Below are 144,179 nucleotides of genomic sequence, written 5' to 3' on the forward strand. Positions count from 1 at the left end.
AAAATCATTGAAGTGGTTTAATATATAAACGAACAGATGTCATCGTCTTACATTGAAACATATAAATTTACCGTCAATATCACTTTCTAAGTGATGAGTCTTTATGCAAAATTCAAGCATATGTCTTTTGCAAGTAATACATAGTTTTAATTTTTAACCTATCTTGAACAACATATACAAATATAGCTAAGGTCCTCGGGATGTTTCAAAACAAACTTCAACCTGTATTCGTTAGGAACAAAATTAATATGTTCACTTTTTTGCGTTAACATTTCCCCAAGGAAATTCAAAACATGGCATCCACAGGAACAAGCGTCTCCCTGTAAAGTACCACTTTTCACCGTGTCTAACCGTCAAAGCTTTCCCTCTTCTAATAAAGTCACTTCGAGGGGATGAACACATACAGGGTAATAAAATTAGGAAATAAAATTTTCTGATAGGTTTTAGCGTCCTTTAAGATATATCAAAAAACTGTATATGTCATATTTATAAAAAAATTTTTATAACTAATTTAGTTAGGTATATGAAGAGAACCAATTTGCCGAATTTCGAGCTGATGGACCCATACCAGTGTAATGAAATTAGGTTTTTCTGATAGGTTTTAGCGTCCTTGTAAAAATTTTTATTACAAACTTTATATATTGCAACTTTTCGTCAACGCTACACATGTACTATATGGTAAACGCAAGAAAAGAATTTCTTTTTAGTTTCTTATAAAATTTCTGTACAATTTCTTACTTCATTTAAGCTTATATTTCTATTTTTGTTTAGTTTTTCTTATCATTTTCTAGCGTTCAATTATCAATTACCTTAGCAGAGTCACTAACCCAAGTGTGAAGTTAGCCCACATTTTTGTCTTTGCTAAAATGTGGGTTAGATACAGTGGGCTAACTTCACATCAGCAAAATTTACAGAGGCATGAGAAACAATACGTGGTTTATGTTACGAAGACCATATGTATTTCAAGTAACGTGGAAGTTTCTCGAAGCAAAAATTAGCTAGGCAGCATAAATAATCATAGATTTAGCTAAAATAGTTAGCCAAGCATTATATTTCCATGTACATAAAACAAATAGAGCGCCTGTTAGAAGGTAGAAGAATAAGCGTTTGTCCATTAAGAATTCAGTGTTTATTAGGAATATATATGTTTATAAGCATAAGAGTGTGTACGAAGAATTAGTAGGCATGTATATTGACAATGCAATCATAAAGTAACGCTTGTAAATGTGCAATGAATAAGTGAAGCTTAACTTAGGTATATAAGAATTAGAAATAGCGTCAATAAACGAAGCTAAGCAAAACAAATTATATGTGTGCTGTCTATATTAAGAAAAATATATACAGTCAACTTCATTAATATAGGGTTTTTGCACATTATTTTTAAATTTTCTTGCTTGTTATAATTGAAATGATGCTGTGGCACGTGAACCAGAACACGGCTATATAGAATAAGACGTAACTTGTGTTTAATGGTGAGCTTTCTTATATACTAAGTATTATAAGCTTTTTTTTAAACACTAAGCTATGTATGTATGTGTGTCTATTTTAACACGTAAAGGCGTGGAGCAATGAAAATGTATGTAAGCGCTAGATCATAGTGTCATCTTTACTTGGAAATTTCATCGCTAAATACGCTGACAAGCATAGACAGTATCGTTCTCTGTTGCATAATTGTAGATTACTCTGATAACATAAACACAAAAGTAATAGCATATATGGACAAATGGGTGGCTGTATGAATACCATGCATATACGTACTTACAAAAATGAAAAAATAAAAAAACCTATGATAAGAATAGTACAAAGAATTAAAATAAAGAAAAACAATCGTGTATATGTATGTACACATCAATAAATAGAGGCTTTCTTTATTCTTGCTTCGTCGTAATTCAGCTAACATGGCAAAGATATTAAAATTAACTTAAATGAAAAGGGAGCAGAAAAGGGCCAGTGGATTTACGATAATTATTGTATGTTCAATAATCGTCCGAGTCCCCAATATTACTTATATATACTAGGTCTGAGTCTTGTCCGCCCTTCGCGTACACATTTATAATCTTTCCAACTCAATCCTTTTTAGCTTACATTAACACGTTACGAGCTTTACATACATATGTACATACAGACTTCAATTTAAGGACTTGTATATTTTCCCGACGGTTTCACGGTCTACAGCACGGCCTCTCATCGTCCTTCATCTTGGTGTATCTTAGCAACATCATATCGTTTATAAAATATTAAAGATAATATTTTAATTTATAAAAACAATGGTAAATTCGCTGAGCTTCACTTCATGTTTGTGATTTTCAGTTTCATGTGCATGCAATTGTGTAATAGGTAATCTCACTCATTATTGTTCTTGTATACGGCTGTTTCACTTCGACTACTTGATTTTGCGTCTTTCGATCTTCCTTTCTGATTTCGATTTGCATCCTGTTCTTCGCGTTCATTTTTTCTTATGTTTGGTTATTGCCGTAGCATCCTTGAGGCGAAATAAATGTCATAACGTATAAGTTTCACTTCGATCAAATGAACGCCATATTATCTTTATTTTTATATATCTTCATTCATTCATCGTTCTATAATGCATTAAACCCAGATATTTGTACACCCGTTCCGATTAGACAACCCAACCTTCGAAGCGCTTGCCAGTCTTGGCTCAACAAGGTACATGAATTGTAGTGTATGCATAGATTAGCGTGCTTCCAAAAAAAAAAAAAAAAAAAAAGAAAAGAAGGATAAAACGCTTATGAATATGTTTCATTTGCATTTGATGAAAAACGAAAAAAAAAATGCAAGCATTTAATTAAGCTTAGTGTCTTTTATCAATCATATATGTTTGTACTATAAAGTCGCTAGAGTAAGCATCTTTGTAAATATTTTAGCTTAAGAAAACCAGTACATAAACAAAAAATATTTCCTCAATAAAAAACAATTAATATGAGTGCTTCGCGCTGAGTTACTTTTAGCATTTAGAAGTTCTATTCACGCTTTTTGCTGAATTTACTTTGGCAATTAAAAGAGTGTTAGTCTTGGCTGAAACAGTCCAGCAGAGAAGGTAAAGAAATTTATTTTGAATGTCAAAGTTCTTACTCTTCTTGAAATAATATCACTAAATGGAGATTCAGCAGATCTATACATAGCGATCTCGCAATGCCAGGCTTTAATTCATTATCTGAACCATCATCATTTTAAAATACCATAAAAATGTACGACTACTCTATTGCAAGATGTAGATTCAATTACCTCAGGGATCAGTTTGTGAGAGTTGATGCTTCATCCTTTGTCGTGGCCCCAGTTTTGAATTACGCACAAGGCTTTTTGTAAATGCTCGACTGCATAACCCAATTAGATTAGAAGAGAGAGTACACTCTCTTGAGAACAAACTGTAGTGTAACAGTCAATGACGTCTCTGCTATCTCAGTCGTAATGCATGTAGTATTCATTACGGTGATTATCCGGTTCGTAATCGTGTTCGGATTGCTTGTATTTTCCGTAGCTTTTTCAATGACGTGTTACCAAAAGCTGCCTGTATATGAATCGAGGCAAATAAGGCCGCTTGCTTGACTTCTGTTGCGGTCTCCGCGATGTTAGTTATGTCATGAATTACCATCGTAGTGGATTTTCGATTTGATAGCCAAATTGGTATATATGGCTTATTAAGTAAGCTTTTCTTATAAAATTGTCAGAGTTTTGTTCATCGTTTTGAGAAGAAAAAAACTAAGGTTAATGGTAATAAATTTAACATAAAGACCATTTTAAACTAGTTTCAGCAACAGGCTTTGTAAAGCCTCGCTAGTTCTGCAATCAAACTTTCCGCGCTCTGTCAGAGTGAAGACGGTCTTGTACTGCCACATTCCGAGGTGAGAAGATTGACATGGCACATTGCACACTATCCGCATTAGAGGCATTGTTGGGGAAGTTGCAACCCTTGGAGATGAGAATGTGGTTTGGCGTGTGTTGCTCTGATCTGATTAGTTCCACGCCACAAGGGCCAACACGGAATCTCCAGCAAGAAACCATGAGTTTTTTCCGGGCTCCCGGTGTACCAACCGGTTTGCTTGTTTAGAGCGCATATTCTGTCCGCGTGGCCTTTGGCTAGATTTTTTTGCAGACGTGCAGCCTTTGAAAGACTTCATATGCTTTCATAATACTGACTCCCACTAGCCCGCTTTGGACGCCTCAGGTCGGTGAGGTTTTCTTTGTAAGTTGCTCTACTTTCGGACTTCTTGGCCGCGTTGAAAAACCTCGTGGCCTGCGATTTAAGCTTTTGGATTCTCTGATTCTATTAAGAAACGACCCATCTATATTTCTTTATCCTTAAAGAAGAACTTTCTTGGTAGGCTTCCTACATGGGATTGTGCACCCACAAAATTAAGGGTTGGGCTTCAGATTTTCCAATACTGGTGACTTTGTGCAAAAGCGAACGTTATATCGCTATTTCCCAGTCGAACGCGTTCTGCCAAATTTTAATAAGTAAGGACATTGCCGGAGGTCTGAGCCACTGTGCTCTTTATGGTTTTACAGTGGGTCCGCGCAGTTTCGGCTGCTGGCGGTATAGCGGGCTTGCCACCGCTCCCATGGCTCGCTCGCCCTCTGATGCGGCGAGCCCTCGCCACGTGCCTACGTTTGTTCTTAAAGCGCATGCTGCTCCGAGACGACGACGGCCGGCTTCGCTTAGTATTCTCTCCTTGCCGTATGCCTTCCCCGCTCTCATCCTTTGTTCGGGAGTTTCTACAAGAGTCCCACAAAAGCTCATTCAACTCAGTTTTCTCGTGCTTTTCAAAATGACTCTGGCTGTTATCTCTCTCCTAAGACGGTATGCTAACCGTGTCTAAACTATCTTCTGGCATTGGAACACGGTCCTAGGGGTACATCCCGTCTGTCGTCCATTGCTCATCACCATTCTAAAGAGAAACAGAACTTACCGTACACCACACCACCAAATAGAGATAGATACTCGAGCTTATTTTACTTCTTCATTAATAATTATTTGAGTTTCAAAAAGCAGAAAAATTTTTAGATAATAAACAACTTCACATGAAATCCAAATCTCTCATTCATCTGCAACCTTATGAGCTCTTTGATTTATTGTTTTATTTTCAGTAGGAGGTGTGGTATTATCAATCTCATCTATTGCTATTATTTGACATATCTGTTTAGTTCACATACTATGTTGTAGACTATTTCAATTATTTTTTATCAATGAAAGATGTATTTGCAATTACAGCAGGATTTATTCTCGCATATGCTTTATGTACTGGGGTTTAACAATAGGTGGATGCTATTAGAAGAGGATTTATTCACTGGCATCCTTTATTGACCTAGATGTAACAATATGTTTTTCGGTTTAACAATACATTACTCTATATTGAGAAGTCAATTTATAGTAATACGTGTTGGAATAAATTGAACATTTCTGAGTGATGTCAAACAAGAAGGTTGCCCAAAAGGTGGATATCTAAAGGTGCTTGCCAATTCTGGAGCACAAAAATTATGTGACCAGGAGTGTGCACACTAAGTAATATGCGATGATCATGTGCCCTGTATTTCACCAGAGATCCTACCCGAAGTATATCTTGCCCATAAAAAAATGCCGAGATAAATAGTTCTCTTATGGGCTTTTTCTCTATTTATATACTGTGAGAATCCAAAGTCGTCGGATGGAGTGCTAGGCTAAGGTAAGTTAAGAATTAGGATAAGGTAAAACACTAGACAAACGACGGAAGATAGGGGAGCTCCAGTCAGAAACAGACGTTTCTGATTGGTAGATGCTAGCGGGACGGTCCGTATCAAGGAACAGACTGGTCCGGTCGAGTAGGGGAGTCAAAATGAGGGGAGTCGAAAACAACAGAATTAGTTAAGGGAGAAGAGTTAGTTAAGTTAAGCTACGAGTTAAACTTATTTTAGTTTACGATGCTGAGTAAAGCAGTTCAAAGGAAATTTAATTTCCCGGGTTGGCTTTGAGCTGGCAAAGCGAATAGTATTATTGATGCTGATTGTAAGTGAAATTGAGAACTTAATAAAAAAAGTGAAGGTTTCTGAATTTTAAAAACAAAACATAAAAACATACATTTCTCGTGCCGCTGAGCTTACCCAGCACCAGAGAATGGGCAAAAGCCCTTACAATACATATGTCCACTTTTAAAATTTTTTTTTTACCGTGTATAGAAAATAGGATTGTGAGCCCAACGGTTTCATGATGATAGCATAGAAAGTGTCTGATAAGCGGATGATAAAGGATACGGCAATGACATTATATGTATTTATTTGCAGATAGAATTTTTTTTTTAATAACATGTCAACTGGATTAGTCAGACGAAATATTAATGCAACATCCCCAACTGTTCACTTATTGTTACAAGAATTTATTTTGTGGCTAAACTTTTATTAATAATAATAATAATATTTTTTTTATTAATAATAAATAGCTTCTTTTATTAATAATAAATAGCTTCTTTTATTTTTAAATTATAAAAGGAAATTAATATTTTGGCATTTATTTTATTTTTTACTTAAGTTTGTATGGATTCAAACTTATGTCATTAAATTGGGCTTTGGCTAAAATAATTTTTCAAAGTAATAAGAAAATGAAATCCCATTCTAATGGCGTTACAAATAAGTCATCGACATGTTAGTTTTTTTGTGACGATCTTAAGCACATCATTCTCATAATCTTAGATAACTGAATTGCCGTAATCCCGGTAAATAAACCGTCGCTTTCCCTTTCCTTTCAGCCCTCAAATGTTCCATTGTAAACCAATAAGCATGGTTATACTAAAATTATAGTCTCGAACATTTTTTTATGAAAACAAAACAAAATTATATGGCAGCAAGAATATGGGAAACTTACGAAATATGACCCGTTTCAAATACATGATCTTATATGTACAAACGTGAAAAGTTAATAATAAGAGTAAACATTTCTGTTATAGTTAAGATTTTAACTGTTTTGAATATGCCAGGCGTACATGTTTTGTTGCATATTTAGTGGTACACGTATTTCTTTCATAAAGTCATTTGTAAATTTTGTATCTCTATCTAATTTTAGTATTTTAAAGTGTCCACATTTTAGTATAAAATCGACTATTAAGACCTTGGCAATAGTATTTGCGCATTTGCTGTTGATTGATTTAGCTAAGATATTTAGGCAACCCATATTGGTCTGCAAGTATGTGTTTTCATTTGTTTGATAATTTTATTGCACCTACTGTATCTATGCAAATTGTTTCGAATTTTATAAATCTCTGACTTAATACTCTGAATGTTTTTCTTAACACTTGATGTCTTTCTCGGTAACTGTTATGAAACTCTTCAATTAGTTTCCATTTTTTTTCTTCTTCGTCATTGTATAAAAGCATATAGACGAGTTGTTCTTTACATCATTTGGATTTTCTTCCAGTAGCTCTTTGTGTGTGTATTGGAATATATGTGATATTTCAAACTGATTGAATAATCTCTGAAATTTAGCTTTGATAACCGTTCTTCATATCATCGTCTGGACATCCATTGCATCGCACACGCGTACATTCAAATTTTTGACCCTTTTCGATTGTTAATTTCTTATTACCGTTTTCTATTTTGCATTCTAGTCTTTCCATTCCCATATGTTGACTATGGCTTTAGCAGCTAATTCTATATTAAAATTTTCCACTATTTCCTTTGTGTTTTTAGTGATATTCTGGGCATTCTTTTGCTGTTCATTCTCTAGGCTTTTAGGGTTTTTGTAAAAATAGTTTAATTTTTTTAATAATTTATTCTGATCAATATATTTAGTATTGGTAATTATTCTATCTACACTTATGATTATTTTCTCTATTCTTTCCATTTTACTGAATAATCTAGTTTTTATTTGGTTTTTAACAATATTGTATACATTATTATTGGCGGCTATAATTTTTGTCTACATTGGTATGAAATAGTTGTTTAATCTTTGTTTTACAAAGACTATACTAATTGTAGTAATTGTTATAATAGCATCTTCGATGTGTTTTAATAAACTTGTTATTTTGTATATTTCGTGGCATATCTCAATGATTTATTGGCATTATATTGGAAAACTTACACTCCGTTTCTGGAATTAACATTGTGGTAATTAAATGATAGCTTCCATGTGAGCTGCTCCGTTTTTAGAGATTTCAAACAAGTGAGCAATGTATATGCAACTTTTCTAGTGTGGGAATTTATGAACATTTGGAAATTCCAAATAAGTTAGAAAGATGTGATGATTTAGAAAGTGCAAGATGATCTATACCGAACTAGCGCATAAGTTGCACACTCAAGTAGGAGCAATTATAACTGCTTCAAAAATTAACATACATACCCAGAGATCGTTGATAAACGAATGATAATCCTTAAAATTTCCTTTCTCTTGCTTATTATATGTCAAACCATTAATCTTAAGTGGGTCACATAGACTGCCGGCACAATGAAGCTTCACTTATATTTCCAGACCTAACGGAGGCATTTGATTTATAATTTTTTGATAAAATGGGAGATAAGTTTGTAAGTAGGAATTGTAATGGTAGACTGTTTGATCTCTGCTTTGCCAATATCCCTGAGATTAGTGTAAATCGTTGTCCACCTTTTAGTTTACCTGAGGATCCTTATGATCCAGCAATGTGTATTTCCTTTCATCGCAAACATGATGGTTTATTGAACTGTTTTAATGTTCCAAATCAGACTTTTTCAAATAAATATAACAATTTTCATAAAATCAATATTGTATTTCTGAAATATCACCTTTCACATATAAGGCTTGATTTCTCAACCGGAAGTATTGAAAAGGTTATTGTCATCATTCTACAATACCTTAAATCTAGCTATTGCTGCATCTGTTCCGATCAAGCAGTGCCAAGCTCGAAGCAGGCGTCCTCCGTGGTTTAATAGGACAATTAAATATTACAAAAACAGGAAAAACACGCTATTCAAAAAATATTCGAAAACTGGCTCTGCTCTTGACTATTTCGCTTATTTCGTGGCAAGGCATAGATTTAACTTCTCCAACCACCACTATTATTGCAGATACCTTCAGTTCATTAAATCCTCTCTGTTCGCTAATCCTAAATAATTTTTAAATTCCGATTTATCCGCAAACTACCCATATCCTATAACTAACTTAGTTTCAATTCCTAATTTGGTTATTGCTGAAGATGACGTTTTTAATGGGTTGAGTTCTCTAAAATATAGTTGTGCGCCTGGACCTGATGGAATTCCATCATGTGTACTTAAAGCTTGCGCTGTCGAGTTATATGTTGTTATCTCTAAGATTTTTAACATGTCCTTGAATTTAGGTGTTTTCCCTTTGTGTTGGAAGAGTACTTTTCTTATTCCTATCCACAAAAGTGGAAGTAGACAACTTGTTCAGAACTACAGAGGTATAGCCAAGTTGACTGTCCTATCTACGCTGTTTGAGCGAATTGTGACTTTGCTTGTGGCCTTTGCCATTAATACGTATATTTCTCCACACCAGCGTAGCTTTTGGAAAGGAAGATCTACGGTCACCAATTTATTAGAGTTTGTTTGTCTTGTTTGGCTTTTTCTAGTGGCTCTTGCGCAGATGTAATGTACACTGATTTAAGCAAAGCATTTGATATGGTTAACCATAGACTACTTATCTTTAAACCCGACGCCTGTGACTTCCCTTTCTATTTAGTGAAATGGATAAGCTCTTATCTGCACAATAGATTCTTCAGGGTTTTGTTTAACTTCATCACCTCGGATGAATTCCCCGTTACGTCCGGCGTACCTCAAGGCAGCCAATTAGATCCCATTTTATTTAGTTTATACATTAACGATCATCCATCGGTAGTTAATTCCAGTCAGATCTTAATGTATGGTGATGATGTGAAACTGTTTTCTCCCTTCTGTGTTGAATCGCAATCATATCAACTTCAAAGTGACTTGGATAATTTTGTTGCATGGTGCTCTTTGAATCTTCTGAGTAAATGTAAGAAGCTTTCTTTCTCAAAAAGAAAATCATTCCTTATTCAGTATTTCATATGTTCGCATAAGTTGGAGGACGTCGATTCGATCACAGATCTAGGCGTTCTATTTGACCATAGGTTACGTTTTAACTTGCATATTGAGCTTTCGATAAGCAAAGCTAGGTCCGCGCTTGGTTTTATAAAGAGGCGGTCCAAAGAACTTGATGATCCCTACATTTCGAAAAGGCCGTACATGTGTTTGGTTAGACCTATACTCGAGTACACCTCTATTGTGTGGTCTCCTTCATATAGGTGCTATGTAGATTCATTTGAATCTGTTCAAAAGCAATTCTTGCTGTTTACCCTTAGGAATTTGAATTGGGATCCGATTTGCCTCTCTTACTCCCTACGAAAATAGGTTGCCTCTATTGTACTTACCGTCTATCGAGAAACGTAGATTTGTGCCTGGCGTTTCCTTCCCCTTCAAAGTAATAAATGGTGCTATTGACTCGCTTTTCTAGACACTTTACCTTTGTTAAGCTTAGTCAATGTAAATATAATTATAAGCTGTTTAACCCGCTCAGAGTTGTTTGCAAGATCCTATATGATGTCTACCATTTATTCTCATTATCGGACTTTTTAAAGTTTATTAAAGCAACATTGCTTAATGCACTTAATTTACGCGATTTTTTCTAAATTTGCCTGAAGTCGCCTAAAAGAATGAATGATATAAATTAATTTAAAAACATAAAAAAGCACAATTTACAATTTTAATTTTTTATATTAAAACGATGTTTATTGTTATATGTTTATACTATTTTCAATTTATCCACATGTACACAAAGATAACCTCTTAAATTTTAGATATCGTTATGTGGTTGTATATTACGCGCGTAGAGATACATATATAAATATTTGAGGAGGCTCTTTTAATAAGTTACATATATAGTTATTGACATACAATGTGCTGGAGTTTTGAGGATGCTTGGTATAAAAGTGTCACTGTTTTGAACACGCATTTTAAAAAAATATTAAGAATAATTATAAAAGCATTATCGAAAAAACACGATTATACTACAATTAATATACTAAATTGTTAGAGAGTTCGTAAACAGGTCATGGACTAATAAAATGATCTGCTTTTGTGGGTAAGCAACCTTCAAATTTAGTGGCACATGTTTGAGGGAAAAGACGGAAAAGCAAATGAAAGCAATAATAAACTAATTAATAACAAAGCATACAACAAAGTGATTCAATTATTTGCATAAAACTTGTTTAAACGGAGCTAAATACGTTTACTGAAAATGAACCGAATGTCTCTCCCTTTTTGCCGATAGCTTTCGCTTGATACTGGCCTACGTCTTCCAATGCACATTTCTTGATCATTAAGGTATAGCGCTTAGCGTCCTCTTTAGTAAATGTATACCGTGGATTGGCTTCATTTACTGGCTTTCCATCCTTAAGCCAAGCCAACTGAAGCGGTTCATCTTGAAGTTCACATTCAAATTTGACATTTTCGCCTTCTTGGACTGTATTGGATGCGGGGAATTTGACAAACATTGGTTGTTTAGGGTCCTCTCCGGGGACGACAACATTAATGGTGCAAGTACTATACGATTCACCAGCATCATTAAAAGCCTCGCAAGTGTATGTGCCCGAATCTTCGGGGAAAATTTCAGCTATCTGTAATTTGTATATATTGGCTTCGTTTGTATACTGGAAGTCTTTACTTGGCTTAATCTCTTTATTGTTGTGCAGCCAGATTACAGCAAATTGCTTGGCTCCAATTATGCGGCAGGCCAAAACAACAGCGTCACCGTCTTTTACAAATCGGGACTCTAGATGGCTAACAATTTTTGGTGGTTTATCGCTGCTTATAAGCCGCTTTGCAGAACTTTTTTCCAAAGCTACAAGAAATATCAAAAAGATATGGAAAGTATATAAAATGTTCGATCAATAAAATCCAAAGGTTGTCGCCTCCGAATTTTTTATAACATATTAAGTTTAGTCCTAATACCTTTCTCTAAAGACTGAATTTGATCCATAGATTTATATATTCCTAAAAAAAACTCTGATTATTAAAATCCAGGCGCTGCCAAAGAGTGCAAAGAGTAAGAGGAATATTAATCTTTAAAATATGCGCGTCTCGGACATCATTAAAAACCTTTTCGTGAAGCTTTAATAAACGTCTGCCAAAAGCTCCACGGCTTGTCGAAACCATAACCATAGCATTTGCAATGGATTGCTTAAAAAATTGCAAAAAAACTTGCAAAGCACTTGGTGACCCCGAGTTACTTAAATAAAAATACGTTCGGTACTAGGTTTAATTTTCACCAAGCGCAAATTCGTTACATATTCGTGAGTAGTTAAAATTGTTTAACAAATTAAACGCACACTTTAACTGTTAATATAAATAAATGCGATGTGAGTTTCGTGATTAATTGTACTTAACATGTTTAACATTTTACTTAACACATTAAAAACAAAGAAATTGGTTAGCAGCGCCGCGAATAATCAAAGTGAGTACAAATTAAGCAATTGGTTTATTTTTTAACAATGGAAAATTTATATACTGTATTTATATCAGATACTTTAACCATAAATTGTGGCGGCACGCTCATTCCAAAGTGCAAATAAAATATATGTTTAGCCCACGCAATTAAACAAAAACAAAATTATTTGCTTTTAAAAAAAATTGTAGTGGAAACCTAACTACAAAATAATCTTATTGTGCATAAATATTTAGTGGTTGATTTTATTCTTTTGTATAGATAAAACAAATTTCCGCCATTTCCATTTTCTCTGAAAATCAACTTTGCTTGTTTAATTCTTCGAAAGTCCAAACAAAATACTTATTCAGTTCCAACAATAAAATAGGAAACAAGTAACGTTTGAAGTAATAAATTTAAAGAAAATGTCATGTAGAAATTTGAATCTATAAATGTTTATGTTTTTGCTGATGACAGACAATTCTTGGCTCTGACCTTACGGTAAGTGATACACTAACTAATTTGCAAAGAGCGATGGCAGGGATATTGTCCTACTTTAGTAAATAGAAAACAATGATAAACTTACAAAAAACTAAGATATATCTTTCTGGGACGCGTAAGAACTGTTATATCCTGCAGATCGCTATAATAATTAACTATAATAATTATAATAATAATTATAGTAATTAATTATCAACGAAATTTCGAATACACTTGAAATGTACTTGAAATTTGAAACCCATACAACGTATATAACTAATTGATAAAGTAAAGTAAACCGGTATTCTATATCCTTTTTTAAATCCCATATTTGCTCTAAGCATTAATAATGAAATATTTATTTTTACGTCAATACTTTACGTCATATTACACGTAGTCCACGTCTAGTATGTTAACGTAAATCGTCGCGTAACTAACTTGCATAGTGCAAGCATGTCTCTACCACGATGAATACCCTCACTCATAATTTCAATAACATATGTCTTAATGCCGCTTTGCATCATGTTAATATATAAGCGTCATTTTAGTTATCTATATAGTCAGGCTATAGGAGTAGTTTGATAATGAATTTTCCAATTTTCAGACACGGAATACAGACATTTTCGAGTTGAAACGTATGGAAAAAGACAACTTTGTAAGTTTGCGTCAATTTAGTGGCAAGCTCAAGGTTTATTTGCGGACGCTACAATCTATGGGCTGGGAAAATTGCTAACGGAGTATTGCTGCATTTAATTACTTCACAGTTCGATGCACAATCAGGATTGAAATTGGAAGGCTCCTCATCAATCTAAAAGCTCCCATGGAGTCATTCTCGAATAAGAGGTATTGGATGCGAAGAGTTATCTTTCAGATAAAATGCCAAACCATCCAACAAAAATGTTTTTTTACTTATTCAAAATCCTCCTGTCGCCGATACTACCTCATTACGTTCTTGTGCATTTTGTGTCTCGCAATAGCGAGCTACATTACCAATTTTTCTCGCGTCGAAAATTTAGGTTCAGCACAAAGCCATAAGAGGGAAGAATATTGTAATTGTGCTTCAGCTACCCGGAAAAGGGGCACACAACACGCTACCAATTTGGAGCGCTAGCAATGTTGTTTGCATTGAAGTTCTCTTTGATGACCTACTTACTGTGTTATTCACACTCTTGTCGACACTAGTGACTACTACCTCTTCGCAAATCTCAAAAGAATGTTCCAATGAAAACGATTTAGATCAAATGTTCGTGTTATTGTGGAAGGTGGAGACATTCGAGAGTCTTGAAAAATCGCTTTGCATTAAAATACGAAAACTCACCATCTTTGTCTTAAACAATATTTTAAAAAAGCGAAAAGGTAAAAAAATGAAATTTCCATATGTTATGAAACTTAGTAGGCCTGGGCGATTATGCCAATTTTCGCACAGGTACTCGAGATTTCCAGTAGGATGTTTATGAAATCCTTTGTCATTTTAAATATAAATAAATATATAATATAAATGTGCTCAATGTCTCTTTTTTTAGTCTAAGAATTCAATTCATTAGTCTAAAATTAAAAAAATTATAATAATAATATAAATAATATAATGCTAAAAACGCCAATTTTTTCTTGCTTTTCAATTTATTTACAAGACAGTCTAGTGTAAACATGTTCTCTATCTCGCTCGCCTACTTTGTTACTAACTTACTGCAAAGTTTCAGTAAATTTAAAACGGATATCCCGATTTTCGAAACGCGAAGAATGCTAATTTCATACATGGGCGTAGGCACATGTGCCGGCAGACGAACGTGCCTAGGTCAACTACGAATTTGATACTGATCAACAATATACTTTAAGAGCTATCCGAAGATCTGAAATATTGCAAGCATTCACATAAAACAATTAATAACCTATTATTTTTGTTCATGTACTTTGCTATCGCCCCAGGGGTGTATGTAGAAAGCTTTATAGTTTAATCTGCTGTAGTTTATAAATGACGAGCAAAGTTCCAACTTTTTAGAAAATCTAAATTTTACAAGTCGTTGAACCTGGTAAGGTTTTCTGCCTGTAGTTATCCATTAAATAAACGGAGTCCAATATTGTGACCCAGGAAGTGCAGAGCTAAATATTAAACTTAGTGTTATAGTCCTATATTAAACTTAGTGTCGTACGATGCGTCTTTCTCCACGGCAGAAAGAAGAGCCTAAGTGGAGCCGCTTGCCGTCGTCCGCAGGCTCTGATCAAAGGTATCATGATCTTGCAGGAGGCTCGCAAACGCGAAAGGGTGACTCGCGTAGCCTCTGAATTTGTGAAACTCCAGATTGGTTGCAAGTGTGATAGGCTGGACGGCCCCTCCGCCTCTAGTCCGGGCAAACCACCTAAACGCCCAGCGGCTGGAACTGCAGGGAACTGATCGTATAAGGGAGTTGACTGGGATAGGAATTGTCCCAGTCGACTACCCCAAGACATCATGGAAGGGCAACCAACTGCGGCGATACGAAGTGGCCTCCTGGATAAGATCCGTACCCAGCACAAGTAAAGTTTTTGCAACCACAGTTTTTTGGCTGCACTTTTCGCCACGATTTGCGCTTGCTTACCTATAAGGGGAAAGAGACGCCGGAATGGCTGAAGACGGCGGTGCTAGCAATAATACAATGAGAAAGCTCGGCTCTTAAAGTCGTAGCTGAGGAAGAGTTACCTCGAATTGATGAAGCCGTCGATTATTTCTGCAAAGGTGAAAACGTTGCAGATTTTTTAAAGCTATTGGAGTTCTGAAAGCCACTCCAGAGGGACACAATGAGAAGTGGCCCTAACTCTGGCAGTAAACGAATCTTCGGCAGCAGTGTTGAAGAAAAACAGACGTACTGCCAGCTGAGATATCGGCACAGTTTTACTGAGACCTAACGAAAAGAACGCAGAAGCACGAAAACGCCTGCATGCCGCAATCGACGACGAAGAAGGGCCATCGGGCTCTATCCGAGCAGCGGTCTTATCGACAAAAACGGCCAGGAGGAAGCGTAGCACCTCCAACCTAAAAGACAGTCTCGAAAACCCAGGAACCGCCGGCACAAAGACACTAGCTAACCAAGGGCGGATTGGCTGAGGACAAGCAGTAACCAGATGCGCACGAAAGTCAAGGAATGAGCCTTTAAAGTCTCATTACAGTCTCATTTCACACTAAAGCCGCCTCTTCGGCTATTAGCAGGAGCTTTACAAACGAAGGTCTCAAATGAGGTGCGAATCCTTGTACTGCAGATTCCGCAGACTGGACTGGCTCGATGCCAACGCCCTCCATATGGTTTTGGACATCTCAAATTACATCGTGGCTATACCAAGAAAGCTGTCTTCTGAAGCCCAAAATGTCGACGATGGAAGTACCTTGGTGGAATCAGAGACATCAAAAGCACCGATCCCACGCCAGAAAATAGTTCAACAGGGCTAAAAAGTCCGGTGATTCGACTAAGTGCAATCGGACCCTCACCTTATTTAACGCGCGGGCTGAAGGGGAGGAAGCCGGCTACCTAAGGATAGCACTGCAAAAACATAAATAATCGTCCAGAAGCAGCGCGGTTTCAAAAGGCCTGAGCTAAAAACTACAGCAATGGGATATGCTCTCTAAAGAAGCCAGATGAAGATTACAAAGGAATTCCCGAAGAAGCTGATCGCTGGGACTAAGGTATCAGACGTACTCCAGAGAAGGACACTTGCGTGCTCTAGAGACGGCAATCTCGCTACAAAAATCTTCTGTGCGGAGCGGACGAGTTAGGCCGTGTCAACTTTCGCTCCATGCAAATCGCCAGGACCGTATGGGATAAAGTCGCGTCTACTCCAAAAGGGCGCAGAAAGGTTCGTCCATAACTTGCTAGACTTTGCAACGCTAGCCTGCTAAGGGGTTATGTGTCCCAAGACTGGAACAAGTCTAGAGTGGAGAAGAAGAGTAAAAAATCTACTACGACGGCAATTCATGAGCTGATCAGCATCAACGCAGACACGATGCAAGCCAAGCAAGTAGCTCTCGCTGCCTACATCGATATACAGGGGGCCTTTAACAACACGCAATACGCGGCTATAGAAACAGCCTTGAAAAATAAAAATTTCGCAATCCTAATTATTAATTGGGTAACCAATATACTGAGTTCCAAGCTCGTTGCTTCGAGGCTGGCAGGAGCATCCTTAACTCTCAGAGCCAATAGAAGGCATTCCCAAGGTGGCGTGCTCTCTTCTATCGTTTACACCGTGGTCGTAAAAGATCAGTTAGTGGAGCTAAACGACGTGGCATTTAAAATATTAGATAATGCGCACGACTTGGCAATCGGAGGGGTGGGGTGGCATCAACAAACACTGACCAATCGCATGCAGAAAGACCTAACCATAACCTACAAGTGGTACCAGAACAAAGGACTGAACATTAATCCGCAAAAACACCCCTGACGCGCTTTACGAAAAAGGGAAAATTAACATTGGACAACACCTGCTTACAGGATGTGGTCCTTTACTATTTAAAAGGGGTAAAACATCTAGGAGTCCACTATGACAGAGGCTTTGCCTGGAATCCTCATCCAAGATGGCTAATGGGAAAGGTGACCAGAGCATTCTTTGCCTGCCAACATCCTTACGGCAAAACATGGCATGTAAGCCCAAAACTGATCTACCGTAATCATATCCATGCTACCCTACACAGCTTTGACTTGGTGGCCTTAATTGAAATAAAGAACCGCGTCGACGACATTATATAAAACTCAACATTTCGCGTGCATTGCCATTACCGGGGTGATGAGATCCTATCCTTTCAATGCCCTAGAAGCGCTACTGGGCCTCATCAGTTTAAAAATTTAGATAAAAGAATTGAAAACTTTTTACTGTGTTCCAATATGACGTTGTTAAATGGTGGCTTTGCAATCCACTACTCAACTAGAGGAACATTTTCAGATTTAACATTATATTCGCTTAATGTAGTTGCAGTAACGCAGTGGAAAGCGTTAAACAATCTATATGGAAGTAACTATTTCCTCATCATCATTAATTTCGGCACGCCCCAATATAGTCCCAATACCTCACATTATTCCTTAAAAAACAAACCACCATTTTTAATTAACAAAGGTGATTGGCACATATATAGTCATCACCGTGTAGATGGCAGCGACAAATATGTAATTCATGAGAATACAAACTACGAAGCTACTAGGATGCAAAAAATTATATTTTTACTCAATTATTAATATTTAATTATATTCACTTTATACTATTTCTCAATATATTGACGAAAATCACGACGAACATGTCCCATGGTGGAACCTTGAACTTTCACATCTTTGAAGATCTAACTAGCGAGCTTGGGCTAATTTTCGTAGAGGCAGTTGAATTGGTCATATGCTAGTCTGTAAAAGTGCAAACTTTATTTTCGAATTAAAATGCAGAATCTCTAAGAAAACATGTTTTGGAAAAGTCACTATGTCTATGATCCTCTTTCATAAAAACGAAAATTATGATACAAAATTAACAGAATCTGTGATAGCGCCCAATTTCTTCGATCTCTTGCATGGAGAGTGTCATTGAAAAAATCCTTGCAAAATGTTATCTTGATTCCTAACAAGAAACAATTTAATTAGTCATAATCACTCGGCTTTTCAAAAAAGGCAGTGTACTATTGACGGCCTGTTACTTTTCAATCACCTTGCCAGCAATACGATTTCATGCCCTAATAATGTGTGGCTTTCAGCCTTTGACTTCTTCGCAACTTTTCACCGTATCGTAAAAACGTTCAACTGGGGAAGTAGGCTCCATATTTTACAATATTATAAAAATTTCTTATTAAATAGGACTTTTCGTGCCAAAATCAATTAAATTTCAATAGATAAGTACAGATTACCCCACTTATGTCGGAAACACAATTGTATCCTTTCGTCCTTTTCCTTTAATAATGTCATCATAAATAAAGTCAACAAGTTTAAGTTGGTAGGCGTCGTTTTTGATAAACAATACAATTTCAAAGGTTATTGCCGTTATATGTGTGATAAAATAATGAAAAGCTTAATATCATCAAATTTCTCTCGTCTAGACGAAGTTTTGCACGTCAATCCTCACTAATTCATGTAATGCAGACGTCGATTCTATTTAAAATTGACTACGGCTAGAACATTTATGGACGCTATGGTAACAGCGATGTCTTCCTTTTAAATGCATTTTATTATAGAGCCATTTACGCATTTTCACTTAAACCGATTAAAACCGTTTTAAGAGAATTGGAATTCCCATCCCTACCCCAGCGTTCTCAGTTTGTCATCCTTCACCTTGCCCCTAAACTTCTCTACAGCAACAATCTTTCTTTATTTTAACATATGCGAAAGGTAGTGAAAAGAAAATGACTTATGATAAACCTGTTGCGTTGATTTTTTCAAAAGCAAACCCTTGGTATCACTCCATCTTTTCAACGCCATTCATGTTTGGCGTCGTGGCAACCCAACTCTTCGTCCATCAGCGATTTCACAGTCTACAGCAAAGAAAAAACAACTAAAACATTACGTAAATAAATCTTTAAAGACTTATGAGGAGAATCATCCGAGTGGCCATTTTTATACATCGACGCAATTAAAATTAATAATACTATTTCTTTTGCTATTTTTAGAGATAATAATGAAATAACAGAGGTTGGTCTCTCGAACGATTACCATACCGGTTTACCGCTGAAGCGATAGGAGTTTATCAAGCAGTAAATTTCGCTTCAAGCGTAGAGGCAAATTTTCGACAGCGTAGGAGTTCTTAATATCATTCTTGACCTTAACAACTACACTATTCCTTTAGTACAAACCCGAGAAATATTGTTTCGAAATCTGGATAAAAAATTCAGACCGACGTGCCTTCCCATGTTGGGATTCCGGGTAATGAGCAAGCAGACCTCGCAGGTGCACACCGCTATTGATATTTCCTGCCTAGAATAAGAAAGATTTAAGATTTTTCATAGAAAATCATTCGCCTATTGTGGAGATGCCAAATACGTATTCATTCACACAACACTATAAGAAAATTAATACTTTGACAAGTAAAGTGACCTATTCTAACCTGTTATAAATTTGAATAAGACTGGACAGATTGGACAGGTAACTGTCAAAAAGAAATGCTGGCTTTGACAAGAACCGCTTACACATCTTCTTAAGTCCTGAAGCGGATGTAATATACTTGAATTATATAATTTTTTGTATGACTGCAACACCGCAAATTTAATATAACTCTAACACCTATACGGTTTCTTATACGCAATAACACATATAATATTTTCACTTTTGTATAATATATTTGTAGCATATACAACAAATAAAAAACTGATACTTTGGGCTAGCCGGTTAGTTTTAGTACTAATGCCCCTTTACTTGTATCACCTTTGTGCAATGTTAATCAAATAAATAAGTAAATAAAATTAAATTAAATCGCAACACGACGCTATTGATTGAGTTGAAGGAATCGAAAATATTCATAGCATCCATAAATATCGTACACAATTATAAAAAAGTTTAAAAGTTTAATTTTAAGTTTGATAGATGTCAGCCGTTTATTTGGGTTTCTCGAAGATTTGAAAACAGTCATCGGCCAACTCCAGGACGTTTCTGAATTAGAGGATAGTGAATCTTCGGTAACTTTGGAGTTGCTAATATCTCTTCTTGAATGGTAAAAACACTTTCACTCTTGCGCGAATGTTATATCAGAATAGCTTATAAGAACCAAGATAAAAAGAGGATTTAGCTCATCTGAAGATAGTTTTTGTACCACGCATTTTTGAAGGAAGGGAAAATAAGTCTGACATGGGAATAGTATTAACAGCGAGCATCACTGCGTTTAAATTTTTTTTATACAGTTTGCTTTTTTATCGCGGATACTTGTTGGTTAAGCCGGACCGGATGTATATGCAACTTCGACTTACAATCATGAAAAATCGGACAAATAAGTATCTATTAAATTAACCACAATGAATTATCAACGCCATTGCAGTCCAGTCCCGCGACCCCATCCGGCAATACTATTTGAAATATACCCAAATGATAAATTGTTTTAGCATAACAATGTATTTAAAACGTTTCTTTACAATTTCTTCAGAATCTTTGGGAGAAATTTAATATGGTAACTTGAAAGATTTTCAAGTTAATTTTTAGTTATAAACGTAACGTAAATCCGTCTTTTGAGAATTTACTTTATCTGTTCAACTCTACTTGAAATAAGTTCGTAGCACTGAATCGTGATTTTCAGGGCAGTATAGGTTTCATTTACAAAATTATCTAATCCATTTACAAATCGTTTACAGCAACTTATATTTATAACGCTTTAATCGTCGTTCTACTCTTGTCCGTTCGAATATTGCAATTCGACTCCCGCGATTCACTTTTCGACACTCCTACAACTCCCTTATGACTGACCCGACCAGCCAGCGGCATGCCGCAGGTGTATTTGGTTTTTCCTTGTTTAGAATTTAGATTCTTAGGAAATTGACTAATTTTCATGAAAACTCAAATTATTAAATAGGGCATTTACGTAACAATATAATAATAAAGGATGAAATCCATTTTATATAGAAGAGAAAGGTCACATGTGTGCGTTCACATTCAAACAAGTTGTAAATAAAGCATTGCTAATGAACATATACCAACTTTTTTAAGATGTTGAAGAAGTAAATATATAATATAATAGGTAACACCATCGTTATTCCTTATTATACCTTTTTTTCTTACATTAAATTATGCAAATAAAATATTCTTTCTTTCGTAAGATTTAAAACCGCATTTTTTGATACTTCTAGCAGAACTTACGTTTAACAGTTATTCTGCACTTGGTTTCGACGATGCTAATGGAATTTGTGGCTATGCATGTGAAGAGACCCTCATCTTCGGGAAACACTTCATCAATAGTTAAAGTAGCGATACCGTTCTTGTACTTCAAATCAATGATATCCGATGATGCGATTGGCTTGCCGTTCTTGGTCCAAGTAATTTGCGGCTCCGGATCCCCTTTAACATGGCAATTTAATACCAACTGATCACCATCACATACCACCATATCCTTTAATGGCTTGATAAACTCAGGCTTACACATAAGTGAATCATCCGGTGGAACTACAATAAATATGTACATATTAAATTGATTTGCAAATGAATGTTTTTAATATACACTAATACTTACGAATTAGTTCTTTAGTAGCGCTACGTGATCTTGAAGGGCTTCCCGATGTTTTCATAGTATTTGCTGCATATTTCTTTTTATGTAGCGTGGTAGAGTTTTGATTTAGAGAGAAACTTGTGCCAACAACCTGAAATACAAAGTCATTTAACGGCAATTTCGAAACCAAAAAGTTTTTATTTTTTTATTGAGTACAAACCTTGTTATTGCCCTCACTGCTCGATGAATACGATGATGTAGTAATGCTATTGCATATTCGTGAGGAAATGATTGGTGGTGGAGCAGGTTTAATTGGTTGCTCTATATACTTACGATCTAAATTAAGAAGTTAATTTTTATTTAATCCTCATTTCCATGTGGAAAGAATATTCATTTGTTAATTTTAGAGATCGTATTATGAAATGGATGAAAAATAAGGAACAGCGTTTAGGTTTCATTGAACCGCCATTTTCACCACCACAAAAAAAAATCGAATCAAGTACGCAGAATGGGGCTTTTTAAGTAAAATTTTAGAAATTCAGTGCAAAATTTTTTGGACGTACAAAAATGTCACATTTTATAAATGATACTTATAACAGCACAAATTAAATATGGCTCGGCAACGTTGCCTTGTATTGATGCTTCCACTAAAATTTAGCATACAATATTTTTAAATTCATCTGCTTATAGACAATATATATACGTTATTAGTATCATAGATGTATTTAACATCGATTCAAAGTAATGGTGATTATAGGCTAGATGTATACAGCTCATCGCACTAATATCGAAGGCGTTCGAACTGCATTTCATTTTGTATAATACATATGGAAATTTATATATTAAATATTTTTGTGATACTGATATAGAATGATTTAAGACTTGTCTTATTAAAAATTGTGTTCAGATGTCGCGTACTATTAAAGCGGAAACAGCAAAAAAAGTTGGTTGTGGGTATCAAAAAGTTCCTGTGTCAGTTTTTTTTTTGAAATTTTTAGTTGAAAGTGTATTTGATTTGGATGCCTCTCCTGTTTGTTTATAAAGGAGTATATCGTTCGTTTTTAGGTAAAAGGGGAAATCGAATATATTCGCTTTTCTTCCAACTTTAAGCAGAGTTTTGTGAAATGTACACGTACACGTACGCGTACGTGTACGTACTGTTGTGAAATGGATATAAGAAAAGAAAGCACTTATATCCTAAAAGTGAAAACAATTCTTTGCTAATTTTGCAGTCCGATGAGCGGGTTATACAAATATGTCGATATCAATTTTGACCATAAGACAAATTTTGGAATTGGATCTACAAAAAAAACTTTTATCATAGGTTATAGTGATGGAAACTGACATCGTACGATAAAAAAACCAATGAAATAAAATTACTTTATGAAGCTTTGACAAATAAGGTATAGTGAGAATATATGCCTACTTTCTTTTCTTTATCAAACTATAATTAACGTTTACCTCCTGAATAAAGAAAATTGTGCGCTAGTTGAGCTTGTTCTGGCGTGACCCATTCACCTAAAAAAAAGTATATAATAGTATTTCAAAATTAATTTTTTTGTTGAAAATAGTGAACACATAGGTTTTTTATATTAAGAAAGTATTCTAATATTCTTGAATATTTGTGAATAATTTGTTTTAATTTTTTTATAAATAAATTTACATAAAATATACTTTATAGTGTTATAGAAAACTCATTGCATTCTATGTATGTGTAAAAATATTTAAAAGCCTCTTATGTATACAAGTGTTAAGGAGCAATGTTTTCAGAAAATTAACTTGCGTTTATGGAATGCTTATCTTCGTTCATGGGTGCACGTACTTACCTTCAACAATTACCACACAATGGGTTTCGTCGGTGCCATGGCAATTCGTTGCTTTGCAAGTATACTTGCCAGAGTCGGATGGCTTGCAATCAATAATTTCCATAGTGACAACGCCATCTGAATGAGTTATCGAATATTCATATTTACTAAGCTCACGGCCATCTTTAAAGAATTTAACTGTTGGCACTGGTTTGCCGCTCAAACAACACAGAAGCTTGCAAGTGTCGCGTGCTTGCATGACACGTGGACGCAAAAGGAATGTAAAACTGGGCGCCGATTCCGCTTCCTCTTGCCAGAATGTATAAGGTAATGGCGCACGTCGACGTACCGGTGTTGTTTCGTGAATATACTTGGGTGGTTCCATCGGTAATGGATGTACGTTAAGGAAAATGACTTCTTCACGGGAACCATAATGATTTTCAGCTCGAATTATGTATTCACCGCGGTCTTCAAGTTTAACACGATTGATAATGAAATAAAAGTCGTGGTCATCATACCGTTTCATAAATTTGACGCTTTGACGTAGTTCGACATTATTACGCATCCAGGTGAGTGTCGGTGTTGCTATAGCAATGCAGCGGCAATAAAATTTTACGCTTTGGCCTTCATAGCAAAATTGTGAAGACGGTCGTATGACAAAACGGGGTGCTGCTTGACGTCGGTCGAAAGATGTATCGTGCATTTTGTACTTTTCCATAAGCAATTTACGTAAAGATGAATACTCGGAAAGACGACCTAATGGAAGAATACAGTTGTGAAAGTTTTCATATTTTTTACGAAGATTATCACGGAATGCAAGATAACGATCTCTGGCAATTTGTTGAGTTCTATTACGATGATCGCCAGATAACCACGGATGCAATAAACACTCGTGAGAGGTCATGCGTTTTTCTTTATTAGCTACCAATAACTTTCTTATAAAATCTTTAGCTTCTTCTGATATGTGACGGAATGCAGTCGGGTCAAAGTTCCAGTCGCACGCTTTCACGTTTTTTAATGTTTGTATATCGTTGTCACCAGCAAATGGTGACAAGCCGCTTAATAATACATAGGCCAGTACACCTGTAGCCCACATATCAGTATAGAAGCCAACCGGCTCTCGGTTAACAATTTCAGGAGCAGCGAATTCTGCTGTCCCGGTTGTTATTTTCACGACGTCGTTAGGGTCCAGGCGAGTAGCCAAGCCGAAATCGATTAATTTTACATTGGTGCTGGTACGTGTCTGACACATGATATTCTCAGGCTTAATATCTAAGTGAATAATATTTTTTTCATGCATATGTCTGATGCCTTCACAAATTTGGCGCATGTAATTAATTACTTCAGCTTCGGTCATTATGTAATCTTCAGCAGTAATCCTTTCAAAAAGCTCACCACCTGATAGGCTGCAAATTGTAAAAAAAATGTTTTTCCTTTCGTAGGCTGTAACTATTAACGTTTTTGTTTCTACTTACAATTCTAAAATAAGCACCATCTCATTGTCATCCTCAAACGCATCATGTAGGTTAATTAGTTGCTGATGATGGAGTTGATTCATAATATCGATTTCTCGTCGTATGAGATCTTTTTCTATAACATGGGAGACTGGAATAAATTTGGCAGCGAATATATTCCCTGTGTTGCGTTCACGGCAACGATGTACGACCCCAAACGCTCCGGTGCCAATTTCTTCAAGAATATCATACTTGTCGTATAAAACATTGTGCGATATTTCCACAGGTTGTGCCGTAAATTTTGAATAAATGTCAAACACGTAAGTGTCGTAATCATTGACTGGTCCATCAGCCTTCCCACGGATTTTTCTGCCCAACTCGTCAACTTCCCATTTATGTTCTCTAAATTTCTTTTTGATCGTATCTTTCGTCTTAACCAAGGAACTTATTTCGGAAGAGTCTGAACGACCGTAAACGTTATCGGCGTAAATTCGGAATTCATATTCTTTAGATGGCGTAAGATTCATAACAGCCATAGTAGTAAAACGTGTGTTACCGACGCGTATCCAAGATGATAACGGGTGTTCACGTTTTTCAATCATGTAATTAGTAATATCGCTACCACCATCCCACACAGGTGCTTTCCAGTTCAGCGATAGGGAATCAATACCAATGTTATCAACTGTCGGAAAGCGTGGAGGATCTGGACGATCACTTATTTGTATTTTAACATTTGCGGCATCTGAACCTAACTCGTTTACAGCTGTGATTCTATATGGGCCTGAATCCATCCGAGAACCATCACGTATAACGAGAACAGCGTGACGTTCCTTGACTTCTACGAGATAATGTCCACCAGTCTCAATATGTTCACCTTCTCTTACCCAATGAATACGTGGTCTAGGTAAGCCCAGAAAAGGAATCTTAATTACAACGTTTTCGCCCTTGTCAAAGTAAGCCGTATCGCGAAATCGGGGAGGCACGTTAAGCTTTGGGGCGGCTATAAAAATAAAAACATTAATTAAGCATACCTGTCTGAATATAACGTGTAATTTCCTAAGTGGGCTATAAATAGAAAGATACAAACAAGCAAAATTTGATACCCACTCATAATCATCAAAGACGCTCTAGTTGATTTCGCCCCAGCTTTGTTGACGGCCCGACATATATATTCATCTGCATCTTCCCCAAACACGTCGCTAATGTTTAAGTAATGATTATCGCCTTCCGAGTACATGTGATAACGAGCACCGTTTGTAATCTCTCGCGCTCCCTTGTGCCAAGTTATATTCGGCTTGGGTACGCCTGTTATGGTGCAAGTAAATTGAGCATTATGGTTTTGTATGCAATGAGCATCATTTAACTGCTTTATAATAAGTGGTGCAACAGCTGCTTGGGGATCAATAATTTTAACGCAACTTGCAGCTATTGCCTCGGGAGAGAGGCCAGCTTCATTTTGAGCGAAGACGCGGAACTCGTATTGACGTCCCTCAATTAAATTAGGACAATTAATTTGATTGGCAACGGAAATGATGACGTTTACACGTTGCCATGTTTCACTGCTCACTTCTCGTTTGTCAATCCAGTAGCCTTGTACGTAAGCCCCACCATCCGATAAGGGTTTATCCCATTCTAAATGTACGAAATCTTCACCAACTTCGAGAATTCTCGGTATGCCAGGAGGAGACGGCGGATCAATGGGAGCTTTCGCTACAACTGAATTCAGTCCTTCTAATGGTGCACCCATTCCATTATCGTTAACAGCCATAACACGAAAAACATACGTCTGATGCTCAATAAGTCCTTGTACATTAAAAGACGTGTCTTTACAGAAACTGGATACCGTTATCCAATGTAATGAAGTTATATCTTTACGTTCAACAACATAATGTGTTATCCGCAGGCCTCCATCATACGTAGGTGGACGCCAAGTTAATGTACACGAGTGTTTATTCACATGTGATACCCCCAAAGGACCTACCGGCGCTGATGGTAATCCCGTCACGTGAACATTAAATTGCGCCTTTGCAATTCCTGAGTCGTTGCTAAAGACAATTTGGTAAAGACCGGAGTCAGTTTTTACAATATCTCGTATAAAAATGGCTACATATTCATCAAATTGGGTGATCTTAAAATGGGAATCATTCTCTATGTCAGATAGTAGTTCATTGTTTTTACTTATACTTATAGCCATTGGCTGATCGCCACCATAGAAAATCTTGATTTTGGTGTTATCATTTTCAGCCAAAACAAGTTCACTCGGGTATCTATTAATAACCGGTGGTGATCCAATTTTCAGATAACCGGATGAGTGGACAAAACCCAAGGAGTTAATAGCTTCACATGTGTAAGTACCTTCATCACCCGCTTGTATATTTGAAAAGTGCAAGCGAAAAACCCCGTCTTTGCTATCGCTTGTTATGCGGCCGCCTCCCATCGAAATCTCTTTTCCATTTCGTAGCCATCTTGCGCTTGGGGCTGGTTTACCAGTGGCCTGACATTGCAATGAGAAATCTTTGCCGCAAGGAGCCAGCCGGTCGTGCAAATGTGTAACCCATTCGGGTTTTTCGCCCCCTAGAACTTCACATACCTTTATGGGCATAGTACAAATACTGGGTTCGGATCGACCTACTGCATTCATGGCATAAATTCGAAATTCATAGTCTCCCATTTCAACTAAATTGAAAACAGTATATTCAGTATCCAAAATATTGTAGTCATTGCATTTAACCCATATAGCGCCACCTAAGTCACGTCGTTCAACACAATAACCTGTAATACGTGCGCCCCCGTCACTTTGAGGTTTTTCCCATTTCAACTCAGCGAAATGTTTTCCAACTTTAACAACATGTGGCGTGCCTGGTGGTGATGGAACCGTAAATTTGCCTTTGCATTTAAAACGCGTCGAAGATGGTGATGCTTTGCTAAAGCCGGCGACATTTTTTGCTTTTATTCGAAATTCGTATTCACAGCCATTTGTAAGATTGTAGAGCTGATATTTAGTATCTTTTATTAAAAATTCGTAATGGTTCCACGATGTCTCATTAATAACGTCGCGATATTCAATTTGGTAACCTTGAATACGGGAGCCACCATCACTACCCGGACGAGTCCACAGAAGTGTGACATTGCCAGAATCCCAATCGATAACTTTGGGCTGACCGGGTGCATCAGGGACTGTAAACTGGTATTTAGCTGTTATAGCTTCATCAATTTGAAGGGCATCTGAAAGCCCATATTGATTTTCTGCGCGCACCCGAAAACGATAGTTTCGAGAAGGTTCCAGTCCCATTACATCATAATGAATGTTGCGAACAAAACTGCTCACTTTAGCCCATGCTGTGCCATTAATATCTGATTTTTCTACAACATAATTAGTGATCGCTGAACCACCGTCATCTAGAGGACTTTTCCACGATAGTGAGCACGTGTCTGGAGTGATATCGTATGCATTTAAAGGACCTTGAGGAACACCAGGTCTGTCGACGACGATAACATGACAAGCCGCGGAATCATAGCCTTTACTATTTCTTAAAGTAATTGTGTATGAACCGCTATCAGATCTTTTAGCATTTTTATTGTAATAAATAGAATTGTAGCTGTTTGTTTCGAATTTAATGCGGTCATCTGGGATAATATCTTCGTCATTAATTGCCCAAGATGGTGTCGGTATAGGACTGGCCTGATAGGGTACTGTTATTCGGAACTCCTCGCCGGCAATTACTGTCATATCGCGAATGGATAGATCCGAAGTAATTTTCGGAGCATAAGGGGGGCGTTGACAATATATTGGATCACTCGACAGACTAAATGCAGATTGGCCAGCGCTATTTACAGCAGCTACTCTGAACTCATATTTGGCATCTGAAATTAAATTCGATATCTTTTGCGTTAGACTAGGGCACAGCAACTGAACAGCTTTAGTCCATGTATCTTCACTAATTAATCGCTTTTCAATTATATATCCTGTTATTGGCGAACCACCATCGTGTTTTGGTTTCATATATGAGATGGTGATGCTATCTTCCGTAGAATCAACAGCAGTTGGAACCCCAGGAGCATTAGGCACATCGAAAGGATGCCGTGCACGTATGGGCTCAGACGTATGGGCTGGTTCCGATGATCCATATTTGTTTTCAGCACTCACTCGGAAATCATACTCTCTTCCAATGTTTAAGTTACGAACTCGTACAAATGTAGTTGTGCAATAACTGCTAACTTTACTCCAACCTCCCGTTGAACGAGCTTCTTTTTTCTCGATTATATAGTTAGTAACTGGAGAGCCACCGTCATCCTTTGGTGGATTCCAGAAGAGTGTTAATGCATCGCCTGCAAACTCATCAGCACGCAAATTAGATGGTGGTTTAGGCTGATCGAGTACTTTAACATTAAATGTGGCCGCATCGAATCCAGATGTGTTTTTCAATTGTAATCGATATTGTCCTGAATCTACACGTTTGGAATTTTTTACCACAATGCTGGCAGCTTCATCTGTTAAATGTTGGAATAAATGTTGCCCGTCATCTTCTAGCAAAACATCGTTTGTAAACCATTGAGCCACAGGCTTGGGAAATCCCATATAAGGCACATGGATACTAAAATCTTCGCCCGCGCGGCAGACTATATCCCTTATTCCACTTAAATCTAAACATGGTTTGTTGGGTTGTTCTTCAATGATAATGGGTTTGGATGATTTTGACGGATTAGATTTTCCCACTTCATTTAAGGCAATAACCCGGAATGAATATTCCTCCCCTTCTTTTAAATTTGGAATAGTATAAACTGTGTTGTGGACGAGTAAGTCATTAACTGGAACCCAATCTTTAGAATTTTTCAATTTCATTTCTAAAAAGTACCCTTTAATTTTTGATTTTCCGTCGTTTCTTGGTGGACGCCAAGAAAGTGTTGTAGAGTCCTTAGTGATACGATCTGGTTTGGGTGGCTCTGGAGGGTCTGGCTTATATCTTTGCATTTCGGCAGTAACTGACTCTGATGCTTTAGATGGCTTACCAGGACCAGCTTCATTGACAGCAACAACTCTGAACTCATATCGTCCGCCTTCTCTTAAGTCAGAAATTGTATAACTGGTGTTTGGTGTCGGATAGTTATTGCACTTCAGCCATTCACCCCCCCGTTCACGCCTTTCTACTAAATACCCATTTATGGGTTTACCGCCACAGTAGTCGGGTGGGTGCCAAGCTACAGTAACTGAATTAGGGAAGTAAGCTACTATGTCCGGTTGACTTGGTGCATCTGGTGGATCAAATGGAGACTTTGCAGTAACTGGTTTGCCATTTAATGGTTCCGACAGGCCGTATATGTTTTCAGCTTTTACGCGAAATACATACTTTCTACCTTCGGTAAGACCCTTTACAGTATAGTTAGTTTTGGCACAGTACCCAGGAGCGGGTCGCCAGTTCTCGCTGCCGTATTCACAAAATTCGACAATATAACCGGAAATATCGCTACCACCATTATCGTTAGGTGGATACCATGACAGAGAAATATGATCGGGAGCAGCTTCAGTGTAAGTAAGTGGTCCCTCTGGTGGAGAGGGTATATCTACAACAATGACTTCAATTTCAGCGGAGTCCTTACCGAAATCATTTGATAATACTACGGAATATTTGCCAGTGTCTTGCCTTGTTGAATCGTCGATACGGAAGGTAGTTTGATCAGAATTAGAATTATAGGATATGCGATTATTTTGGGAAATTTTAAAGTTGTTAAGTTTATATTCAACAAGAGGCGTTGGAGCCCCTGAAATTGGGATGGTAATTTTAACTGGTTCTCCAGCACGTACTTTAATTTTACGACCAATTAATGCATCTAGGTATAGTCGCGGTTTTTCACACATTGGTTTAGCTGATATGATATTGGAAGGATCAGAAAATTTTCCGTTGCCTGCAGCATTTACTGCAGACACTCGATACTGATATTGATGGTCGTTGCACACGCGATCATCAGTGTATTCACAAATGGGGACTGGCTCTCCATTAACCTTAATCCACCGGCCCATTGCCTTGTCACGCCGTTCTATGTCATAACCAATAACAGGCGAGCCACCGTTGCTAATCGGGGGTTTAAATTTAATAGATATATGATCTTTGTCAGCATCTGAAACTTCTGGCTTGGCAGGAGTTCCTGGAATTGTGAACTGGTTTTTAGCTATGACAGGTTCCTCTGATGCTAAAGGAATTGAGCGTCCTTGCAAATTTTCTGCCATAACTCTAAATTCGTATTGTGTGCCCTCTAGCAATCGAGGAATTACGGCGTGGTTGTACTTAGCATTTACATATGTAACGGCTGGCACCCATCCACCACCATGTGTAACGTCACGTTTTTCGATTACATACGACGATATTTCGGAGCCACCGTTATCTTTAGGCTGCTTCCATGACACAGTGACCGAGTTTGCTGATATCTCTTCATATACCAGAGGGCCAGCAGGCGGTCCCGGACGATCCAGTACAATTAGTTCAAAACTACCTTCATCAATACCAGAATTATTGCGAAGTAACACATGATATCGTCCTGAGTCGTTGCGATTGCAATTTACGATATGCACGACAGTGTGACGACCAATCGTTGTAATGGTTGAACGCTCGCTATTATTAAGTGGCTCACCATTTAAATCCCAAAAAACTTCAGGGGTTGGTTCACCAATGTAATCAATATCGATATGAAAGATGAGTCCAGCTTTGATTCGAACATCGTGAAGAAGTGTAAGGATTTTCGGAGCTAAGTACCTGGCTTTAGCTTGAGTCATATCTGATGGTTCAGACGGCTCTGATTGACCAGCTTCATTAACTGCAATAACACGGAATTCATATTCGTGTCCTACTGTTAATTCCGGAACTGTGGCTGTAGTTTTTTCTGGTGAAATATGCAATGCATTGATCCAATAGGGACTACCTTTTTCTTTTTTTTGGATGATGTATTCAATAAGTGGAGCGCCACCGTCTGATTTAGGAGGGCCATATTCTAGGTCAACATGATCTTCATCGTAATCAGTCACAATCGGCTTGCCTGGAGCATCAGGCTCATCAAATTCATTTTTGGCAGTAATCGTTTTTTCTGCTTCGAGAGGCTCGGATTCCCCAATAGCATTTACAGCTTTCACACGGAATAAGTATTCTTTCTGGTGAATTAAACGGGTTACATCGTGTACTGGGTGAGTACTCATCCCAGCATCGGACCAGGTACCACGTGATAAATCCATTTTTTCTATAACATAATGAAGAATCGGGGACCCTCCATCGTCTTCAGGTACGTTCCATTTAAGACGGCATCCGTCTCGGGTAACTTTGCCAATATCTAAAATCTTCATCGGAGGGCTGGGTCGGTCTACAACCGTCGCATGAGCGGATGCTTCAAAGGATCCATGTTCGTTTGTTAAGTTCAGTGTGTAACGGCCTTCATCACTCCGAAGAGCATTAGATATTTCAAAAGTAAGTTCATTATGGAACAGGCTGATTTCAATGCGGGAAGATGGTTCTATTTCTTTGCCATTGAACAACCATTTTACGGTTGGCCTAGGCGACGCTTCAATTGGCAAAGTCCATCCTAAATGTTTGCCGGCAATAACAGTGATATCTTCAAGAAGTGATTTATCAAAATGCGGTGCCATAAAACGAGGTTTGCAAATAATAGGTAAGGAGGGATCGGATGGATCGCTATGACCACCACGGTTAATTGCAACGACGCGGAATTCATACTCTCCGCCGTCTATCAAACCGGAAATGTGAGCTTGAGTTAGTGGAGCAGATACCTGTTGTGCTTTTTCCCATTGACCAAATTTGGGGCGTTTCTCTACAATATACCCCGTAATAGGTGACCCTCCATCACGTTTTGGTGCGGCCCATTCCAAATCCACAAAATCTTTTCCCCAATCACTTGCGTACAATTGACCAGGTTTGTCGGGGCGACTAAATGGATCCTTAGCGGTAATAGGTTGGGTGCTTCCTAAAGCTTGTGACTGACCCTGCTTATTGACAGCACGCACTCGAAAATTGTAATCATGGTTTTCAATTAAATTTTCAGCACGAATTTCGCAATCAGCGCAATCTCCAACAGGCACCCAACGCATAGCATCATTATCCATTTTTTCCACGACATAGTGGGTAATTTCAGAGCCACCGTCGTCCCTTGGCGGACGCCAGCGTAAGGTGATAGAGTTTTTAGATATTTCGAAAGGTCTCAATGGGCCTTCAGGAATTGATGGTACATCCAGCACAGTAACTTTCACTGTGGCTTTATCTATGCCATTGATATTGCGAGCAGTTAGTGTGTAAACACCTGTGTCCGCTCGTTTCGTATCAACAATACGTAATTTTGTACGGTAGTCTTCGCTTACGATCTTAAACCTATCCGTATTTATTACTATTTGGCCTTCATGAGACCATTCCTTATTTGAAACTGGCTCCCCGCTGATTGGAATATCGTATTCAACTGTATTTCCCGCCCGTATCTTAACATCCAGCATGTAATTGCGGTCTATTTTGGGTGATGTATTTTTGGCGCGAGCTACGTGAGACACGGATGCGTCACTTGGTTCACCTTTTCCAGCCCTATTAAGCGCGCGTACACGGAATTCATATTTAACACCTTCAACCAAATTGGTAACGGCACCATTCGTCACATCACCATCCACTTCAGCGCAAGGATCCCAATCTTGTGAGTACCTGTCGCGCTTTTCAACAATATATCCGGTGATGGGTGATCCCCCATCACTTTCAGGACGACTCCACTGCAAATCGACCACTTCTTTATCATATCCTCTGATTATAGGAATACCGGGTTTGCCAGGTTCATTATATGGATTCTTTGCTATAATAGCCTGCGGTGCAGTTAATGGGTCTGAAGTGCCTTGACGATTTTTAGCACGGACGCGAAATTTATATTTATGTCCTGATATAAGACCGTTTATTTCCAAATTTGTTACAGGACCGTTAGTTTCCCCAGCGGGTACCCATCTACCTGTGGTTTCGTCCAATTTTTCGACGGTAAAGCTTTCAATAGGTTGACCGCCATCGTCGTCCGGTGGATTCCAATGCAACACGCAACCGTTTGCGTGAAGTGAGTCTATTTTCAAAGGACCATTAGGTGGTGCTGGTCGATCTATGACAACTACTTTAACGTCTGCACTATCTGTACCGTTAGGGTTCTCCGCATGAACAGTATACGTACCAAAATTTTCCCTAGTAGCATTAGAGACTTTCAACTTAGTAATATAATCCGCATGAGATACCTTTACATTGTCCTTCGATACTATTTCTCGTTTGTTACAAAACCACTTCGTTTTTGGTACAGGCTCACCAGACACTTTACATTCATATGTGAAAATTTGACCAGCTTTAATTCGAATATCAATAAGATTTGTACGATCAATAAGCGGAGGTTTATTGCGTGATTTCAAGACGATTTGGGATGTAGAGTCCGAAGGTTCACCAGGTCCAACAGCATTAACAGCCGAAACACGAAATTCATAACTTTGCCCTTCAACGAGATCTGGAACAGTAACCTTTGTTTCCCCCTCAGAAACTTCTAACATTTTCTCCCACTTGTTATGGGAAAAAGCTTCAATTATATAGCCGGTAATGGGCGAACCGCCGTCATCCAATGGTGGTGAATAAGACAGATCTATGTGATCTTTATCCCAATCTATTACACAAAGATTTTGAGGCTTTCCGGGTTCATCAAACGGATTTTTAGCGATAATCGAATCATCACTTACAAGTGGTTTGGATTCACCTTCAGAATTTACAGCTGTTACGCGAAACTTGTACTCTGCGCCTTGTTTTAAACCAAGTATCTCTGCCTGAAGTTCAGTAGAGCGACAGCATGGCAACCAACATCCCGTTTCCGGATCTAGTTTGTCCACCTGGAAATATTCAATGCATGTACCGCCGTCGTCGTCAGGCCTTTTCCATTTGAGGTGGCACCCCTTTTTATGAATATCCGAAATTTGGAGTGGCCCTTTAGGTGCACTTGGCTTATCTGTTACTGTCACTTTAATTTGCACACTATCTTTGCCAGAACTATTGGTTGCTGTAATCGTATAGTCACCGGAATCGCCTCTTTCAGTGGGCCGAATGATAAGTTTAGTAAAATAGTCAATCGAATCAATTGTAATATTTTTTCCTGTCTGCAACGGACAATTCGAAAATCTCCATTCAATCTTAGGAGCAGGCTCGCCTAATACTTTGCAGTCCAATTTTAGTGTCGAGCCTGCAGATATCGTGATGTCACGCAAATTTCGGCGATCAATTTTAGGACTAAGAAAGCGTGGTTTGGCAATAAACATCTTACTGACCTCCGACGGTTCTGACTGACCGGCTTTATTAACAGCCATAACTCGAAATTGGTATTCGTTGCCTTCAATGAGACCGTTAATGCTGGCAACAGGGTCAGACGTTTCAGTCTCCATCGCTTTTTCCCACATTGCGCCGCTGTATTTATCTTTCTTTTCGATCACATAGCCAAGTATGGGCGAACCACCGTCACTAGCAGGCGCTTGCCAGACTAACTCAGCTTTGTTAGCTGTCCAGTCAATTACATGCGGACATCCTGGTTTAGACGGAGTACTAAATGGATCTTTTGCAACAATTGTGCCAAAAGTTTCCAACGGTTCAGATTCACCCAATTTATTCACAGCCTTGACTCGAAATTTGTATTCATGACCAGGCTGTAAACTCTCAATATTGAAATCCGGAGTATCGCTTTTGCCACAAGATAGCCACACACCGGTCTCTGCGTCAAATTTCTCAATGGAATACGAATCAATCGGTTCTCCTCCATCGTCTTTCGGCTTTCTCCATTTTAATTTGCAGCCTTCTTTATGTACATTTGATACTTCAAGTGGGCCTTCAGGGCTTTCAGGTTTAGCTGCAGAGAGAAGAAAACCCTATGTATTAATCTCTTTAATTCAATAAGTCGCTTTTTGTGTTTTACTTACTTATGACGTTAATTTGGAATTCAGCAGTATCATGCCCATATGTGTTGGTGGCAAGTAAAGTATACACACCTGTATCTTTACGTTCTGGGTTATTATTAACGTACTTTATATTGTAGGGTAGGGTTTCAATATATCGCAGAGATGTTTGGTGGATTGATTTATTATTCTGAGTCAAGAGCAAATGTGGTGCTGGTTCACCGGCAATATTGATGTCCAAAAAGATGGGTTCGCCTGCTCTAACGTTATAAGTTTTAATGTTGCGGCGATCAATTTTCGGAGCAACTAAAAAATATTAATATTAATATTAAAGGATTCGATGCGTAATCAAATTTAAAGACTCTGCAAATGCTATACAAACACTATTTAATAGCATACGTTAAAGTCTCAAATACCTGACATAAGCAATTACATTTTTTTTTTTTTTATACCCGCCAATCTAAGATAGGGATATACTTATTTTTTTTTTTTCATAACGTATATAACGTATGTATGTAAGTTTCTGCAAGCAGGTTAGTATTTAAAATTCACTAAATTATTCAGAGCAGAAGCGAGTAGTGGAGCGTAAACTGAACTCAACTTAGTTTGTTCTAACAAAAATTTTTAGATTTTCTATCGTTATTCGGAAATTATTAAAGTTAGAAGGCTGAAAACTCCCACATTTGTTTCACGAAACACTTTACATTCCAGGCCCAGAAATGGAACCAATCGACCGTGTCCACACAAATTTGCAAGTAATTAAATTTATTTTTTTTCACTTTTTTGATGTTTTATGCTTATTTATCATAAGGCAAACAGGACAAAACATTTAAAACTATTTCTTACGCTCCTCAAATGCAGATATATTATTTGCATAAAAATGGGTTCGTTTTAAAATGAATATGGTAGACACCGCAATTAATTTTTTTTTTTATTAATACCAGCGATATGAGTATCTCATAAAAGAACTTATATAAATTTCTTACTCCTTTTTTTTTTTTTAATAGTGACTTACTAATAGTTTGGTATCGCAAAAGTAACCTTAAAACACAAACTCTGAGCAATTTAGCCTATTGAACATTAAAATCAGAAGAAATTTATAACTCCTTCCACAAATTATAACAAGGAGCAATCGTTTGCCTCAATTTGGGCCAACGACATCTACGATCTAATTCCAGTAGTGGGTCGTCGGCACTGTTAAGCTAAAGATTGCTGAAAGATTGTTTCGTAGTCTCCTGATACCCATTATATCAGAAATAAAAAAACAAGAAAATAACGAAAAAGAAGTAGCAGAAGTTTCTTGTCAGACTTTACAGATACTATACTAACTGGAACCGGGTACGGGACAGAAAGTCTGTTGATGAAACTGCAAGAAGTGAAACTGTGCACATGGACGCAATATTTTCATTAAGCGGAGTGAGGTCTCTCGTACCCGTTTCATTTAACAACGGAAGCAACACCCTGGAATATAAAAATATGGGCAAAGATCGACCGAGTAACGAGAGACAAACCAGTTTGTTACAAAGTCGAGCTTCATAGATCATAAACGCTAAACGTTTTCTTAATCAGTACCAAAATGTGAATCGTCTTGAGCATGCCTGCCTGCATGCTGTTGAAGATGTCTGTAGTAAGGATTCTTGTGGCAGTAAATAGTTGATATAGGTTTCAAATTTGGCCAATTTTAACTTTTTAGAGCCATTGAAAAAAGCCCAAATCGGCAAAATAACACGCTATAATCTACAAAATAAAAACACTTCTGCTTGCAAAGGAAAAAAATTACTTTCTTGCTCATTCCTTCTTAAGTAAAAATGCACTGATAAAATTTTTTGTTTATATTCTATCTATGCGCACATCTATGAATATGAGAAAAATTGGTCGCACTTATACAATATTACAGAGTATCAAAATGTTGCTCATTTTGTTTTTTTTTTTTTTGTGTTTTAGAATAACGGGTATAACTGCAAAATGTTTTACCGTCGCATATAATTTTCTTATTTTTTGCCTTACCATTTAATATTAGATAAGCCAAAGTTTCAGAATATTCAATCGCAAAATCATGTATAGTTTTTGTATCTTTCCTTCTGTACAGAAGGGCTGCCTGCCCTTTTTAACTCCTGTGGATGTACGCACACAATTCCGGGATTTAATAAATTATCGATAATATCAATATGTGTCATGAAGCTAAGCTAATGGCTTGTTTTTTCAATAATCCAAAACATACGTATATTTTAAGCAAAGCGCACTTTTACTACTGGAACTAAAGAAATGTAAAACTTACTATAACCTATAAGTTGAATAATACCCTTGCTAGGCTGTGGGTATGAGTAATACCCTTATATGCAATAACTGAAAACCAAACCTTACAAATATTAGTAGTTAAAAATATTCAGGGCAAAACTCTCCAAGCATAAGAATAGCCTAAATACTTAAATCTCCTGTGGAAATTTTGCAATATCTGAATTAAAATAATGTGCCAAGTATTTTTTTCTGCCAAACTTACGTTTGCGTGGCTTCGTGATAATAGATTTGCTGACATCTGAAGGGTCACCTGCACCAGCAGCATTGATTGCCTTCACTCTAAATTCATACTCAACATTCTCATCTAAATTTGGCACAGTTCCTTTGCAGACTTCAGCTGTGACAGTAACGGGAATCTCAGCGCCTTTAATCCATTTGTCAGAACCTTTTTCACGTTTCTCCACAACATAAGAGGAAATAGGTGAACCACCATCATTGATTGGAGCCTTCCATGCAAGTTCAACGTGATCCTTATCCCAGTCAATAACTTCAGGTGTGCCAGGTTTTCCAGGCTCATCAAAGGGATTTTTAGCTACAATTGAGTGATCTGCCTTAAGCGGCTCCGATTCACCTTCAGCGTTGACAGCAATTACTCTAAAATTGTATTCATGTAAAGGCTCCAAATTATTTAATTCAGCAAAAGTCTCTTTGTATCGTCCACAAGGTATCCAACGACCACTTTCTATATCCATCCTTTGAATAATGTAATAATCAATCGGAACACCACCATCATCTAAAGGCGGGTTCCATTTCAGCTTGCATCCTTCTTTATGTACATCGTATATACGAAGTGGTCCCTCGGGTTTTCCTGGATGATCTATGACGTTGATTTCAAAAGTAGCTTCATCGGTACCAGAATCGTTCTGTGCCTTAATAGTGTATTTTCCAGTATGGAATCGTTTCGCAAATGGAATGGAAAATTTAGTTCGGTATTGTTCTAAGTCAATACTAACATCGTCATTTTCAATGCGGGATTTATTATGGAACCATGTTTTGTTGGCAGGTGGTTCACCAGAAATTTTAATTTCATAACGAACATGCTGACCTGCTTTGATAGTAATATCTTTGATATTTGTGCGATCAATTTTGGGTGGAACAAAACGATCTTTAGCAACTATTTGATCAGAGGGCTCAGAAGGTTTACTTTTTCCAGCCTTATTAACAGCTTTTACACGGAACTGGTATTTTTTACCTTCAATTAAATCGTTCACTCGAGCGCTGCAATCAGCAGTGTTAGTTTCCAATACTTTTTGCCACTTTCCACTCGACAACATCATTTCAATAACGTAGCTAGTAATCGGAGCCCCCCCATCACATTCAGGTGCCCGCCATTTTAGTGCAGCATGATTGCTTGACCAATCAATTATTTGGGGCTTCCCGGGTGGATCAGACGGGTCGTACGGATTCTTAGCGGTAATGGGTATATCTGTTACTAATGGTTCAGACTCTCCCTCCGAATTGACAGCCTTAACGCGGAACAAATACTCCTTGCCTTCTGTCAAACCAGTAACATCAGCTTCGGGCGATTTCGTTGTTAACACCGCCACCCAACGCCCTGTTTCCATGTCCATTCTTTCCACTACGTAACACTCAATAGGCTCACCACCGTCATCTTCAGGTTTATCCCAATTTAAGTGTACACTTTCGGCCGTAACATCAGAAGCTGAGAGTGGGCCCGTTGGTTTGCTGGGCTTACACAATACTTCTAATTCGAGTTGTACTGTATCAACGCCAGAATCATTCATCGCTGTTATTACATAAATGCCTCTATCACAACGTTTCACTTTCGGCATGATAAAAGTCGTTTTATAGTCTTCGTTTTCTAATTTAAGGCGTTCAGATGACTTCAAAACTGCCTCATTATGTTTCCAAGTGATTTTTGCTGGGGGCTCAGCTTTAACTAAGGCTTCAACATGTAGCATTTGACCATTTCGTAGAATTTTCTTTTGCAAATTTTTACGGTCTATGTAGGGTTTAAGAAATCTTGGTTTAGCTACTATTGATTTAGAGACGTCGCTTGGTTCACTAGGCCCAGCTTTGTTAACCGCCACGACCCGAAACTCATATTCTTGACCCTCTTCTACACCAGTAACAGTTGCAGTAGTCTGATCGCCAGGCACAGTCGCAGCATCAGTCCAAGAACGTCCTGACTTGTCTCTCATCTGTATAATGAATTTCTGAACTGGTGCACCGCCATCGTCCTTGGGTGGATCAAATCTTAACTCAACGAAGTCTTTATCCCAATTCATTGGTTCCGGACGACCAGGTTTATCTGGCTCGTCAAAGGGATTTTTTGCAATTATTGACTTCTCGGTCTCTAGATTTTCCGATTCGCCCTCTTTGTTAACAGCACGAACTCGAAATTTATATGATTTTCCTTCTTGCAGACCAATCACTTTAACTTCCGTCTCCATACTTTTGCCACAGGGTAACCACTGACCTGTGTGTGGGTCCAATTTCTCAATTTCATAATAGTCAATAGAGCATCCGCCATCATCATCTGGTTTTTCAAACCTTAATTTGCATCCATGTTTTGTAATGTCATTGATTTGCAGAGGACCCTTGGGAGTCCCGGGCTTACCGAGAACATTAATGTCAAGTTCCGCTTTATCCTCACCGACTTCATTTGTAGCTGTTATGGTATATTTACCGCTCATGGAGCGTTGAGCACGCATAACAAAAAATTTTGTATTGTAATCAACATTGTCGATACGTACACCATTATCTTCAAATACCAGCGGTTGATCCTTGAAGAACCAGTCGACTTTGGGGGCGGGTTCCCCTTTGACACTGACATCAAGACTAATGGAAAGACCTGCTTTTACAACCAAGTGTTTAAGATTTGTACGGTCAATGTGAGGCTTGACTGAAGAAAATTAAAAATTTATAGTGAATACAATTAAACTTGCAAAAATTATATACTTACGAAAACGTGGCTTGGCTGTGTGCCAGTTCGTTTGTTCTGATGGTTCCGAAAAGCCAGCTTTGTTTACAGCACGCACACGGAACTTATACTGTTGTCCTTCCTCTAATTTTTTCACGATCCCTTTGCATACAGAGCTGTCAGTTTCGGCTGCTTTAATGAACACACCTGAGTTCTTATCCATAACTTCTATAATATAATTACTAATAGGTGCACCACCGTCACGGATAGGCGGTTCCCATTTAAGCTTAACATGATGTTCATCCCAGTCTTCAAATTCAGGCAAACCCGGAGGAGTAGGGACATCAAACGGATTTTTTGCTACTATAGCCGAATCCGTGTCTAATGGATCCGACTCACCTTCTTCGTTAACGGCCTTAATTCGAAACTGATAGCGATGATTCGGTTCTAAACCTTTTACTTCAATTTCAGTTTTGTCGGCACCAACCGTGCTCACCGGGACGTAACGTCCTGTTGCGACATCCATTTGTTCGACTACATAAGCTGTTATTGATGCGCCCCCATCATCTTTTGGCTTTTTAAACTTCAGTTTACATCCTTCTTTGTGAATATCACTAACTTCCAAGGGACCTTCGGGTTTTCCTGGCCTATCAAGGATAATAACCTCCACTTCCGCTTCGTCTACGCCGTTGACGTTTTCTGCTTTAAGTCTATATATGCCACTATTTTGTCGAGTCGAATTTAATATTGTTAATTTCGTATTATAGTCATTATTTTCCAGGCGGACTTGCCCAGTACCAAGAAGCTCCTTTTCCTTAAAAGCCCAGCTTAACGTCGGTTCCGGTTCACCTTTCACGTCAACGTCAAATTTGACTGTCTGACCAGCACGGATTTTGATTTTTTTCATGTGCTCGCGATTAATGCTAGGTTTTACTAAGGATATTTTTCAAAAGTTAATACCAGATAAATATATTTTACATAACTACATAATACTTTTATCGAAAAAGGTTTCGCCTTGTTTGTGATCATAGAGCCATGCAATATTAGCTTTTCGTTTTTTTAGATACCTTAATAAGCATTAGACATAGCATTTCGAAGGTGTATTGCGTATTTTTCAATTGAATGTTGAATAATTGTGTTGGAAATAAATTGATACTTTAAACAGCCGTGCTGGATCTGATTTACTTATATTGAATATGACAACAAACGACATCTAGGAATTTCTCCTCCGCTTCTAAACAGACATAGTGGAAGTGAACAAATAAACTTGTGAGTAGTTTTTTTTTTTTTTATAGCAATTGTAAACACCTAATTATTCAGTATCGATTTAATAATTCAATTACTATTTGTAGCATACAGTTATACAATTATCTAAAATGAAATCTTACCAAATATAACGCTTAGTTATGGATACCCCTTTTTATTAGAGCAATATAAACAGGACCTAAAAAGGTGGTCATAGAAACATCAAATTAACGCAACTATTTACAGAGCAGAGTATTTCTTAGTTTCCCGTGATGGTAAAAAAGATTTCCCTAAAACATTGAAGAATTTGTTAACTTTAAAAATCTTTGTAGTACAGGAATGCTTTCTGTAGGCCAAACAAGAGACCGATCAAAAATCTAAAAAATATCCACAGAAAGACAATACAGCTTTTACCTAATAAAAGAATTAAGATCTGAGAGCCCAAATAAGAGAAACGTGTTATCAACGTTCATCAAGTCATAAGGACTGAATCAAACGAGCGAGCGACTAAAACTTGGAACATACATTTGCTTAGGCATCAAAATATAAAAGCAATCCTTTACTATTAACCAGCAATAAATTTACCATTACAATACCCATAGATCGCATTTCAACAGATTGCTAAGGCGTGCTTTAAGAATAAATAGAAATTTCGGTAGTTTGAGTTTTGTAATCATAGCCTTTCATAGCCGTAATATTTGAACGTAGGGAAACTTTTGGGGTGGGTTGAGAAACTTTTCATTTTTTAATTCCTGAAACAAGCTTGCGAACCAGGGACTCGTTGGGGGAGAAAGTTTTAAAAAAATGAAAAGTTCCGATTTCTTTCATTTTTAATATGATGTCTAATATTATGTGTACAAGAGTTTAATTCATAATTCCTCTTGTTTTCTTTTGTACCCACCACTGAGAGATGGTGGTATACTCATTTTGTCACAATATTTGCAACGCTCATAAGAAAGCTTCAAAAACCCTAAAAAATATACATAGTCTTGATTAGCATTGAGTTCTGAACTAATTAAGCTACGTTTGTTTGGTATGTGTTGTTGACACACAGTTGCCAAAATAAAGTTATCAACTTCAAATTTGGTGCAAACATTAGAAATCTTAGTACACAGATTGGTATTGCAAAATGCCTCAGCGAAGCGTAAACTGAACGCAATTCCGTTTTTCTAAACAAATGTTTGTTGATTTTTACTCATTACTCACGAATTGTAGGAGATGAAAACTTTAAATTTATCGTTTATGTACAAATATGGAAAAAATTGGCCAAGCCTACACACAGATATGAGTAATAAAATTTTCTTTTTTTCACATTTTGAGGATATATGCTTTTTAATCATAAAGTAAACAAGACGGAATATTTAAAATAATTTTGTACATTCCTTAAATTAATACATATAAATTGCCAAAGCCCTGCTGGACAAATATTTTTTTAATAATACGGGTGATATGGACATCAAATAAAAAAACTCGGAGACTAGTAGGCGACAACGTAACTGTGTTAATTCTAAATTAATTATGGGGGGCGTCATGAAGCAAGTTAATTTTTTTGTTATAATACCGTTCATAAAAATAATTTGGAAAGTAGAATGCGGCAAGCTAAGTGTGTTAATTTTGAATTAACTACAGTGGAGAGACCGATATGGCGGACAAAGTTTCCCTTAAAGATACCCGTATAGGTATCAAATAAAAGGCCTTGCAAATTAGAATGCGAAAAACTAAAGAAAAATTCTTCCCTTTCATTTTTGTATGATAAGAAATAAAACCACAAGGTGTCAAACATTTGCATTGTGACAGGTATGCGAGATTCCGAACGTAACTTTCTTACTTGTTTTTTTTTTTTTGTTTGGATGAATAAATTAGGCCTTTTAACAATAAGACCAATATTTGCAGCAGTGTAATGAGCTCTTATTATTTGTTGACCTTTTGCGCTTTTTAAATAATGCCGATAGTGCATGATGATTAATAGGAAAAATTGGTGATACAAATCCTACTTTAGTAGGAGGCTTGTGCAATGATAATCAGTTAAGCACTGTCCTTTGTGTTATATCCAGAAGGTTTATTGCTGAAGTTTGGCCTGATCAAGAGCTTTAACTAGATAATTGGGAAAGTAAACAAAAAGAAAAACAAAGCATCCGTATGAGTAGTCGAGAAGTTAAAGCAACGCGACTAACAATTGAATGGTCGCGGGCTCAAATTTTATATGAGGGTAAATTTTCAATGCACGCAAGCGTGTGATCTAAGCTATCCGACTTAGAGGCTGTCGGCTGTCTATTCTTTGTACATTTATTTACAATATATATGGAAAATAAATACATAAAAAACAGAATCCACGTAATAAATACTAGTCTAATTAGATCAATATTGAATTAAAATGGGTGTTTAGCAGTTTTGAAAGAAAATCAGTCGGATGAGATGGGCGTTGTTGCCTAAAAGTTTTAGAAAGGTTGTTATACATAGTGAAAATACTGAAAAGCTGTGTAATAATATTAAATTTTCTGCATACAAAAGAGAGATCTACAGCCGGGTTTGTCGTCCTACACTGGTCACATGTATTAAATGACACAGTTTCGCTTTCGCTTTTAAATCGGCATTGCCGTACGTGTGAATACTTATAAATCTATTGACGATTTTTCCTTTCCAGGCCTTGACTAGCGCACCCGACAGGGGCTAAAAAGCCATGGAGGGAGATATCTTATTAAAGCGACAATCACTTTGTCCTTCCGATCCTGCATAACATTTGTCCGAGTTGGGCGAAGACCACGTTTGGGACATTTGACAGTTAGGGCTATGGCATCAAATCGCGTTTACCGTACATTTTATTTAAACGCAAACCACCACATTCATCAGTGAAACGATCATTTAACATCTTCACTTTTGATTAAGGTCAAGGCCGTTTTGCTGACAGATAAAGAGTACGAATTTTTTCACACCGTTTGACCAAAGAAACGGTGTACCTGAGAGAGAAAAGTTCGGCAAAGATTGAAAAGAACTTTTCCAAAATTGAGACGTTGGATACTCCGGAAGCAACAGAACCATCAAAAGAATAGGTTATAAAATCCTTGTTTAGATAGGATATTAGCTTCCACTAACGCACAGCTCGCACATCGGATTGCGGAAAGTTCTTTTCGGCATTAAAAATAGAAAAAAAGAGACTTAGATCAAGTTTACATTTGCAATGGGTAGATTTCCAGACTGGAATAGAAAGAATTTTATTGAAAATGTGATCGAATTTTTTGTCTTTCTAGTATGCAACACACCGAGCAGGAATGAGCTTTCGGATCTTCAAAGACCTCATAAGTCTATCGTTCGCAAGGATCAAGTTGAGAAATATATTTCTATAATTTCTCAGCTCAGCAAAACTTCTGCCAGACGTGCGGATCGGTACACACAAGTCGTCCTATATAGTACCGTTACAGCCAGTAGCTGAACACTTTCTCCTCAATTGGAGGACGCTCCTCAAATAAAAAAGGAGACATATCCTCGGCAGGAGGCTGGAGAGAAAGAAAAACTAAAAAATGTCCTGTAGGTACATGACTTTAAAGCAACCTAACATAAGACTCGTTGTTTGCGTCCTTCCTTATTGGGCACTTGTACATTCTGTTCATCTCAACATTTCCTTTGCCTTCTCTTACTGCCGTCTTTAATTCTTTTTGAGTTTCTTCGAAATTATCAAAGTTTGAGGAAGTTAGTAGAAAGCGAAGCATCCCACATTGGTTTTAGAGAGAAATTGTTGAAAATATGGAAATTGGCTCGGGTAGATTCAAGTTTATGTTGAAACGTGTTGCGGATTGAAGCTTTGCCTGGCTGTAAATTTAAACTAAGTAAGCGATCAAACAATATTTTGTGAGGTATAAAACCGTTAATTCTTTGGGCAGAATTGACGCAAGTCTAGAGGTATAAAAATCGGAATTGAGGTCACATTTTCCAGGTGGACATATTTCCGTGTTTTCCATTGAAAGACTAGACGACTCGATTTGGAAGCAGTAGCAACAAGCAGTAGCAGCAGGATCAGAGTAAAGAAAGATTAATATCAATTTCAGACAACTCAAGTTACCGGAGCCTACCATGTTGAAAAATTCTTGCCCCTGTTATTTGAGATTGAACCGCCAAAGTGACAAGGTCTCGATTTCGAACCTCCAGCAAGAATTAAGCTTTGCAAGCCTTCAAGGAAATCGCAGCCTTTGCATTTCACCACGAATGATCTGCGTAGGAATATTTGGTGGAAAGTAGGAGGATGCCATCACGATATTATGCTTAAAATATGCAGGTTTGTCAATGAGTATATTTGTCGAAGACTTGTGTGGAATTTGTTTAAAAAGATTCCTTTCTTGATAAGGATTACAACTTTACACAACCACTACAAAAATGGAGTTTCACACATTCCCATACCATAGCAAAATCTATCTAAGAACAGATACAATTGATTCCCTTAGGTCTAAGGAAACAATCTAGAGGGTGGGTGTTATGTCTCTAATTCGGAATATTATGTTGCAAAACCAAAGGTCAAATGTAATTATATGAGATTTTTAAAGTTATAACGGACTCACATTAATGCAGCTTTTCCTAGAAGTAAATATTTCTACAGATAAATATTTGAGATGGTCCTAGTTTTCCACCAATGACCGAGTCTTGAAGACTCCATGAAAAAGTTTCCCAAACTCAGCGAACTTATGGTTGTTATTAATAATCTTAGGCTCAAACAGAAAGCTTGGCGATGCTTGGGAAGATTGACGTGTGTGGGCTAAGAGGTATAAGACTTCTGCTTAGCTACAAGGCTAAACATGTTGGCGAAAATTTTGTTGACATCAACAATACCGTTTCGTGCATAGATTGGAAGCGCGCACTTAATTAAAGATTAAATTCTCATCATTATCCGCATTATTTAGGCGTTCAAATGGTTGACGTTTTTTCAATGAGAATATGTAGAAGTCAAATTTCTGAATCTTTGGGATGGCTTTTCCCTTAAACTTAATTTGGATTATGTTTGGTGTTATCAAAGGCATTGCGATGGTACACTGGCTGAGCATAATTCCTTTTCTCTTTTTTTTTCAATGAGATAGGAATTACAAACTATTTCGTATTTCACTGTGAAATTAAGGGAATATAATTGTTTAGTAATTTAGATTGATAATCATTGCTTTCAATAAAATTGTTAACGTTTTGTGTATTGCCGAGAAATAATTTGGCCCTACTATTACTAGTTACTAATTTTCTAATCTTTATGAAAGAATAAATCACAATTTACACGTGCCCGATGACCGTCAACGTTCTCATTCACCATGCATATAAACAAAAACATGCATATCGTAGCAGTAGATTTGATCTAGAGTGAGACTTTGAACACACAAAGTTGGAATAGTACCGTCTTCGCGACAGGTAACAGCATTTCTTAATCATTGTAATCGACCATCATACTTCCATAATTTATACGTGTAGACACGGGTCCATTGATACCGACCGTCATATCCCCAGTTTAGGGCGCAGTTTTAAGACCGTTAACTAATACCTTTTTCACTGTTTTCGCAGTTCAAACATTTAACACCGTAACGCCAACCCCTTAGAAGGCGAGCAGGTCTCAACGTTCGTGCTTACTTAAATTCTAACCACAAAGAAGAATTAGTGGGGATAATTTTATTTAGGCTTAGCTTGTTGAAGTGAAAATACAACACGATCTTGAGTAGACAATAAATGGGACAGAAGAGCATAATAGTGAATGTTTTTTTTTGTTTGAAGTCACCACTGTTTAGGTTCAAAGCATTTTACTTGTCTTATTTTACTAAAATTCTACTTTTCCTTGAATGATATCGTGTGGATACATATACAAATTTGTGCCTATTATCTTCTTAGTGAATACCAAAGTTGAAAATTTTCTATCGCATTTTTCTATTTTAAAATTTCGATTTCTTTAAGAAGCATATATGAAAGCATTCCAAAATAACGGAATTGTGATGAATATCAAAGAAGGCGTACAAAGTTAAGCGTTAAAGCAGCATTAGATAGACTTCAGCAAAATGAACATCTCGCGCAATTACATGCTGCAGAACTTTTTCATAAATCTCACAGTTTCTAGGCTTTGCTAAATGTGATTCGGATGAATCACTGGGCTCACTAGGTCCAGCTCTGTTTACTGCTCTTACGCGGAATTGATAAACGTTTCCTTCGGTAAGTTTTTCGACCGTAGCCTGCGTGAGAGTGGACTGGAAACAAAATAAATTAAAAAAAGGTGATTTATATTAAACGTCAGGATTCATAGTTTTTAATGCCCAATTACATCAGTTGTAAGGACTTCATCCCAAATTGTCGAGAACTTGTCTTTTTTTTCCACTACATAATGTGTTATGGGAGCACCGCCATCATAATTTGGCGGTTCCCACACAAGCTTCACCATGTGCTCATTGTAGTCATCGATTTTGGGTTTGCCAGGTTTGCTGGCAGTATCGTAAGGATTCTTGGCAATGATACTATCATCACTCTCTAAAGGCTCAGATTCGCCTTCATCGTTAATAGCCCTGACACGAAATTGATACTCATGGCCTTCGAGAAGACCTTTGACATCGATTTCGGTATCATTGCCGGATGTGCGACCGACTGGAACCCACCGGCCTTGCTTTTTATCAAATTTTTCAACCTGATATGCAGTCACCGGCTTACCGCCATTATCATCTGGTTTCTGCCAATTCAGTTTGCAACTATCTTTTGTCACACATGTAACTTCCAAAGGACCTTTTGGCTTTTCAGGAGGACCTAAAATATTTACTTCGACTGTAGCTTCGTCTTCGCCATGTTCATTAGAAGCATAAATTTTATAAGCACCACTATGATGTCGCAATGTTTCAGTTATAGAGATTTTTACATTATACGGCACAATTTTTATATCGTAGTTGCCGGATAGCTCCCCCGGTTTTAGTTCTAAATTATTATGATATAAAACAATTGTCGGAGCCGGTTCTCCGCGAATCTTCACATCGTATTTGATAGGTTTACCAGCGCGAATAAGTAACGGCTTTAGATTGGTACGATCGATATGAGGTTTAACTAAATTGTAATTAAAATCATATATTTTAAATTAAAGGAAAGTAAAGATTGGACTGCTCACGTTTCTTATATTTGACAATCTGGACATTGGTTGGATCAGAAGGTGGTGAAGCTCCTCCCTTATTAACCGCCACTACACGGAATTGATATTCGTCATATTCTTGGAGCCCACTAACTGTAACCTCAAATTGATTTCCTGAAACTTCGACAGCTTTTTCCCATTCAGATGGCTGTTTATTTTTTTGCTTTTTTTCGACGATGTACTTTTCGATAAGAGCACCACCATCACTTGATGGAGCGATCCATTTAAGTGAAATACTCTGGTTATCATAATCAGTGATTTCGGGAGTGCCAGGTTTGCTCGGTTTCTCATAGGGATTTTTGGCTACCACTCCTACTAGAGTAGTCAATGGCTCAGACTCACCTTCCTCGTTAACAGCACTCACACGAAACATATATTCTGATCCTGGATTCAAGCCAGTCACATCAAAAGCTGGGGGATCTTTCTCACCTGCTGAGCGACCTACACGCACCCACTTTCCTGTGGCCGTGTCCATCTTCTCAACTACATATTCTTTAATGGGCACACCACCATCATCTTCCGGTTTCGCCCACTCTAATGTGCAACCGGTTGCATGCACATCACTGATACCTAGTGGACCTTTCGGTGCGCTAGGCTTACCTAAAACGATCAACTCAATACTTTCTCTGTCTATACCATTACGATTTTCGGCTTTCAGCGTATACAAGCCACTATCATTACGCTTTACATTTGTGATTACAAAATCTGTATGGTAGTCAATATTTTCAATCTTTATGCGATCACCTGTAGATAAGGGAATGTTATCGCGCCAACTCCAACTCAAAAAGGGTATCGGCTCTCCAATGACGTCGACTGACCACTTGTGGGTGCGTCCAGTCTTGATTGTGACACGCTTGAACGTGGACCGATCGATTTCTGGTTTCACTATTCGAAAAAACAATTAAGAAGAAAAATCAAAGCAAATGACTTGTCATATCAGTTTGCATAAAAACATAGCGGGAGAGAATCTGCTACCTGGACTTAAATATTTTTTATAAATTTACGAAGCGATAGGTTATAAAAGTCAAGTTAATAAATGCTGATTTCTATAATATTGAAAAAGCTTAGCAACGGAGAGCTATATGCATGGATTTATGATTGCGCAAAGCCAGCTTCCTCATACAAAACAACTTACGATTCTTATGTTTGCATAAATGATTATCAGTGGGTTCAGACGACTCAGAAGGACCAGCTTTATTGACAGCGCGCACGCGAAATTGATAAACCATTTTTTCCTTCAGTCCTTCTACCTTACACTCCGGCGTTGGCACATCAGTCTTAGTGACTTCAATCCAGTCCGGGGAAAACTTATCTTTCTGTTCGATGATGTAGTGCAATATAGGACGTCCACCGTCGGAGGGTGGTATCTTCCATTTCAAGGAAACGCTTTTGTTGTCATAGTCGTCAACAACTGGTTTACCAGGACGACTGGGCGGGTCGTAAGGATTCTTCGCCAAAATTGGCTCGGTAGTTTCTAGTGGCTCTGATTCACCTTCTTTATTAAGTGCTTTAACACGAAATTTATATTTCTTCCCAGATGAAAGACCTTTGAAATCGAACGAAGTCTCATTTGGTGAAACTTCACCAGCTGTTATCCAACGCCCAGTTTCTTCATCCATGCGTTCCAAAGCATAGCCGGTAATTTCAGAACCACCATCGTCTTCAGGGCGCTTCCATTGCATTTTAATACGATGAGCCCGTACCTCGTTGGCTTCGAACGGACCACCGGGGGCCGAAGGATGATCCAAAACTGTAACTTGCGCCTGCGATTCTACAGTTCCTGAGCTATTTGAGAGCACTAATTTATATTTGCCAGAGTCTTTTCGTATTGCTTTTTTTATTACAAGGGAAGAATTGCGTTCTAGCTGGTCTACACAAACACGTTGATTGTCAGCCATTAATTCTTTATTATTTTTAAAGAAAGAAGCGGTTGGTTCAGGTTCGCCGTCGTATTTTATGTCATAACGCACTATTTGTCCTTTTTTAATTGTAATGTCTGTAAGACCATCACCGACAAGAAACGGTTTGACAAAACGGCATTTGGCAATAATTGCTTTCGTGGGATCACTCGGTTCCCCAAGACCAGCTCTGTTAACAGCACGAATTCGAAATTCGTACTGCTGTCCTTTCTTAAGATCTTCCACTGTTGTGCTACGTGAATCGCCAGAAACTTCTTTGCCTGTTTTCCAATCGCTAGCAAATTTTTCTTTGTATTCAATTATATAGCCTGTTATAGCATCTCCGCCATCATTCTCTGGAGGTTGCCACCGTAGATCTGCATGGTCCTGATCCCAGTCAGTTACATCGACATCCCTTGGCCTACCAGGTTCATCCCAAGGATCTTTAGCTAGAACAGTGCTCTTAAATGTGGTCGGCTCAGATGGACCAATTTTATTGACAGCGCGAATACGGAATCTGTACTGTTTTTTAGGAACCAGATCTTCGATACTTTTTGAAAATGGCTCGCCCGCCATCACATCTGCAACTGGTTCCCAAACTTGTTTTTTACTGATGTCTTGGCGTTCGACAACATATTTTATAATTGGCAGGCCGCCATCGTCTTCCGGCGGTTTAAATTTTAGTATGCATGAAGTTTGGTATATATCTGTAATATCAACTTCCCTTGGTGCCTGCGGCACATCTTGAAAAATAACTTTGACATCCTTGATATCTTCTCCTTGGAAATTAGAAAGCTTAATTTGGTACTTTCCAGACATTTCACGGGTCGGCTTTTTAATTTTAAATGTTACTTTATCCTCAGTAATTGATATTTCTACTTCTTTAATAGGTAAAGGTTTTCCGTCTTTGCACAGTTTTGCTTCCACTGGTGACTGCTTAGTACCGTTAACTTTTAAAATATATATATAGCTCACTACATGGACTAATTTTTGTCATGCTATGTGATACTCACCTTTGTATGGTACTTCCATGATAATTGGCGAATTAACTGGACCAGCATATTCATCGGGACAGTCAATGTTGGGTTTGCTTTCTCCCTGACGCACTGTCAACTTACACGTCGAAGTCAGTTGGCCTGATTCACATGTAATTTCACCTTCATCTGGCAATTCGAGCCTTTCATATATTAGTTGATGTTTACCTCCTCCCAGATTTTTGATTTGAATCCTCTCGCTCGACTCAATTAGATTACCATTAAATTTCCACACACAAGGAGCAGTCTGATCTTGCAGCTCAATTTCCATCACTAATTTTTCACGTTCAACAGCGTCAGTATCCTTTAGCTTTTTGTTAAAACGATTTTGGTCTGATAATAAAAAGAAACAAAATAATAGTTGGAAAAAAGTTTGCGTTTTTTTTTAATTTTGCCTACAGTTAATAATGATTTCTGCTTCGGTTTTATCAGCATTTGTGGTACATTTAAATAAACCGGCATCTGTAACTTTACAGTCCTTAAGAATTAGTTTTCGTTTGCGTCCATCTTTGACAACCTGTATACGTTTGTCTTGTTTGATTTCCTCATCATTGTGCCACCACTGCACTTCACCAGTAGCATCATCGATTTCACAAGCAAGGGTTATTGTATCTTTTTCAACGCAGTGTTGGCTCTTGAGCACCTTAACGAATTTGTATGGATATTCGACAATTTTCACTTTAGTCTCGGTCTTATCCGGCTGCTTATCTAGTTGACAAGTGTAGGTGCCCGTATCTTCAAGCACAGATTCTTTGATTATCAGTTTTAAGTTTCCGTTTATATCTTTAGAAATTAGGTATCGTGAATCGTCGGACTCGATTTTCTTCCCATCTTTTAGCCAAGTAACATTAGCCATACTACTGCTAACCGTGCATTCTAATGTGGTCTCGTGTTTTGTAAACCCTTCAATTTTCTTCTTCAGTGGTTTTGTAAATGTGTAGCTAGGATCGGCTTCTTCTACATTTAGAAACGCTGTACTCGAAACACCGCCAATTTCAATGCTGTATTTGCCGGTATCTTCCACTTTCGGATTCATTATGATTAGCTGATATGTGTCATTTTCATTTTTAAATTTGTATTTACTGCTCGCGAATACTTCCTTTTATTTACCAAGAGTAAAATGCAGAAATTAGTAGATTCATTGATTGAGTAGAAGGCAGAGATTCTAATAACGTGTCCAATATTTGTTTAGAATGATATTAACCCGAATTTTCTACGGCCTGCGTAGTTCTCGGCGCCCTAGAATAGATACATTCAAATTCTAGCCCAATCCTAGCATTTTAATACTTTTTCCTGAGCTATTTATTTTGTAAATACACACAAATTTTCCCATCAATTTATAAGTAATAACAAATACTTGTTCTTCTTCTGCGAGTCAGCAAATCAACAACAAATGATTTATTGAATTGGAAAAGATGCCATGTAGACACGAAGTTCTTTATCTGAGTCTTAATAATGTTGACAGAAAACTTGATTATAAATGTGTACAGCTCACAAAGGCTTTTGTTTGTTGATTTGACTTTTCAACAGAAATTTTTTATAAGCGTCAACTTGAAAGTTCTTAGAAAGCGTCACTAATTTAAGTTTTAATTAAAATTTCAACTAGGAACATGGTACTAAGTTTGATTACAAATTTATTTTGCTGATATTAACTTAAAAAACTAGTGAGCATATGTTATAATCGATGTGCTTATATGTGCGACAAACGAAAACACAAAGTTAATGCAACTTCATCTTCCGGATATCAAAACCGTTTCCCTACACCTACCCAAATGCTATTCAAATTTTTTCCACGAAGAAGACTTTAAGAATTTGAAATTAGTAGAATGCAATAAATGGTTGGTTTTAGTAAGGCTGCGAGTTTTTAAGGTGGAATATGCCTACTTTTGTGATATATACGTATATGAGTACACAAATCTATTCAGAAAGTTTTATATACTTACATCCTTTCGAAACAGCCATTTGCACTTCGCGTTTGCCTTACTGAAACGGCCCTCAAAAACCACTTTTTTGTCTTTGCCTTCCTTAGCAAATTGATCAATGAGTGGGCTAAGAAACGACTCTTGTTTCTGTCAAGTTGAAAGTTAGCAAACATATCGTTGATTTGTGATTGCACGCATGCGTAAGTTTAAAAGAAATGCGAGTGTCGAAAAGTATTTTTTTACCATTTTTTAATAATTTGCGTTGTCAAAAATGGGAAAAGAGTTTTATTTTCAATGTGAATATGCGATACGTATCAACATACGTTGAAAATTACAACAAAATACGACAGAGAGAAAGATTAAAGTAGACAAGGTAAAAAAGGTAATATCGATGAAGATCTGTATCGCATATTCTTGCAACATATAAAAAAATCAAATTTTTTTGGCTAATAGAAATTAGTTCAGCTTAAATTAATTTATAAGATAAATTATAAAAGCCATACAAAAATTGCATATAAAAACGTAATAAAAATATAATATACGTACTTATGAGAAAAATTTATTAAAAAATTAAAAATTGCGTAGGGTTTGTACACATGCGCACGCACACGGTTAAAACTGAACCTGTCTTGAGGCAGCTTGAGAAGGTCGTACAAAAGAGAAGGGGAACGCAGAAGAACGAGCTCCTACTGCAGCTTAACAAGACCCGAGTGAAAACAGAAAAAGTAAGACAGGCAGGGATCTTTTGTCTGGGAAAAGAAGCTGCGGTCAGATGTCTTAAGCATCGACAAATATTTGAATGCGAAGACATTGACCAAATCACTACCAAACAGGACAAATGTGATGCCCTTAAGTCCCAGTACGTGGTGACTATAAGGAACGCATACAATGAAGCGCAGATAATTGTAAGAACTCTCCCACAGAAGAAACTCGCTAAGCTATTGGTAGGCGGCAAGTTGCACATAGGATGAGTGATCTGCAAGATCAAACAGCGCAGAATCTTGGTGAGATGTTGCCGTAGTTTCTGGAGTTCAAACCTAATGCTAAATAATGCAGGGATCAGTTTCACCGATCAAAAGGCTACCGTATATGTGGAGAGCAAAATCATATTGCAAAAAATGATGAGAAGAAGCGTTTCTTGAAACCCGCATCAAGAAGAAGGTGTACCTGGTATTGCTAAGCGAAGCATATCGAAGCTTGTGACGGGGCTCATGGCTAACCGATGGATTCGCGAAAGTAACGACCTGGGCACTCGCATCTACGGCGCTGCTGGACGTGCACTGCTAGCACAGTGGCTTTGTAAAAGCGAAAGTAACAGCGAAAACAGGCGTAATCCACTTCTGCAACTGCTATGCGCCACCGAGGCGGACAGTGCAGGAGTTTCATCACATGCTATAATTGGCGGCGACATCAACACGTGGGCACTATAATGGGGTTAGTTGGGCCCATAATACTGGAGGCCGTACTCTGCTCGAAGCATTTGCAGTGCAACAAGTGGCACTCCTTAATAACGGACGCAGAGATACATTCGGGAAAGCGGGAGCAGGCTCAAATATTGGTGTCATCTTTGTAAATGATGCCTTGGCTGCAAGATCTAAGTGGTCGCTGAGTGAGGATTACACAAACGGCGACAATGAGGCAATATTCTTAGATATTGTAGGCGAAGAGGATAGGGACAGTAGACAGCCTAACGCCACCCACTTGCAGTGGAGTCATCCATCTTTTCACTAAGGCATCTTCAATTAGTATTGGATTCGTAGGAAACCAGAACGGAAACAGCAAGCCAACTCCTGCAAGCCGTGAATGATATTCTAACTGAAGCATACGGCAAAGCTATGGCGAGAAAATCCAACAAAAGCAAAAGTTCACTAACGAAAGGCTGCTTAAAAGCTAGAAGGAAAGTACAGCGGTGCAGGAATAGGTCAAACTTCAAGAGCAAGTTAACCCTCTATAAAAGTCTGCGGTAAGACTTGAAAAGGCGCTCAAAAGCAGAAAAAACAAAAGTTTTCATCGTACATTCTAGGAAGCTGATATTGATCCATGAGGAACGGTATACAAGGTTGTCCTGAAAAAAGTGAAAGGACAGAGTACGCCACAAGTGTCTTATTAATTCATACTCCGAGAAATAGTAGCAAGATTTTTTTCGTCGAGACCGTCGAGCGTTACCGGTGGGGAAAATGAATTAGTATTAGCAGCTACTGTGCGAGAGTTAGGCAACGCCTGCAAAATATTGGGGAACGAAAAACCGCTGGCCCACACGAATTCCGAAGCAGAGCTCCGAAAGCACCAATAAAAAAGGGGTCAAATTTCTTTGTCACGTTGTCTCAAAAGTGGCTAGAAAAAAGGATCTTCCCCGATAAATGGAAGGTGCAGAAGATGGCCCTTAATCTGAAAAGCAATAAGCAGTCAAAGAGCCATTTTCACATTGGCCGATTTACCTATTAGACGTAATGCACAAATTATTGGAAAGGGCCGTTTACGAATGCCTGCTGCTGGTGGTCGAGAAAAGGGACGCTCTCCCAGATAACCAATACAGATTCCGAAGAACACGGTCTTCGATAGACATCAAATAGCATTCAGTGGCACTTGCCTGAGATATTATGGCCGGAGATGGAGGGGCGGCGATAAAGAGCACTGAGTCGTGGTTACACTGAACGTGGAGAACGCCTTTAATTTGGCAGACCAGGGGAGCATTTGTAAAGCCCTCATAAGAATGCAGACTCCAAGGTATAAATTAGTAATCATAACAAGTTAATTTTCGAACTGCACCTTAGTGTACAATAGCGGCAATGGGAAAGAGCCGTATAACACAAGAAACGCGTCCACAAACGGCGTCTGAACAGCGATCGCTCCCAAAAAGCCATATAAAAAGACGAACGGCTAATGTCTGTGAGGATTTCGCAATCACAATGCGACAGAAAAATAAATGGAAGGCGGACGTTCGTTCCTATCGTAAAGATAACCCAATGGAACGAAAGACCACAAAGGGAAGTAAATTATTATCTCACCCAGTTCCTGACACGTCATGGCTGCTTCCGGAAGTACCGGCACAGGTTCGGGCACGGTAGCTCGCCAAACTGTCTGGAATACTCGGAAAGAAAGGAAGAGGCTATATTTCACTGCAAAAGGTGTGAGAAATATAGACCCCAATTTAAACATAGTGCGATATTGTTTCACGAAATTCTACGTAGTAGTCACGCTCGACCTAAAGAAGACTTTTATTATGGAGAACGGAAGGGGCCAAAGTCCCATGTTATATACTCGATCTTATAACCAGTTATCTTCCTTACCGCACGTACATTTAATATAAGTAACCGTCTATCATTTTAAACGTTCGCTTATTTAAACTTTTTATGAAGGGGTCTCAGTCACCCGTATTAAAGGCTTTTTTTTACCCAACGTCAAGACAGCGCAGCACCCCTTTGCGTCCCTCTTTTTTTGTGCTGCCGAAACCACTTCCTAGCATCAATAGTCTGTCGTCGTTTGGGAAAGCCAAGCATGGGTCTAAATAAACCGCCCCATCTCTCCAAATCTTTTTCAAATCTCAGTAGCAGCAATCTGTCAAACAGTTTTCTCACACTATCGAAGAGGCAGGTGGGTCTATAAGAATGCGGGCTATTTAGCACCTTGCTGAATTTTTGTAGCAAGACCGAAAGCTGGCTCTTCCACAATATTAGAAAAGTGTCGAACCCGAGGCACAAGTTGTATGTATTACCGCGTAAAGCCGTTCAAATGTTACCAACCAGTTCTATTACTTCGTTTCGGCCCCGGTGCTCTTTTCTTTTTCAAAGTTCAATATGTTGGCTGGACTTCTTATTCTATAACCATGCCCCTGGCAAGATTTGTTGTGGGTCTGTTCTGTTGTAATATTGTTTGTGCCCCGATAGCACTTTTATCTCTTGGTATACACTTTCCGCAGCCAAATTTTTGGATTATTATTTTGTACAGTAAGCCCCGCGGATCAGTGTTTATATTTTCGCGTAATTCCTTCCCACATCCAAATTAATTGTTTTTCAATCCCAAGAGTCAAGGGGATTTTCATACGCTTTGGATCTTTTCGCACATCTTTTGGCTTTAAGAGACTTCAACCTGAGTTCGCTTATTTGCTTAGTCAACCAATACTGGCTTCTTTCTTCTACTAGAACCTCTGCCATTTGGCATTCCAACCCCATTGAAATGTGCCAACGTATGGTGGATGCAAGCGACGACAGCATTCCAATCGTCTTTCTGAAGCAGCTTAGCGTACTGTGGTTCGTCTTTTTTGCCCAAGAGACCTGCTGCGGTTGCTTCTTTTTACAGTTTGCGTACCCATTATCAGATGGACGGCTAACGATGTTGTAACCTCAACTAGCGTTTGTTTAGTGCAACCAAAGGTTCCCTAATGTTAGATATCCGAATCTTTTCCATGACTGATTTGCCTGCCTCGTCTTAAATATCAGTGGGATCATGTCAGACGCGCAAGTATAGCTAGACGCAGTGCGATTACAACTGACCGTACATAAAATCGAAATGGTACCCATAATTAACCGAACAAGTGTCGAAAGCTTGTGTGCGAGACTCAGTAGTCACATCATTCCGCCCTTTCCTACTTTTAACTACCTTGGTGTGATTATTGATAACCGGGTGAGCTTCCAATAACATGTCCAATATGCTGCAAATAAAGCAGCCGGAATTTAATTGTCTTTAGCGGGGTTATGTCAGCAGAAGATATATCTGAACCACAAGCGCAAAATAACATAGCAAGAAGGCTGCATCGCATACAGAGGAATAAACGCTTATCCGGATGAGCCGTTCGCGCGTACGGGAAACAAAAGCAACTCAAAAAAACATAGTGGTAAGGAAAAAATTCATTTCTGAAACTGCTACAACTGATATATGTCGGTCCTTAGTGGTAAGCCTATAGAATAATTATATCTATATGAAAGGACTGCGACCAATAAGTCCATTGAGCTGCCCAAACACAGTGGAAAATATTTTTTAAATGTGAATACTCCAACAAGTAGTGCAATCACAAAGCAAAAAACAACTTAACATTCCACAGCCCGAATGTATTGCAATTTTAATCATCATATGCCTAATACAGAAAATTTTTTTGGAAAAAAAATGGAAATATCGACATTGTTGGGAAAACCAAAAAAGCCACCTAGCGATTCCTCAACTGGTAGACCGATTGATGTAATGGACAAAGCCTACGCAAAGATAATTTAGAACCATATAGACAGGGCAGTAAATAGCAACAACGACTAATTCGAGCTTCGATTTAGGAAAAAAGATATGCTGTAGAAAGCAAACGCTCGGAAACAAAAGATGGCTAATGTCAAAAATGTTGAAAACTCCGCTATCCAGCAACGTATAACAACAACATTGCAAAGGTGCACATTACCAAGTTTTTTGGTAAATGGCCACGGAAAAAAACAGGTAGAGGATGCAGAATATGCCTAGTTATTGGAAGAACACAACAGGAATTCTTTTTAGGGTCAACATTATGGAAGATCACATTCGACAATGTCATGTACCGGTCATAGGAGGGGAATACGAGAATTTAAATTCCTGTTTTCCTGCTAGCAAACCAAATGCAAGACATTGTACACCGGTCTAATAATATAATCGAGTTAATGCGCACGTGGCTCTTGTCGGTGAACATTGTTTGTTTTCTTATTATCGTTATTATTATTATTATTACAGCATTAATGGGTCCAATGCCCAACACACAAGGGCCTAAGGAAAAACAGAAATCTCAAACTAACCCATAAAATCTACAGCTTACATGGATCACACAAATGACATAAAAGGACGAACGTCTCCTCATATAAAAAAGGCACTCTAGCGTATACCATATGCTCGCACTGAGTGTAATTGCAGCATTTAATAATACTAACAAAAGACGCAGCTTACATAACAGACGCGGGGAATAGAGGAGACTGCTATGATAAAATGCTGACAAATCGCTGCTCGATAAAGGAATAACAAGAACGCTGGAATTGATTCGCGGATGGTAGATAAACTTATAAGCTTATTCATAAGTTTTTGATATCTAGTTTGTCAACCTCCGTCTGCGCCTTCGTAAAACCAGTATGCGTTTATGTATGTTCATATATGCATATACCATGCTAAACATAGCTATTACAAAAAAACGATGGCCGAAAAAGGATCAAAAAACAAGCCACACAAAAAGAAATGAATGAAAATTTAATACAAAATTTTATTAATAAAAGAAAAATCCAGTAGTATTTTTATATATAAATATAAAAGCAAAATATATTTTAAAGGAATATTTTCCTTAGAATTCATAAAATGACTAATAAAGTAAAACATACAGTTTTTAAGAGTAAACCACAGACTTAGAGAGAGAGAGGGAAAGATAGGGAAGTGAAACTGTACCGTTAGAGTGTCAAGAAGGGAGAGAGAGAAGATGTGTTTGAGAGAAAAAAAGAAAGAAAGAGAGAGAGAGAGAGAGACAGAAACAGAGACAGAGAGAGAGAGGAAAATTGCTTTCTAGTCATTGTTTTTCCTCACAAAAATAAATATCAACAATAACTAAAAATACAGACACTGAAAATGTCGTCAATGTGTTATTTATTTGGGTTATCAAACCTCTTCGCGACGAAATGGATGCAATGTCGGCCAATCTGGTATTAACTCGGCTAACGATGGTCTACGTGACGGTATCTGATTAATGTATATGTATACACGTTAATATATATTATGTATTATTTGATATATATAATATTAATCAATACGCAACAAGCAACAATTACCTATATTAAATAATATATTGTTATATGTAATAAATATAGACATATATATTGAGTACTTATATATATTATATTTTCTTATTTAGTACACATTTGTATATTACATTATTGCTTTAACTGTCATAAGTTCGTGAGTAAAAATATAAAAGTACACATTCACGTAGACGAATAATCATAGTGTCGTACGCCAATCTTACAAATCCACCACCAAAAATCTACAAAGTTTCATATGGTCATGGTGGTAGTCGTATATAAACACATTTGTTAACAATTGGGCTAAATTGACTACGACATGTTGTTTTTAATTCCTTCGTACAAGGTTTTCTTAAGCAATTTCTTTCAGTGAGCATAAATTTTGTGAACTTCCAATAACTTAGTTAAACTTAGTTAGAAATCTGGTAATGATTCGTGCAAACGTATAAATAAATTCGTACAATTTGAGATAATAATGTCCTTCTTAAGTTGGCACTTTTATCAATTTACAAAGAATTGTCTTAGTTGGAACTACCAAAACATTACTGATTCTTTTGCTACAGTTCAATACGCCGACTTGCAGAGAACGCCCTCATTTGACACCACTTTTCTGAATGAAGGTTTTCTACAACTTTACTTTAGAATACGTCATATACTTCTCACGTTTTCAAGTTTTTTACTACGCTATTAACAGTTTTGAAAAGTTATCCATTTAAAAAAAGTTTTGATGATCACCCATTAAAGTTTTATGTAACTTCTGCCTTCTTTGAGACCTTACCTCCCTTACTCCGATTCCGAAAACGCAAAACGTCTTGAAATATCGTATATACCGCACTGCATACAGATATATATGGATTCCTTTTTCTACACTCTCATTGAACATTTTCTTAGTAAAATTCCTCGAAATTGCGCAAAAACTATTATCTTCACTATCTTCAAACTTTGTAGGTACCTGATTTCATACAGCAAAACTTTCAGAGATGTTCGGTTCTACATGTTAGAATGACATACCATTCCATTATCATCCAGCTTAAGAAAGTATGCAACTTTATTGAAGTCATAAGGAAGTGTTTTCACGTTACCAGTAAGTTACAGAGAATTGATTAATGATATCGAGAAAGTTGTGGCTATAACTGAGCGTTCCTTCTATTCTGACTCTATCGCTACTACTTGTTCCTGTTCGTTTGATAATAAACGTAACCTTTCTGTCCAAAATTACGAGTGCTAATTTCCAGAGAATTTTCATCTTTAAAATAAAATCTTCGCTTAAAAATCTTACAAATTTTTAAGACTCTAGTCTCTTTGTGCTTTGGAATCCTTATTCATAATATTTAATTTTTGCATAAAACATTCTTATTTCCTAGTGGTTTTCGAAAGAGCCAAAATCGTCGCCATGCCCAGGCAAGACAAAGACATACACTTATTTGCAGCTATCGCCCAAGTAGTCTTTGAAGCTCGGTGGGTACGTTTTTTGAAAATATTATACACTTCCAGATTTTGTTAATGATGAAATTTGTAAATGGCGAACACAATTTGATATAGACGTAGTGGTAGTGGTGGTTATAAGAAATCTGTTCATATAACAATAAATTAAATACGTACATACATGATGTACACTAATGTTTGATCATTTTATGCTATTAGCCATAAATTGATTGTTCTGGTACATACACTTATATAAATTCACACGCATTTTGAGAAGAGGACAGATTTTCAAATGTTTTAGCAACAATTGTCAATTCCAAACCAATTCTCAAAAAACCTATTTTTTATACTCGGCGTGCATAAAAGCGTAGTAGAAGCATTTTATGTTTCGCAAAATACGCGTTGAATGTAGACAAGATTTATATAAAGTGTGATGCACCTTACCCTTTCAACTTTCTTTAGTGCTGGCATTGGTTTCTCAGTTTCTTTGAGATCAACTTTAGGAGGCTCAGCTTCTTCTTTAGCCCACTTTTGATAGCGTCGTTTTTTTAACATGGCGCGGAAATCCATGCCGCTGGAATCCGATACATATAACTGCATTTCAGCAGTATCTTCACCATGTATATTTGATACTACCACCTTGTATTTCGCTTCGTCGTTGGGTTTGCACTTACGCATGCACAAAGTAATTGTATTAGTTTCACCATCAGTGAGAAATTTGTAGCGTCCCCCTTCTAGAATTTCACTAACTCCTTTATAAAATTTAAACGTAGGCGCAGGAGAGCCTTCCACACCAACAGTCATATAAGCCGTTGAATCTTATTTATATATGTACATAAGTATTTGTTTTTAAAAACATTTGTGACGTTTAGGAGAGGAAAAAATGGAAAACAAAGTTACATATCACATAGAGAAATTGAATTGCGTGTAGTTATAAAAACATTAGAGTCCCCGACAAAATATTTTGTTGAATTGGTTAGCAATAAACATACCTTCTACGGCTGAATAGGATTCTTGCACATCAACTATGGACGGCGGACCACCATCACCGATATCTCGTAACGGAGTCGATGAGCGGTTAATTAAGTCTTCTAAATCCTGTATGCTGGGACGACGCACATCAACCGATGGTCGTCGCCTCTGTAATTTCCATACACGGTACAACACGCACATGGCAAAGTAGTATTCCACAAGTCATGACATGAGGATTTCACAAGGAATTCACATATGGAATACGTACAAATATACAAAACAAACAAAAACAAAAAGAGTAAACATTTTATAAAGTCTATTTTGTAATCAACAAAATTTGCAAAAAGCCAAAGCGCATATTAACAAAAACTATAAACTACTCGCCGGTCTTTGCTTGGAATTAGCCAACAGCAGCGTATATGGAATATATACAAAATATATATTTCATCGTATCAGATTGTATTGTTGATGACTACCTTTATAATTGTCAGCCACATTATATTGGGTTATGTATGTTTGTTTCAAAATGCTAAGATAAATATTCTGATTTGGCTTAAGTAACGATAGCGGACCTACATAAATTTTTGTTGAAAATTTCGTAGGGCGGACCCATCAGTTATTCAAACTACGACTTTTGTATGCTATACCGAAAAACGGATGTAGATTACTTTTGTCATTTCACCCAAAAATGTACCAGAGGAGATCTATATGTTATTCTGGACATTGGACTGATCCGTCATGTCCTCTATAGGACGTATAAAAGTGCAAAGCAATTTTATTATAATATGAAGTTCACTCAAAGTACGTTTACGTAAATTATTATTCAGTAGTTTAAGTAACTTAGGCTTTTTCCATATGTTCCATTTTTGTTAAGCATTGATATTATTTCCATTACTATACTGCTAATTGCATGTCTAATTATTACCATTTAGTCGAAGAGAGGGAGAGAAATTGGAAAATATTAACAATTGGTATTGGTGGTTGACTTCACTGGTATTGATTCTACTATCTTTATGGTGATTTTAAACACTTATTTGCTTCGTATTGGTATTTATCTTGTTTTCCTTCTTCATTGAACTATTAGAAAGCCAGGTACCTTCAAACGTTGACTTCATTTATTTAGCAGAAATTGATTGATTGAAAAAGAGTTTTGCCATTTTATGCATTGGTTTTTTGTACTAAAGAGTATTTCTTACTGTAGCTGTTCAATATGGCTTCCGAAAGGAGTATATATGATAGGTCTCTGAATAGCAGTTTAATCCTGAAGTATTTATGAACTGGATGGACATTAACAAAAATCCGCTGACAACAGCATTTTTGCTGAAGGCGCGGCTATGTAAAGAAAAAGGTATTAGCTGAACGTGTTAAAATCGAATTTCGAATCCTGTTTAAGGAAATGTTGTTACCGTACGTTCTGATATCATTATATACACGTTAATATTGATAACCTCCTAACCAATAACATTTAATGCAGCACCATGCACGCTTACGGACAACTGCGGCATAAAAAGCTTAGAATATAATCCATGACTATAGAATTATATCACAGCAAATGATTTAAATGGATTTATCATCGCCTAAACATATCTGTCAACCAAATTTTTCTGATAATTTTAATATTTTTCTTTTTCGGCTATGCTTTTCTATTGCAAATTGAAAGTTTATAAAACTATGCAAATATTTTGCAAACTTTTCTATATTGTAACGGGTTGAAGCTAAACTCTTTGAAATAACATTGAATATATGTTCATATTCACTTTCAACAGCGATACGAAACATGAACAAGTTTTCAATGCGGGATATTTTGCAGAGATAAAAAATTTTCACTGTACAAGTCTACCTAGACGAATTAGAAGTTAATTTAATTATGTTATATTGAATAAAAATAGTTCCTTCTTGACATAATAGTGCTGTCGCAAGTTTCTTTGATAATTAATTTAAAAAACTGCAATATACCAACGAGCTTCTTATGTTGAAAACAAAAATTCAAGTGCTAGATGGTTCATATATCTATTTGCAAAGCAATTTATCCCACGAAATTTCTTCGAAATTAATGAATCAATTAAATAATAGGATTGCAGAGGATTACATGAACGTATGATTATATATTTATAACAATGAAGACTTATATACATAAGCTAGGAGTTTTCTAACTATTTATATATTTACATAGCAACACAGGATTATGCCGACTGAATAAAGAAAATGACCGTAAAGCCGAAAATTAAGAAAAAAACAAGAAATTACTAAACAAGCAAATTTTAAATTTTTCAACCTGTTTTTGATCATGACCCACTTCAGCGGGGCGCTGCTTTTCTTTCTAGACGGTTTTGAGAGATTGTTTGGAGAAAAAAAATATATTTAAGTATATTCATTTCAACACGTTTGGAGATTGAAATAAAAACGATAATTTTCGAGCAAACAATGCCAGGAGACTTATGGTTTAACTTAAAAAAGAGTACAATCAGCTTTAGCCCAATATCTTGATATTAATCACTCTCAATCGTATCGAAAATTTTGCGAATGGTTCACGAATTGATGAGTTGAACAAGTAGATCGAAATTTAGAAAACTTCTGCGCATGCTTCTAAAGGATCATTCATTTACAAACAAACGTTCTTTGCAAAGGTCGAGTTTTCTTTTGAATTTATTTTAATCCTCATTATATAGTCAATAACAATACCAGGGACACATCTGAATAAAATTTGTTTTGTGCCGGAGTAAAGATTTCCATATGCAATAAAATTACGTGAAATACGCTTCAATATCCGTAATTGCGTCAGAAATTTGAAATACAGATAATAGTCCCTGCGTCCTCGGCCCACATACCGCACCAGGAGTTGTTCTTATTGCGGGTAAACAACTCCAAACAGCGTTTGGAATCATTAACACGTTTCTCTGTTCCACTGTGAGTGGATTTAGTAAAACAGTTTTCTCTTGTCCAAATTTTCATGCAAACTAGTAAATATATTGTCGCTTGCCTTGTTCAAAATGGTTTCTTTTGAAAATTGACGTTCTAGTAATTGAGGGTAATATACGGAATTTTCGAATAATTTCCGTTGTAAAAAGTCGTTTTTGATGTATATTGCCTTCACGATAATCGACGTCCGCATAACTTCATTTCACGGTAGCAAATTTCCGAAAAACCTTTTTTTTTCAACCCAGAAAAAGGGCTGAAAGATAAATTCTGTCTAATACCTAAATATCCTCTTAATACTTTCCATGAAATCTCTTTTAATTTAATTTAAACAAAAACCTAAATAACGTTTTTTTCATTAATTACATTTGTGTTTCTCCTTAAGGACGTGAAACTCTTATTTTCATAACTCAAGCAGTTACTCAGAAACTATGAGTTGATGCTGATGGTTGATTTACCATCGGATTAATATACATACTTCAGCTCTCGCAATTATATGGCTAATAGAAATGGTATGTTTGCATATAAGCAAATTATAAGCGCTCACACTATATTGCGCTTAGAGTATTTCATTGAACTATGTCGTCTTAAAAAAGCAGAAGGCTATATGAATTCTTACAATCTGCGTTTAAAACTATTCTTCACAGAGACTTTTAAGTAAGCACACAGTAAGAATTTAAAATGGCTACTTGATAAATTACATGCTAAGAATGTTTGTCTGTTCAAAGTGTAGGTTTGGCTTTGAAACTGGGAATATACCCATAGGAAGAAATTCGACTCTGCTTATTCATTTCATTTTACCTCGCAGCCGTATTTATTGCATTGTATGAAGGGATTACTAAATTCCTTTGTGATTAAAATTCTCATAAGGAATGATCCTATAATGGATGATCTAAATAGAAAATGTGTAATAGTTACAATTTATAAACGTACTGCTTTCATCCCATATCTTCACAAAAAAAAAAATGAAATGCTGGCTTAATCCAAAATTGAAATCTAAAGTTTGTCAACATTTTAGAATAAGTGCTGCCAGACTATAAGTTAATAATGAGTAAACGTAAGTAATAAGTAAAAATTTCTGAAATTCAGTTAAGTTGAATCTTACACTGACGTATACATTTTTTGTAGTCAAAGCAAAGTATTTCTAGGCGCTCTAAATCGAATGATATAAATATCCAATTATTATGCTGTTATACAATGTATAAATACTAAGTGTATAATTTCTATATGACATTTTTAAAAGTTTTGTAAACTTTGGTTTTTCATTTTAATACTACATAAAATAAAGAAGCAATGGTGTTGACTTCATAATCAAGGAATACAAAAAAGCAGCACGAAATGAAAATCAAAAGATAAGTGAAGATGCAACCAGCATGTAATGGGATGAATATATATTTTTGTCGGTTTTATTACCAGTTAGAATCAAACAGGAAACAAAAAATGTCATAGTTTCTCACCTGCCCATCACTGACTTCTCCGGGCCGTAACAACTGCAAGGGTCATATCGTTATTAATACATATTTTTGACACGCTACCTTATATTAATTAAAGTAAGATAAACACAGTGCCTATCTGATTCGATCTGGACCGAAAAGTTTGTTAATATCCACCACTAATTTGCGAGTAACAGTAATTTCTTATTTGTTTTTTTGAGTCTTTTTAGGATAAAGTGATGGATATAGAAGCTTCGGCTAAAGCCGAATAGAATTTTACTACGTGTTTACATTGCAAATACTTTTTCTGAGGGGACGCAACAACAGTTAACGTTTTCAGAATAACGTTCAAGTCATATAATCATATAATACAATTTCTGGAGAATTAAATTGATGGCACGAAAGATAAACAATGAGTTTTAATTCAGACGCCTTTAAAACAACTGCTAGTACGTAAACCAAAAAATGCTATTTACGCCTTATACGTATATGACATCAATATATTTTAGGCAGTTTAAAAGAACTAACAAATTAGTGGAGGATAAAACGACAGCGGTATTAAGAAACGTGAGATCGTGAAGAAAGCATTTACACATTCAAATACGTAAGTTTCAATATATTATACACTATACGAATAAAGATGCAATGTATTCACATAAATGGTACATACGTAAGGGACGTATCAGTACACAGTTATTTAATGAACTTCTAATATTATTTACATTGCCAGAAAACTAAAAAGCGGTTATTAATGATTTTTTCAAAAGTCTCCATATGATGGAGATGAAATATGAATAATGTAAGACGCTTGTCTGATTTGTGCAATTGGGTCTATCTCTCTTATTTCTTTCGTTGCTTCGAGTTCGATCAATGTCAAATAGGATGCCAATGATTATAGAGACGTCCTTTAATGTGTTTGAGGATTATACAACCTAGACTTCTATCAATTTTTAATTTATAACATTTTTTCGGATATTAAAAGACAACTTTTAAATAAAACTTTATGTCGGCGAGACAAGTTCAAGTGAAAACTTGAGAGTGCCTCGTAAAACGCAAGAATTCCACAAGAATGCAGCAAACATCACAGATCTCAGAATACGCCACCTAATTTTGTACAATCAATATTATTCGGTTTAAATTTCTATGATCGAAATGACCTTCAATCGTTTGTCCTCAAATCAAACTTACTAAAAGAAATTCTTATTTTTGTGACTTCATTTTGAACTGCAATATATAATTATAGCGATAGATGTATGTTCTTATTGCTTACCCTTGAGTTATCCGTCACTTCCCCTGGACGCAGTTTCTTCTTAAGAGTTTAGCACAGGGACGGGGTTAACAAGTAATGGCAGAGAATTTGCAATTTGTTCAAAATTTTGATGGATGTCGTTGGTGGTGTGGTTGAGGGTTGTGTTGTGGTATAGAATTAGAGTTATTCAGTACGGATTTTGTTGGGAAAGTGCGAATGGAAGATGAATGTTATTGACGCATTATATTGAATATAAATGGTTTGTAAAAAAAATCTTTTTATAACAATTTAAAGTAAAAAAGTAGAAGTAAAGTTAACACAAATTAAACCATTTAATTACCATTATGAATTTAGGTTCTTCTCATACGTACATATTAATTACACTAGAAGCTAAAGTATAAGATATCTTAAATTTTCATTTTAACTAAGTAGAACTTACGTAAATATTCTAAATTGAGACTAGGAGTATTTAAAGAGATAGCTTACCTCGTCATTAATAATCAGAGATGGGCGACGTCCCATTTCCGCCGGCGGAATTAATGAACCGCGACGGCTGGGTGGCTCCGGAACTAATGAAGGCCGTTTTTCTCGTATGACTTCAATTTTTGGTGCCTCACCTGGTGCTGGTGGTTGTACTTTGGGTACTCTGGGTTTGTCATCCTTTAAAAATCGAAAAAAGTAAGAATAATTTACACATTTACAAGAATGTTCTAGCAGCACATTGCTTAAAAATACGGAGGGATATAGCGTTTGAAGAGCCTTCAAGTGAAAAAAAAAAGATGCGCAATCTCCTTCGAAATATTAATCGTTGTTTCAGTGGGTAAAAAGAAATGCGACTTAAATTTACATAAATTAAAAGGTACTTTTATACCCAATGACCGTAAAAAAATATATTTAGAAAAACACGTTACGCGTTGATAGCCCCACTTTGAAACGGTAATCGTCATAAAATGGTTATCTCTAAAAGAAGGGTAACTTTTTCTTAATTAATCTATTGCTGATCTGAGCATACCTAAAAGCATTTCTTATATAGGTTGTATTAAGTTTGGAGGCGTATACTTAATATCCACAAGAACATAAGGCGAACCCTGTTACCTATACTGATTGACTTAGAATCATTTTATGAATGATTTAAGCTTGCGTGTCGGTCTGAAGTTTGCCCACGCAATTTGTGTTCAGTACAATTCGCCATTTCTGAAACATATTCGTTAAATTAGGTACACTGACATCCTTTGGCTTAAGTACAAATCCTGTTGACAGTAGCCGGAGTCAGACCGTTTTCGAAATATCTCCCTACAAAGGTTTTTTTTCGAGAAGGTCAACATCCATATAACAAGGTATTCTAATTCTGAAAATTTCATGATGAAATTTGGCCAAATTTGATATATAAATTGTCTGTAACATATTTGAACAACTTACTTTAAAAAAAAGTTGATATATATTGATAGTTCACCAGACCAAATTTAAAAATATAAGAAAAATGTGTTCCATTAAAGTGAACCTTTGAGGCACACCGCTTTGAAATAATACATAAAAAATGATTCGCTCGATATGGATTTTCTTATAATGCTTTTATACAGCTTGTGGTGCAGGGTATATTAAGTTTGTTAACGAGTACGTAACACCCAGAACAACTTGGGAGACACTTTCTGAATGGATCTAAGCTTGTTTGTCCGTCTGTTTGTTTTTCTTCGTATTATCTTTGACAAGTAAATTGAGCTTGCTAAATTTGAACGACATTAGTTAACGTTTCTGAACATCTTGGTATCACTTTCCTTTTTTTCTCTAGACTTTAATGAAAATTATGTTTTCACATAAAAATAAAACATAATCTTTGGTGTATTGTCACGAAAATAAATGAATGACTGGCAAAGTAGTGTAGGATATCTAATGGATCTTGCCTGACTACGGTGTTGTTACTTGTTTTATGTTGTTGTAGATTCCAATGTTTTTGTATCTTTCCTGAGTTTGTTTCCGAAGATGTCGAAACTTATGTAAAAATAATAATAATAATTACAATAAATAATGCAGACAACAGTCGAAGATTGAAAGTGCCTCATCTTAGTAAATTAAAATTCAATATGGAAGTAATATAGCGACTTATTACGGTAATCCGTAATATAGGAAATAGACGAAAAAGTGGTCCAATCGGAACCGTTTACAACAGTGTTCGTTCTTGGACTAAAATACATCAGTGTATCAAATTTTATCAAAATATCCGAAGAATTATAACCTGCAACAGACAAGCTTAATTGAATCAGCAACTGATTCTGAATGGATCGGTATAGCAAAAGGTGGATCTACCTCAACTCTTTCTGTATCCACTTAAAAATATAAGTGCTTACGAAGATGCAGACACAAAACCACATAACGGCAATTTATAGTAACTGCGACATGTCAATGTATTTACGTGACTTTCTGATTATCCCTTGAACTACACCAACGTGCCAAATCCAACTTTCTCTTATGATTTTAACCAAACTAATATTTGACTGCTTAAATCTCATCTTTCACACATTATGCTTGATTTCTCTGCTGGAAACATTCAAATCTTACTGTGTTCCTTCTATAAAGTATTAAACCTAGCTATTTCTGCATCCGTCCCGATCAGGCAGCCTTGCTCTCAAAGCAGGTGCCCGCCATGGTTTAACAAGGCAATTAAATATGACAAAAATAGAAGGCATAGATTTAATTACGTCAACCACCAATACTATTCCAGATATCTTCAGTTAATAAAATCCTCACTGTTTGTTAATCCGAGATATTTTTTTAAGTTAAACCATTCCAAAAGAAAAAATTCCGTGCACCCCTCGCTTGTTTCTTTCAATGGCTCTGAGTTCTCTGATGATATTGAAACCTTGAATCTTTTTGCTGAATGCTTCCGACGAAAATTTTCAACTGCTAACTCCGATCCAACTATCAATTCTTCCTAACCGAATTTTCACTCAGTTTTGGTTCCTAACTTGGTCATTTCAAAAAACGATGTTTTAGATGGTTTAAGGTCTCTAACATATAGTTCTACGCCTGGACCTGATAGAATTCCATCATGTACACTTACAACATGCCCTGTCGAGCTATGCGTTGGAAGAATAGTTTCCTTATTCCGCTTTACAAATGTCGAAACCACGTTGAGAACTATAGAGGCAATGCTAGGTTCAGTGTCTTACCTAAATTGTTTGAGCGAATTGTTACTCAGCATCTAGCTTTTGCTATTAAATCTTATATTTTTCCATTACAGCGTAACTTTCGGAATCTCTTAGAGTTTGTTTGCCATGTTTTTAAGACGCAAACGCAAAACGTTTCACTTAGTTAACCTTAATTTATTGATATTTAAATTCCAGGCCTCTAGCCTCCTTTTATACTTATAATGGATAAGCTCGTGTCTGCATAACAAATTATTTGGGTTCTGTTTAACTTCATCAGCTTATTTTTTTTGCTTACATACGCTATACTTGTTTTTAATATTAATTAGTATAAAATTTACTTCTAAGAGTCAATTGAATTCAACTGTTAAGTTGTTTTAGTTCAGTTTCACGTACAAGTAAGTAAAATGAAATAACATAAATTAATAAAGAAGTTATGTAAAGTTGTATCAAATCATCTACAACAAACCGCTACAGAACCGCGTAATGTGTTTTTATTTGTTAAATTTTATCAGATCACGTGGAAGTGTCTTAAAAAGTGCCTCAATGAGCTTTCTATTGCATCTCTTTTAAAAAAAAGTTGAAATGTTATAGACCGAAATTGAATAATGTTTTCATGTACAGGCGTAATATTTTTTTGGAGGGAATCCAAAATACCTACGGGGCACATATTTGGTACAGTCAATTTTTGTGTTAAATTATTATTATCGACATATTTTTGTAACGAAATATTAAAAACTAGACTTGTTTGCTACTGAAAAACTGACCTTTCAGCAGAACGATTATATGGTTCAGAGCTCAAAACATTATCTCCCGTGAACCGTACATTTCACACCAAATTATTACGCTGAAATGCTATTACTCAACGCTGTTTCCCGAAATATTTCAAAAAGTGAAAGTGTTGTTTATATAACGACTTTTTCTAAATAAAGTGTCAGATGGGGAATGTCCATAAAAGCGATCCGGTTTCTCCGTTTGCATTTTCTATACGGTTCGTCGTTCAGGGAAAAGGCAGATCAGTGAATCGAATTTCATCTAAATATCTCAAAAATTGTGGCCAGTAGGTTAAACAGAAAAACACAGGAACAGATTTTAGGTGATCTTTTTCATAAAGATATGAATTCACCAGTTTATATAAAAAAATCTTAGTAATGACCCATTGAGATGAGAAATTCTCCCTGACGAACAACAAGCTCTTTAATTGAATAGAAAAATTTAATTGCACATATGCTCTAGATTGTGAGAAGGTTTAGCCTTCAATTTGATTATGAAATTGCAGGCGTAACTTTAGTTCAGATGGACTTATTCAAATTTGGAAGAAAAGTATTGCATATAATCAATTATTTTCTAGTCTGCATTTATTTTTATTATTTTTGGCTATTTTTAATTGTTCAGCAAACCGTATCGCATGATGCACGTGTGTTGAAAAGATAGGTTATCAATAATAATAATTGCTGAGATTGCAAAAAGGCATCAATATCGCACATGAAATTAGGACCATAAACTTATTCAGATCGAAGCAATCTTAGTAATATAAAATGTATTAAGCTTGTAAAAAAACATAATTTACGATTAAATCAGGAATAATTATGAATTTCATTCATAATTCATCATATTTTTATTTATTTGATATTGATATTCATTATTTATTTGATAATTTTTATGCCACCGATATACGACAAAAGCAGATGCGCAAACAAAAATAAAAAACATTTTATTTTACATCCTGATGTCGTAAATACCCAGATGCTAAAAATAAAACATAGTAGTAAGCTACAAGAAGGTCAATCATGACTTGGAAGAAATTTTATGACTTTCATCTGCCTGCAACGAAATAATGAAATAATCGTACTTTTATAAAATGAGAGGTGACATATACCCAAGTTTAGTTACTAGCAATTCTATTTATGTTTCATTTCGTAGAAAAAATATTTATATATTTATTAAACACCCTTTCAAAGTTTCAATTGATATTCGTTTATACAGATTATACATGCCCGTAATTATTTCCAAAAAATTGTTGATCTTCTTTAACACTGCAAAATTTATTGGGGAAAGCTCTTTGATCCTCGAAAATCATTACTTAAACTTTCGATGCGTAGAGTTTCGGCTCTCTGAAAATCCTCTCATTGTATAAGACAAAAAATGAACTTTCTTTAAATTCAGTTATGAAATTATGTAATAACTTATGTATATTAATCACCAGCTCTACAATACCGCAACGTATGTAAAACTGCTAGCTAGTTTGAGCTCTTTTAAGACTTTATAATGCGCATTTTTCTTTAAAATTGCACAAATTTATAACCTCAGTTTTACAAGAACCTAAATAAATAGAATCGTATTACTTATCCTTGAAGCTAATGAAATACAATTTTAATCGGGTTGGACAGTAAGTCTATTGATTATTTGACTGTAACAGTCTACAAAAGCGTATGCTAACAATGTCTTACAAGTTCTCATGGCATTTATATCTTTAAAAAAAGTATTGCAAAACTTTTTACACTTTTTTTTAGAAAACATATGAATTTAAAACAATGTGTTCGGGCACTTTGGATTTTGGAACCGTGTGTTTTGTGGACTATCGAATATTGATAGCAGACAGGTGGATATGGTTAGTTACAAAGGGTTTATGAAAAAGAAAAGTTCTTTCAAAAACCGTAATTATGTGCTAAAAGCCAATTGTTTTCCTGAAAACATCAAATACATTTTCATGGCATATGAAGATTAACACTTGCAAGAAACATTCAGGAGCTGCAATTATTAAAATTTTGTTTTCGCAATGTAAATAACATGCAAACTTGGAATTAGATCAATGTTATTATTTCGCTGATTTAAGCTAAAGATATGTGCTAAAAACCCAACAGGGCATAATTAATTTGTAGCGTGGATTTAAGGTAAGATTTCGATAAGATTGAATTACATTTACTGCATACTCTTTTACTTTTGACATTTTATAGGTCGTAGAAATATGGGTAATGAATTAAACCCTAATATATATATATTTTCTAGTACCCACTTATGCATAAAACTCAAAATTGTAATATTCCTTTAATAACACAATTTGTATAGCTGGATAGTCAAAACTCTCCCTAGAGTAAATTTACTAAGTAATTTTTTTCTACTTTACACACCGCAGGTATAATTTTAATTGTAGCCATGCTTGTTAAACACTATATAGAAATCCGAGACAAAATCCTTGCTTCTTCGTCGATAATGTTTACTGTTGCTGTTGCTGATGAAGAGGATCTTAGGAACAGCAGCAACAACGCTAGTAAGCCGTGTAAGCAGAAATAAACGGGGGGCGATTGGCGTAATTTTTACACATTAATAAGATCCGTGCCGTACTACCCGTGAGCCAAATGTGTTTGGTGACTAGCAAAAAACCAAATTGAACTAAATCAACTGATGTTAAAATTATGACAATAATCATCAAATAATCATATAGCCGCATATGCATGTACGTAGGTCTATATATATATATACACATAGATATACATAAATATATATATATACAAACACATATACATATAAAATATGTAGATATATATATATATGTATATATATATACTTATATATATATATATATATACAATATACAATATTTTTATATGCAATATAAGTACACACTCAGTATATAAGTACATACACACACAAAGAAATATATGACAATGCAACAATAAAATGTATTTTGTATAAAAAATTGAAAATAATTTGTTAAAAAAAACTTAGCAAAAAAATTTGCTATTCATATTTGTTTCAGATTTTTTTGACGACTATAAATAAAACACGAACATATGTGTATTCAAGCTTTTCCGTCTTTTAAATATAAATATCTATCTATAAAAACAAAAACAATTTATTATTGGTACAAACAAAGGCCCACAAGAAGTCAAAATAAATAAACGTGTGAGTAAAAAAATATGAACAACAAAAGATGCAAAACAATAAAAATAAAGAGTAGACAAGCCGCATTTAATCATTCAACAGCATGAAAGTTAGGAGATATACCTCATAAAGCAAGATTTCTCTAAAATTTTCCAGGATTTGGTGACGATTATTACTTTGGTTTACCTTCTTTGACTAATAATTTGTTCAACCGTGAAAGCTAGAGAAACACTACTATTTAGCAATATAAAATATCAAAGCCCATAATGTAAAATCGTCTTATATATATAAAATATGGCCTATTATTTCTTAAAGAAAAGTGAAAATTTGTATAACTTTAAACACGAGGCGTGCTGTTGAATTTATATCTTCAGTAGTTTCTGACCATCATATATTTCCAAATACTGTATGGCTTATCACATGCATCATTTCATGTTTTTAGTTGCCCTTATTTGATTTAATTATCCTTCTTAGATGAATTTCAAATAAAAGAAGAAAATTGAAATGAATGAGTTTCCTATAATTATTTTAAAAAAGCTTCAAAACAGCTTGAATGTTTTAGGCTTATATTATGTTATGCCGAGAAGGTCAACTTTCTTAACACAACATATAAAGTCAAATATATATAGTTGGAAACTATGTCTTTTATTTCGCTGCATATACTTGCGATAGTAAAGATGAAAAGGTCTCCAAGATAAGAGGATGTGAAGAAATACAAAATAAAAAACGAAATTCATTTATAATGAAAAAGTCATAGCTTTACGGAGGTGAAATATAGGCGATAAATTTTCACATACTGTGGCACATATATATGCGCAAATATTAATTGTTTTTAAGGTATTTCGAAAAATGTAGGAAGAAAACGTGGCTAAAAAAACACAATATTTTGAGAACCAGAATAGTTTGCCATTGGCACACAGGGACACGCACATATATTCGCGACTTGCATATATATCACCAGCTATTTATATACATAATATCTATATGTATAATGAAAAATCGCGCATCTTTGTCAAAAATTGCAACAAACTCTTGATTTAGACTAAATCATTTCATTTCATATCATTTGAGAGCAATGAAATTTATATATTTATGTAAGAATGAGCAAACGCGTACAAGTGCATATAATCCCGCAAGTGTATTAAAGGGTGCTATTTTTACCATTATATACTAGGTGTTTGCAAAAATTATAATCGGCGAATTCTTCAGGTAAAAATGATAAAGAAATGGGAAACACCAATAAACATAACGTTTCAATTCGATGGTTATGACCTTTCTCTACATAAAATAACAGTTTTCCATTTAATATTATCAAGGTTGAAGAAGCGCGAAAAGAACGGTTGGATCGCTGCCAACCCAATACAACTTCTTTCAACATAATATTGGAAGCTAGTGCTCATTATCCTTCGTCTTTTCATTTAATCTAAGTATTTATATTATTATTAAGTTACAATACAAACGCTCAGAAAAAATAATGTTTCAAAAAACCTTTGGAAAACAATTTTTGATTCACAATATGTTTACACAAACTTATATGAAGATTTGCAAACTCATACGCAAAAATGATTCTAACTGATCGACTAACATGCTTACAAATGATAAAACGCTTTGAGTATGTAAGATTATGCATGCAGTAAACCCAGCATTCTTTTTGCCATTCGCTTCAAGGTTATGTGTGGCGCACCAGGCGTGAAAGTTGTATACCATATTAAGTTTTCATAATCCGCCTGAGTGGCCGAGTAGGCAAGAGTCTCGACTAGTAACTCAGTGGCCGTTGGTTCAAATCTGAAGTGCTTTAGAGTTTTTAATAAAGCGAACGCCTTAAATGCTAGTGCTTTAAGATTTTAGTCTTAGAATTTATTATCTGGCTAAATTAATAATAGTAATAATAACTTTGCATAATGTCGCCTTAAAGTTAACTTGATTTTAATATACCAGTATTTTAACATAGTAATTCAATTTTACAATGACTGTCCGGTTCTCTTTTTTTATTGCTTACCTTAAAAGATTTTTCAGTATCCACGTCATCCGCCTTTTTCTGCTTATAAGAAAACAACACATATGTTAGGTTTTGAAAATTATGAGCCATCACAACATTTGAGAACACGGCAAAAGACAGAATAGAATAAAAAAGAAACAAGAGCAAAAATAAGGTAGAATCTTGTGATTATGATGATAATCATAACGACGTGTTTATGGACAGGAATGAAAAGTATGCGTGATGAGATCTAGATGTGTCTTATTATTAATAGATATATATCGAAAAGAGTTGCACATACTTCGTAATTAATCGTTTTACGTTCCTGCAATGATGCATGCACACTACGTGGCCAATTATTGTGGTGTGAAAACATGCCTGCCTTTACTCTGCATAATATATCGCGGAAAAAATTTCTAAAAATTTTAAGTATTAAATATTGAATGGATGAGGCCAGTTTTACCACCGTTTCACTTATAACACTTTATTTTGAAGAGCCTATCAAATATGAAAAAACTATAAATTCCCGTAATTTTTTTCCAAAAATCGATAAGTGATAATATTTCAGAGTATTAAATTGGTGTATCGCACCACAGTATTTTTTCCCGTTTTTTTTTAATTTCGATAGTATATTCTTACGAATGTGACAACCTTCGTGAAATTATTTAACGAAAACCACCCACTACTTTTTAAATGTTGACGAACTTATGAAAGTAATATGTGATTTTGGATGATTTACCTGACTTGATTAACAAAAAAATTTTTGGTGATAAATAAAAGGAAGAATGAAGCGCGTAAGAGGATTTATATAAACTTGAAAAAAATATGTGGTATTCAAAAAATAAACCTATCAAGCATCATGTCCAGTGGACTGAAGTACTCCGAGTTGGTTAATTTCGGGTTTGTAGAGAAGTTAGGTCAATTTTTTTAACTTAATCTTTGTTCATAGTTCTTCCGATTTTGTAAACAAAATATCAGACTGATCACATTCCAGTGCCACGAATATAATCAAAAAATACTATGAATAACCAAAAGAATTTGATGTAATAATATGTAGTAGGAAAATAACATATATTTATGTTATTATCACCCGGAACGGTAATAGCGGAAGAAAAAAATACAGGGAAACGCAAAATGTTGACAAATATCTCATCATGCCAAAGAATAATTTCATTTTCATAAAGAGAAATTTTCTTGTCCTCGTTCAAGAGACTCTTTTCAATTAATTTGTCCATACATCAGCTAATTAGGGAACATTGAATTTGTTTCTCTACTGGTGAAGTATATAGATCTGATAATTTCATCATGCCACTTGTAAAAACCTGAAATATATACTAGAGATATGTATGAATATTAAAAATTCATGCCTGGTCATATAACAGTTTGAATTGTTGAGTCGATACGAAAAGTTATCTTTTTGGATATTTACATTTTCCTAGAGTCTTCCTACTTTTCGAATAATAATTATGAAATAATATGAGGTTCATAAGAGGTGCACACATATGTAATTAATCACAAAAACTTGCTTATTGTCACGAATGATGTAACTGAAATTACGGCAACATACCTTCGGTTCAATAATCACTGGCCTTAGTGTGGCATTGTCGTTCTTTTCGTAATGCTCTGGTACATTGCCCGTTCCTAATTGAATACCTTTCGATCGCTCTGCTGATTTTTCACCTGCGTTCTCCTTCTACAAGAGAGCATTATGTGATATCAAATAATATGGAAATATATAACACAAATAAAATGGAAATATACAACACAAAAAATACTATAGCAAGAACACAACAAAGAAAAGAAACTTATTAGTTAATTATTATTTGCTCTGAATACCTTGACCAGTTCATTGTTTTCTTGTGCCTGTTGTGATCCCTGCTTAGCTGCTTCAAGTGTAGGTTTTTCCATTTTGCTAGGTATGTTCAACTGTCTGGTAAAATCGCCGGCTTCGAATTCAGGTTTGTCATACCTTTCCAAAACGGGTCGTTCGTAATCTGGTATTTCTGGCAGTTCCTCATACTTAGGCTTAGCCTTAGTTTTAGTTTTAGCCTTTGCTTTAGATTCGATTTTAAGAGATTCTTCCTTCCGTTCTGGGATACTAGTTTTCCTCAATTTTGGTAACTGCTCAATTTGCTTCGAGTTCTCGACAGACTATATTTACCATGTAAACAAGTAATATAAAACAGAAAACACGAAACGCAAAAAAATAAATAACAAAGAAGAAAAGATTGCTTGAATGTATACAATAAACGAATTTTGTAATCTCCGCAAAGGTTTTTAAAATATTTATTAGGTAAACATCACAGCAAAACTCTTTGTTAGTTGTTTTCCTGGCCAATACCTGTTAGCTGCGCTTTGTTCAATAAAACCAACAACTTCCTCTTTTTGATGGTATTATTTTAATATAAATGCGAAATATTATAATAATTTTGTTTGCATGTTTGCAACACTTTATCAGGCAAATTAGAAACACATCATGTTTAATCCAACCATAACAGATTTAGTCTATTTCACTTTGAGAAGTTTACATAACTTAAAGATTGATAAAGGTAATAAGTATGTATGGCGTTTACTAGGTTCCATTTTTGAAGGTTTTGCTTTACGTATGCACAACAGCTGCAAAAAACACGCTCTCAATAGCTAATCTTTTGCGTTAGTGTTGTTCTCTTAGAATCGCATTTATAACAGAGAACAGCTACAAATTGAAAACAATTTGATTGATTCCAAACGATATTACTGACTTTTTAACAGCTAAACCAAATAAAAATTTTATTAAATATTATTAATTATTGTTATTAAGCAATCAACAAATAATAAGAAATATGTATACATTAGGCAATGGTTCCTTTGCTCCTTTTACGTTGTATTGCAGCACAGGAGCATTGGGTTTAGTGGAAAAGGGCTCTGCAAGACGCTTTAAATTCTCCCGCGTTTCCCGGGAATGTTTAAGCAACTAGTTTTTTATATATATGAGCAACGCATAAAAAAATGCTTATTATTTCATTCGATTTCATTTTGTCGAAAATTCTATATATAACTTCGTTTTTATTTACATTTGTACGATTTTGTTGTTGATTGTATCATATTATTTGTTTGTAAATATTAAATGATTATAGCTATACATTATGCAAAGCTTTCAATTTACACTGTCGAAGTGAATGCTAGATCACTAAAAGATACATAATTTGTATCGAGCTTTCTATAACTGTAGAACAGCTGCTAATTTATGGTATTTATACGTACAATAATAGCCAAAGAACTGTACACCGCTTACTAAATAACACAAAAACATTCTACATGGTAAGAGAGCGCAATCGTTTATAATTTTTCTATATATTGAAATTTCCGTTGATCCAAGATCTCCAAAGAATTTTTTGCTGATAATCGACGTCGATGACACATTCTTATATTCGTACCTTTTTATGTACGCACAGCAAATGTCATGAAATGTGACTGTCCAGTCCCGAACCCAATTTCTCAACGATAGTTGAATATTTTTACGCAACACAATATATGATACTAACATCGCTTTCGGATTCACCGGACAGAGCACTTTTAAAATAAATTTTCTACGAGCACTGTTGGGGGGACATTGATATTACGGGTGAGTTAACGGATTAAGAAAAGGGACATATTCTTAATATATTTGGAAAAAGCTTTGACTTCTTCCTATTACGTAACTGAAACCTGTATTTGTACTGGGCATATTTCTCGTTCCCGTTTTCTCTCTTCAACGCTTTCTGAAAGAGAGTGGTGAAATTATTATGAGACCTGGTGTCTGTGGAAGTCATCGAAAGATGTTCGAATACATTCTGTCGCCTCTGTGCGGAGAACTATAATTATACGTACATTAGTCCGCAAGGCCTTTTCTGCCATTCGATGTATTACACAAACTCTAAGCATAAAGAAACACAAAAACTCTAAGCATAAAAATGAAGCATTTCTGTACTCTTTATATACTTTTCATCAAAATCTCAAAAAAAAAACAGGCCATTCATTAAAAAAGAAGCATTATTATAATCATTTTCTATTCCTACACCTTCATTAATACTCGACTTTGCCCAAAATGTTATTTAAACAATAAGCCGCTAAGCGCGAACCGCCGAATCGAACACAGCGTCTCACGCAATAATGTTCATTTCGATGGCAACACCACTACCATGATACCATATTTTGTGCGTGAATTGGTAAATATATCTCATACGCAAATTTCACGTGAACGTTTGATAATTTTCCGGGAAAAATGTCATCTGACCTTTGATCTGCACGATCTGCCTAGTCATCACATGAAGCCTACGTTCGTATGTGACAAACATATTTGTGGAGAAGGCTTTAATGACTTAGTCCATCTGGCTACTTTAAAACCATGTCTAATGTAAAATTAAAAGAAGTACATTTGAATAAATAGATAGAGACGTAGAAAAATAATGGAGGTTCAAGGAAATCTATCTGTAAAGAAGAGTTCGCATGAAAATACTAAAGGAAAACTATCAATCACAGTTCAACAAAAGTTGAAAGATTCCATTGTTTATGCTCATACATGTAAGCTTAAGTAAACGCACGCACAACTATACACAAAATTGATGCCATAATATGTGTTCTACATGCACATAGTGTAGTCCTACCCAAGCATGTTGCACAAAATTCAGTATTTGTATTCGTTTCAGTTATTTTACTCTCTCTCATTATCTTTCGTAGCGTTTGTTTACATTGAATGTCTCGAAGTACTACTTAATAATTGTCGAAGGATTTGGCGAACGGAATTTAGAATTCATCAATGTGAAATAAACGGTGAAAAGAAAACATATTCGCTACGTACTTATATACTTTATGGTTTTTTTTCTTCATACACACACCACAAGGAACCACAGAATTGTACATATTTTGGCTTTCTAAACGTTTGGTAGAATACGACGCCAAGTCAGGAAACTTGAGTTTAAAACAAAGTGTCGAACCATCTCTCTCGTGTCGAACCGTTGTCTCTGTTATTACACATATCTATTGCTATTCCTGAGCCAAGAAACTTTGATTCTGAAAACATTACCTTGAAATTGATAAATGGAAAAAGTAGTTAGGAAGGCTGTTTTTAATAGAATGTTAAATGGCAAAGAAGCTATTTGATTTTCATGTTGTCATGTAAGGAAAGGGAACTATAAGAAATTGCTGGAAAAATGAATCCTGAAGTTGCAACGTTTTCAACTCTCGAATGTGTTCTTTTACAGTATGATCTAATGAAATTGATTTATAGCCGTTATATAGACCTTTGCTCATTTCATTTCAAATATCTTATTTTCAACTTTTTATATTTTTCTTTTAAACTTTTTTTTAAAATCTTCATCGATGTAGCAACTTAATGAGATTGTTTGAAAATTGTTTGGGATAAAAGAAAAGGCAATAAAACAATATTTGAGAGCTTATAAAGCGTACATTTAAGTACTAACAAAAAGTCAATTTTCAAAAATATTAAAAAAAGGACAACGACACTGCTATTCTCTCTTCCATTAAAAGACCATCGCGGAAAAATCAACAAAGATCACTTCGTCTAAATGCCTACAACTTGAAAAGTGCGTAAGAGCTTTCAAAAATATTAGGTTTTATATGATTGGCGGACATTTGGCGAAATAAGTTTGCTGCATTAAAAATATTATTTTGAAGGTGTTGTAAAAAATTCGGAAAATGAAAGTTCTAGGAGTTTTTCCGTATGTTCCGTATGTATTTTTAAAGGTGCTTTCGAATGACCAAATTTTTTGACCATTAAAAATTTTTCCACGCCCACAATTATTTTATTTTGTCATTGCCAATTATTTAAGGGATCATTTAAACCAACGAAAAAAACGATTTTTTTTTAAATTCGCTGTGATGTTACTCTTTAAGCATCAAAAATAAACTGTTTCTTTGTTTTGACTTCCTGTAAGAAAAATGGTAATAAAGTATCTTTAAAGCTTCTATGTCGTGGTGATAAAATGAAACCAAATATGTAAAAAGAACAAGTATCAGGCAGAATAAAGAGAGATAAATGCTTTGTGCTCTATGAGCACAGTTAGACACCTTAGCAGAAGAAATAGCCTAAGTACTAAATGGATGCAAACATGCATAGGCACATAATTATAAACAATATGACGTACGAGGACAACAGACAACAGAATATTAGTCACAAAAAAATGAATTGATTTGCTTGTCGTTTACCTGCGAAATTCGCCTTTTTTCGGCTGGTTTTAAAATAGGAAAATCTGCTTTAGTAAATCTAGCGTCCTTATTGTTTTAGCGGAATGTAAATATTTCATTAAGAAAGTAATATACATTGTTAACTTTTTAATTTGTAAGAGTAGTATTATCAGAAACATGATTTCTAAAGTCTATTTAATCAAAATTTTTTAAACCAAAGCGAAAAACATGCTTAGTTTGACTTACCTCTATCATTGCTTTTTCCACAATAGATGAACGACGGGATTCAGTGTTAATTTCTTCATCCTAATGACGGAAGAAAAGAACAAAACAAAGCAGATATACATAAAAACATAAAAACTATATTCGGTTTAGGTCGAACTCTCTAACACTTGTTAGTAGATTGTTTACGGTATTTGAAAGCATCCAATCGCACGATGTACGTCGCGTATTTTCTATCACATACCTCGTGTATATTTTGTGTCATAATTATATCTAATATACAAAAATAAATGCAAATTAAAAACCTCATTTACATACTCTCTTTTATTTCAATGCGGCTCGTTAGAAGTTTAGGGCGAACGTTTGGGTCAACTAAGCTTATTTTTAACCTTCACAAAGTCCTTTTTAGCCAAAGTGTCAAATTTTTATATACAGCTCTTGGTAATTTAAACCGGTTAATTTTGTAATTTGTGAGATAGTTTAATAACAGACTTAAGGCTCTAAACTAAACATCTCATCACATATAACATATAAATAAACATGTATATATATATAGGTGTACAATCGCAATATATAATTGTAATTATGCATAGTTACACACATAATTGATATGATTTACACGAAGGGAAAAATTATCGCTGTCGAGTTTATAATCGAATTTGCAGCTTTTAAACTTAGCGACTAAGAACAAAATGCAAAGCCGAATTTGCTCTTCTACACGATGTTTTATTTCTTGCTTTATCCACGACACGTATTGGTACGTGCGCACACATTTAATAAATTTCACACATCCCTACAAAAATCACATATTTAATATATTTTTATTTATTTATTAACTAATTATGAATTGCGAAAGTAAGAAAGTAAATAAACAAAGATACTGAACCTGCCATTATCATAAGATAAAGGCGCTGTGCAAGAAGGAGCTGAAATATTCACAATTATGTAGAAAGGGCACCAATGACTTCCTAATAAAGAGAAAAGCTTTAGGAAATGTAGGCCTTAACAAGGGAGGATGTAGATCACTGTCTTCGACTAAATTAAGCTGAGGCTTTCCGAAAGAAGATGTGAGAGATGTGCCGTTGAAAATAGTGAACATCCTACTCGGAATCAAATCTCCGAAGGGTATCTTGAAAGGGAATTACAGTAAGTGGCAAAGTAACTATCATTAATGAATGGTTTTGTCGCATATAACATGGGGAAAGCACATCAAACATTAAAACATTAGAGGTGGTCCAACGATCCAAGATTGAATATATCGAAAAAAATAGCGCAATTAACGTCATGACTTATGAGATCAAACGACAATTGTCTTGACGAAAAGTTCATAGCAGTATGGATGGGAATCTGCAGTCGGTCTCTTAAACCACAAGGCCTGGGAAATATTCTCAAAGTCACAGATCGCCAGTGCAATTCAGCAATTGAAGTCAGATCGCAAACGGGAGTATCAAGACTAGAAATGATGTAAGGGCAAGTTCTGGAAGTTTTGGTAAGGGAGTTTCAATGTTTTTTTATAACGCATTGGTAAAAACCACATGTTTTGCCCACATAACCAGACTGAGAGCTTCTCAAAATAATTTTGTGCGGATTTAATAGATAGAACACAGTGTTACGACAGTTTTATGACATGTTTGATAAATTTAAGTTTATAATAATTTTTTTTAATTGTCATTATCATAGAATAAAAGCGCACTATGCACCATTTAAGAACAATTTGCTGATAGGGAATAAATGTGGAAATCCACCACGTAAGATCTTTTATAAAAACGTTGGAGAAGAAGTAAAAACTTTACAACTGGGTAAGCGTAACCATTAAATGCGTTATATCACTGCGTCTAACACAACTCTTCCTTTGCTATAATATGCCTTTTATTCATGTGATGGCTTATTTTTCATATATTTTGCTGCTTTAGCTGAATTCGTTTCCACTTTAAAACGAAATAACGTGCAGTCACGTAAATGCTGCTTGTTAACACCGATCTTTTTGCGCTTTGATATGAATTGAAAGACAACTGTTAAACAACTGAATCTAATGCCGTACAAACATGAAATTATTCCAAAATTTCAGAATAAAAGAGCCTGTTTGGTACGTTTTATAAAGCAATCAATTTCAAAACAGAACTTATTATACACCTATCAAAATAAGATACACTTACCTGCTTGCGCTGCGTCTGTAGTTCCACTTTCCTACTGGCAATCTGTTCAAATAGGTCCTTCTGTACGATAAGACAAAATTTAGAATAATATTAGGTGTCACGATTTTCCAAAATGTAATGCTTCAAAAGCGTGGTTGCATATGCGTTTATTAAAAAGCGCCAAAACAAAGATTTAATAGCAACATGGCGGAAAATCGGAAACATTTCTAAATTATACATTATGATGTTTTTTGATATTTAAAACTGTAGTGAAAAAAGCAAGCGAAGATTTCCATTGACTTTTAATGTCATATATTCTTTACCTTTTCTGCTGCACTATGAGATTCCTCTCTAATGGCTTCTTCTTTCTTAAAACATTCTTTCTCCCCTTTCTCTTCTTGCGGTTTTAAGTTTTCTCGTTCTTTTTTTTCAGTAATTCCGTTTGGTTCTTTTTCCACGACTTTTTTATTTTCCACTTTAGAGTTTTCTTTTTGCTCAACACCGCCTGGTTTTTCTTCTTCCTTTTTTTTCTTAACAAATATATATGACATAGGAAAATTATGATAACAACTTAGTAGAATAAATTCTTCTCAAAGTAGAAACGGTTTTTGAAGATATATTTATTCAATCGAAGAATGAATTAAAGAATAAACTTAGATATGTTTCTGTGTAGAATCAGCCTTTTGATAAAAAGGAATATTGAAATGACACGTACTAAGTCTCGATAATTTGCTCATGCATTCTTGCACTCTTGTTTCGATAAGATGAAAGAGCCAAAAATTGCCCTAAAAAGGATTTTAACAAGGACTTGTTAAGGTTCAGTTATGAGCGTATTATAACTCATAAATGCACTCCGTTTTGAAAATTCATTTGTTTTAAACCAATTGACCCTGAATGCACGTTTACAACCGCGCATATATATGTTGCCACGTTATACATAACACACACGTATACCCATCCGTGTACATGAATATACGTAAGAGTAAACAATGCGTGATCGATGGTCGTAGAAACCAAAAAATATACCAGTGCCAGACTGTAAATTAAAAATTATCACAACAAACACACTAGAAGAAACAAAGTAAAGCATCAGAAGTCTAAATGTTTGATTATGTCAAATGTTGGTACTGTTATTTTAAAATAGCTCCAGACAGGATGAGATTATTAAGTCAAATGTTTCTACATTTTTCGACCACTGTACCTTTCGTTTTACATCAGCAGCCTCATCGTCAATTTTTTTCTTATCCTGCTTTTTCTCGACAACCACTTTGCAGCTGCTTTCATCGCGACCCATTTCGTTTATAACCACCACTTTATAAGAAGCGGTATATTCCATACGAGCAGCACTGAAAGTTAAGCGGGCTATGGTACCATCAAACGTTGTTGTAATTTCTTTGGCTTCCTTTAGTAAAATACTGCCTTTATACCACTCCACCTTGCATTTTCGATCGGGTTTTTTCAAACTAATCAATAATTCAAAGGATTTGTTTTCAATTACTTTCACGTCGGTAAGTTTACGAGCAATTTCTGGTTTTGTTAGTTTGCATTCTTCCTCGGGTATGTCAATCAAGTTGACAATCTGAGAAACCGCTTCCCCTTTCTCATTATTAGCAACCAATTTGTAAGCACCTTTATCGCTTTCATCCACCTCATTAATTTCCAATCTAACTGTAAACTCTCCTTCTTTCGTCTTTTCGATTAAATATATATGTCGTTTACTCTTTGCAACAAGATTGGATTCCTTAAACCACGTAAACTTAGGTTCGAATTTAGAAATAACCGTGCACTCTATTACAACAGTGCGCTTTTTGATAATTTTAATAATTTTCGGTTTGTCTTTAATAACAGGAACAACTACAGCCGTAAACAAAAGAAATGATCATGGTGTTTAAATAAGCCTCAAATAAAAAAAGAAGAGAAGTGGTAAAGAAGCTTACTTTCAATATTCAACGTCAAATTGGCATTTAGTTCGCCTAAGTCATTTTTAATATTACATTTGTATAAACCAGAATCTTCCATTTGTGGATCAATTAATTGCAAGTTTACGTAATATTGGTCACCTCTTTGTTCCATCGATATTTTGATTTTGTTGCTCTCACTGATTGTTTCACCGTTTCGATACCAACAAATATCTGGCTTTGGGTCGGCTTTTACTTTACATTCCATTATCACAAGTTTACCCTTATTTTCGGAAATAATGCGTGGTTTCTCTACAAATTTCGGACCTTCACCTCCTGGTTCGAACTCCGCCTCGATATTTAAATTAAGGTTAGCATTTGACTCTCCAAAATCATTTAAAACGTTGCATTTATAAGTGCCAGCGTCAGGTGCGCCTGGGTCCTTAACAATAAAAAAAAGAAAATAAAAATTTTTCGTAAAAACATTGTAAAATATACACATTTTCGGCGAAAAACTTCTCAAGAGATATTCAACTTGAAATATCTCCCGCAAGTCTTGTTTTTTGAACAATAAGCTCAAAATCCTTTCGAGTTGAAGTCTACATTAGCTAAACCTAAAAGATTTGAAGTAACTTACTAAAGAGAAAATATTTGCGGCGTACTTATAATCGTTTTCGCCAAGGTAGTTAAGAACGTCTCCAATAAAAATAAAGGATAAATAAAAACTATTCTATTGATCTTTTAACTTTGGATACAATCAAAAGCATTATCATATAATGTCATTATTTACTTTGATTTCCAGCATTAACTCGTAGGTGTCCTCGGCTATTAGCTTTGTCCTAATAGTAATTTTAGATGACTTGCTAACCACTTCGTCGCCTTTGTACCACGTAACTTTTGGTTCTGGTTTGGCCTTACAACGGCATTTCATGGTAATGAAGGTGCCAGATTCGTTTGGAATGATTCGAGGTTTTTCAATAAATGATGGTGCAAAGCCGCTGGCATCATTCGCCCCTACAAAAACAAAAGAGCCTTTTAACATAACCCACCATATTTATATTCACATTTTTAAAACAATATTCTTAATATGAATTTAAAAAATAAAATTAAATGAATTAAACTTTAATCCAAAAAAAGAAAGTTTGAAACTAATCTTTATCATTGCACATTTAGTTGACCCCTGGGAGGTACATATTATGTGAGTAATTGACTTTATCGCCACACCAATTGTTGATCATCAGAAAATTTTAAAATAATTTAATCATAAAGCTATGTTTGGCGACTGCTTTGCAATTCTGGAGGTCGATTAAATTGGAATGGGAAGTCTTGGTTGAATTCATTCATTTTCAAATGAGAAAGTCAATGCTTAAATTCTGAAACGTTATAAAAAAACCACGATGATTTTATCATATTGAATTGCTTATATATAAAGTCGCTAATGAAAAAGGAAGCCTTCAACTCATTTCATTTATTCAACTCATACTCATACAAGTTGAGATTCGAAAATAATGAATCAAAAAATAGTAGCAATTCTTCTTATCGTGGTGCGATGCATTGTGGGTTTCTTCCGTCGGACTAATTTGATAGTAGAAAGCGTTATATAAACGTTATACATAATGCTTATCAACAGAATTGTGGGCAGTCATCTCTTAGTTTCTGCATGTCAGACTGCATTGATTCTCTGATTTTCCCACCGTCCTATTTCCCTGTTTGTTTTCCTGTCTGACGTCTGCTTATTTTTGAAATTAGGAGGGTAGACACAGCTCTGATACTTAATGGAACATATGAAGCCGAATCGAAAAATACGCTTTGATAATAAGAGTAAACCAGCATATTGACATGAGATTAGGCACAAACCTTAGTTAGCTGCCAACATACAGAAAACAGACTAATTGTTTGGATAAGACCGCACCCATTAGATAGGGATAGGCGTACTTTTTTTTGTATTAAATAAAATTTGTAAAGAGGTATTCAATTTTTTTTATTTCGTTTGAACTTTCGAAAATACAAACGAACGCAATAAAAAATTGAATATTACTATACAAACGTTATTTAGTGCAGGAAAAAAGTAGCACGACTTTCCTATCTAATGAGTGCGGTCTTATAAAAATGATTAATTTTGTGTTAATGCATTCGATCTGAAAAATTTTCTGAAATCAATTTACATTAAAATTGTTCGAAGGTCTAAGTTTACTTTTCGAAATATACATATATAAATGTATACGTATTATATATGCATATATGCGGATGTGTTGCACCTATATATAGATGAATACTTACGTATATATATATATATACATGTATACATAACTATATATATACTTTTTATGTACATAGATACATAGAATTTTATTTTCAGGCGCAGTGGAATTGCACTGCCAAATAGTGGCGCTACGATGTTTCGATAAAATCATCCCACAAAAGCTTTTGCATTACTGTGTTGTAGGCGCTTATGCATCGTTGATTCTCATTTTATCGCACCTGTCTTTGAATGGCATTGCAGTTACCCTCGGGTGGCTTAATTCTGTAGTATGTCTTCCATTTTCCGTACAGATCCACCTTACTACTAGTTGGTCAAGTGCTGTAATATATACCTCCAGGGTTTGAGGAAGCATATTTCTCAACGATGCCCAAGTTAGACATACAAAAACAGTGCGCTCCTCGTCGTCGGTTATGCTTTGACATAGGTCGCATACATTGTTTTGCGAGTTTAAATAGAAAAGTTTCTATGATTATTCAAACCTTGAGATAATAAAAACTTTATTTCCGCACCCATTCATTGTTCAAGACTTAATATGAGGATGTAGGTGTACGTTCTTTGCCCGTCGTTATTACTAGTACTAGTACAAATTATACAGAACAGCTGTTTTTACTTTGCGTATGTCGATGTTACTTTCTTTGATTGATCTTCTTTCCCGTTGTGGATGTTTAAGTGCTATGTCAGGGGCAACTCGATTGATAACATTCCTGCAAGTACTGATGCACCTGACGTTAAAACTAAGCCTTTGAATTGCTTCTAGCTTACGGGGAAGATGTTTGGTCTGATGTGCCCATACGGACGCGGTGTATATTGTTTCCGCATATGCTACGCTGTGGATATATACATATGTGTACACATATGCAAAATTATATATCTGCATATACAGCCTTTTAATATGTACTCAAAAAAGATTCCAATGCTTGGAAAAATATATGATAAGCCAGGTAAGTAGATGTTGTTGCTTTTGCAAATATATTAGCTTCTTGAAGTGTATTGTCTACTCACATTTGGTGTCATTTTGCACAAAGTAGGTGCAGTTGCCCACGCTTTCTCTGCGACTTTCTTTATATGTTCCGCAAATGCCAATTTGGTTTAACTGCAATTCAACATATTCACGCTTAGTGTTAAATTCAATACGGTGTCTATCAACGTGCATTTTCAGCGCTTGGAACAATGTTTTGTTTGTCACCAATTTCACTTTTTTCTGAGGCTTACTCACATAGCGGGCTTCGGGTATCATTTGCAACGACCTCTATTAGAGTAATCGAGTACTAGGTGGGTATGTCAGCTTGGTAACCTACTAATTTCTCAGAAATTTCCTATCGGGTAGCCCGTGATATTTAGGATTCTACATGAAGAATCAGGGGTGGAACCTTGTGGTAGCTCTGCTATGTCACTAATGCCATCGTCTGCATTATGATGCAGAGTTTTATTTCTCATCCTGTTTTCAGATGCCACTGTAATATGTTCTCAGCTGCTACTTTCAGAAAGCTTATAGTTATGACTGCTCTATTTTCTACCAATTGTTGACCATAACTTGGCGAACGTTATTTTAAATTGTTTTGTATATATATTTCTGGCTTTAGAAAGTTTCGTGCTTATAGCGTCTAATTTGCACTTCATTTTACTCAACACCTGTACGTCTGACTGCTTCACTCTACTGGGTTTGTTTGTAATTTGGTTTGTTGAATTTGGGTTTGTTCTAGTCAGTGGTATTCGTGTCACTTATGTGTTTTTGATGAATGAGTTGTTGTTACCGGCCATTTTGCCTTTATCTATTTTAATTTTACTTGTAGTTCTTGTTGCTAGCGTCGGCGCTACTGCTGCTATATCAATAGACATTGTTGCTATTGCTGTATTTTTTGCTCGTATGTTTATTTGTATGCATGGGTATGTCGTTCTGTTTATCTCTGTCCATCTTCCTATCTGTATGTTTTTCCTTGGATAAAGTGGCAGCACACTGTCAACTAATGCCTTAGACTAGGGTGAAATCCTATCGTGGAACAGTTTTCTTATTACCTCAAAGTGGACCCTTAAGGATTGTGGTCTCTATTACCTTTTTCAAGTGTTTTCGTTTCCTTCTTCGCTTAGTGGATATATCGCTGCTCCTTGAGCCGCAGCTCAATGGGTAACTAATGCTAGCATTGCTGCCATTGACGTTGGAACTGTGATTGTTACTCTGCAGTAATTTTTCCACCCAGATTGGTTCGGCGTGTATCTTTTGCGCATAGACTACGCTACATATCAGTTTTCACCTTGGTTGATTTGGTTTGTTCCTGTTTCGTATAATTACGTACAGCGTGGTTGCATTTGCCAGTGCTATATCTGTATCCCTCTTAATATGTCCTGCAAACGTTAGTTTCGTATCGAATTGCACTCCAAGATATCTCAAAGTGAAAGTAAATTTGATACTACGTTCATCAACTTCTATTTTTGGAACTTGGAACAACTCTTGTATAAGTCACCAATATGGCTTCACTTTTCCCCGCGGCAAGTTTTTGGTCGAGCTTTTTGTATAATATATACGAATATATTTAAAATTTTAACTTTATTGAATTATAATATCTTTACTAATTCAAGATAAATTTTTTCTGAAGGAGGGAGGGGAAGAGAAAATAGCTGCTAAGCAAAGAGATAATTTTCGTTCAAATGCACAGTACTTAACAATAAATTAGCAATATCAAAAGTAAAAACGACTTTGCAGTTTTGACAGAATTCTGCATTGTGTGTGTTCAAGAATACTTATTGTGTTTTCTTTTTTCATTTTAAAAGAGAGAATGTAATACATATACCTTCATCAAAGTTTAATGCGATATTCGCGTTTGATACCCCGAATACATTTGAAGCACTGCAAACATAATAACCACCATCGTCCTTTTTCGGGTCTATTATTGCAAGTGTCAAAATGTAGTAGTCCTTTGTTTCACGTCCTTTCCGTTCCATTTTAAAGCGCGGTGAATTTTCTAAGCATTGATCAGCGTGGTACCACATAATATCTGGTGCTGGGTTGGCTTCAAGAAGGCATTCTATAATAATCATGTCATCCTTTTGGCATATTTTTGGCTTAACCGGAAAACGGGGAGCCTTGCCATCAGAAATTCTATTTGAGTCATCATCGAAATTCAAGTTTATAGTAGCCACACTTTCACCATGATGGTTTACAGCCTTAACGGTGTACAGTCCTTTATCTGATGGTTTCACATTGACTATATTAAGACAAGCCAAGTAGTAAAGTTTTTTTTCGGAATGCTGCAGAGAAACTTTATAACGTCCACTCGCACTCAGTTGTTCATCAGCGTGATACCTTTTGGTTAATTTTGATAGAAATTTGATATTACCACAGAAATATTTTCTTTATAACAACAATTATTAGTGTACCATATTTGACAGAACAGCAGGCGTTACAGCAGAAAACTGGTTTCATGAAATAAGGGAGGAAGCAAACTTAATGTCATAAAATTGTATAAAAGTTTATCTTGTTACCAAACCTTAAGAACAAACGTTTAACACGTAATACAATGCAAATCGATCTATGTTTACATATATATTTCAACTTGAAAACGTTAAGAGAGTATTATTACTGTCTTCATTGTATATTCGTTTTTTATACGTTTTCATGTAAAGCGCATCGATTCACACTCCTCGGATTTTACGTTAAGGCTGGCTTATGACTACACATTTTTACTGACATGTTTATTAACAGAAACTTAAAAGGCAAGTCCTTCTGTGTCATTCTCTAAGAAACGCTCAAGTTAAATGTCAGGTAAGTGTTAAAGCTGACATCGTTCCGTAAAACATGAATCCGTAACTTTAATTGAATCGTTTAACTATTACCATAATTGAAATGTTAAAAATGGAAATGATATATTTATTTTTCAATTTTTTGTGTTCGAATGATTTCTAAGTGAAATAATATCTTGACACAGAAAACGAAAAGTCGTACGGTAATGTATAATGTAGCAGAGAATAGGTCAACTAAAATAGCATGCGTCTTTCACATTTCTTGATGAAGACGTCACATATTTCAAATAAAATCAAAAGGCGACCAATGTTATGTCGTATTCTCTTTTATACACATGGTACTAGTCACGACGAGAAGGATATGATCTTTTTGAGGGAGAAAGCTCTCACTACAATAAAAATGTTTTAGTCTTAAATTAACTTTGTTTCTAAATATAGGCTGAGAAATAACAGCCTTCCAAATTTTAATCAACAATAAATATAGCACATAGCAATAGCTCATTGCGTTAAAAAATTTTAAATCTTTATGTAAGTGATCTTTTAAGGGACTTAGGTTTAAAAAGCAGCACTATGCATTCAAAAGTTACCTATGTTCTCATAAACCCCCTAAGTTTTTATCTGATTTACAATACCAAGATATCCATTTTAATGATTTCAGAAAAGATGTTGCTAAAATCCATATTCCATTTAGACTTTCTCATTCGTTTACCCTTTGTTCATGCCTTTTAAAATATTAGTGCCTTTTAAATATTAAGACGGTAGAGATATAGTTGGATAAATCATATATAATTTTTAGATAAAATTGATCTTTTCAAAACCGCTCTGTACAAAAAACAGTTTTGGAAATGGACGTGATGCGGCTTAATCATATTAACCGGCAGAAGAAGATTTCCGTACGCTTTTCTGATACCGTCTACAAGAAAATATTCTTCAGAGGAAATTTTACTTTATTAAGCTTTATCGACCCGATGACATTTAATTAAAAACCTTCGTTCCCATACAATATCTTTGTTCATTTCATTCCTTTGCATTTGTAACGCTTTCTGATGTGTCAAATATAGGACACTTAAACTCTTGAATCGTGAATATACATATGCAAATTTTGAATTTGGACTTTTCGTTCATTTATATGTGGATAAAAATTTAATAAAACTTCAACATTATTTTATTGTTTACAAAAGAGAATATCTCATTTTGATGTCTTTAACCATAGCATATTTAAATGCTTTTGGTCGAACTGTATTTATACTAAATTGCTCTACTTTCTTTGGGAACAATATCATTTTTTTAATTTTAAGTGCAGGAAAATGACTAGCAGCGAGTGATAACACACAATAGTTGAGTGTTGAGTTTCATTTACTCGCTAATGCAATATATAAACGGCCAATGTAACTACAAAATTATAGCGCCACGCTCAATACTATTAATAATCATTAGTTTTAAACAATATTTACATATAAAAAATTGGGATTGAAAAGTACTCGAAATGCATGGTGAAACTTTTCTTAATCTGTGAAAAGCTCTACGATTTGATATTGTTTTGAAAACCGTTTAAATCAAAATAACACAGCTTTTATGTTCTTGCTACGTATTTTGCTATAAACACACAAAAACAGGCAGATTCAGACGCAAAAAAAACGGAAAAGAGCACTGTAGCTTCCTTCATACAGTAACCTTCCTTCATATAAGTCTGCAAATATTTTAGGAATTTGCCTTTAGAGGAGTAAAACCAAAACTCTTAAAATAGTTGCTTGCACGAACTATTATTTATATCGATTCAGAAATACGCCTGCAATACGGACTAACCAAGGAATATCATAATTCTACTCCCTTGCATAGAACCCAAAGTTCGTTTATTATTGAAAATGCAGGCGTCTTTTATGTCGTGCTTCAATTTTGAGTTCAACCAAACTGCTATTTATAATGGAGTCTTACTGCTGAAACAGCAATCAAATTATGCTTATGTTAAAAAAAGGATTATTTTTTGTAACATTATTAGTTACAACCTTTAGCATTTGATTGTTTGATAAATTTTTTATAGCTGCTAATTATGTCAATATGTAAACTAGGGTTGATTGCATCATTAAAACACTCTGAATACACAGGAGCCCCGTTTGAGACGCACTAATTTTTTTGTTTATTTTTAAATTAAGCTTAAGCACTTCCATTGCTTTCCTATTTTTATTTTAAAAATATTTTCCAAAATTTGCATATGCATGTATACAAGTTTTATTTGGTTGTTGTGTTTACCATGTCAATAAAGGTTTTGGATCTCCTACGCACGTGCATTCAATTCGTACATTTTCATCCTCTTGTACAATGATTGGACGCTCTACAAAGGTAGCCTTAACGCCATTTTCAGGTAGAGGAGTTTCATCCCCTAAATATAGAATGTCAGTATTTTTACAATTTACATTATTCATAAATTTTTCATATTTATACACGCACTCATTCCCTAACAAACTAGTAAAAATTAAAAACAAAAAAATAAAATTGTACATGTCTTTTCTTCACAAAGAAAGTGTGCTAAATATGCAAACGATATTATAAACTATATTCATAGATGTTACCTAAGAACGTGAACTAATGGTCATATGTCGAATTATATGTTGTAACAAAATAAAATTTCGAATTTGTAAAATAACATAGCACGACCTTACGCTAACAACTGGTGAATGCTTAGAATGATCGTGTTCCACGCAGTAGGAGGATGTTCCAGTAAAAAAGAGTGCACACACATCTGCTGGATTATATCATTAAAAACCTGAACCTAACATGTGAAGCTATCTACTGCCTTATGTAGAAAAGTTGAAGATCAAACACACGTCAAATTGATAGGTGTCGTAAATTTACTGTTAAACTATCAATAGACGATAAATTGCTTTGCTGTGCTTTTTGTTCATGATTTGTCTTTTTCTCAATTTAGGTACCTTGTTGTTTATTTAGTTGTCGCGTGGCATTCGTGCTCTGTAAAGAATTCGGATAAAGGAAGACATAAAAACGAAACAGAAGTTGTACGGAACTAGAATTCCTAAGTTGGCTTCGCTATAAAAAAATATACCGTTTCTTCAAAAATACGTACAAATAATGAAGAGAAAACCCGATTTTTGTTTAATAAACAACTAAATAATTTTGATCAAATGAATAAAAAAACCAGTAAGAAAATTTTATTCGGTTGTGACCGAATTCGTTATACCCATCACTTGGATCCTAAAAAGAAATGCGAACGAACTAATTTTTGATGCACTGATGGGGGTGTCGGAGCCTATTTTTGTGCAGAAAACGTCAACATTTTTATTGTGTCTTTTGGAGTATGTGAGTAGTAAGAAAAAAACTCAGAAAGCAAGGTTGTTTTCAGCTTATGCTAGGAGTGCCTTTTGATTTGTTTGATCTATTTTTCAATGCAAAAATTCCAATGTTCCTTTGAAATTTGAAGGTGGTTGGTTGTATAGACAGATCTCGAACTGCACATATATTGTACCAATTTTTCGCAATAAATGCCTTTTTTTAATGTGTAAAAATTGCCAAAGTTATCGAAAGGTCCTAGTATAATGTTTTACTGATATAATTAGTTGGCTCATTTAGGGCATTCATACAAGGGACATTTAAAACATCCTGATAAGTATATTTTTCCGTTTTCCAGTAATAATGTTGGTGTTCGTTTTGTTAATAAATATATCGATCCGCTTAGAACATATATAATTAAATCACATGAAAAATGCATAATAAAATTTCACCAAGTAAGTGTCCGCTTAAGAAATTTTAATAGTCAAAAAATTAGAATAGAAAGCTGATGCTTTTCACATATGGTCCTATAGGACTTTCCGAGATTATATTTCACAAGACATTACATTCGTATAAAGAAGTTCAGAGTCGACGACAGGCTTAAGTAGACTAAAAATGCGATTTGTGTATATTCTAGTAAGTTATATATCAAACTTGCATGTTACTGAGTAAGAGCTCGGCCCATTCACATACCTTACCATAATACAGCACGAATACTTTGCCAACTTACAAAATGTAGGACTTGAACAACAAAAAACATTTATTAAAGCCAAATTTTTTAAGAAAAGAAAAATTCCGCAAAGCAGCAAAGTAATTATATTCGGAATGAGATTATGCTCAACATCGAATTGTATATATACCCCCGTGTGCGTCAGCCGTTTTCAAAATTTTTAAATAATTAAAATTTGTACTTATGGAGTTTTCCAATGTTTCGGTGATATTTGTCACTCACTTCAGAACACTTTACTTTCATATATTCCTGCAATTTGACAAATTTTAAATATTTTTATGTATAGTTTAGCAAAATATATAAAGTCGTCATTAGTATCTTACCAATCTGTTAAAAAAGCTTTTTACACACGTTAGCAAACTATCTGTTGTAGACGGTCGCAAAAAATGCAAAGAACAAAAAAACAATTCACTTAGCTTAAAGATCAGCTCATAAATATGCCCACAATAAGCAAAAGCCTTTTTTTGTAATATATAACAGATATTGACTTGAAAGATATAAAAATATTCCACAGGGTTTTCGTCGCGCATCTTGCACGACTACAATTAGCAAAACATTGCAGATTTCTTACGTATTGGTTTGAGATGAAAATGGAGATTCATCCCAATATGAATATAACGTTCTCATATATACTGATTGTGTATGCGTTCAAAAAGTACTTAAGGAAAACAATTTTTAAAAATCATATAAGAGATGAACAGAAACGAATAAAAAAAAATTAAGAAAGTAACCATATGTGTAAGCTGTAAATGCTTCTGTTGTACAATTGTGTGCAAGTTATTTTAGTTAATTGGGAAACAAAGAGTTAAGTTCGCCTTCTTAAATGGTGACCCGTCCTTTCTTTGACAGAGCTATAAAGATGTATGTAACACTCAGACGCCCCTAAGATAAATCCACCATTCATTATTCCGGCCGATTCAGAATCATTGTCTAAATCGATCTACGCCTGTCTGTCCGTCTGCTCATGTGTTTTTGTGATGAAGATTCAGGTCGTAAAGTTTTGCAATATTTTGATGGAATTTGGTACACAGACGCATTTTAGCCCAACAACGAACGCTGTTAAAAATGATTCGGATTGGTCCGCTTTTTCGACCCGTAGCACGCCTTATTTTAGAAAGTCGGTATATGGAAAAAATTGCAATTTTCGAAATTTCTCGGCAAAAGTAGATAAGTAATAGTATTTCGGCACTACAAATTGGTGTGAATACTTTGTACTGGCTGGGGAAACTTTTTGAACCCCCTCTTACATAACCTTTCCTACGGAAACTGAAGCGTTATATAGTAAACAATATCCAATATTTCATGGTCAAAATTGACTCATAAGAAACAAAAAAAAAAATTGACGACAAAGAAATCCACCTAATCGAGTTTGGACCATGTCTATTTTTCGCATATAGAGATTCTCATAAAGTGTACACTCTTATAAGCCAAAAAGATCTAATTGTTAATTTTTTGTGATGAAAACTTGTTCACGATAGTAATTATAAAAGAAAATTAAGTGGTGCTAATTTGAATGATACAGGTCTATTTCTAGGCTCCCCCCAGATATAAGATATCTCATGAGTAGTAAGCGCTTCGAAAAAGCTTAATTTTTAATATTTTAGGATGATGATTCATGATAGCGTTTCACCGAAAAAATTCCCTGTTGGGAATTTGCATCATAGATGATGTGAACGCACCATATATAGGCACCATATTTCACGAATGGCAAACTCTTATATAGAGAGAAAATCTAACCTTTCAATAAAGGGGCTTTGATGAACTTTACGGCTTTGTATGAAAATAATGTGTACTTATGGATTTATTATTACTGAAACGAGTGAATAACTGCACTAGGCGTATTGGTGTAGTGTATTTAATAGTAGGCGTTGCCTGACTATCATGTTCTTGTTTTAATATTTTAAGTTGTTATATGAAATATTTGCAGTAAGTTGATAGTAAGAGGAATAGGCACTTTATGGGCGTTTGTATACCCTCTACTCGCTCCATTGTGTCCATAATTTGCAGGTATCTAGTTTGCTCGATATCGGGAATCATATACCGGCTTGCTTGTTGACTGATCATAGTCATTTTTCACAGCAGTTGAAAATGGTTATACTTAATATTTAGATACTATAACTAATTCATTCGCTAATTTGAAAAAACGAGCATATATTTTAATAGTGTAGATAGAGGATGTAACATAATAAAGAATAAGGACGTAATGATTACTGTGCTTCTTTATTTTGCATTATTGTAATGTGTTTTTACTTTTAAAATACTCGTAACCAAAATTATGGAACAAATTTGAAGTTGAGCAGAAACAATTTATAAATTTCGATATTTATTTTTAAGTCTTACTGTAATCTGGCATATACAGAAGAAATACGATTAGAACATTTGACATGTTTATATGGATGGTGATAAAAGTTTATATAACAGTTAGGAAAATGTTTAGTTTAAGCTATACGATATGCAACGTTTGCATCATTTTTACGTAAGCATGTATTTTAGAAAACTTATGAACTTACCTGAGAAATTTAAGCAAATAGTCGCATTTGTTTCGCCGTTTACATTTTGGGCAGCAACTCGGTATTTACCGGCGTCCTCCACCGTGACATTTGTAATTTCGAGCGTACAAAAATATAAATGTGTAGGATGGATATCTTTGTCGATACGCAGCTACAGAGAGAATGAAATCATTATAATAATTAAATGTTAAATTTACGTAAAATAATGACATCACATTTTCTAGAACAAAAACTTTTTTTATATTTTTGATAATGATTTTGAGTGGAAGGCTTTCTTAACAGTTTTTGCAAAGTTATTTGAAAAGAAATTTAGGAAAATATGTATAAACTCCACTCGCAAATTTCGTTGGTGTTATTAGCCCCAGAATTGTTGCAAACATTTTTACTCGACATACTCTTTTCAGTTTTCAGTGTTTTCGCCTTAGAAATTAGCTTTTGAATTGCAAAATCTTGGTTCATTTTTGGACTTGGCACTCCAACGTAAGTTTTCATTTCTTCTTTATCATCTTCCTAATTCCTTTTGGTTGTATTGTTATTAAATTGTTTATTTGGTAATATTATTTGCTGGCAATATGAATTTTTTTTGGTTTCGTTTATGTAGATTTTGATATACGAGCTTTAATTTTTCCCCTCTTTATGACTCAAGCCTTATTTTGCAGGCCTACGAACTTTCTTCTACGTTGTGTTATACTTCTTGTGCCCTATACCACTTGTAGAGGGTCTATTAAGTTTGTACAGACATATGAAACACCTAGAAGGGCTTAAGATAGACCCACCTTTTATTATATTTATTATTTATATAAGCCTTTTTGTCCGTCCGTCCCTCTGATGTCTGGTATACTGACGCGCTTTTACCTAAGGAGGAACGCTATTGAAAATGGTACAGATGTATTCACTTTTTCGACCACTTCCGACATAACGCTCTATTTTAAAAAGTCGTTATATGGAAAAAAATTCAATTTTCAAAATTTCTCGGCAAAAGTGGCTAAGTACAAGTACTTCGGTATTCTAAATTGGTGTGGGTCTCTTTTACCGGATGCGTCAATGCTTGGAAACGACCCCCATATAAATTCTAAAAAACCTAAAACTTCATGATCAAAATCAGATCATAAAAGTAATTTAAGATAAAAAAATTAACTGTTGGGCCATCTCTGCCTTTGATTTTGAGTCCTACCTATGTAAGTGTTTTCACGAAAATTGATATTTTATAGGGCAGAAAAGTCTGAATTTTAATATATTATAATGAAAATTGATCCATAATAGTGATTTGATACAAAAATGAACTCTACAAAATTTGGACCACCTACGCCTATTTTTGCATCCTACTACATACAACGATTTTTAGGAAAATTTTTGTTTTTTGAGACAAAAATGTCTAACTTTTAATATTCTAAAATGAAAACTGATCCATAATACTCATTTGATATGAAAATTAGCTTTACTGAATTTGGAACACCTACCTTAGTTCTTAAACCTTTTGCGCACACCCATTTGCAAAGAAGGCTAAGTTTTAATATACAGTTCTCTGATAGTACATTCATATAAAAACAAGGTATAAGTTTTGTGTTCTACGTTAAATGTAAGAATAGTGTTCGACAATATGGTGTACGGTATTTACGTTGGGCCAGCCCGACTATTATATTTTCACTTATTTTACAAATACGTTCTTTTGATGTCGTCGCAAAAAGCGCAGCAAGATTTTCGAGGGGCTGCGTTCGCAGGTGCTGCCTTATTGAAAGACGCATCTTGATCGATATTAAGAGTTTCCTTTCGCCTTAGGCAGAGCGCAAATTGGGATAGCTGCAACCAACCTCGTTGCAACGTGTTTTTCATTTAAGAACATTCCAACAACTCGAATGGCTTTTAAAATTTGTTTATATTCATGAATTATTCCCAATTTAATTTATAAGGAAATTTCCGTGAAACTGAGCAATCAATAAACCATTGATTTCCTCTAATTTATTACTTATTTGTTGTGTTTCTATATAACGCGTAACATATGGATTCACTTAATTTGTGAAAGATTTTTGTATAACGCAGTGTAAATTAATCTGACTTGCCTTAAATCTACTCTTCTTTTAATGTGGCTTCCGCTGAACGCATTTTTTAAGCTGAAGTAATTCTCAGTTTCATACAACATGGTTTCCATACAACGCGGTTTGAACTAAACTTATTGTATGAGATATGACAATATCAAGTTTTGATAAAATCGTGGAGTATCAGCCTGGTCCAAAAGGTTAGGCGCTGATCAGAAGTTTTTAAATCGACTCGGAACTTAGCTAGCGATTCTATTATTCTTACACCTTTGCTTTGAGCAGCTTTAATTATTGCACTTGCGATATTAAGGTAACCTGTGGAGTATTTCGAGGCAATTCCGAAAAATCTTTCTTGCTGGAAAGCAACTTGTTATAGCAGTAATTTAAAGCAATATCATGGCGAAGCAAAATCTCAATAAATTATCTCAAGCATCCAGTGGTAATAAGCGATCTTTTATTCCGGTTGTATTAAGAGTTAGGTCCATACATATCACTACGTTGACATTACTACGACATTTTGGTTAACTTTTACAAAGAACTTTAATATAGTTCGTTCATCGGCATCCCAAAATGCAAAATCGAATTACATCTAATATTATAACATTTTTTTCAAAACTGGCACACCAATTATTAAAGCATTTCCATATAAATCTCTTGGTGAATAAGGTCAATAAGAGTTCAAAGTTTATTGGAGTAAGCCAATGTTCTAACATAAACTCCAAATAAAAAGTCCAGCAAAGTTATATCGCATGACGCTTGTGGCGCGCTTGCGTAGGCATTTTAAGAAGATTGCACTTTCTCCCAATAAATTGATGTTGAAGCCAAACGCACGCATGGCAAAGTGCACGCAACATATTGAAAAAAAATTTCATCCAAACCTCAATTAGATATGTAGTTTATTTACTCTAGTTTCGGGACTACGAAACGGATGACCTTATTTATATGTAAAGCACTCAAGCGTTAGTCTCGCATCAGAAGACGTACACTGAGCTGTATTTGGATAAAAACATATTGGATATTGTATAGTTTGTTATGAATATTCTATATTTGCATAAACATTGTTACAGATTTTTTTTTTTATTAAACCCGACCTCGGAAACATTGGAATTTATTAATAAATGTTTTAAAATTAGTGTATTAGATCGGAAGAATTAGAATCTACAACAGCTATATATTATGTACTTACTTTATGACGCAAAGAGTCTTTAATTTTCGTTCCATTGTGAAACCAGATGATATCTGGTGCCGGATCGGCCGTTAAGCGACATTCAAAAAGCAAACGTTTACCATCATCCTCTTGTCGAATTGAGGGCTTTTTGTCAAACGTTGGCGCGAAACCATCATGTTGTCTATATAATTGACAAATAGAAAAAATTTTTTTAAACATATATATATATATATATATATATATATATATATAACATATAACATACACATTCGTGCATACAGACATAAAAACATACGTACATGCATGCTTACATATGCATATATACACGTTAGCATTAGGAACAGAAACCTTCGCCTTAGGCGAATATTGAAAATCTAACACCTAGAGAGAATGTATGTATGTATATATATATATACGTTACATACATATATCCGCCTGAGTAGCCGAGGGCGAGGAATCTCGACTAGCAAGTCAATGGTCGTGGGTTCGAATCTCAAGTGCGGTAGAGTTTTTAATAAAAGCCGATAGCCTTAGATGCTAGTGCTTTTAAGAGTTTAGTCTTAGGATTTATTTCTCTGGCGAAATTAATAATAATAATAATAATAATAATAATACATACATACATACATATACATATTAGGAACTGTCTTTTATGCGTGAACGTATAAGTTTGCATATCAATTTCGGACCGGGCTTTCGGACTTTAGCAATGCAGACGCTGGAGATTTGCAGGTGAATACAATAAAATTCTCGAGTTTTGAGTCTTTTTATTTTTTTCAGCTTCGGTATTATATAGCCACACTTGAGCAATATGCAAGCCTAAGTCGGGAAATTTAACTAGAAAAATGTACATGCTAAATTTCAAGCTCTTGCATTGGTACTTATGATTTTGAGAAAACCAGTTACAGAAAACCAGACGGGCGAAGAGTATTACTCTTAACTCTGGTAGGCAATTTGACGTGCACACAAAGGAAAGTTAATGTATTGAAAGTTTGGGTGGTGGGTACAAGATTCAAAGGAGCTCATGATCGTAAAGGCATTAAATGCATGTATTATAATTTATATAGAATTATTTATAAATAGCGTGAGTGATTATTTTCCAAAAAAATAATAATTTATACATATATATATCCATTTAAAATACAGCTCAATTAATATGAAATAAATGTTTTAAAAATAAATGTTGCTACTAGAGAAAAAACTTTACTTGCATATTATTATGATTGCGACAAAAGAAACAACCTCAGGATTTGTGATATAAACTTTTCAGACTACAACCCCAAAAAGCTTATGAAATATCTTGTTAAGTTGGGACTGAAGTATTAATAATTACAATTTAGAAGCTTATACTTACAAATCAATGGCAAATGGTTGGTTACAACTATTGTTTGGATAAGCAAAATATTGTGAAATGAGCATAAGAAATCTACTCTTTTTGAAAAAAATGAATATCTATCGGCAGCACTGAATTCGTTAATATTTTACAAGCAAAAATTTAAGAATATGAAAAGTTTTGTGAATATAATTAATTATATGCTAAGTAATGCGCTTAAGCCCCTTCGCGAAAATCAAAGAGATATCATATAATCTAATCTCCATATCGCACTTTTTTAAATAATATCGAATCAATTTTCTTTACTTTACACTACGCCGATGTCGTATTTGAACGTAATTTTAGTTATGCTTCATATGATTCGCAAATAAAAACAAGACGTTTTGTACTCCCGATTGCAAAAATTCTACTGAAGTGAAGATAGCCCGCATTTTTGTCTTCGCTAAAATGTGAGCTAGGTACAGTGGGCTAACTTCACATCAGTAAAATTTTATATGTTTGTGTGGCTCCGGGCTAGATGTGTACGCGGTTTTTTTTCATTTTTTATTTTCTCCTATTTGTTTATTTAGTTATGAACTTTGTTCTTAAGTTTAATTTTCGTGTTTATAACTTTTACAAATGATCAGTGAAACATTTTTTAAGATTTATCGCAAGACTTTGCCATTGCTAAATAAACAGGAACACAGGCATGTCATTTTATTTTCTCAGTCACTGATCGTTATATTCTGAATGTGAAATAAAATAGGCTTAGTCTTTCTTCTAGCAAACGTGTGTATGCTAAACATTTAAGTCTTTGATTTTATTGCGTTGCGCAATATAGATCTTGGTCACTTCATATGAATCAATGTAGGATAATGCAAATATTATACAAATAAAGGCTACTAGTTACTTTACTGTACTCCCCATTAACATAAAAACTGTTTCCTACAATGTGCTATAAGCATAAACTAATCAATATGTACGATTTTAGTAACAATGAATATACCTCTTGGGCTTACATGAAAATATAAAATTTGTACAAATATATATTTTGCCCACCACATAATATAATTTAGTTGTAGTAGAAAATGGGTACAATAAAAAACGATTTTTGGGATGATTAATTAATGTTCCGTAAAGGATTTAATCTTAATCTTAGCAGCGTCAGGACGTGTATCGCTTTTAAGACTATAAAAAGCTAACAGTGCGTCCTTATCGGTACTTTAATGACATGGTCAGCTAAACGCACAACTGCTGCTGCGAAATTTCGCAATTTTTGGTTATCATCCTTTTGTTTTTATCATCGGCAGCAGGAGAGGGCGAAGTGCTAGAGGCGGTATCTGTACCAGTTGATGCGGTAGCACCATCAGTTGTGCAATTAAAAGTATTGTTGCCTTTGTTGTTCTCTTTTAATGACTTGACAAACGTGGAAGGATATTGAACTTTCATTTCAGTTGATTCAATACTTTGTATGAGCAGTAAATGAGCAGACAAATGTTTTGGATGTGTTGGCATTATTTCATCGTAGATTTTTTCGGCCTTGTCGTAATCCAATTTAGGTAACATAGAGCATTAGAAATCTCGGAGACTCTCGGAATATTCGTCTACACTAAGTTTGTTGTTAGAATCTGTGGGAGCAAGAGTTGAAGCACTATCCCCCGCCGAAGCTAGTACATTAGCCATAGCAATAGCTACAGCTGAGGAGGTATTAATATTAGAAACTTTTATTTTGCCAGTAATACCAACATTCGCAACGGCGCTACTTGAACGATTACCACCGTTCTTCTTGCTGCCTTCCGATGGATTAAGAATATAGTAACATTGGTGTACATCGATACGTTTGCCAAATTCATCCTTAGGCAAAGGTATAGTACCAGCTAACCAAGAGCAATTGTTAGGCAAATTGGCCTTTGTTAGCTTTTCTTGAGTCAAAGGTCCCAAGTACAAAACCTTTGGAACGTTGCGATTTATCAAAGACGCCGTAAATTTCTGACCGCTAATAACGCATTGATGATATTCGGCGTGAAATCCGAATTAAATGGAGTTGCCAATTTATATAAAGAAACCATATTACTTTCGTGACCTTTTTACAAAGCCTCACGTTTTTCATGGCGTATCTGCAGACGTATCGTGTATTCACCTTTCTCGAGTTTCGTATAAAAGGTATGTGGATTGGCATCATCGCAAGCAATCAATATCATCCACAGCTGTGACTCAAATTCAGATTCATAGAGAACGGGATTAAAGAGAGGAGCGTAAACAGCTGTTTCCATGGATTTTGCGACGTTAAGAGTAAAACAGAATAAATTCTGATAAATTTGTCGGCCTTCTGATATAACGTCCCGTGTTGCACTTAAGCGCGTTATTTTCGATTCATTCGCTTTCAAGACAACCGCTGCAGTTTTTAATTGGATTTGAGGTTGAATTTCCAAATGACTCAAAGAGCTAATTTCAATTCTGTTTACTTCACGACCAGAATGCATAACATATGCATTCGGATTGGTTGCCTGGATGCCATGAAACTCCAAACTGTACTTGAGGTGTATACTTCCAAAGTTTGACCAATATTTTTCTATACACAATTCAATGACATTGTTTTGCTGACACTTGAATGCCAATGTTGTTTCATTTTCTGAATTGAAAGTCAACAGCTTCATAGTTTCCAGAACACAGCACGAAGACTTCGGTAACAATTGTATGGTGAACACAAAGAATTTTCCAACATCCTTGCCACAAATTTTATCGGTTGAACGCATACGTAAGACTGCCCATGTGGCTCGTGGTGGCACCAAAATAAAGTCTCGTTTTATAGTGCTCGGTTGAAATTCAAAGCTGCCATCCGTTGTATGGGATATGAGTTCATAAAGACATGTTTCCTCGTAATCAATGACATGTGGCTGCACAATCGTTACGGGTATTTCAAATAATGAACCCTTTCCTACGCAATCCGTATCAAAAGCTTGTACAACAGCGGTGTGCACACCGGAAGACAAACCCGGAGGATCCACTTTAACTACCAAAGAACGCATACAATAGTTAAGATCCAAAAAAGCGCCGGTTTTTTCAAGAACCTTTGGCGTATGTAAATGCCTTTAGTATTGCTGATGCCGTAACGCACAGAAAATCGAACCATATTATCCAAATGCTTACCATACTGTGCTAAATGTTCAAAGGTCTTTTCGACATTCAACAGACCAGTTCGCTGAGCGAATACCGTTCCGCAAAGGATATTTTGCATCTAGACGCACTCAAAGATATTATAAGCTGCTATAGTATGTTGTTCGAGTATTACAAACCATAAATTTTTATTTTTTTGTTAAATGGTAATATAAGGTTATCATTTTGCTTCTTGCGATTTTTCGAATATTTCCTACGTTCGCGGCACTATTGTCCATGCCAACCATTTGTGGCCATCCAAACACAACGTTAATGTTAACTAGTTTTAAGGTAGTTGAAGGTATTCGTGCATTGTCTCTTTCTCGCTTACATATATACGTACGAATGCTGTTAGTATTTGCTTTTGACATATATGCGCATTGGTCATTCGTTTCTCAAATATCATAACTTTTGTTCGTTTAACTAGCAAATATTGTCGTTCGCCTCGGCAATCTTTCCCCTTCGCTTTTGAACGCGTGCACGATAAACTGCTGTCCTTTGTTTCGTAGAACGCTATTGGTCACTGTTCTCTGTACTTCATTTAGTAAACTAGAATTGGAGTTTGGACATACTATATATACATATAATAAAGTATATAGCCGTGCGTTACCAATTGGTGGCCTTGTGCACTTCGACATTCGAATTAACCCTTATAAGCTTCTAATTACATTACTTTGAAATACTTAATGAGGATTGGCTATTAATGCACTTATGAAAAATCAAAATCCTTTCGTTGCATTTAGAAAGAAGAACAAAGAAGTTTAAAGAGTAGAAGGATAAAAGATAAGAAAGTTTAGGTACTTTTGGAAAAATTGAATATTAATTAACGGTTATGTACGGGTCATAAGTTATGAAAAAAAAAGTTGTGGGATAATTTGATTTGCTTTACTTGTCTGCGAACGGAAAGTATTGCATGCTCAATACAAAGTTAGGTAATTATTTATCTATTTAATAACTCCAAATAATTATTTTTGAGTTTCATTAAGAAGTTTATCACAACTATATATTCGACATCTGAAGGCAAGCACATGAAAGTGTCAATCATAGCATTCTGATTTGCCTACTTAAAAACTTACCTCGATTCTTCGCCTGTATAAAACTTTTCTTCTGCGTTGTATAAAAGTGTGTGCATTAAATGCAAATAAAAAATTGCAAATGAAAGCTTAAATTAATATACGTTAAAAAATAAACAAAAACTATAAGCAGGAACAAATATGGTTCAAATATGGTTACAAATAAGATAAATACGGTAATCTAATATGTAAAGCATCATAAATAATTGCCATTGCCGTAACATATTACGTCAAAACTCTTCTAATAATAAGAAAAACAATGATTATTTTGCTTACTTTTCTTTAGTTTCATCGGCAGCTGATATAAAAAATAAAAAAAAGTAACCAATTAAGAAAACTAGGTTGATGTTAAGGCAAACCTTGCATATTCACCACCGTAATCTTTAATCTTGTTTTTGTTACTTGTTTAAGCTTTTAATGCGTCCGTTGATTGCGCAGAAGTTTTCAAGAAGCATAGGTAAGTATGATTTGAATCATCACCAATTTGCTTGAAATAATTAAGACTGTTTGTAACAAACTTCAACAGTCTGTTAAGCTTAGTGAAATGTGTGTTTTAAATATACGCAATCAACTTGAATCGAATATTACGTCCAGCTGGCTTTATGCGTTGTGTATAATAGACCTTGAAAAAAAGAGGATTTAAATGAGCGGCCATATGCCACTCCGAATAATTTGCTGTTTTTTCAATTGCAGCTTGAAAGACTTTAAAAGTCTTAGATTTGATATAAAGGAAAAAGGTTAAATATGCTCGATTTTGGTGGTATATTCAAGATTCGCTTTTATATTTATTACATTTAAAATTTTCACATTTTAATTTATTTCTAGAGCTTGCAAATCCAAGTTTGTAATCATGGTTTTTATGCACTTTAACTATTCATAAACTTCGAATTTCTATCTAATGTAAGACTTACGTGCAAAATTTAAATTAATTGAAGCCGACACTTCACCGGATTTATTTTTAGCTCTCACTTTATAGAGACCAGCATCTGTTTCAATAACATCATCCAGTTCTAATACTACAAGAAATTTGTTGTCTCCGATTGGTTTGATTCTAAGTATGATGCGTTCATTTTCCACTAAAAGATTATCGCTACGATACCATTCAATTAATGGTTGCGGTGATGCGAGTAATTGACATTCGAATATTAACCGATTTCCGTCGTCTTCCTGACGTAACTGCGGTTTCTTGACAAAGCTTGGAGCGAAGTCCTCAGCCATTCCCATTGGTTAGATTTAAAGGGCAATTAGAGTAAAGTAATAATTTTTTCTCTATAATTTATGTGTAGTGAAATGTTTTTCTTGTGTTTAATGTGGTTCAATAGCCATTGGCGACGTTTTCGTTTTTGTTCGTTTATAATTCTGGACAGATTTTGAATATTTGCAATATTAATTTTTTTTCACAAAAACTTGGGCAAAGAAATGGCGCTTTTTTCGAATATTTCGTATGTTAAAGCTATTGGATGGGACTTAGCCACTTATATTTGGCTTCGTCTATTTTGAATTATTGATTCGTATATATACGTATGTGTAACGTATATATAACGTAGTTTTCGTTTTCCAATTTCTCCTCCTCGGTTTTCACAATAATTTCGTTACCTACATAAGAAAACAAAAGGAAAAATGAGAAAAAACAAATAAATATTCTTAATCGTCACGTACACAGTTTTTTTAACCACAAAGTTTTGCCTATTTGTACTACACGTCTATATAGTTTTCATTATGACATCTACACATATAGAGATGTACAGCAAACCGTGTTAATATTTTTTTTATAGCGCAACTTTCGCGTTGTAAAGGTAAAGTTTTGTTTTTTGGTGCGAACTTTTCGATACTCAACATTTTTCTGAACAACTGGAATACATGAATTTGTAAATTCTTCTTTACCGAACATAATTCGAAATATAACATAAGAATATTCTATTAATTTCAAATAGATCTTGTTTCCCTTGGATATAACATGTGATGATGGGTATTCTGAATGTCAGTTTTATTAAAAAATTAATCTTTGACAATTAAGGCTAAACAAGTAAACACAGATTATTTAGAAGTATCTTAAGCTCCATTATATTAAGCCTTTTAAGGAATAATTCAATCGACTCCTTAATGTTCCAATGACATTAAAAATATATGTGATGAGCGTTTTCTTTAACTAGCGGAAGTTAATTGATATCCGATACTATAATACTTTGCGTTTTAAAAAAGTCGCAGGTTGCTCGTATATACCATGGTAAAATTTGCACTTACTATTCTTATAGGACGCGGTCGTAGCCACATTCTGGCAGATTATTGTTGTTCAAGAGTATAGCAATTTATATAAATATAACAATTTATATATGAAAAGTAATTGCATAATTATTAAATTAAATTGTAATCAAAATTCTTTTGATATGGTACAAATTATACAAATTTTTGTTGGCAAATGGGGTATGCTTTATGTGAACTTTTTAATCATCTTATTTCGTTGAAACATTAAGGAGGATAGGTTATCCTAGCATTTATGTCTTTCTAGCTAGATTTTAATTCGTTTATATCACATTTCATTTTTTTCCAGAAACCTTCCCAACATGTCATTGTATTTCTACTCTTATGTTATTTAGACAGAGTGTACTTAAAATATTAGAAGACTTCAATAATTTTCACGTATGAAATATTGCGCTTAAAAGATTTTCCTGAAAAACGTCAGCCTCAGTTCTATCTATATTAGAAATTTTATTGTTGACTTTAACATAAAAAGGTCAATTTTAAATAAGCATAGTTAATTGAAATAATTGAGTAGCATTGTTTGGAGGTTTGTTAATGATACATAGTTACTGATCAGGTAAAATATTATTAGATTCCAGAATAAGAATCGTTCTGTAAAATTTTTTTAAAATGCACATCTTTATAATAACCGGTTCATAAGAGCTTATAGTAATTTCTGATTAATTTGGTTTAAAGACGGTTGTATTGATTTCAATTGACTGACTATGGTCCAAATTTGGTGTATTGTTGAAAATGCATATTAAGAAAGATGGACTCTTATCTGACATCACTGTAACACAGTTTACGCTGATGTAACCAAGTTAATTTTTCCTTTTTTATTTCTTAACATTTTATTTTGCACCCGTAGTTAATGTGGCAAATTCATTTATCTATAAAAATATGAAGTTTGGCAGCTCTAAAAAAGATAATATTAATATAGAAACTCATGATCATCAAAGAGTTCAATAAATTAAGAAGTTTTCTGGAGGGTATGCTAAGTTGAAAACTTTCTTTGTAGCGGAACAAGAGGGAGATGGCGTTTTCTGCTGTTTGCTTTGGCAGTAATTTTCAAATGTTCTGCTTCAGGCAGTGCTTATAAACAGTTTAGTTACAGAAAAGCTTTTTTACACGTTAGTGTGATAACATCACCCTTGCGCTTTTTGTTGTTTTAATGGCCTGATTTGATAGAGTGTGGAGGGCTGCAATTAGAGCAGCAGCAACTTGTGCTTTCTTTTAATGCCAAAAGTTATAAATTTCTGCGACGATGCCCCTCTCGAACTTATAGAGTGCAAATCGGTCTGTGCGATTAAAGCACGTGTTATCAAATTAATACGTTTTCGATAATCATCTATCTAATTTCGATTGGGTGTCTTTTGGATTATAAGTTCGCTTAAAAACTCCTTTAAAAATACAATCATCTTAAGCTAATTAATTTGATTGTATTTTCTAATTAGTCCGGTTTTCAACGAAAGGCTTATGCAACAAACTTAAATAATTTGAATTAATTGTATTGAAACTAGTTAAAAAAAGGATACTGAAAGAAATTGTCTGCTTTAACTGATATTATTATGTTTTGCCTAGAACAAAAATTCTCCGCACGTCCACATCTTAAATATTTTAGATAAAGTTACGGACGCAACCATTTTCTGGTTAACATTTGATTTCGTATTTTACGTAAAAGCACGAAAAGTCAGAATGAAAAGTCTTATATTTGAAGCCATGAGGTGTATATCAACGTTAATGTATTTTCCGAAGTTTGAAAAAGCGTGATGCGGTCAATCTGAAAATTTCTAGGTAATGTTTCCCGTCTTGTCGGTACTACAAAGAAATAAGCAATCCTTTATTTTTGTACACGACTTATCTTGCACGGATTTCTAAGAAACGTATCTACCGTGTATAAAAAGACTTGGATGGGCATACGTCGCTAAACCGACTTTGTTATTATTGTTATGATTGAACGTAAATAATCTCTATCTTAGGCATAAACACAATTACAAACGAAATATAACGGAACAGCTATGGTGATGTTGGTCGTAAAAGCGCCAAACACACCGCCATCGATCATCAGTTGCCTTACGGTAGCCAAGGAAGTAAGTTTCTTCGCACTAAGACAAAAATTTAACTGTCCATAAAGATAGGGAATAGCTGGCTTAGCTTATCCCTGTAAAGTTGATTGTCTACATCAGTGTGCTGGTTTTTTTTTTCTGCAATGCTAACTCATAAGGACCTTTGTGGTTTATAAACCGACTCATTTAGATTCAAAACTTTTATGATTTGCCAAGATTGAATCTGACAATCAGTAAGAGTGTTCATGTTTCGCATGATAATCACAACTTTGTGAACAGATATTACCAACTCTAATTATTCACCTAGAACTTATTTATTATCCCCGTTAGTGTCTCCAGTTGTGTTTTTAAATTTATTATAGTTGATTATCGCATGTAACCTGTATTGTAGCACTGGTAGCATTATATTCACGTGAACTGTCAAATATAAATATAGAATTTTTATAACTTTACGTAAGTCAAACGGATTTGATTACACTTTTGCAATAACCTATTTTTTATATTGCCCGTATTATTATTTTAAATTTCTGTAATAGTCATCTTGCTCTATTGCCAGCCCATATTCCCATACAATTAGATTTAAGTCTTGAGCCAATTATCAGGGAAAAGTTTGTCTAGAAATTACTGGCCAGTGTCCATGGGTAGGGCAATTTGTCTGCAAATTTTTTTTAAACTACGAAATAATGTCAATTGGCAGTGAGCGGACGATAAAATGCAACGAAGAAAAAAAGGCAGTGACAATAGATAAAAACTTTCTAAAAATGCAAAATATTTTTGTGGAGCGAACATATAAAAAATCCGTGTGGTGTGCGGCCAAAGTGAAATTTCTCGTCGAGAAAGTTGATTAAGGAATAAGTCAATTAGACGCTAAGGAAGCCTTGGAATCAAAAATTTGTGAAACTTTAAAACATTTTGGCGCCTAACAAGTGAAATAGATGAATTAAAGCAAGTGACTAATCTTAGTGCCACAATTGATAGTACTTCCAACGTGCTGTTTGAAGCATATTCGAAGCTGTAGCGCAGAAACCAGAAGAGATCAGATTTAAACGCGCGCAGATGTTATATTGCAGCAACGCTGGTCCCTTGTCATACTCAATGCGCAGGCGTCCTATGACAACGGTGAATTTCCAACCGGGGAACAAATTGTCTGTAAAAAATATAGTAAAGCCTTATTTGCTAAGACGGACGTCTACGGCGAATACAGTATAGTAAGAAAGATTTACGCATCAGAAAGGTGTTGATTGGAAGAGCAAAGTCCGAAGAAATCATAAAAGAGCATCACAAAGAAGCACGCGAAGAGCAGTTTAGCATAACGGAAACTGTTAAAGAGACTCAACGGAAATTCCAGTATGATGTAAGATATTAATAGCACTATGGAATAATAGTTGTGAGAAATCTAGTAAATTAGAAGGCGCAAAGAATGAACAGAAAGGCTGCAGGTAACCAAGAAGTCTCGAAAAGAGAAATCGAATTGCAAGTAACAAATTGGTGGCCACGGGTAGCCGAAGAAATGTATAGGGCATTTTCTTGAAGGAGACCTAGTGTATAATCCATTGTGCATCGAAAGTTTATCACCAAATCGACAATGTAATTGGGGAGAACCGTAACTTATCACGAGGATCACTGATGTAGTCCATCGGATCCGTAAACATGCGGAAGACGGAACCATGGTTAACGTAGCACATGCAAGCAGACTGGTGGCTTTTGAAAAAGAAAAATGAACGTTAAGTAGAGGGCAGTGTTACGAATATCCCAAATTTTCTAAACTTAGTCTGCCGATTTTCTAAGGAACAGTTTCCTATAAATGCTAAAACTTAATACAGTTTTATGATATTTCGCCTGTCAACGCAACCGGGGATTGGCGGAAGGACTAAGTATTTTCAATTGTTTACGAACCAGGTCCCAAAACTTGAATATCTGAGTATGCCATTGGTTTTGTTGAGTTAATGCAATATCTTAAGGTGACTTTCGATCGCGAACTCAATTTTGGCTTTCACATCGACAATATCTTCACAAAAGTTTGTTCGCCATATTACTTGTATAGGTGTCAATGTATGGTTGATGGTATTATTTGCGAAAAATGCCAAATCCAGGGATTGCATTTCTTTCTTCGTTCATCATTTTTGAAAATTCGCTTTTATCGACTAGCTAAAATTTGGAATGCTAATCTATTTCTAGAAAATCATTCGATCTTGATGCCTCAACCTTTTAATAGAGGTTATAGATTTCAAGATCAAATAGGACCGATCGTTTATTGTTCAGTATTGGAATGTGTTACCAGTGAGCTTGAAAATGTTTGATGATTCCTTGAATATGCTTCGGAGAAAATTGGCCACTTATTAAACACGTAAATTTCTCTTGCATCTGGCAAGAAATTATTGCTACGGTTATCTTGGAGCAAAGGACTCACATCATTAGCCGTTTAGCCAAATTACAACATAAACTTTCGTTACAACTTCTCTCGTATATGGTAGTTACATGCCTTGTGCAATGTGGTACCGCTTCATAATAACAATAATATTAAAAGTAAACAAAGAATAAATAAATTCATAAACTCATAATTGCCTATCTTAAGAATAATATTTACAATTAGAAAACTTCCACTTTGCCTAGTACAATACTTTATTTACTTTGGTCATATGTCACAAATTCTACCATATTTTCTTGTAGAGTGGCACTCTAAGAGGGAAAGAGACCAAAACCTGAAACATCATAGTCCAAATTTACGAAACTTAGTTTTGTTGTCAAAAACTTTCCTGTTCTCTATCTTTTATTTCGCTACAAAATGCTAAAAATATACCTATATGATCCAATTTGATTATAGACCAATTTTCATCCTGAAATATTGCTAATTGGATCTTTCGATCAAGTAAAGACTCATCTTTCTTTGGGAATGATTATGTGGGCAAGCGCTAAAAAAAGGGTGTATTCGATCCGAATTTTTTGCGCTGAAATACCGTTATTAAGCGGTTTTTGTCGAAATATTTTTAAAAATGCTAGTTCTTGCCCGGTTTGTTGTTTTAAGGCTTTCAAAATAAATAGTTATAACGGGGGTAGTCTGATCGAGTGCTTTTTCAATGGAGTTCGTCGTTTAAGAAATTGAAAAATGTAAGTTGAGCCAAAATTATACATACACGAACTGGTAGGGAGACACGCGTAAATGTGCTTAGAAAACGATTCTGCATCCATTCGTATAATAAAAGGCTAGTTTTTCTTACACATGAACATAATATAATCTGCATTACAAGTGGTGAAGCCTATAACCAGTGTGAATGAATCACATTACGCATTTATCTATCACAATTAAATTGAGTAAAAGACGAATTTGAAATTTTAGTCAAAAAATTTGTAATGACTAATGATAGCATCCGTGAATAAAAAAAAAGGGAATGCAGTTCATAATCATCTAACGAAGATAAACTCTGTTTCTTAATTAGATAATGAAGAACTCTCTCCTTCACCCATTACCATAAGCCGAGCAACAAATTTCATCTGCCTACGTACGCTATCTACGGGCAGTACGTATAAATGCATGTGTTGTTATATTAAAGATATTTATAGAAAATTAGTCAAGTTCATTTTCAATAATGATCCATGGATACTAACAAAATGTTGTAATGCATGACTCATTGCGTTAATGGATAATTGATTTAACCAAATATGTACTTTCTCGATCAATTAGCTATTGTATCTTTGGCCGATGTTTTTGTTGAAATCATTACCTCTTATATTACATTTTCATTTGTTAAATATTCTATCGGACAACGAATGTGGTTCAATAAATAACGTAAAATGCATTCCTTTTTAAATTTTTTCCTTTATAGCCTTATCGGCTTCATGAAACCTTGCGAATCAAAAGTAATATTGAAGAAATGTATGCAAAAGTGATATTAAGATGTAGTTCTGAATGTAGTATATTTTGCGACAAAATTATTATTATAGTCCGATACTTTTCTATCATTTATGGCTATTTTGTGCTGTGTGTTTCTATGATGATTGCAAAAAAAAATATAAAGCAATTGTTATAAGACATTGCTTTTCAACATTTTGTAATCCCGTTAGAACAGATAAAAATTTTAGGTGAAAATTAGTTCACATCGATTTTAAATTAAATTTGCATATTTTGAGCAGTATAGAGTGGTAATTTAGTTCTCAAGACGACGAGGATGTCATACTAATATTCAGAATTCCAATAAATTTTAAAAGTTGCTGGACTAAATACAAACAAACTGGACTACAAAAAATTTCACAAAGTTTTGTAATTTCACTATATTTTTAAATAAAAAAAAGTAAGCAAGGGACCAAGATTATGTTATATGAACTTTATTTTAGTTTAAGGCATATTTGATATCATCTCTATAAAATTATGAGAAAAGTGGTGTAGTTGCTTATCGATCGATTTCCATATAAAAAAAAAAAAATCGTAGTATTTACAGTTCACAATCTAAAAGCAAAATTTATGCTAAAGGCTACTTTTCACTAGCCGCAGTTTTTTATGACATTTGTTTGAAAGCGAGAGTCAATTTCGATTTAGTCGATGTATATCCCGAATTGGATTCGATCGGGACCACGTTCCATATAACGGAATGTGGAATTTCAACATCCTCTCTAAATTAATTCAGCTTTCCTGTTTTTAGGTAGCTGAACTTAAGTTTTATTTCCGCTGAAATTTAAACAGAATAGATGTTTTTCAAATTCAAGTTAACGAGGTGCTGTAGATGTGGTATTTTCGGAGGAAAAAAATTTTGCATAAAACACTAATATACCGTCTAAATGGTAAAACAAAGCATATATCATCGAAAAGCTCCCTCACAGCTACAGGTTATATCGAAAACAAAGGTAGAGAAGTTTGTGGTCAGGAGTTTTTGTTAACCGAGGTTTTATTGAAATCGCTACAAAATATGCTACTTAAAGAAAGAAGCTTAAAAAAAATAAAATAAGATTGACATAGCCTGGGACATAACATTGAAAAAAGTAATCCGTTCTCAAAAAGGAACTCATTAGACCTCTGCAACGAATATAGCTGATTAGAACTGATGATTTATAAAGTTTATAGTGAAGAGAGTGTTAGTAATAACACTTGTTAAAGCAAATTTCGAGGAATTCGTTCCAATTTTTTCCAATTTGGCCAGCGTGTTCAAACCGCTTCAATGTTATCCTAATTCCTAAAGACTTGCATAGAATTTCAAAAGTTGCACAACATCATAAATAAGACAGCTTGTGAATTGATTGCATTTCTGAAGTTAGATCAAAAAATGACTTCTGTTGCGGCATTTCGAAGTCGCGCAGTTTCCTTGGTTTTGGAAAAAGAAAGCATAAAGCATATACAGCTTAACAAGATATGGAAACAGTCATACGACACACAAAATGTATTAAAGATATGCAAATCAATTTGGATGACGAGCGAAGAGCGGCTAATAGTCAGTAGAATACTGATTTATGTTGGAAAAAGAGGAGAATCACTATTTGTTCAACTATGTCTGTAATGAAATGGGAGCACATTTTGTCGATGAAACGAGGATATTAATCGAGCCGGAACTAAGAGAAAATTTATAGATAACACATTAATAACCTTGCATTGCTTCCTCTGCTAGTATATGATCATTATTTTGAAAGAATTTGTTTCATTACATTTAAAAGTTAGACCTAGTTGCCATATTTTAACCAAGAAAGTTCCCATCGCAAAAGATTCAAAAATTGTCCCATATTAATATGCCAAAATTCTATTTTCCATTGATTTTTGGTGAAAAAAATTTTAAATTTCAAGTTTTTCCGTACATAACGACCTTTTAAAAATACGATGCTGTATAAAACCTTACATCAAAACAAATCAAGGGATCAAATTTCATTCATCGAAAATAGCAAACTTTGTGGTAACCACGAAAATTCAAGGATGGAATGGGGTAGAGAGATGGATAGAGCGGCTTAAAACGATTTAAAAAATAAGTCAGACATTTTTTGAAGCGATAAATATAATAAAGTGGTGATCGGGTTCTGTTGCAAACACCCGCAACAACTTAACATACTTCATTATATATATACAGAAAAAGGAAGGTGAGTTTCTAACGAGAAAAGAGAGGATGAGATCATCATCAAATATTATTACCAAGGAACTTCTTAGAATATGGCTGGCAATTACAGTTAGAATATTGAATATTATAATACTGGAAGCAAACAAGCCGCAGTTATTGTCAATTGCTGTACGCAGTTTTCTGCGGACAAGAAGTGAAGCAAACAAGCATGCTTTTTTAGCGAACTTAAGACTTCGTAATGTAAGCATAATAGCCTTCCATTGGACCACCTGGTATCGAATCATTGCTTGCAGTCATGTTGCCAATAAAGTTATTTCTAAGTCAAAAGATAAACATTGGCAACTAAAAAAAAAAAACAGAATGTCCGAAAAACTAAGAAAGGAACATAGTGACATTAATTTGCCCGTAAACGTGGATGTACCAAGTGATACACATGGAAGGAATGTGCCAGCGCTGACCCCCAGTTTACTTATTTTACAATACCCATCAGATATAATCCCGTTAGTTCGTTTCCGACACCATTTAAATAATATAACGCGGAAATCTGGAAATCCGAAATAAATAGATAAAGTTTTTAGAAATTTTATGTCGGATAGTTAGAATCCTATTAATCAGGAAGGTTCATCCTGAAGCAATGTAAAAGCGGCTTTGGGATATTTATTTTCGAACTTTATAACGCCGTTGTAATCGTAGCGCATTAGCATATATATATACAGTTTTTTGAATATACACATATTTCTACTTTTTGTATATATATATATATATATATATGCATGAATGCATATGTATGCAAAGTCTATTTATATAAACTAAGAATGGACATAGACAGTTCACAGTACACATATTTCTACTTTCTCAAAAATACTAAGGCAAACAAAGTTTTTTAGAAAAAAAGACAATGAGTCACAATGTGTTGCTTGATATGAATTCTTCTCGAAAGTGGTAAGCGATAAAAGCGTAAAACAAAGAGGAGGACGACAAAAATGAACGGAACACTCGAAGATTTTATATGTTGGCAACTTGTGTATATTTAAGTGTTTGTAAATTAACTATTTATAAACATACATACTCATGTTGATATATGTCATAAGAATTAGAAAATCATTTCGGAATGTGCTCAAATACAATATTTCGGGTGTATTTTACTTTATATTAATGAATATAAGTTCACGCTTTCGTAATCCATCTGCTTTTCTTAATGATGAATGTATATTGTCGATGAAACCAAAAATATAAAGGGTATTAAAGAGATATATAAAACTATTATATTATAGTAATTGTTGAATTAATTTTGTATAACCGATTTCGAAGTATTAATGCATTAATAGATTGTGCGTACGATTTAATATGATATCAAGTTGGCTGTGCAGCCGTAAGTTGTATGCTTTTCCTAACTTTTTATTATGCGAAGCCTCAGCTTCAATTCACTTCTTTAAACATTATCACTTTAAAAGGTGTAAAAAATTTAAATTAAAGTGGCAATATTATCTCTATGAGGTAGGAATTATTATATCGTTCTGCTCGTAATTATTGGGTCACAACCAGTCTTCATCCTTATATCCATATATACATATATCTATGTATAATATATATGTACATGTATATATTTATATACATATTTCTATATATCATATATATGGACGTGTGTATATATATACATATATGTATGTATATATAATATATATATACAAATTTTACAATCATCGTATATGTCCTGTAATCCTTAAGCCTAATGATTGCATTTTTTCTCAAAAAGAAAAACTTCTTCGAACTTTTTCAGATTTTACAAATCTTTTTGTCTTGCCCGTTTTCCGACTATGCAGCACCCGTGCTGGAGTTCATGTGAAGGGACGTTGCCAACTTTTTTGACCCTGTCACATTTTTGTCGTTATTTTAAACTTTAATTTTAAATTTTTTAACCTAAATCTTTTATTTTAATATAAAATGAAAATTTATCACCCGTAAAACACAGAGAAATTTCATCCGTAGATATTCTTTGAAGAAAATTTTTTGAATAACTGCAAAAAACATACGATGTGAAAGCAGCGCAGCCAAAGATTTACTACGTGCGTCGATACGTTTCTCACGATTGTGAATTTGAAACTGTTTAAATGGGTGTATCTAGAGCAACGATGGCTTCATAGCGATATATCTCTTTTATGTATCAGTGCAACATCTCCTGCAGCTGTTCCATTTTAATACCCCCGCCAGCAGAAAGTATACTACGTTGTTCACCTCATTTGTAAAATTTTGCATTTTATTTGAGAAACCTTTTATGACAAAAAAAGGCTTTCTAAGTGCTTTAATTTTCCAAATGGAGTGGCATTCATATGCGCTGAGTGACAAACTTGAAACCTTTGAATTAAATTATGAATTTTTATAAGTCTAGAAAACGCATTTGTAAGCATAGTCTTGAAATCATTAATTTTAAATCTTTTTGCCCTAAATTGTTTTCTGAAAAGTGAATCGGCTCCGTTACCATTGCACGAAGAATGTATTCATTTATGGAAATTTATATATATGTGGTTGTTATGGTCGGACATGTTGGACTCGCATACAACATATCTTATATTTTACGACCAACAGATTATACGTCCTTCTTTCATAGCGCAGATCAGAAAATCGGTGATATATAAAAAACTATTTATAACACTGTATCCGAATATCTATCGATTTAAATCACTTGTTGTTTTTCTGCAATTATCATCAGCATTCAACGGTGACGTTACAAACCGTTTGTTTTCTCCTGCATTGTGGAAATCTTGCATGATGAATATTCGTAACCACTACGTGTATACGTAAGCACAAAATTTATAAAGATTCGAATTTTTCTCTAATGAAATAATTAAGAAGAGAAGGAGCGAAAACAAAACAGGTCACTAGTACCATCCGTACATTTTAAAATCAACTATTTTTAGCTGCACTTGCTTGCTCATTATATCAAATATATGAAATGAAAAATGAGAGGTTTAGTGACGTGGGCGTTTAAAATTCATTAAAATATATTTTGTGGACCATAAAATGCCAATAAAAAATTCCGAGTTGAGTAAGAGAAACTATAATAAGCATTTAAATCAGAGAGGCATAAACCACAGCAAGTGTATGGACGTAAAAAATAGATTTCAATAAGAAAACATTTTGAACTATCTCGACCATCCTTCTACACTTATTATTGCCACTTTGAATTTAGTTTAGAAACCAAGCCTTTATGGGTATTATTGACACAGACTAAATTTTTGAATCGGACAGTATTGATTAACGCTAGAACTGCCAATAGCAAAAAGGTCTCTACTCCAATCGTATCATCTTGATAATATACTGTTACTTGGTACACTTAATGTGAAGCAAATTGATGCAAAAATTGAAACTTGGTATACCAATATGAATGTCGCATTCAATATAAGTCTTTTGCCGCATTTTGCGTACCCATCTTCAAATTTCTAAAATTTACGTCTTTGTTTATACAAATTAGTTAATTTAAACTTTCCAGCAAATTTTCGTTGTTTTTCCAATCGTTTCATCATTCTACAATGCAATGAAAATATTTTAGAACGGATTCGTGGTTCCAGCTCGTACTAATAGACAATGTATAATATTAATAATATTGTAAATAATCAAAAACAAATTTAGCACTGAAACTACTAACGTTTTAGATATAACTATTTCTACTAAAACGAGTCTCTTTAGCTTAGGAAGGTTAAGATATATTGTTCATCTGCCCATAATCACGCGTAATTATCGCTAGACACGGGCAACCTAGAACATTTTTCCTTATTTAGTAACTTACCGTTCGATAATCGAAGTATATATTTATCGACATCCGCACTATTAACGGTTAAATTGTTTTCTTTTTTTTTATATACCCTTTTTTTTTATATTGTATTTTCTCATGTCGTGGAATGAGTATGATACATTGATACTGTATTTTTTCATGTTGTGGAAGGAGCATGTTACGTTGTACAGATTATTTATCTCAAAAGCGACTATAACCTTATATAACGTTTTTTTTTACATGTAGAAGAATACTATTGTTCATTGTGGCTGATCACTATATTTTGCCGATAAGTATGTAAAAGTAAAAAAAAGTGTACAAAAAGTAACCAAAGGTAACAGCAACATAATAAAAAAAAGATACGTATTTTCTGGTTATATTAAAACTAAAAAGGAAAGTTTTGTTTCTGAAGTAATAACTGCTTGCACATATTTTGATTAGCGACATTTATTAGTGAAAATGATAAAGTAATGTGAAGTAGCAATGTGCACAACGGTTCCATTCGATGATTTCGGCCTTTCTCTACATGAGATAATAATTTGTTATTTATTATTATCGAATTATAAAATGTACATAGACGCTTATCGTGGAAATGCAAAATTGCATTTTGGACGTTCATTACTTTCATTCTTTGATTTGAAGAACTCTGTCGCCGAAGCCCACCAAACGCTTTTAGAAGCCTATGATGGTGGTGTTCTATCATATTCCAATTATCAGTTGTGGTTTCAACGGTTTAAAAGTAGTCAATTTGATGTCAATAACAAAGAACGGCCTGGAGGATTAAAAAAATTGAAGACAATGAATTGCAATATTTACTGGACGAAAACCTATCTTAAACTCTCAAAGAAATTTCGAATATCGTAGCAGGATGAATGAAGTGTTTGTAGACGTTTACGTGCGATGGAAAAGATACAAAAGCAGCGAACATGGCCATGCAAAAAAGGAGAACTTTCTGTGACGTATTGTGACTGGCAATGAAAAATGCATCTACAATCCGAAAAGTAGAGAGTCATGCGTTTGTCCAGGAGAGCCATCCACCTCGACACTCAAGCGGAATATTCATGGCTATAACGGTTTACTGCGCGTATGGAGGGATCAGCAAGGTGTGGCGTATTATGAATCGCTAAAACCGAATGAAACTGTTAATGCGTATGTCTACCGACATCATTTCAACAAATTGAAAAATGTATTGTTGCGAAAGAGACTAGAAACGCAAAGTCTTCCTCTTGCATGACAACGCTCCACCACATGTTGCAGGAATTGTGAAAGATACGCTGTTACAGCTGGAATAGGAAATTCTGCTGCACCCGGTGTACTCACCAGACAGGGAGCACCTTGACTACCACTTGTTCAGATCGATGAAAGATGGCTTGGCTGGCACGCGGTTTCTAAATCCTAAAGAAGTGCGAAAATCAGTCGATGATTGGAAAGCTGCCTACCCAATATCGTTCTTTCGACACGGTATCTGCATTTCGCCAGAAAGATAGAAAAAAGTTGTAGAAAATGATCGAAAATATTCCAATTAATATATATTAAACCAATTTTTCTTAATAAACGTCTTTTTCAAGTGAAAAAAATTATCAAAATACATGCAAGTATCTAATAAAAAGGTACTTAAAGAAGAAGTAAATTTAAGGAACTAAGAAAATTATATTCGATCGTGACTGAATCGTTTATACCAGTTATCGTTGCCCTAAGGAAGATTATAAAGAAGGAAAAGAACAAAATTCGAACACTCTCTAGTAATAGATGAGCGCGGCTGATTTTTTTCTATTTTCAGAATAAAAGTGAAATGTATATGGTGTATGTGTTGACCTTTATGAGCAACAAGCAAACGACACGGAAACTAAAGGTGTCCACCGTTTTTATTGCGTAGACTTGTGGGTGCTGTAGGTGTACCCTTCGATCGATTTAGGCAATTTTCAGTTTGTTTTGCAAGTTCGTAGGCGATATTTTTATTTTTGCAAACGGAAGACAGTTTACCACAGATATTGTATAGTTGTTCAAGTGGAAAGACGAACAGACGGACATGTTTAGAAGAATTCCGAACAACTATAAGGCTTAATGGCCCCGGTGCCGCCAGATAAAAACTTAAATAGATTTCATCCATTAGCCGACAAAGCCCCGCAGAAAAAAAAATTAAAAATTCGGACTGTCCGGTGTTGGCAATCAATAACATCAACACTCCTATTGACAAAAAATATGTTGTGATTTCTTCAACTGATGCTTGTCTTCGCTGGGGCCCCGCGCACAACGAAAAACCTCGTAACGTCGAAATCATTAGCAAATTTATGTTCCATTCCCGCTAAACTACATGAGAAACCTAATTCAGTGAGAGGCGTAATTTATGCCCCGTGCCTAAAATATGTGCCAGAAGACGAAATAGTTCGCAAAATGGGCAATCAAGGAGGGACTGAAGTTTATAAATTCACTAAATTAAATGACCATGGAGAAACTCGCTCTCCTATAGGAAGAATATTTATCGGTTACCGCAAACAGTTGATGTGGCTTGGCATAAATGTAAAGTGGAACGCTACATTCCAAAATCCATGAGATGCAAAAACACCCAATGCTTGGGTCCTATGGCAAAAAGGTGCAACGGTGCTCCATTTGTGCTAACTATGGTCTTCTTAAACATGCTGAAAACTGTACGCCTATTTTCTGCATAGATTACAATGATCAGCACTCGGCGTTAAACAAACAATGCCCATGTTTTATGCAAATGCGTGAAATTTTAAAAATCAAAACAGAAAATTATTGTAGCATGGGCGAAGCGCGACGCAAGTACCAGAAAATAATCCAACTGGAACTCAAAGAATTAACAAAAGTAATTGTAAAGTGTAGCCTCGCAAATCGAGCCTAATAAGCTTTTAAATTCAACTCCTTCCAAGGAAAAACATGTTCTACCACATCAGATCAGCCAAAAACTATATTGAGAAACCAGATCCATCACCCGTCAAAGATAATATTGAAAAAATCAAAATAACAGCAAATATTGAAAAAATTAAAACAACAATACGTATGCTAAAGTCTAATAAACTAAAATTACGTAAATTAAATAAACTGTTAAATTTTAAATAAAATTATTAGTTATTTTTAATAATGTAAGCTTCATTTAAATTATAAAATTAAACCATTAATGTTAAATAACATTTTATTAAAAGTTAAATAAATTAAGTAGAAAATTATTATTATGAGTTCTCTCGTCCAATAGATTCGAGAATGTTGATGGCCTTTGTGCTATCTTTTTCGTTTGTTAAAATGTATACAACATCCGCGTAGAGACAATGTTCGATTCTCGGTAAACGGCAAAGGATTTTACTAATTTCGTTGAAAGCGATTTGAAAAAGAGTGACAGAAAGAGGAGATCCTTGTGGAATGTCATTCATTAGCGAAAAGGAATCGAAGAGATGATTATTAATTTTAACCTTAAACTGCCTATGAGACATGAATGATTTGATATAGTTGAAGAATTTAGGTCCAAAATTCCATGATTTCAAGAATCTTAAAACAACATGAAGAACAACTGTGTCAAATGCTTTTTCGAAACCAATTGAGAGAACTGTTACACTATTCCGTTCGAAAATTGCTTTGCTTGTAAAATAATGAATATGTAAAAGAGCGTCGATGCACCCCCTACCCCTCTCGAACCCAACTTGTTGCTTTGTAATCCGGTTCTTGGGCTCAAAACACCAAGCTAATGTAGATGCTGTAATCTTTTCTAATGCTTTTGAGAGGCAAGATAAAAGAGATATTGGGCGATAATTCGATGCAATGGAGACTTTTTTGACTTTGGAATTGGGACAACTGCTGCCAGTTTTCGCATGTCGGGTATATGGCCCGTCAAAAATACCGAATTACAAAGGTCCAGTAATTTCTTTTTACTTGAATTAGACAGCACACTGATCATTTGGTATGAGATGCGATCTAGACCAGATGTCCCCCCTTCGATTTGGAGAGACAACTTTCAACTCACACGGAGGATAAATTATAGAGTTCTTGCTGAGAAAACGATTGCAAAGGGTCGACCATACAAAGAAAAACTTCCAGCTCGCCGCAGTTGGCGAAGCACACCAAGTTTTCCCGACGGTGACCGACACGAGACCTGTCCTCGAAGTAGTCAGCAGATGGGGGCCCACGCCTACGACGCGACACATCGCAATATACGCCCCTTGCTAAACCAAGGCTAATTACTATCCAACCAAGTCAACAAAATCGCCTTAGATGGACCTGATACAACGAGAACAACAACCTGAACACACAACAATATCTCCAACAATTAACAGCAACAACAAACGCCAACAGAGCAGCGTAATGATCACATCAATGGCGTCAAAACCACATCACCAACATTTACGCAGCACGTTTGGCAGCTCTGCGCGCGCGGTATAGTCGTCTATATTTTTTTCGGCAATTAAGATTTTAATTTCTTGTTGAATTTCGTGGCTATTTTGCCTTATTGTATTTGTAATATGTTGAGAGAAGAAAGTGAGCGTATTCAAAGTAAAGAAGTATTTTTTCTTTACGCTTTGATTCATTGCATTTTTGCAAACAAAAATTGAGCTCTGATATAATCCTCTCTTTTTTTGTTTGGGTTTTTTCTCTTTTTTTTATCTTTTTGGTGTTTGTAGTTTTGTTTTGCTCCTTTGTTACAGCGTCAACGTAACGGAAAAGTTTTGCTCAAATTGGTCGATAAATTTGGTGTTATGGATGCTTTCGCAATTTGTTCTGTCTGTTCTTCATAATCCACTTATGTCTTTTTGACTGGACATGGATTGTTTATATACACCTTGTTGGCCGAAAACGGGCCCGGAATCCGAAACATTCGTTTCGTGTTGGCTTTGCGATCGCTTTGGCCATGCAAAGTGAGCCGGTATTATCGGTCAGGCTGCTGATGCATTCGTTGACGCCTCGAAAGTATTGCGGTGGTCATGTCCTGACTGTAGAAAGCGGGACATAAACTTCTACAAATTGTTCACGGAGACGAGAAATAGTTTCTTTGAATTGAGTAAAAATCTCGGCTCCTTGTGGGAAAAGTTTCAGATCATTAAGACTAGGTTTGATGAGTGTCGTTTTATTGAGCACTCCTCTTCTCCCCAAGCTAGTAAAATCAGAACTCGTAGCGTAGCGTGTGGTACGTCACCTCTAACTCCCCCTAAGTCCGATTCGTTGCTGCAAGTTAGCTCTTCCATAATGTCCTCAAAGAACGTCAGCGTTTCTGATATGGCTGAGTCAGTCTGTAACAAAAGAGCTACAAATAAGCCGGTAAATCCTTCTAGCTTAAGCTATGCTGCAGTAGCAGGAGTATCGCTTCCTAGTAGCGTCACTCACTCAACTCAGGCGTGATTGCCTAAAACTAATAAAGAGCACTATAAGTCATTCTCTCCCCCTGTTCGAGTGTGACCGCTGGTCACCAAAATGCGCATGCCGTACAAGCTGGTCCATTGGTAACCCCATCTATATTTACCCCAACTCACAACTCCCCAGTCGTGAACCCTACTGCTCCTAGTTGTAATGACATTTGCTTAACGGCAGTTCCTCTCAGAAAGGCAATATTTGTGTCAACACTGGCACCCGATACATCTGTGGATAACATAAAAAGTTATTCGACGGGAAAAGTCCCATCAGTCAATCTAAAGCGGGTTAGTATTTTTAAGTTGGTAGAGCAATCCCTTCTTTTAAAATTCCTGTGCCGAATGAAAACATTAATATGTTGTTGGATAAACCACCGTAATATTAGCACTCTGCTCTGCTCAGGCAACAGGCTCTGCGACCGCAGTAGCAGCAACAGCAAACTCGACTCCAGCAGCAAACAGCCACGCCACACCGAAGCCTCCACTGAACGGCCAATACTAGAGAGGCGTTTCACCAGCCACTTCTTCCCCCCGAAGAACGGAGGATCGATGAGGACACAATGTCGTTTCTCATTTTGGCCTCACGGATTCTCCGTCTCTGGTGGGGGAGAGATAGTTCTAGTTTAAGTTAGCGAGTAAGTTAGCATAGGAATAGAGTAGCCGAATAAGAATAGGGTAGGGATAGGCTAAGAATAGAATAGGAATAGATTAAGAATAGAATAAGAGTAGGGTAGGAATAGAATAAGAATAGAATAAGAATAGGGTTAGGATATAGAATAAGAATAGGTTAAGACTAGGATAGAGTAAATTAAGTTAGGATAATTTAGAGTTAGTCTTAGTTTGACGGTCTTTAGAGTTAGTCACGGCTTAGAGTCGTTGAGAGTTAGTCTTCGAATAATTATAAAATTAAAGAGTGAATAATAAAAGTCCCTGTGAATATAAGTTTTCTTGTGTTTTCCTGTGCCGCTAAGCTGCCCCAGCCCTAGAGAATGGACCGAAAGGATCCCACCATACCGATTACAATATACAAATATACCGTAAGTTAACTAAGTATGCTTAGTTACTGTCAGAATGATTTTGAATAAATCGACACGCGTCTTTTCATAAATATATATATTACATATAATAAATATAAATAACGTGATATTTCAGAATTGTGTTCATCAACCTCTGAAATGTATTCTAATAAACTTATAATACGCTCCTTCCAATTTGAAGGCAGTTTCGCGTATGGCCTTTTTTACTTTTATGAAACTCTTTTGCCTCACCTTTCTAACTTATCGAGGATTTCGCCAGTCTTAGGAATGAGATATCTGTCATGAAGTGTGCAAGATCCGCGTACAAATGTAGCGTTAGGGGTACTGGGGTCTGCTTTGATCACTACTCTACCACAATAAAGTAAGTAAGATCGTAATAACACACAATAGACTAAGTAAGATCGTAATAACGGCCTGCCGTTAGGCGAAATCACGTTTAAAAGAGTAGCGGCTTTCCGTCAATCATTTATCAATAAATAAATAAGGTAGAAAATTATTGCTAAAAGATGACATTTATAAACAAATGGTCGAGAAGTGTTAATAAAATGTTATGAAAGTTTTGGGAGAGAAAAATGTTTTATAATAAAAACAAATAGAAAAGGATTTATTAAAAAAACAACACAAATATAACAACTTGGCAAAGTAAACGCCTTTGGGGTAGAGAAAAAGAAAAAAAACTACACGGATAAAGGAATTTGTTTGGAAATTAAGTAAATAAAATCGAGAAAATTGTAAAATTATTTATAAAAACTCAAGAAGTTATTAATAAAAAGCAGTTATTAATAAAAAAAAATTTAATTATGTATGGCTAAAATTTGTCCGATTTTCACATTACAACTACAACAATTTCAGAGAATGTGTATTGAGGGACTAAGAAGGGATCAATGAACAGCGAACAGTACAGACAACAGGACTCACAGACGGACTTAACTCGTGAGCCCAGTCACACCGTGCGAGCTCCTTAAGGGTTTCGTTAGACCCACCTTCTTTTTTTTTTATTGCTTTAATTTTAAATTTTTATGTTATGCAGCACAGCATGCCGAGTATTTCGTAGATGTTCTTACGCGCAAAAAGCTATGCCATTGACGAGTGTCATCTCGTTCAATTTACTGCAATCAATTACGATCGCCCATTTTCTCTAATCTCTATTTTTTGGGACTATCTAGATGGGAACGGCTTATCTTCTTTTTTTTTTGTTTTACTTGTTTAGATGTTTGGTTGCTTTCTCTTTTGTCGCCGCAACTTGGTGGTGTGTTTTTCGTCATATAATAAGGCTCCGCGTTTATTATTGATAATCAATTCACCATTTTTATGGTATATGATACTTCCATATTTGTTGAGGACATCATCCCTAATATCTCATCATTAGAGTCGTGAAATTTCCACTCTATATATCCTAGCTGCTCTCTGCAACTTTCTAGTTCGGAAATATGGGTCGTACTATTTTGATTTGCATCAAGAAATTTTGAAAATATATTTTTTTTATTTTATTGGTCTAGTGCTTTATACCCTTTTAAAGCCTAATTAATTATAAAAGTGTTTAAATTCATTGAATTATATTGAACATTTTGTGTTAATAGTTAATTTGGTTTTTGCAATCAGCATCTAGTGCACTCGTCAAAAAGTCTGTTCCTTCTTTTTTGCGTGTTCTTGCTTCCAAACGTCTGATTCGCGGCGCCTACAGTTTTTCTCTTGGGTTACCCTTACTCTCTTACTCTCACTGTTTTTTTAATAGTGCGAAATTTGCGTGTAATTTAAGAAATCAGTTTTGAATACGTGCCAAACTTTCTTGTTTATTTTTTCCTCAAATTTTATTTTGTTTGTTGGTTTCCGACATGGGATGTTTATATAGATCATGTCGAACCAAAACAGGTCCTGATACTGAACCATTGATTGCATGTTCGCCTTGCGGGCAGTTTCGTCACGCGAAGTGTGCAGGTATCACTGGCCGTGCTGCAAATGCAGTCTTAGACACTTCGAAAGAATTACGTTGGACTTTTATAAGCTTTTCACGGAGACAAGGAATGGTTGGAAAAAATTAAGACAATGCTCGATGAGTGTCCCCACTCATCTTCTCCCCCAGGCTGTGAAAGACCAACTCGTAGTGTAGCGTGCAGTACTTCACCTCCATTTTGGTTTAAACCTCCCAAATCTCCTACCTCGATTCAATCGAGTGTTCCAGTTTTGCGTTTCTTCTACCATTTACTCAGTTGGTAACACACAAGTTACAAATAAACCCGGAAGCCCTTCTCGTTTCAACTTTATCGTTTCGGAGGTGGCAAGGGTATTTCCTCCCAATGGTGCCACTCAGGCTACTCTGTCTACATCTCCAAAGAATCTTAATAAAAGTAATAAATTCGCCCGTAGCCCTAGCTGTTCACTGCTCATCGTGAAGGGCAAGTCGCACGAGCTGCACAAGCGGGTATAGTCATTCCCACTAAATATATTCGCTGCTTTTCTGTATACGAGCTGTTTAATCCGTTTAGAGTTGTTTGCAGAAACCTAAATGATGTCTATCGATTAATCTCAATATCGGGCTCTTTAAAATCTATCAAAACAACTATGCTTAATACGCGCGATTTGTTTATATTGTATTTAAACTAACTTGCAATCTTATCATCTCACAATGATTTGAAAATTAACTGGTGTTGTCTACTGTTATCGATTGCTAAGTTTTCGCATGTTTGCAATAGCTTAGTGGTTCTTTCTTACAATTTGGTTCTGTATTGGGCGTGCACGCTTTTTTCTTTCCTATATATTTATAAATGAATTATTATTACTTTTCAATAATAATTATTATAAGATTTACTTCTAAGAGTCAATCGAATTCGGCTGTCGATTTATTTTATCTGAGTTTGATAAGTAAATTAATAAAAAAATACGCAAATTGCGGGTTTCCAGGATTTGTAGTAGATTATGTTGCTTTATACTTATAATATACTTTAATTTATCTCTTACGATTGTGTGGGGCAGTTTTCCTCTAAGCTCATTGTCGGAAAATTTTGATGGCATCCTAGGAATTTTTGCAAATTGGATTTGGTAAGTTCGGACTGGTTGATTGTTGTCAACTATGTCGATCGGCACGGGGTCTAATAGGCAGTGCACTCCAAATTCATATCAAATTGGTAGATTGCTGCTTGACTGGGCTCAACTACAATTCGTAGATCTGAAATTTTGGAAATTTTGGATCAAATACCTTTTATTGTTTTTATTGCTTGATAAAGCAAGGTTATTATTACAGCGGTTCTGATTGAAGCTTCTATGGCTATTATTACCACTTATTCTAAAAAAGCCTTTAGGAACTATTGCTATCGTTTTGTCTTCTATGTATTTGAGTATTTTATACTTGACTTAGTTGTTTCTTGCATCTTCTCTTTGAACACATTTAGTGCAGTTATCATATTTCTTTTGGCCCATTCCTCTGTCTCCGGACCCAACCCCATTATAATTATTGTTGAGTAATTCCAGTTTTTGCTTGAGTTCGCCACGTACTTATATTTGTATAGAAAGTTACGCTTTTTAACTTATCAAGCAGGTCCTCGGTAGTACTCTCTTTAAAGAAGTTGTTTATAAGTACTCTTCTTACATCTACCCAGGACTGCACTATGCAACTTATTTCAACTATTTGCCTAACTTTTCCTTTTAACTTACTCTTAATCATTCCACCAACATTTATTGCGTACGTGCATCGTATGCTTACAATATGGCGTTCAGTCTGTTTATTAAATTCGTAAAAGCTTGCAAGTCCTGATAGCTACCATTAAATTCGGGAAATCTGTCTAGATATCAGTTTCAACCATGATTGTAAGGGTCTCTCGTTCAGTCATATTGAGAAATAGAACAACGAAAGGAACACCGATAAATTCTTTTTCGTTAAGCAAAGATCATTAAATCTAATAACATTTAACTTGACAACAAGTTACTCTTTAGCAATATCGAAATTTCAAAAATTGCGTATTTCTTTAACACAATTCTCTTAGACGCTATTTGGAAAGTGGTCGTAAAAAACGTTCGATTCAATCTACTTCTAATAGGGTACGTTTGTATGTTTGGGTGGCAGTGTGCAAATTCCGTTTAAAATGTTTCAAAAATTGCGGCTTGTTAGCGAAGCACATATATAAGTGGACAGACATTAATCGGAAAGGTAGACGGAAGTACAGTGAAACTTAGGTTATACCTGAAGTCATTCTCGGTCTGCACAAACTTAATATACCCTGTGCCATAAGTTGCGCAAAGTGTAATTACCACCAGCTTTAATCTTCATTATTTATATAATGAAGAGGAAGATTGATGAAAACAACCCAAAAGCAGTAACAGATATACATGGAAATGTTAGTGGATATGCAAAAGTGACTGAAGGCGATAAGTGCGCAATCGTTTCTTGTGGTAGAATATTTCGTTGTCATAATATATTACCGAATAGGCTTTATGCAGATCGTGCAATAAGTTTTAGAAGCAATTAGTAGGATATCATGCTTACCAAGACTAAAAGTTTGTAGTTTCAGTCAAGCAACGCGATTATAGCTTAGTTAGCAATGCGCTGATGTGTGTTTTATGTTAGTTTTTAGGAGGGTATGTATATCGTACAACTCAAGGAGGCGCAAAAATATAGTTAAATCAGCAATCACGATGATTCGACGCTCGCCTTCTTAATGCACATATACCCAATTATGTAATGGTTATCAGAAGGTGCATGCATTCAGTTATGCAAATTTGGAAAGAAAGATAAAAAAAACAACTAAAAATGTTATATTCAACTGGTGCGAAATCTTGTTGAATTTTTTTCTGAACGAAAATGGGATTATGGTTTAGGTCAAATGGGATATTTTCATTTCAGTAAAGTACTTTGTAACTTAGCTGTTCGCGATGTGAAAATCTATCTCTTTTCCACTTTTTGAGTCAAAGTTGGTTTTTGGCTTTTGTGTAACGTAGAATAAATAATATTTGTCTGTATGTCAAACCCTTTTTGTGTAACAAGACAAAATTATCTGTTTCTAATATATTAAACCGTCCGCAAACGGGTATACGAACGTGTGTTTCAAAAGCTAGCTAACGCTTCAGCAATGAGTATACTTGTAGAATTATAGGAACCCAAGTAGGCGAGTTTTTTTAAACCAACAGAATTTTTAAAAAATCGTCGATTTGTAACAAGAAAAAAGAGGTTTTTTCATTCAGTAACAATAGAATGTTGGACTTAAGATTTTGCTTGACAAAATAAACCGCCAAATTTTGTAATCAAATATCGACGATAATATTTAGTGGATTATAATTTACCAAATTTTCTTAACCAAATGTCGACGACAACGTTTAGTGGATTATTGAAATAAAGTACTAAATGGGCAGTAACAGAAAAATGCTAAAAGTGTCTCCAAGTGAATTAAATTACTTTATATGCGGTTCTGGTAAGCAAAATGCACAATTTACGTTCATGTAAACTAATGGAAAATCGTTTGAATGACTTTATTTAAGACATAGATTCACATGTGAAAATTTTGCCCAACAGAGAAAAGTATTGTGTACAAAGCAAATATTTGAGACTTTGGCTACCGCAGCTTATTTGGTGTCGCTGTATTAAATTGTTAAAAAAAAAATCATTAAATATAATGTTATATTGTTATTATATTCTTATCTAGGCCATGCGAATGAGTAGTCGGTGATACGCCTTATTCGGTGAGTTTCATTTAACTTTTATTGTCTAAGCTGAGCTGTTGACACTAAATAATTTTTAACAATTTAATATTATTAACTATTATTAATTTAAATAATTATCTTTTTCAAAGCTAAAATTATTTTTTTAAATTAAATTCTTATTATAATGAATTTTGAATACATTTTTTTTTTGTTTGACTCTGACTGTCGAGGTAAGTACTCGTACGTTTACACTTGCAAATACAAAAATTTATAAAAGTTCCATTGCGGCCCTTAGGGTATACTTAAGCTTCTATCCATCCCACAGACATTCCATAGACGGTTAAACCATACAATAATACGTCTTGCTTACCGGGCGGCCTATTCTTACATCGCGGGCGGCTCTATACTCTGCCCCACCTATGGTCTCTATCGGCCCATGATTTTATATGGGAGACACCGATGGCGGTTCCGACGACCCTTCTAATCTATGCTTCTCTCAAAAATGAAATTTAAGTTAACAAATGTCGTTTTTTTTTAGGAGTTAATGACACGGGTATCACTACATTTACTTTTATAAATTAAAAAAATATATATAAACAAGTATTCATTTACTCTAACAAATATTTATGAGTAAAAATTTAAGTCTATGCAAGTGTAGGTAATATTATAAGCATTTATATGTAGACATATATATATATATAATATGAACGTATAAACGTAAGAGTTCAGAAGAAGTTCAAATAGGTAAATGATTATGAGCATAAGTATATGGGAGTGTAGGTAAAATTTATTTATATACAGGTATATATAGTATATGTAAAGATGTCTTATATCCGAAACCAAAATTATCCTCGCATGTAAATATAAAGAAACGGTTATTACACTTCCCATATCACCCGTCGCAAGTATCTATACATTATCCATATGATAACACCCCCTCCAAAATATGGCTGTAATTAAAATGCAAGTGGTCTATCATCAACGAATATTAAAATTAATTTTGTAGCAAGAACAAAAAAAGTGTTTTAAGCAAATAGAAATATTACATAACGCCAAACAAAATATTGAAAAGAACATATCTGAATTTGTCCTTATGGAACTTCGCCTCTTTAGTGAGGACTGTCGCTCTCATATCTGCTTCTATTATTGCGCCCTCTCATAACGCGATCCGTTTATAACCCAAGTTTATGTTCTTCGCCACAAAGACTTTACTCCTATTAAAAAAATATCTATTTGTTTAGTCAGTGTAGTCGTCAATTATCAATCTTTCTTTCGAACTTGAAGCACTTGATTATTTCTGCAAAAATGCCGTGAAATCGTTTGATTTGCCCCTTAGAAGTACGATCTAGCGGCGTAGCGTCGATTATCTGGATATGGAATTGACTAATTCATTTTGACAAGAAATAACATCGATCTAACCAAAATTTCGTTAGTTAAAAAATGGGACATATTTTAATTGTAATGATTCGTGACTGTATTTCAAAATATTTGGAAGACTTATCTACGCAAATTAGGAAAAATTCTGTACAAAAAATTTTGCCAGCATTCGCGGTATCCATAGTTTCCCTTGTTCCATATGATTCTAGGTGCCGCTGATGCTTTTTTCGTCAAGAGGTTTTGCAATTTGAAATTATTTCAGCATATTCGGAAATTAATAGTTCAAAAGAGTTTGTTGTATATTTTCTTGCGCTGACATATATGCGCGATTATCTTTCAGCACTAGGACCATAGAGCAAAGCGTTAATCGTAAGATCAGAGACTTCCTTATTCACTTTGCATCAGTTTATCGTCCTGGAATTTTAAACCCGTTTTTTGCCAAACCTTCAGTTGGTGCTGCCCAAGCTTAATTTGAATTTTCTTAGATCGAGTGGCACACACCTTGTCATTTCCGCGCTTAGATGTATCAAACAATGGTTTTTCTAAACTAAAAAAACCATTAATAAAATAGCGATAGTAATTGACAAAACTTAAGAATGATCCAAACCCAAACAATGAAATGGACACAGGATAGTTTCTAGCCGCACCAACTTTGGCCGGGATGTTTTAATATCTTGACTTGACACAACCAGTTCCGGGTATTCTATATCCGCTTTGAAGAAATTAAATTTATAAGCAGAGAATCGCATCTTCACGTAACTTCTTACAATCCCACTCAATGTGTGTCACACGTTCTTCTTTAGTTTCAGAAAATATTATAGTAGCACCGACATAATCATGGCAAAATGATTATGAAAATGTTGTCCATGCCTCAATGAAACACACTTGCAGCATTTATTAGCGCAAACGTGAGTTGGCGAAACTCTCACAACACCCAATTTGATGATACCGAGATGTGAAATTGAGCATTGTGAAATTTTTTTTATTTAATTATTTAAGAGCTTAGGCCTCATTTTTAGATGTACTGGAAATAACTTTTGAAGAGTTTTACAATCCAGCAAACCCACCAGTTACGGTCAACACTTTCAGTTGCTTAAATTGCAACTTTAAAAACTAAATGAATGTAAATGGAGATAAGTAACGAATATTTTTTTATGAATTGAAAAATTTAATGGAAGACCCATAAAAACGTTTACGAACGATTTCATATAAGCAACACTCTTTACGAAATTTTCCGGTTATTATAGTCGTCATTAAAGAGGACCTTTAAAAACGATTGTCCTCTATCGACTGAATATATTAAACATCATTAAACTTTAATGGAGTCTTATTATCGCTTTGTCAGTAATTGGAAAGTGCTAATATTTATAACGTCACAGTGGTAGTCTTCAGTTTTACAAACAAATAAATTTTGAAGCCCTTTCCATTTTTTCTTACATTAAAGATTTCATTTTATACCTCAGAATAGTGTCTGATTGAAGATCGTTTGCTACATTATTGTGCCTTTTTACAGATTATAAACGAATACTTTCGTATGTTTTTCTGCTAGTTACTGGAATATTAAAGATAACATGGTAAAGGATCGAGATGGGGTTTGTAATTTTTACTTCAGATAGATTTAGTACCTTCATTAGCCCAGTGAATAGTACAATTCTTCCCTAAGAATTTTTAGTTTGCATTGGATATTATATAATAACTTCCTAATTGACATTAATTTCCTAATTGACATCCAATTAATATCCTATTTTATAGTTGAACCAACTTGGCGGTGAATATATTTTGTATCATTCATTACTTTATGGCTTCTTGAGGTGCGTCAACTGACTGAGTGGCTGTTACTGTTCTAACAGCTACAGGAAATCCTTTTGTCGATCATGTCACATTCAAATTATCAAATACTAAAAGTACGTGTAGCTCCAAGAATCATCACTACGTGAATTTGAGATTCTTTATTTTAGTCCTAAATAAAAAACACTGAAAGTCTCGATCGTCTACCGCAGCACCGTAAAGGAGGTCATATAATTCATAGTTAAATGCCTCGACGCTCCCTGTGCAGTATCAAAATTAGTTTCATTAAGTGAAACTGGCAAAGAGTTTATCCCGTTTACCAATTAAACAACAAAAGCGACATCAGGTGCAGGTCGGTCTATGATGAGTTTGAAGAATGGCCCCTTTCAATCGCGCGGTTAACATGCAAATAGCAACTAGGATTCCTTCCCGGTCCTCAAATCTAAAATAAGAAATTTGTCTGGATAGGCCCTTTTATATCAGTATCACCTTACGCTTCGGAGGAATATATATGCATACAACAACTTTCGGCTAATTTTACCAACGCAGACAAAAATTCTACATCGTTTTTATTGTTTAATCGAACAACACCAAAAGTAATTGGGCTGATCACTCCTGAAAGTACACTCCCGCTTTTTTTATTTAGTCTGTCACATTTATTATATATATTTCCACCTGACACGACTTTTCCTGTTTGACTTGATGTACACTAGTCGGAACTCTTCCACATTTCTTTCCAGGCTTTCAGAAACGATCGATTGGATCCCACTGGTGGTGGCGTTTTAATTGCCATATTTATTGCGGTCCCGTCCTATTCATTTGAATTTCCTACTCCTCTTGACGGTGAATTTACTCCCATTCCCCCCAAGTTGGTAGTAAATAGTTATATGTCACTTGCTCCTATATTCCCCCAAATACGGATAACTCTATTAATAAGCAGCATGCTCCTCATTTGCGACGTAGCCGAAAATTCTAAACCTGCTGATATAGCCATATCGTTGGTGACTTCAACTGGCTACAAGTCACTTGGCGTTATAGTGATAATTCTAAATTTAGGTTCCCCACTTTAGCATCTGATAGAGTTGTTATATTTTTCAATGAATTATTTGATCGTAATTTCCTTCAATACAACTGTACTCCTAGCTGTAATGGCAGACTGTTATTTCAATGATTTTTGATCAGGCTTCGAAATCAGGTGTTTTCCCCTTGTGCTTGGAGACTAGTTTCCTTATTCCGCTTCACAAATGTGGAAACAGACATCACAGTGAGAATTATAAAAGCATTGGCAAGTTGACGGTTTTACCTAAATTGTACGAGCAAAGTGTTACTCAGCATTTAGCTTTTGCTATTAAATCTTATAATTTGCCATTCTAGCATGGCTTTCGGAAAGGAAGATCAACTGTGACGAATCTGTTAGAGTTTGCTTGCCATGTTTGGAAAGGGTCCTCTAGAGGGTCTCACACGGATGTCGTATGTACTGATTTTAGTAAAGGATTGGACTTCGTTAACCATAACTTATTGACCTTCAAATTGTAGGCCTCTGACTTCCCTTTCTACTTAGTGAAATGGTTAAGCTCTCATCGTCATATCAAATAGTTCAGAGTTCTGTTTAACTTCATCACCTCGGATGAATTCCCCATTACGTCTGACATACTTGAAGGCAGCCACTTACGTCGCCTTTTATTTATATTACACATTAATGACCGCCCCTCGGCGTTTAAACCCAGGCAGATCCTAACGGTTTATTTCTTCTCCGCAATCGCAATCAACTTTAAATTAACTTAAAGTATGTGGTTACATAGGTCGTGGCTCGTTAAATTTTATGAAATTAAATCTAAAAAACTGCAAGAAGCTTTTTTTCTCAAAGAAGAATTTCTTCAACACTGAGTATTTCATTGATTCACACAACTTGGAAAACGTAGATTCATTCATTGATTTAAGGATTGGATTCGACCAAATAATACGTTTTAATTTCCACCTTGAGGTCTCTTCAAGTAAAGCGAGGTCCGCGCTTGATTTCATTAATACGTAGTCCAAAGAGCTAAAGAATCCTAACATTGCAGAAAGGCTATGTCTGTGCTGAGTTAGACCAATACTTGAGTATACCTTTATTGTGTGGTCTCTTTCCTATAGATGTTATGTACATTCAAATAAATCAGTTCAAAAGCATTTCTTGCTGCTTACCTTCAGGCATTTGAGTTGGGACCCGATTGTCTCTCTTCCTCCTATGAAAATAGTTTGCTTCTATTTTCCTTACCATCACTTGAGAAACATAGATTTATTCTTGGGGTTTCTTTCTTAATCAAAGTAATCAATGTTACTCTTGACTCGCCCGCATTACTTAGCGAGATAAGCTTTAATGTTCCTAACCGCTTCTCTAGGCACTTTATTTTCATTAAGCTCAGTCAATGTGAATATAATTATGAGCTCCTTAATCCGTTCAAAGTTGTTTGCAGAAACCTAAATGATGTCTATAACTTAATTTCAATATCGGACTCTTTTAAAATTTATCGGAACAACAATACTTAATACACATGATTTACTTGTGTCGTATTTGAACTAACTTGCAACCTTAACATCTCGCTATAATTCGAAAATTAACTGGTGTTGTTTACTGTTATCGATTGGCAAGCTTTTGTATGTTTGCAATGGCTTAGGGGTTCACTTGGAAGTGTGATCTGTACTGGTTGTGGCTGTATCTCTGCACTAGTTGTGTACATGCTTTTGTTCTTTTTTCCTTGTTTTCTTTCTTATTTATTTATACATTAATTTTTTTTTTTGTTTCTATACTTCCCCTTATATACTTTATAATAACTTTTAATATTAATTAGTATAAAATTTACTTGCTAAAATCAATTGAATTCGACAGTTAATTTATTTTTGTTCAATTTCATGTGTAAGTAAATATGTAAATAAATAAATTGGACTTATTAACAACACGCACATAAGTTCATTCGTGATAATCGCAGGTCTCGAGTAGATTTCTATGAACGCTTTTATTTAGAATTCACACTTAATGCTTTAAAGCTTGAATTGCGTCCACCTAAAATTTTGATAAGTAGTCCGAGAAAGAACAGGCATGCCTACTTCGCGGTTAGATAACCATCAGTGTAAGTATAAGTGGAAGTCAAGAATAAATTTTTAAGCAAGCTTCCCTCAGACCATAATGGCTTATATAAATCGTATTGAATTTGTCTGGGGAAACAGTAATTTTGAATGAAAATATATTTCGCGGTTGTGCAGTATACATATCACACACGCAACATTAAATTAGATCTGAAATTAGAAGCTTTGATCTACGACCTCCAGAAATAAATGTTAATATATTTGGTACCACTAAAACTTGTAATATGAGATAATTTCATAATCCTTTCTTATACCTTTGTGGAAACACAAGAATGAAACTATGCACGAAAAAAAAGATTGTGCAGTTCACGCATGACTAATGTGAAAAACATGGGATGAGAGATATACGACTTGAATGACAGTTGAGAAAAGAAAACGGGGAAAATAAAAAAGCAAGACGGAGGGAAGATCGTGTTAAGCACGTGCGGTATAATTTTGAAATCGATAAATGAAGAAAAATAAATTATAAGAAGTTAAAAGTTGTGTTAATGAAAAAGAAATAATTCGAAAAATTAAACAAAGAGACGGTGAAACCATGCGAAATAAATAAAAATATTCAAGTTCCATTAAAGTTTGCTAAACAGTAACTTTAAAGTAATATCAGTCAAAATAGAAAAATTGGGAAATACTTTAGAAAGTGAAGTAAATGCGTAAATTATGATAAAATTTTTAATGTGTATATATGACTGCACACGCAACACACAATAAGCGTAAAATTAGATTGTTTAGTTGATAATGCAATGTGACGTTAATTTTTAATAGAGTTTCAGAATTATCAGGCTTTGCAGTGAAGGCCCATATAATAAAAAGAACAATTTTTTGTTTATATCATAATATCATCTTCAACGTCATGCCGAACGATCGTCAATTCTAGGAGGTTAGCTTCAGTATCAACAAAAAGAGTTATGTGCTCTATCCCATTATTATAGTAAATTTATTTTTTGTTTTTTTTTTTTGTGTTTATATTACAGCTATATATTAGTACATTAAATCGAAAGATCTAATCGAAATTACTATATATATATATATTTATTCTAAATCATTAATAAATAAAGTGGATTAAATATGTGTAATTTACGCGAGGTAAATGAAACGTTTTTTTTATTAATATGAGAGAAAATTAGATTTTAAAGGGTCGAAGTTCCCAATTCGGTTAGTTAGGGTTTCATCCGTTCGATATTCAATTAAGGAGCAAGTGTGTGCAAATTCTTGGATGTAACCGGTCCTAGGAGTGTCCGTGACCTAAATATGGAAACCCTCCCACATCTCAGGAGCTATCTAGCTAAGCTATGGCACGTATGCTTTGCTCCTAGACCTTCATTCCCCTTTCATCGGCACCGAAAGGTTGTTCTAAATTATTGGCAGTTTAGAGTACTGATTAGAACAAAGTTTTATAACCTGTTACAAACTAGTTCACAGTCATTGTAAATTTGTATAATCGCCTAAGAGTTCAGCTCTCTGTCGATCAATGGGTCTTTGCAAGTGATCCCTAAATTATCAAAGCAGTAAAACTTTTTACTACATCATCTAACTTTTACACGATTTTATATTATTATTTTATATAATTTATTCATCAATTTCTCACTAGTGTCTCAAGCCGAGCACCTTGCCCAATTGAAATTTCCGATGTAGTATTTTATCGATTCTTCATTTTCCTATTTTTGAATCTATGTATCCCTGTTAAATGTAATTCTACGAACGAGAGTTGACGTCTTTGGTTCTCCGCA

The 144,179-nt window shown here is 35.2% G+C and overlaps 1 protein-coding gene, 1 long non-coding RNA gene and 1 pseudogene across 16 annotated transcripts; 1 reads left to right on the top strand and 2 right to left on the bottom strand.

Moving 5' to 3' along the window:
- Window positions 1-10,845: 10,845 nt before the first annotated feature.
- LOC119643732 (twitchin) lies at window positions 10,846-111,833 on the bottom strand. 15 transcript variants are annotated; one of them, XM_038043177.1, is made up of 41 exons: window positions 111,688-111,833; window positions 110,940-111,624; window positions 110,032-110,062; window positions 104,506-104,668; window positions 101,284-101,434; window positions 97,009-97,138; window positions 93,810-94,321; window positions 89,548-89,771; window positions 88,797-89,199; window positions 88,061-88,713; window positions 86,881-86,940; window positions 84,749-84,808; window positions 84,524-84,589; window positions 80,174-80,488; window positions 79,905-80,030; window positions 78,359-78,400; window positions 69,818-69,991; window positions 69,353-69,388; window positions 68,107-68,139; window positions 66,009-66,053; window positions 63,754-63,901; window positions 63,206-63,579; window positions 61,203-61,277; window positions 54,630-54,755; window positions 53,086-53,785; window positions 52,666-53,019; window positions 50,890-52,602; window positions 49,734-50,639; window positions 48,909-49,672; window positions 48,699-48,834; window positions 41,432-42,322; window positions 38,708-41,371; window positions 36,232-36,513; window positions 26,382-36,161; window positions 25,296-26,274; window positions 23,842-25,226; window positions 23,477-23,533; window positions 22,236-22,351; window positions 22,040-22,166; window positions 21,670-21,972; window positions 10,846-11,833 (listed from the first exon to the last, which is right to left on the bottom strand). In XM_038043177.1, the coding sequence occupies exons 2-41, from the start codon at window positions 111,250-111,252 to the stop codon at window positions 11,202-11,204; spliced, it is 26,049 nt and encodes an 8,682-aa protein (XP_037899105.1). In that variant the 5' UTR covers window positions 111,253-111,624; window positions 111,688-111,833; the 3' UTR covers window positions 10,846-11,201. The 15 variants fall into 15 exon arrangements, with proteins under 15 accessions (XP_037899105.1, XP_037899104.1, XP_037899106.1 ...); XM_038043176.1 differs by having other exon boundaries at window positions 69,353-69,391; XM_038043178.1 differs by lacking the exon at window positions 69,353-69,388.
- LOC119643735 lies at window positions 74,306-75,867 on the top strand. Its single transcript, XR_005248406.1, has 2 exons — window positions 74,306-75,368; window positions 75,611-75,867. It is a non-coding gene; the product is annotated as an uncharacterized LOC119643735 (long non-coding RNA).
- Window positions 106,126-109,240, bottom strand: LOC119643734 (annotated as a pseudogene).
- Window positions 111,834-144,179: the final 32,346 nt, after the last annotated feature.

The sequence above is a fragment of the Glossina fuscipes genome, unplaced genomic scaffold, assembly GCF_014805625.2.
Source record: "Glossina fuscipes isolate IAEA_lab_2018 unplaced genomic scaffold, Yale_Gfus_2 61546, whole genome shotgun sequence".
Lineage (NCBI taxonomy): Eukaryota > Metazoa > Arthropoda > Insecta > Diptera > Glossinidae > Glossina > Glossina fuscipes.

What these genes read in the sequence shown, in the direction of transcription:
- LOC119643732 (XM_038043176.1), bottom strand. Translation starts at nt 111,252, where the DNA reads ATGGGAATGGCTGAGGACTTCGCTCCAAGCTTTGTCAAGAAACCGCAG. An exon ending in CCAAAACCTTTATTGACATG is followed by an intron (nt 94,322 to 97,008) that starts GTAAACACAACA and finishes ATTAACCAAAAG; the next exon opens with GTATCACGCTGATGAACAAC. An exon ending in TATCACGAAGCCACGCAAAC is followed by an intron (nt 36,514 to 38,707) that starts GTAAGTTTGGCA and finishes AATATTTTTTAG; the next exon opens with TTGCTCCGAAAATTGATCGC.